We start from the raw sequence: 138,826 nt of genomic DNA on the forward strand, positions 1-138,826 counted from the left end.
CATATGAGGCTGTTGCTAGAATCGGGGTTAATGGTGTCAGTGCCAACTAATTTCACAGTTGTCAACTTGCTTTTAAATGACTCTGCTGGGTGTCTACTAGTCTTCTCTCGTAACTGACTTGGTTTCCTATTAGTTAATGCTTACATGTAAAACCAGCTCTCGTATCATTAGCCCATCGTTTTGGCGGTTGGTCTTCATATCCCAGTTCTAATCCAAACTTTCAGGTTAAATTCAGGCTGTCTAGATCCAGCAGAGACTGAGCCAGGACCTCCATAGCATGGTGGTGGCCGTGGTACGCCTGAATAGAAACACAGTCTCAAGCAAAGTCCAGTGGTACGCCTGAACAGAAATACAGTGCTAGACCTCTAGACCAGAGTCTTTCAATCGGGAGCCCGTTTTTGCTCCCGCACAGCAACTTCTGAGGTCCCTGCCAAGCGTGGGATTGAGAAACAAACACTCTACTTCTCCCCTGAGGTTGATTAACTCAAATGGCAAAATAAGGAAATCATCACTGTGTAGAAATGCGTGTATTTCACACTAATCAGGAATAGATTGGAATTTGGTGTGAGTCTGTCTGGACAGTCAACTTCCTGTGGAAAATCAACACCATGCCTGCATCCCAGATAGCACCCTATTCCCTACTTAGTACACTACTTTTGACCAGATCCTTATAGGCCCTGATCAAAAGTAGTGTACTAAGTAGGGAATAGGGTGCCATTTGTCATATGGAGACCACTACAGGAGCAGGTAGGCTTTACTCACAGCGAGGTGTAGAGGGCTGATGGGAGCTCTGACATCAAAGTCGTTTAGCATGTCTGTCCCTGAGGTTTCAATTAGTTGAGGAAAGACCAGGATGGCCAGTTCAGACTTGTAACATATTTACTTGGAAGGTTAGTCTAGTAGCATGTGAAACATGGTAAATCTCAGTGACCAGCCCCTGCAGACATACTGGGGTGTTGCATCCATACCTTAAACAAGCAAGTGTGAGAAAGTTACCAACTGGCACTTACATCTAAAGGTGTTTCACTTGCAATCTGGAAAAAGAACATCAAGAGTGACAATGCGTCCACGACAAACATGCAGCCACACCTTAAAACCTACTGTTGGGTTCTGAGAATATGAAATATACTAATTCATGTCACTGAGGGAGAGAGCTGAATGTATAACGTTTACATTATGTCAGGATATGTTATTGTTAGCCATCTGGGATCCTCTGGGATTTTTTGTTTATTTCACCTTTATTTTACCAGGTAAGCTAGTTGAGAACAAGTTGTCATTTACAACTGCGACCTGGCCAAGATAAAGCATAGCAGTGTGAACAGACAACACAGAGTTACACATGGAGTAAACAATAAACAAGTCAATAACACAGTAGGGGGAAAAATGAGTCTATATACATTGTGTGCAAAAGGCATGAGGTAGGCAATAAATAGGCCATAGGAGCGAATAATTACAATTTAGCAGATTAACACTGGAGTGATAAATCATCAGATGATCATGTGCAAGTAGAGATACTGGTGTGCAAAAGAGCAGAAAAGTAAATAAATAAAAACAGTAAGGGGATGAGGTAGGTAAATTGGGTGGGCTGTTTACAGATGGACTATGTACAGCTGCAGCGATCGGTTAGCTGCTCAGATAGCAGATGTTTAAAGTTGGTGAGGGAAATAAAAGTCTCCAGTTTCAGCGATTTTTGCAATTCGTTCCAGTCACAGGCAGCAGAGAACTGGAAGGAAAGGCGGCCAAATGAGGTGTTGGCTTTTGGGATGATCAGTGAGATATACCTGCTGGAGCGTGTGCTACGGGTGGGTGTTGTTATCGTGACCAGTGAACTGAGATAAGGCGGAGCTTTACCTAGCATGAACTTATAGATGACCTGGAGCTAGCGGGTCTGGCGACGAATATGTAGCGAGGGCCAGCCGACTAGAGCATACAGGTCGCAGTGGTGGGTGGTATAAGGTGTTTTAGTTACAAAACGGATGACACTATAATAAACTGCATCTAGTTTGCTGAGTAGAGTATTGGAAGCTATTTTGTAGATGACATTGCCGAAGTCGAGGATCGGTAGGATAGTCAGTTTTACTAGGGTAAGTTTGGCGGCGTGAGTGAAGGAGGCTTTGTTGCGAAATAGAAAGCCGATTCTTGATTTGATTTTGGATTGGAGATGTTTAATATGAGTCTGGAAGGAGAGTTTACAGTCTAGCCAGACACCTAGGTATTTATAGATGTCCACATATTCTAGGTCGGAACCGTCCAGGGTGGTGATGCTAGTCGGGCGGGCGGATGCAGGCAGCGAACGGTTGAAAAGCATGCATTTGGTTTTACTAGCGTTTAAGAGAAGTTGGAGGCCACGGAAGGAGTGTTGTATGGCATTGAAGCTCGTTTGGAGGTTAGATAGCACATTGTCCAAGGAAGGGCCAGAAGTATACAGAATCGTGTCGTCTGCGTAGAGGTGGATCAGGGAATCGCCCGCAGCAAGAGCAACATCATTGATATATACAGAGAAAAGAGTCGGCCCGAGAATTGAACCCTGTGGTACCCCCATAGAGACTGCCAGAGGACCAGACAACATGCCCTCCGATTTGACGCACTGAGCTCTGTCTGCAAAGTAGTTGGTGAACCAGGCAAGGCAGTTATCAGAAAAACCGAGGCTACCGAGTCTGCCGATAAGAATATGGTGATTGACAGAGTCGAAAGCCTTGGCCAGGTCGATGAAGACGGCTGCACAGTACTATCTTTTATCGATGGCGGTTATGATATCGTTTAGTACCTTGAGCGTGGCTGAGGTGCACCCGTGACCGGCTCGGAAACCGGATTGCACAGTGGAGAAGGTACGGTGGAATTCGAGATGGTCAGTGATCTGTTAATTGACTTGGCTTTCGAAGACCTTAGATAGGCAGGGCAGGATGGATATACAGTGGGGCAAAAAACGCTTCTCATAGAAATTTACCGGTTTCTTCCAATGGTTTATCCCATGTAAATCGGAGTGGGTGGGAAATCCTGGTCAAACTGTTCCTGCCCTCAAACCCTAGGTTAGCGGCGCTACAAGCAACTCTGGGAGAGCCTGGACCTGATAGCAGCCTGCCAGCTAAGACAGGTTAGCATTGACTTATTTAAACCTGAAAGTTTGGATTGGCACTGGGATATGAAGACCAACCGCCAAAACGATGGGCTAATGATACGAGAGCTGGTTTTACATGTAAGCATTCACTAATAAGAAACCAAGTCAGTTACGAGAGAAGACACCCAGCAGAGTCATTTAAATGCAAGTTGACAACCGTGATATTAGTTAACCCCGATTCTAGCAGCCTCATACAGTGGTGCAAAAAAGTATTTAGTCAGCCACCAATTGTGCAAGTTCTCCCACTTAAAAAGATGAGAGAGGCCTGTAATTTTCATCATAGATACACTTCAACTATGACAGACAAAATGAGGGGAAAAAATCCAGAAAATCACATTGTAGGATTTTTTATGAATTTATTTGCAAATTATGGTGGAAAATAAGTATTTGGTCACCTACAAACAAGCAAGATTTCTGGCTCTCACAGACCTGTAACTTCTTCTTTAAGAGGCTCCTCTGTCCTCCACTCGTTACCTGTATTAATGGCACCTGTTTGAACTTGTTATCAGTATAAAAGACACCTGTCCACAACCTCAAACAGTCACACTCCAAACTCCACTATGGCCAAGACCAAAGAGCTGTCAAAGGACACCAGAAACAAAATTGTAGACCTGCACCAGGCTGGGAAGAGTGAATCTGCAATAGGTAAGCAGCTTGGTTTGAAGAAATCAACTGTGGGAGCAATTATTAGGAAATGGAAGACATACAAGACCACTGATAATCTCCCTCGATCTGGGGCTCCACGCAAGATCTCACCCCGTGGGGTCAAAATGATCACAAGAACGGTGAGCAAAAATCCTAGAACCACACGGGGGGACCTAGTGAATGACCTGCAGAGAGCTGGGACCAAAGTAACAAAGCCTACCATCAGTAACACACTACGCCGCCAGGGACTCAAATCCTGCAGTGCCAGACGTGTCCCCCTGCTTAAGCCAGTACATGTCCAGGCCCGTCTGAAGTTTGCTAGAGAGCATTTGGATGATCCAGAAGAAGATTGGGAGAATGTCATATGGTCAGATGAAACCAAAATATAACTTTTTGGTAAAAACTCAACTCGTCGTGTTTGGAGGTCAAATAATGCTGAGTTGCATCCAAAGAACACCATACCTACTGTGAAGCATGGGGGTGGAAACATCATGCTTTGGGGCTGTTTTTCTGCAAAGGGACTAGGACGACTGATCCGTGTAAAGGAAAGAATGGGGCCATGTATCGTGAGATTTTGAGTGAAAACCTCCTTCCATCAGCAAGGGCATTGAAGATGAAACGTGGCTGGGTCTTTCAGCATGACAAAGATCCCAAACACACCGCCCGGGCAACGAAGGAGTGGCTTCGTAAGAAGCATTTCAAGGTCCTGGAGTGGCCTAGCCAGTCTCCAGAGCTCTACCCCATAGAAAATCTTCGGAGGGAGTTGAAAGTCCGTGTTGCCCAGCAACAGCCCCAAAACATCACTGCTCTAGAGGAGATCTGCATGGAGGAATGGGCCAAAATACCAGCAACAGTGTGTGAAAACCTTGTGAAGACTTACAGAAAACATTTGACCTCTGTTATATACCCTTTGTTGGCAATGACAAAGTATTGAGATAAACTTTTGTTATTGACCAAATACTTATATTCCACCATAATTTGCAAATAAATTCATTAAAAATCCTACAATGTGATTTTCAGGATTTTTTTTTCTCATTTTGTCTGTCATAGTTGAAGTGTACCTATGATGAAAATTACAGGCCTCTCATCTTTAAGTGGGAGAACTTGCACAATTGGTGGCTGACTAAATACTTTTTTGCCCCACTGTATGTACCAACCCCAAACACTCAGTTCAAGTTTAAATGAACTAGAACCCATTCCACATCATGTGATGCTACTAGCATAATTTGACCAAATGTAGCTTAAGGCAAATGGTGATTTAAGCACAGGGGTCAAAGTAAACATATTGCTGATGCCAAAGCATGGTTATAATGCAAAATAAATGTTGCCATCACCACAGTTACTCATGTCAGGTCATAGACCTCAACTCCAAGTAGGAACCGTCAAAACAATACTGAGGACACAAGTATTACAGTTAACGTTTAATTGAGCCAAAACAAGAAAATGCAGTTACACACACATAACCTGGACTAGAGTAACCATGAACTCTTGCATGGACCCCGAGCACCATGTCCCACATCAGATATCCATGTTTGTGGTCAACGGGGGCTCAGATGCAGAAGTGAACAGTTCCTCAATGGCATGGTCAGACTGGCCGGTCGCAGCTGCCGAGTGTGAACGCTGCGTGTATCACATCCGGTATCAGGATAAATAAAAAGCAAGGTCTGCTAACTTTCTTTAATTATGTTTAATTACCGCAAACAATGAATGGCAAATGCAATTTTCGTATATACGGGTTCGCTGTATCACCACGCAGGGTACACAGGGAACTGGCAGGAAGTATGTAAACAGCTGTTCTTATACCGTGATGACGTAGTTCCAACGCGTCTGTTGGCCTATCACAGTAGAGGCTGGGCGCGGTTTAGACTTTGCCCCGCATTTGCTGGCCCTCGGATTTGTCCAAGCCCCTTGGCGCGTTCCTTTTGTCCACATCTGGTTGCTGGGTAGATTAGATCCGTCTTGTGTCAGTCGATTCTACACTGAAACAGTTCCTAATATGGTATTGTCCAGTATTCTAATCTCCTGGTTGGCCTAGAGAGATGCACCCCTCCCCTCTCCAGACTGTCCACAGCTTTTATGGCCTGTGTTGGTCATTCCTTACACCTACACACACACCCCCCTCTGTATTGTGTGTGTGTGTAACAAAACAATATTCATCTTCAAACAATATGCTAACAGGCTATAGTGCATAAACATAAATCCTAACAATTTCCCCCTTTTTATATATCCATATACTGGGTTGCCGTTGAACCCAGGAACATGAAACCTTCAACCTGGAGGATATTTTATTTTATTTAAAAAAAAAAAAAACATCAGTGGGGTTTTAGATGCCCCCTTTTGACACCCCCCAGGGTGTCATCACAACAACATGATTACATACAGAATATTAAAAAAAAAAAACATCAGTGGGGTTTTTAGATTCCCCCTTTTGACACCCCCCAGGGTGTCATCACAACAACATGATTACATACAGAATATATATTTTAAAAATGTAACCCTCTGGTCTCTCCCTCTATACATCTTGTACCAGGTGGGCTCCTTGCCACCCGGGAACTTCAAACCTTCACAACAGGGAGGACTAATGTAATGACCTGGATAAAAAGTATATTGTTTCTTTTTATTATTATTAATTTTTATTTTTATTATACGACCACTTCACCCACAGCAAACCAAGGTCATCCTCAGTCAGACCCATCTTTATCCTGTAGTTTGACTCAGTATCAGCATCTCCATCCGGAGCATCAAACAAAGGCATCATACCAGCAGCCTTCGCTACATCTGTAACAGATTTCTTTAGACAAGGTATGATGCAAGCAGCACAACACATTAACATAAGAAATACAACTACTAGGGTCAGAAATCCAGTAACCATCAATGTAGTGTACTTACCAAACCAACCACCCAGCCAGGGGAACAGTCCATCCTCCTCCACACCTGCAAAACCCTTTATCTCCACAGATAACTTTTCCAACCCGCTCAGAGCTTTTGAAATGCTCCCATCCGGACTGGTATTATTAGGAACAAACGTACAACACTGTTCTCCAAACATCTTACAAAACACCTCTCTGGTTGGCCAGAATCATGTCTAGTGCTAGCCTATTTTGTCTAGCGGTTCGAGAGGTGGCATCCAATTGTTCAGCCATCCCTATAAGTGCGGTGTGGTTAACTTCTACCGATTCAGAAACCCGGATCCGGGAGCACCCCCCACCCCCCCACCAGTAAAAAAGCTGAATAGCATAGCTAGCATAGCGTCACAAGTAAATACTAGCATCTAAATATCATTCAATCACAAGTCCAAGATACCAGATGAAAGATCCACTTCTTGTGAATCCAGCAATCATTTCTGTTTTGTAAAATGTTTTACAGGGAAGACACAATATGTAAATCTATTAGCTAACCACGTTAGCAAAAGACACCATTTTTCTTTGTCCACCATTTTTTCTCTCCACCAGTAGCTATCACCAATTCGGCCAAATAAAGATATTGATAGCCACTAACCAAGAAAAAACCTCATCAGATGACAGTCTGATAACATATTTATTGTATAGGATAGGTTTTGTTAGAAAAATGTGCATATTTCAGGTAGAAATCATAGTTTACAATTGCACCCACCATCACAACTCGACTAGAATAAATACAGAGAGCAACGTGTATTACCTAATTACTAATCATAAAACATTTCTTAAAAATACACAGCTCACAGCAATGGAAAGACACAGATCTTGTGAATTCAGACAATATTTCAGATTTTCTAAGTGTTTTACAGCGAAAACACAATAAATCGTTATATTAGCATACCACATGTGCAAACGTTACCCGAGCATTGATTCAAGGCAAAAAGAGCGATAGCATTATCACCACCAAAATGTATTAATTTTTTCACTAACCTTCTCAGAATTCTTCCGATGACACTCCTGTAACATCATATTACAACATACATATAGAGTTTGTTCGAAAATGTGCATATTTAGCCACAAAAAAACGTGGTTATACAATGAGAATAGTAGCAAAACTGGCCTGAAAATGTCGGGCGCCATATTGGACAGTGATCTAGTCTAATGAATAAATATTCATAAACTTGACTAAAAAATACAGGGTGGACAGCTATTGAAAGACAATTTAGTTCTTAATGCAATCGCTGAATTACATTTTTTAAATTATCCTTACTGTGCAATACCGGGTGCGCCAAAGCGAAGCTACCCCAAAGAAAATGGCGGAATATGCGTTTAACATTTTTCTACAGAACAACGATTTATCATCATAAATAGTTCTTACTATGAGCTGATCTTCCATCAGAATCTTGGGCAATGTATCCTTTCTCCGGTCTAATCGTCTTTTGGTCGAAAGATGTCCTCTTGTCCCGTCGAAATGGCCACTAACGTTCGGCATCTACAGGAAAAGTGTCCAACTCTTCAAAGTGCGTCACAAAGAAATGCCTCAAAATCGCACTAAACGGATATAAATTGCTATAAAACGGTTTAAATTAACTACCTTATGATGTTTTTAACACCTATAACGAGTAAAAACATGACCGGCGATATATTACTGGCTAAACCAAAGCTTGGAAAGAGGCCAGTCCGACGTCCATCGTGCGTCGAGCGCATTGAAGAAAAGAAAGCTCCTTCCGCCTTTCTGTCTTTTATAAAGTCCCTGATTGCGCAATCGACTCCATTCAAATTGTCACCACTTACTGACATCTAGAGGAAGGCGTAGGCAGTGTTTGTAGCCCCATAGGATTCACAGGGACTTAAAAACTGAACTGGGAACAGGGACCAAGATTTCTGAAATCTCACTCCCTGGCAGGAAAAGTGCTGTAGAATGAGTTCTGTTCCACTCAGAGACATAATTCCAACGGTTATAGAAACTAGAGAGTGTTTTCTATCCAATAATAATAATAATATGCATATTGTACGAGCAAGAATTGAGTACTAGGCAGTTTAATCTGGAGACGAATTTATGCTAAGTCGAAACAGCACCCCCTATACTCGCAAGAAGTTAACTCATTGTTGATTATAGTAAATATAATTGATCCAGGCAGTTTGCTTATCATCAACAATAGCTGGGCCAATAATGGGCAACAAATGCCACAGACCATCATTTCTGTTTAACGCCCAGAATTCGTGGGGGACCCCTACAGGGAACCCCAACAGGTTGGTGTGGATGTTATCTGTACCCTCGGACCAAGGAGCGTCACGTTTCTGCCGTCTCCTGGGTTGGTCCCGCGCCTCTGTGTCATGTGTAGCTCCCAGGAGTTGGTTAGCTGTAACCTTAATAATAGTCAATGGTGTTATCAGACTGGCCAAAGCACATGTGCCCTGCCAGTCTCCTTTCAAAATGGAGGTCAACCGCCTGACAGGTCCACGCATCCACCATACATCAGCAACACCTCTAGTTTGGTTCAGCCCTTCAACGGGCCAGGTGGCATTAATAGTGACATTAGTGATGCAGTAGGGAGCCTCCCATAGTCTATACCCCTACCTGTACCAGTGATACAGCTGTAATATCCCCCATATGCCTCAACTCCCCACGGTGCCTTCTGGGGGGGACTTCTGGGAACACAAGACTCAGAGCTTTACACAGGGTCGAATTTAGCTTATGGTAAAAACCCTCCAATATGCACATCCAGCCTCCCCACTGCTTAGGGCAAATGGGTGAGTAGCCAGAACAGGTCTAGCATGTCCACAGATCAGTCTTTTCTATTAAGTGTTCTGGCGGTGTATCTCATATAGGCTAACCACATGTTCTCCCTACCCTCATATCCAGTTTCAGTCCCCAATTGGTCACTGTCTGCGATATCCCTTACATTTATTACCTGTACCGGATTGGAGAGCTTAGGTGATGTGGCACACGGTCTTGAAGTGGTGGAGGAGTTCGGCTGAACCTGGCCTTGGCCTGTTGGAACTGGTGGTGGTTTTGGCAGTACTGTGACGGTAACCATCCCCATCGTATCCGCCCCGATTCTTTCCAATCCCAGGGTATAGGTACCTGCATCGGAGAGCTTAATAGACTTGATGGTTAGTAGGATTTCATCACCTTTACAAACATCAGTCTGCCCCTCACTCCTTCCCCAGATAATGGGAAACCTGTCTACTTTTGTCGGGTTCCCTATGCTGTACGGGTAACCCCTCCTCCATTCCCAATAAGCACACCCATGCCCATTACACAGCTACACTGGCACACTCCTATACACAGGTGTTAAAACCAAACATTTTGGCTCAATTCTCCTGGTTCCACAAATATCTCAATTTCTTCCCTGCTTATCCAGATTAAGTGATCCTTCATGCTGGGTTAATACAAAATCCTCATCGTCTAAACTATGGGTCAGGTTACCCTCTTTAGCCTTCTCGGGGGCTCATGGTGTATCAGGAATATGGCTCCCACAAATCAGACAGCTCAGAACAACCAATACTCCTCTAAAGCCCCACCCTCTCCCAGAGAACACATCATCAGCCAGAGGCCAAGCCACACTTTCACTTCTATGAACGCTCACAGCGGGGAAAGATCGGGTATAAGGAAATCTTCAGTAGAGAGTTGGCCCCCAGTACCCTGTTGGTTCTGGTTCTGCTCCTACCCCTGTGATTGTTCGACAGAGTCAGTGTGTCTTACCCTAATACAATGTGTGATATGCCCCCCAGGTAGCTCTTTCAGTTATCCTCACTGCGAATGCAGTCACCAGGAGTGCTTGGTATGACTCCTCCCACCGTGGCTGCTTCCAGTCCTTTTTCTTTAGTGATTGGACCCAGACCCAGTCCCCTGGCCCATTCATGTGGGTAATCTCCTCCTGTAGTTCTCCTGTAGAGCATAAAATCATGGACATACGGGTTTGGTTAATTAACAGTATTTTAATGTGTTCTGCTAGAACCTCTGTCATTCTATCTGTTCTATCTGATTAGCTAGAATGTCATCCATTATTATCCTAGTCCACCATATCTAGAAATGTTTAACTAATAGGCCACACCACAACGTGTCCTATTCCATCCCCCTTTTGATACATGGCTCCGCCCTTGTATCAATACTGGCACAAATCTAACAATTCTCTGTCAAGTGTCTTATCTACTTTAAGAGTTATCAGTGCTGTCCCTTAGTTCCTGAAACCAACCAAGTCTTCATTGTGTTTTTAAGCCCATATGCTTAAAATCAGCTTAAAATGTCCAATGGCGCCCTCTAGTGACTTTTCACCATCACTACTATCTATCACATTACCTTAAACTCAGACGCCAAGGCCCTTATATTCTCCATTTTAAGTGGCTCTTCAAGGAGGTTGATCAGACAACCCTGAAAAGTAACTTTGGAAATCATACCCCCACTTTTATGTGTGTGTATCCCTTTAAGATATTTTTTCGCTGGGAAATTTAGAAATCCCCCTCTAACCCAAACGTTTACTACAAACAAAACCTAGTAGTTATAACTGTCCCTTTAACATTAGCTATCATAAACTTTTACGATTAAACTATTCTGACCTTCCTATTTTCTATTTGAAACTTTTAACAACTTCTGAAAAGTGGCTCAAAGCTATAATGCACGCATTTTCCCTCTAAATGACACAAACCATTTTCTCTGTCCCTTCTCAGTCACAACATCATTGCTTCGATAAACCAAAACCAATTTATCACCATTGTATCACTAATGTTGGATCTTGAATAGAATTTACAACATCAATCAACATCTCTTAATCAAAATTATACTGCCCGAAGTACAGTAAATAGTGTACCTGAACGGTCAAACCCATTTGCATAACGTTATTGTGTATCCCAAATACTGTCGCAGTTTTACGTTAACTATCGTAAAAGTAAAATCAACTTTCTCCACTCCCAACTTTTTTAAAACCCCATGTACCTCGCTAAATTTATATCGCAAGAATGTATTTTAGTCTCTCGGTACCAAGGCTGAGATACTAACCCGAGTCTCCCGCGCCGCAGTTAAAAAATCTTCTCCGTCATAGCCAACCCTATCTGCGCCTCCCTATCTTGCCTTCTCCATAGCATCTGCAAGTTAACCCCTTCGTAACTCTCCCTCTCTTTTTCTGGCTTCAGACAACCACACTCTAGCATCTCTACCGTCTGCTATATCAACTTTATCATTAATTGTAATCTTTCTACATCCATACTCTCAAACTCGTACATTCCTCTCCACCCCGGGCATTAGATTCACCCAAACATTCCACCGGGTTCCCCGTCGACTGGGAGCCCCTCCTTCCACTCTCTATCTCTTTCACTCCTCTCCTTACCATTATCCATCTCTAGAACAGATTTCAACTTCCTCAAAACCTTTTCTGTTTCTGGAGACATTATATAGTCTGTGCGTATACTCACGTATGTGTGTAAATTAATTAAAATAAATAAAATCTACCTTATTTCTCGTATAACACTTTTTTTTTTTTTTTACATAAACAAAATTAATCTCAACACATTCAACTATGCACTGTGGGTCCCCTAAGATACCAGCCCCGACTGCAATATCTAATATACTTTCATTCACGCGGTAAAATTATTCCATACAAACTTTGTGTCCCCAAACACTTTAAAACCCGCAGGTCATTCAAACTTGGTATAAGTACACCGACTTAACTCAATGTACTACATTTATTCTATAAACTTATCTTATTTCAAATATAACTGGCCCCTGGCCACTATTATTACTGTTATATTGCCGTTTATTTGCGTTCTCACCTCATATGTAGGCCCCAACCTACGTCATACAAACTTGGCTCAGCCTAGTACATTACTTCCGTTATTGTATGATATTACCCTCAATTATACTTGTAAGCCCCAACTTACATCATACATTCAGTACATTTCATTTACACATTGCATCTTTGAACGATTTTGATCAAATAAAATTGCATTTGCCATTACCTGGTCCACGGCATTTTAGACTATTCGTATATTGGATATAAGGAATTTGGTAACTTACATCGAACAAGCGTCGCACAAAATAAATTTGGATAATGCCAATGTGCAGAACTTTAGTATTTTATACAATAGGTATCTGCTTACCTTTTTTTTTTAAAGACCGGTCTTTGTGAGTAACGCTGTCCGACGACAGTAAAGGTATCTTAGCTGGCTCGTTCTATGTCCAGCGAGTTCCTTAACCCGGATGACGTCGGGGTCACCATGTGAACGCTGCGTGTATCACATCCGGTATCAGGATAAATAAAAAGCAAGGTCTGCTAACTTTCTTTAATTATGTTTAATTACCGCAAACAATGAATGGCAAATGCAATTTTCGTATATACGGGTTCGCTGTATCACCACGCAGGGTACACAGGGAACTGGCAGGAAGTACGTAAACAGCTGTTCTTATACCGTGATGACGTAGTTCCAACGCGTCTGTTGGCCTATCACAGTAGAGGCTGGGCGCGGTTTAGACTTTGACCCGCCTTTGCTGGCCCTCGGATTTGTCCAAGCCCCTTGGCGCGTTCCTTTTGTCCACATCTGGTTACTGGGTAGATTAGATCCGTCTTGTGTCTGTCGATTCTACACTGAAACAGTTCCTAATATGGTATTGTCCAGTATTCTAACCTCCTGGTTGGCCTAGAGAGATGCACCCCTCCCCTCTCCAGACTGTCCACAGCTTTTATGGCCTATGTTGGTCAGTCCTTACACCTACACACACACCCCCCTCTGTATTGTGTGTGTGTGTAAAAAAACAATATTCATCTTCAAACAATATGCTAACAGGCTATAGTGCATTAACATAAATCCTAACACGAGGTAGCGTCGTCAGACTGGCCAGTGGCAGCTTCAGAGGTAGCGTCGTCAGACGGGACAGTGGCAGCTTCAGAGGTAGCGTCGTCAGACGGGCCAGTGGCAGCTTCAGAGGTAGCGTCGTCAGAGGACAGGGCATCATTTGCCGGAGAGCTACCATGGTTTGGAGAAGCTTGGGATTCTACTTCATTAGTCTCGAAATACTCTAGAGAGAAAACATAAAGGAACAGTTGGGTATTCTACAGCAACACAGCTGTTCTACACGGTCTAGGCCAAATTGCCATTAGAATGTTGAGCAACATGAACCCAACACAGATTTAAAAGTATATGTTTCAGGCCGTACCTTCTGTCTTGTTTAGCGTCAGACCCTATGGATCGGAGCAAGGCCAGGGCATGCACAATGGAGACGTCATTTGATGACAGCTCTGAAAAACGTAGGTTAAGGTACACAAGCAAAATGACCAAATCAAAGGGTTTGACAACATTATTTAGACAAGTGAGTTACTCTATGGTGTTGAATGAGTGTCAAGCACAGCAGCACCATAGACACAGTACAAAGCTAGAAGGGTTGTGGAAAGAAACACTTACCTCCAAGTCTCCTCTGCAGAGAGACTTGCTCTTGCTTCTGGGACTTTCCAACAGGGTAACAAGAAACTGAGGAGAAAGTGTTGACAGAAGTTGAGTTGACACAAAATAGCTACATATATTAATAATAGCAGATGACCAATGCGGAACAATTTTAATCTCCAACTGATAAAGTTGAGCATATTTCCCAAACAAATGCCTTCAATCCAAATAAAACATTAGTGAACCAACCTTTCACAACCCCCACAGTCAACACAAAGAGCAGCAATTCTCTCACACCTCCCATTATCATGAAAATAGTCTGTGTTATCAACAGGTAATATCTTCACATGGCCTGTATGAGGCTTATATAGGCCACTAATGACAGTTTACCTGACAAACATGACTTAACGATCAATTAACATGCTTGATTGAGGTGTTACATTCAGATAGAAATAGACCATGTAGAACATATGTTGATTCTGGTGGGCAGGCAATCTTTTCTACTCCATATATTGCATTTATATCTGTAATGTTTAACCCTAATGGTCTCAGATCAGCAGTAGAAAGAAGTAGGCCTAATTGTTTTAGTTGTAATATTCAAAGATATTAGGGGGAAATAAACACTGTACCCAAATCCACTTTTTACAATGCTCCTGGGAAATGGGTAGGCCTCCACCATATAGTCCTCACAGTTTTGCAGCTGTGTTATATTCCTTTATTTACATAGATCACATACATAAATATATATGTTAGCTGTAGGTAGCTTTGGGATAAAATTCCCATATTGTATTGTTACTAACATGAATCATAAATATCATATATTCCTCATTTGCTCTGTAGGAGGTTCGTCATATGAAGGACATTCAAGTGGATGTGACCCCTAACCTGCAATAGGGGCTCAGTGGGGTGACAGACATCCTGTAACGGATCTCCAAGCTAGTGTCTGAGGACCTGGAGGAGGCTGTGTCTACAGCTGTGGTTCAGGACATGCATGGTAACCTACCTTAACCTCACTGTATGAAGGATTTTATTTTTATGGATAGTCATCTCCAATCAGTTCAAATATTACTGTTGTTGATAACACACATTACTAAAATTATTCACACTTGTCTTCCTATTTCCACATAATCTGTCATGGTTCCCCACCCCAACAGGGCATAAAACCAACCTCTCTTTATTGCTACTGCCAAATCCAACAGCATTCGAGTATCTTATTGCTTTTCTTCTAACCCTGAATGTCAACTTTTTATCCTAGTACACAAGCATGTCACTTTATCCATCCACACCCACTCTACTGCCGCATGGCCACTGCGGCTGAGACTTTCACCCTCTCGTTGCAGGTATAGCAGGTAACCAACCCCACCCTAGGAGTTACCCTCTACAGGTATCAACCTGTTCGGGTTTACCTTCCAGGACTTACCATATACCACAAAGCTACGACCGGTCGTAATACAATTGGATTACTGAATAAGCTCAGGCTTTCTAGGTCCGTACCCTATAATTGGTTCAGCCTACGACTCTCATCTCCCCAAGATGTCAGAATTAGTGATAACAGGTGTAGGAACTGTGCCTACCTTGTTTCTGTTTCACTGATTCAGAATCTCTAGTTCGACTGCAAATCGTGGTGAACCCTGCTCGCAGTGCCAACTGTTAGGTTCTAATTCTCAGAGTAAAAACTCGATGGACACTATGAAAGCTTAAACCAAGTTTATTCTTCCCAGAGGGTCAAGACAGCTGCATTAGACAAAAAACATATTCACACAAGCACTGATATTTAATCCTTTCTCCTATGCTGAGTCTACTCCTACACCTCTGAACAGCCAATGCATCTCTGTTGCTCGACAGAACCTTTGTGATATCTGTTCTTCCTCACTTCATCTGACCTGACCGCTACCCCAAAGTGCTCACTCCTCCCCAACTCAAGGCTGTCATGGTGATTGGTACCAGACTGTGTCTGGTAGATTTTTCAACCAGAAATTTGCATAGTGTAGCTCTAACTCCAAAAAGTTTTGGGACACTGTAAAGTCCATGGAGAACAAGCGCACCTCCTCCCAGCTGCCCACTGCATTGAGGCTAGGTAACACGGTCACCACCGATAAATCCATGATAATCGAAAATTTCAATAAGCGATTCTCTACGGCTGGCCATGTTTTCTTCCTGGCTACCCCAACTCCGGCCAACAGCTCCCCACCCCCCGCAGCTACTTGCCCGAGCCTCCCCAGCTTCTCCTTCACCCAAATCCAGGTAGCAGATGTTCTGAAAGAGCTGCAAAAACTGGACCCGTACAAATCAGCTGGGCTAGACAATCTGGACCCTCTCTTTCTAAAATTATCCGCCGCCATTGTTGCAACCCCTATTACCAGTCTGTTCAACCTCTCTTTCGCATCGTCCGAGATCCCTAAAGATTGGAAAGCTCTTCAAAGGGGGTGACACTCTAGACCCAAACTGTTATAGACCTATATCCATCGTGCCCTGCCTTTCTAAAGTCTTCGAAAGCCAAGTTAATAAACAGATCACTGACCATTTCGAATCCCACCGTACCTTCTCCGCTGTGCAATCCAGTTTCCGAGCTGGTCATGGGTGCACCTCAGCCACGCTCAAGGTACTAAACGATATCATAACCGCCATCGATAAAAGACAGTACTGTGCAGCCGTCTTCATCGACCTGGCCAAGGCTTTCGACTCTGTCAATCACCGTATTCTTATCGGCAGACTCAACAGCCTTGGTTTCTCAAATGACTGTCTCGCCTGGTTCACCAAGTACTTCTCAGACAGAGTTCAGTGTGTCAAATTGGAAGGCCTGTTGTCCGGACCTCTGGCAGTCTCTATGGGGGTACCACAGGGTTCAATTCTCGGGCCGACTCTTTTCTCTGTCTATATCAACGATGTCACTCTTGCTGCGTGTGATTCCCTGATCCACCTCTATGCAGACGACAGCATTCTGTATACATCTGGCCCTTCTTTGGACACTGTGTTAACTAACCTCCAAACGAGCTTCAAAGCCTCCTTCACTCACGCCGCCTAACTTACCCTAGTAAAACTGACTATCCTACCAATCCTCGACTTTGGCGATGTCATCTACAAAATAGCTTCCAATACTCTACTCAGCAAACTGGATGCAGTCTATCACAGTGCCATCCGTGTTGTTACCAAAGCCCCTTATACCACCCACCACTACGACCTGTATGCTCTTGTCGGCTGGCCCTCGCTACATATTCGTCGCCAGACCCACTGGCTCCAGGTCATCTATAAGTTTATGCTAGGTAAAGCTCCGCCTTATCTCAGCTCACTGGTCACGATAACAACACCCACCCGTAGCACGCGCTCCAGCAGGTATATCTCACTGGTTATCCCCAAAGCCAACACCTCTTTTGGCCGCCTTTCCTTCCAGTTCTCTGCTGCCAGTGACTGGAACGAATTGCAAAATTCGCTGAAGCTGGAGACTTACATTTCACTCACTAACTTTAAATATCAGCTATCTGAGCAGCTAACCGATCACTGCAGCTATACATAGTTCATGTGTAAATAGCCCACCCCAATCTACCCACCTCATCCCCATATTGTTTTTATTTACTTTTCTGCTCTTTTGCACACCAGTATCACTATTTGCACATCATCATCTGCTCATCTATCACTCCAGTGTTAGTCTGCAAAATGTTTATTACTTTGAAACTATGGCCTATTTATTGCCTTACTTCCTTACGCCATTTGCACACGTGTATAGACTTTCTTTTTTTCTATTGTGTTATTGACTGTACGCTTGTTTATTCCATGTGGAACTCTGTGTTGTTGTTTGTGTCGCACTGCTTTGCTTTATCTTGGCCAGGTCGCAGTTGTAAATGAGAACTTGTTCTCAACTAGCTTACCTGGTTAAATAAAGGTGAAATAAACAAAAAATCCCAGAGAATCCCAGATGGCTAACAATAACATATCCTGACATAATGTAAACGTTATACATTAAGCGCTCTCCCTCAGTGACATGAATTAGTATATTTCATATTCTCAGAACCCAACAGTAGGTTTTAAGGTGTGGCTGCATGTTTGTCGTGGACGCATTGTCACTCTTGATGTTCTTTTTCCAGATTGCAAGTGAAACACCTTTAGATGTAAGTGCCAGTTGGTAACTTTCTCACACTTGCTTGTTTAAGGTATGGATGCAACACCCCAGTATGTCTGCATGGGCAGGTCACTGAGATTTACCATGTTTCACATGCTACTAGACTAACCTTCCAAGTAAATATGTTACAAGTCTGAACTGGCCGTCCTTGTCTTTCCTCAACTAATTGAAACCTCAGGGACAGACATGCTAAACGACTTTGATGTCAGAGCTCCCATCAGCCCTCTACACCTCGCTGTGAGTAAAGCGTACCTGCTCCTGTAGTGGTCTCCATATGACAAATGGCACCCTATTCCCTACTTAGTACACTACTTTTGACCAGATCCTTATAGGCCCTGATCAAAAGTAGTTAACTACATAGGGAATAGGGTGCTATCTGGGATGCAGGCATGGTGTTGATTTTCCACAGGAAGTTGACTGTCCAGACAGACTCACACACCAAATTCCTATCTATTCCTGATTAGTGTGAAATACATGCATATTCTACAGAGTGATGATGATTTCCTTATTTTGCCATTTGAGTTAATCAACCTCAGAGGAGAAGTAGAGTGTTTATTTCTCAATCCCACGCTTGGCAGGGACCTCAGATGTTGATGCTGGGCGGGAGCAAAAATGGGCTCCCGATTGAAAGACTCTGTATTTCTGTTCAGGCGTACCACTGGTCTACTATAGGACATTGATTATATTAAGAGTGTATATCTATTCAGGCGTACCACTGGACTTTGCTTGAGACTGTGTTTGTGTTTCTATTCAGGCGTACCACGGCCACCACCATGCTATGGAGGTCCTGGTTCAGTCTCTGCTGGATCTAGACGTGAGGGACAGCCAGGGGCGCACCCTCTGGACCTGTCTGCCTTTAAAGGCCATGTGGAGTGTGTTGACGTCCTCATCAACCAGGGAGCCTCCATCCTGGTTAAATACTTCACCCTAAAGAGGACCCCCATCCACGCTGCAGGTACACATAGGATATCACACAGAGCTTCTGTAATTAAAAAGTTTTCCTGACCAAGATGGCCATTTGTTTGGTAATGTTGCTAGGACGACAATGTCCACTCTAGGGATGTTACATGGTATAGTGTGAACATGCCCACTAGACACTGATCTAAGGTCATTTTTTGTCATGTTTTCCACTAATGATTGAGGATCTAGGGAGGGTAAGCTGGTCCTACATCAATGCACAGGGGAGACTTCTATCCAGAGCCAGGTACACAGCTAGCAGGTGACAGGCTTCGATGGCCTCAGCCCCAAAATTCTTTATTATCTGCTGTGTTAACATCATGAGGATGTCATCTACCAACACCACTGTTCTACAAATCTGTCTGTTCATGTGAAGGTTATAGTCATCCAGCAATCTGCTCATATCCTCTCTGTTTATCCTCCTCCAGCTACCAACGGTCAATCATCTCACATTCTTATATCCTCTCTGTTTATGCTCCTTTAGTTACCAATGGTCAATCATCTGACATTCTTATATCCTCTCTGTTTATCCTCCTCCAGCTACCAACGGTCAATCATCTGACATTCTTATATCCTCTCTGTTTATCCTCCTCCAGCTACCAACGGTCAATCATCTGACATTCTTATATCCTCTCTGTTTATCCTCCTCTAGCTACCAACGGCCAATCATCTGACATTCTTATATCCTCTCTGTTTATCCTCCTCCAGCTACCAATGGTCAATCATCTCACATTCTTATATCTTCTCCGTTTTTCCACCTCTAGCTACTGAAGGTCAATCATCTCACATTCTTATATCCTCTCTATTTATCTTCCTCTAGCTACCAACGGCCAATCATCTGACATTCTTATATCCTCTCTGTTTATCCTCCTCCAGCTACCAATGGTCAATCATCTCACATTCTTATATCTTCTCCGTTTTTCCACCTCTAGCTACTGAAGGTCAATCATCTGACATTCTTATATCCTCTCTGTTTATCCTCCTCTAGCTACCAACGGTCAATCATCTGACATTCTTATATCCTCTCTGTTTATCTTCCTCTAGCTACCAACGGTCAATCATCTGACATTCTTATATCCTCTCTGTTTATCCTCCTCTAGCTACCAACGGTCAATCATCTGACATTCTTATATCCTCTCTGTTTATCCTCCTCTAGCTACCAACGGTCAATCATCGGACATTCTTATATCCTCTGTTTATCTTCCTCCAGCTACCAACGGTCAATCATCTGACATTCTTATATCCTCTCTGTTTATCTTCCTCTAGCTAACAACGGTTATTCGGAGTGTTTGCGTTTGCTGATTGGAAATGCTGACCTCCAGAGTGCAGTGGATGTTGAAGACGGGAATAGACAGTAACTCATTTGGGTTTCGGATACAATTCCTGAAATAAAGAGATTTTGACACTAGGGCTTCATCCCAAATGGCAACCTATACCCTACTTGATGCACTACTTTAAACCAAAGCCCTATGGGCTCAGGTCAACAGTAGTGTACGATATAGGGAATAGGTTGCCATTTGGGACTCAGCCTGGTTATTACCAGTTTGTAATATGACCTGTTGTCTTGTGTATCAGAACCCCTCTGATGCTGTCGGTGCTGAGCGGACACACAGACGGTGTGTACTCAATGCTCAACAAGGGAGCCAGAGACAAATGGCACAGAACAGCTCTACACAGAAGGGTAGTGAGGAGAGCTGGCTGTACGCGCTCACACACAGAAAGAGAGGGGGAGGCTTGTTCTGATCTAGGGATGGGGCCATTGAACTACTAGGGATGGCTTTGGTGTGGGATCTAGCATGGAATATAAATTATGCCCAAATATACCTATTATGATTCCTTATTATTTAATAGATTATGAATTATTCAAATCCATTCTTGTCTCCCCTCCCTTCCTCCTAGGCGGTGACGGGTCACGAGGAGTGCAGCACAGCGCCAGCTTCCTGGTTCGGAAAGGTAAGGGGCGGAGCCCTGTCCACCTGGTGGCGACGTCCGGACACATCGTGGTGCTGGGGTGGCTCCTACACACCGCCCAGTCAGTGTGGACCCTCCCCGTCATCACAGACAACCAGGGCTACACGCCACTACACTGGGCCTGCTACAACGGTACGTACTGGACAGAGGGACAGCGAAGTGAGCCCGAGGCCACAAACAAATACACACATAAATATAGCGTGTCTTAAATCACCACAGCCAGCTTCGGGAGGGCACGAACCGAGACAGTCCGCACAGGAGCCTTAAAAGTCCCTCAGACTGAGAGAGAGAGAAAAGGGGGGAGGGAGAGGGGGAGGAACAACAGGCTGGCTGGCCCACACTCATCCTCTCGTACCACCAGGTGTCCTTCCAGCAGATACTGGACTTCAGAGGAACTGCTGCTTCTATACCCCATCTTTACCTTTACCCACAAAGGTCCTAAACGGTAGAAAGTGTCCGGCCAACAGACAGACACCTTATGATGGCAATAACCTGTAGTCCAAGGGGATAGTAGCACTTCACTGAGAGCAAAACAGACAGGGACCAAAAGATGTGGAAGAAGCATTTTCAAAACCTGTTTTGACTGTAGATATTGGGCTGAGTGTTTGGGCTGAGAAAAGACATAAGGAGTGATGTTTCATTTAAGTTTCATGAGAGTGATTGTCATGTTTATCCGCACACTAAGACAGATTTCATGATCCCAAATGGAACCCTATTCCCTATACTGAATAGTACACTACTGTTGAACAGGGCCCATAGTGGTCTGGTCAAAAGCAGTGCACTCTAAAGGAAATAGGGTGCCATTTAGGATGCTGGTTTTGCATACCGGTATGTGAGCAACAGGACTTTTTGATGGGACATATTACATTTGTGTTATTAAACCTACCTGTCCTTTGGCCTCTAGAAAGTATTTTAGAAAGTAAATGATTAATTCATGTGTTCTTTCTTGTGATATTTATGTCATAATTTTATGCCTTCGTTAGTTACTGAGGGGTGGTTAGAAGAGTAGGGGCAGCTGTATGAGCGAAAACAATGATGCACACTAAGTACTACAACGTTTGTGAAAAGCACTGATACTATCCCGAGGCATGTGAGGTGGAAAACATGTCTCCCTTGGAGAGGAGAAACACTGTAAACCAATGGTAGGACAGCAGCAATTAGATTTTCTTCTGTTGGAAAATATATATCTATATTATTTGTCTTTGGTCTTATAATCAATGTTTTTTAACAGGTTTTGCTTGCTTTAACTTCTTCAAAAAATGAAACCACTCAATCCTTGTATGTGATTGCATGTTCAAATCCCAGTTTTTGTCTCTTTTTGAAAATCATTTTAACTGGAAATATGTGCAATACATTTGCTATGTTCACCAAATCAGCAACAAGAGGTTCACAGGTTTGTTCGTGTCATTATCATTCTTTTAAACGGATGAAACTAGCACGTACATATGAAATAGTGACTGAATTCAAAACTCCCATGAATTCTTTCAGTATCTGAAGTTTGCTGTATATTTTATGAGTAATAAATGTTATTTAATGATGAACTCTGGGTTATCGGTGTGGGTTATATATTCTATTTTATTTTGCATTGCGTCCACAACATTACATTTTTAAAGGCAATAGTAGCCTACATTTGTTTACAACTCGCAGTATTTCCATGCGTGAATTTACAACCACACAGAGCGTTGCATCAGCACGAGATTGGAAGTGCGTCAAATCTGTACAGCATTGTTACGTCATCACTGATACACGTTGAAACTGATGAGAAACCGCGGGAGCAGTTCAGTGATTCTCGCTAGTGCTGGAGGAGCGTTCATTTTGGCAAGGAAATGTTCTGATTTTGCAAGGACATGGAGAATAAAGAGTTCAAGGTAGGCATGTTATTTAAGCAATAAGGCCCAAGGGGTTGTGGTATATGGTCAATATACCACGGCTAGGGGCTGTTCTTACGCACGACGCAACCCGAAGTGTTCGGACACAGCCCGTAGCCATGTGGTATATTGGCCATATATCACGAATCCCCGAGGTGCCTTATTACTATTTATTATAACTGGTTACCAACATAATTAGAGCAGTAAAAAATACACGTTTTGTCATACCCATGGTATACAGTCTGATATACCATGGCTTTCAGCCAATCAGCATTCAGGTCTCGATCCACCCAGTTTATAATTATTTTTATATCCCCATTTATATTAATTACTGTGGATTAAATATTGTTAAATAAATAAAATTATGTGCTATTCATTCTGTAATATCAAACTACAAAGTCTATGGCCGGGGAGTCATGAGAGTTGGCTAAAGGTACAGTAGAATCTGTTGTGGGTCAAATGGGGGACTAGGGTCAAAGGTTATTATGACACCACCTTCACATTTCCGTCCTAAATGGCACCCTGTTCCCTATGTAGGCTAGTGCACTACTTTTGACCAAGATACATACACTGGTTGGCTGACGTCACGAAAAACATGCGCGCTCATCAATGGCCGGAATGCGTGTATCTTGTTATGACTCTAAACCTCAGCTAGCAAGTGCTCATTATGCAAATGTATTTGTTTGCAATTAACATTTAGAGACTAAATATAGTTTACATGTTGTCAACAGTTCTAAGCGAAACCCTGTCTATTTACCCTGTCTATTTTACCCACAGTTACTTGCCAGTGTTGTTGCTAAACAACCAACCCGTCTATATAGCCCCACAGTGGAGGTGTCATAATACCCATAAAACCTAGCGGTCAAACAGGGAGGGAAATGGTTCCAATCGTTTTTCCACCATTAATTTTTCCCATAGGCGATTTTAGAAACACATAAAACAAGGGCTGTGTTTCATGTGGGTTTACCGTGGTGTGACATTTTTATAACCATGTAAAGCTCTCATGGACAAGGTGACTTTTAGCAATACATTTGGCTCTATTTACTCTCAGATTCGAAATGTCTAATTAGCATCAAAGTAGACATGCAAAACTACAAATCCCTGCAAGCTCCTAAACGTCATTTCTAGCTGACACCTTTGCTAACAGGTATTGTGTCAATTTAAAACTTGCACTAAACAGTTCACAGAATTGTCCATTTAAAGAAATGTAGCCAATTTATTAATTACTACATTTAGCTAACATTAGATAGTTAGTCAAGAGATTCTTACCTTTGCCTCGATCAGCATGATCATCGTGGCATTTGAAATTCTTTATGATAGCCACATTAGCAGCTAATTAGCATTTCATTTTGGGGGGGTAAATACAGGCGAATATATTGACAAAAGTCACCTTGTCCTAGAGAGATTTACACAGTTATCAAAATGGTAAGCCTACCTGAAACGCAGCCCTTATTTTAAGTGTTTCTAAAATCCACTATGGGAAAAATGTATGGTGGGAAAACGATTGGAACCATTTCCCTGTTTGACTACTAGGTTTTATGGGGATTTTGACTCATTACTGTGGCACTCTATAGGGCTCCGGCCAAAAGAAGTGCACTATATTGGAAATAGGGTGCTATTTCGGACACAAGCATAGATATGATGCATTATGATGTGACCGTAGAAATAGAATCACTAGAAAGGATAGAGCCTCTGACCATGGCAATTTGACTGGTAAACTGAACTGTACACCTGACATGATGTTCTGGTGATTCTATTTCTATGCATATGATGCATTATGATGTGACAATGAGTGTTGGGTTAATGGTGCTTTCAAGGCAAGTGATCTTGGTCAAATCATGACTTCCATGGTCTTTAGGTCGGAAAGTTGGAGCTCTAAAAAGATGCCAGAGTTTCCGACTTTATTTAATTTAAATTTTTTGTCATTTTTTTGTGATATCCAATTGGTAGTTACGATCTAGTCTCATCACTGCAACTTCCCAATGGGCTCGGGAGAGGTAAAGGTCGAGTCAGGAGTCCTCCGAAACATGACACGCCAAGCCGCGCTGCTTCTGACTTGGAAATCCAAGTTGGATGACTGTTGAAAACGATTTTTCCCTGTCGGAGTTAGTTTTTTCCACCCGGTTGTCTTGAACGCACTGAAGTCGGAAGTCAGAGAGTTCCCAGTTGTTTTCAACACGGCTAAAGGCGACACAGTAGGTGACATCCAAACATGACTTTGTGCTGTCTTTCAGGAGTCAGAGGTCAGTGGGAATGACCTCACCCTCATAGACCTGGATGACCCCATCAATGACGGTGATGTTATGAAGGAAGACAGGTAAGTGATTTACACTAATGACACATTTGTGACTGGTTACAGGATCACATAGGCCTACAAATACAGATTCTGTAGTAGGTCAAAGGTCCTATGGAGAGGTAGGCCCAGAGCCATGTATTTAGAGAGATGGGACATCTATCTGCATTATGTTGCATTTACATCAATATGTATACATTATATGACACAGTATAATCAAAGATATCCATATGAGAGCTGGCTCCCCATGCGCAATATTGACATTTTAAACAATAATATGTAACTGAACATCTATTTTATAATTGACTTATTGGGTAAATGAAAGGCTCAAAGGCGCTAACATGGAGTCCTTTCTAAAAGTTTGCCAAATTCTCAAAATACTGTATATACCTCTGGATAGGCCGAGTCATCTCAGAGTATTGGAACCATATAATTCGAGTGATTCTATTCTAATTCTAGAATGATTCATTCTACTTCTATGATTCTAATTCTATAATTGGAACACATCCTCACACTCACATTATAGCACATTATAGTGACCTTAGAGAGATTCCTTTTTCTGTATCTAGATCTGATAAAGATCACAGAGAGGTTGAGAGACAGACCACGTTGGAAGAGGCTGTTCTAGAGACAGATATCCAAACTCTGTCACTAGAGGCTGAAGGAGAGATTGAGATGCAGGAGGCTGATCTGAAGACAGATGGCACGTCTCAGTCACAGAAGGTTGAAGGAGAGATTGAGTTGGACGATGCTGTTGTCATCCCACCTCAGTCACAGGAGGTTGAAGGAGAGTGTGAGTTGGACGATGCCGTTGTCATCCCATCTCAGTCACAGAAGGTTGAAGGAGAGATTGAGTTGGACGAGGCCGTTGTCATCCCACCTCAGTCACAGGAGGTTGAAGGAGAGAGTGAGTTGGACGAGGCCGTTGTCATCCCATCTCAGTCACAGGAGGTATGATGTTTTGTGTTTTAATGACGCATTGAAGATTAAAATGACAAATTAATTTTCAAAGCTTGAGCTAGTAAAGGTCTTCTAATCTAGGAGGCCAAAGGTGAGAGTGAGTTGAAGCAGGTTGATCTGAAGACAGCCACATCAACTCTGACACTGGAGGTCGAAGGAGAGAGTGTGATGCAGGAGAGTGATGATCTACAAACAGCCGGGACATCTCAATCCCAGGAGACTGAACGAGTGGCAAAGGTAAATGCTTCCAGATAACAGTGTGTGTGTACATTTCTGTTTGTGCATGCAGACAGTAGTTCGTAAACAGACATTGCATTAACAGTGCTATGGCGAATTTGATTGAATTCCAGCCTAAGTCTGCTTTCTGTCGTCCCCATCAGGCTGCAGTGGTGACCTTCACTAGCGTGACCCGCAAGGCTGCAGCCTCCCAGACCAGCCTCACCCTCAGCAGGGGAAAGAGAAGCTACCCAGACCTACACACCTTTGTGCAGGACATGAAGGATGGGTAAGTTGCTCTTTGGCTTCCCCATGCATCCCCTAGATATGTTCCCTATTAGAGCCTTGGTCAACAATAGTTCAGTATTTAAGGAATAGGGGCCATTTGGGACGCACCCATAGGGACAATCTCAATTGCATACTCCTCACGTCCTCTCTTCTCGCCTCCTTCTCAAAACCCATTGGATGAGAAAGCCCTCCCTTTTGACCTTCTCGTCCAATGGGTTTTGAGAAGGAGGTGATGAGTCTCGGACAAATACAAGGGACTCAACTGACCAATCAGGGATGTTTGGATGTGGCCTAGTTCCGTAGAGGTCCATCCATAACGTAATCTAAGAGAATAGAGGTAATGTCATGTAGTTTAATTGTGTACCTTTATTTATTTACTTTTCAGCCATTGGAATCTGCTGAGTGAGAATATGCGTGCCGGGGTGAGTTATAGTCACTTCTAAAGTAGTTCATGTTGGTAAGATGGACCAAACATTCCAAACTCTTATTGGTGGAAATCGTGCAGGACCTTTAATTTAGAGGTCCCCAAACTTTTTCACTCAGGCCCCCCTTTCCAGCATTGGGGAACATCCTGAACCACTGCTTTAATTGACTAGCTTGAGTAAACACATGGTGCAGCAGTGCAGCTCCGTTAACAAACTAACTCTGTATGGTCTTTTAACATTTCAGATGAGCAGACATGAGTTTAGTGCCAGGTGCATGGATATCACAAATTGGGTGATGGAGTCTACATCCACTGTGGTCATTCCCGCCCTTGACCTCACCATGCAGATAGAGCTCTCTGATTCGTCAAGCTCTTCTGGATCAGGAAGTAATGAGGCAAGAGAAGGGACCTCTCTTGGCCGCAGCGTCAGATTCAGCTTTAGTGGAGGACCCAGTAGGCGCACCAGTTCTAGAACCACTTGCAGCACACGAACTCCCACCCCTTTCCCCTCCTCTCATAGGTACCTAACCCTATCCCCTCCTCTCATAGGTACTTACCCCTATCACCTTCTCTCATAGGTACTTACCCCTATCCCCTCCTCTCATAGGTACCTAACCCTATCCCCTCCTCTCATAGGTACTTACCCCTAGCCCCTCCTCTCATAGGTACTTACCCCTATCACCTCCTCTCATAGGTACCTAACCCTATCCCCTCCTCTCATAGGTACTTACCCCTATCACCTCCTCTCATAGGTACCTAACCCTATCCCCTCCTCTCATAGGTACCTAACCCTATCCCCTCCTCTCATAGGTACTTACCCCTATCCCCTCCTCTCACAGGTACCTAACCCTATCCCCTCCTCTCACAGGTACCTACCCCTATCACCTCCTCTCATAGGTACCTAACCCTATCCCCTCCTCTCATAGGTACCTACCCCTATCCCCTCCTCTCATAGGTACCTAACCCTATCCCCTCCTCTCATAGGTACTTACCCCTATCCCCTCCTCTCATAGGTACCTAACCCTATCCCCTCCTCTCACAGGTACCTACCCCTATCACCTCCTCTCATAGGTACCTAACCCTATCCCCTCCTCTCATAGGTACTTACCCTATCACCTCCTCTCATAGGTACTTACCCCTATCCCCTCCTCTCATAGGTACTTACCCTATCCCCTCCTCTCATAGGTACTTACCCTATCCCCTCCTCTCATAGGTACTTACCCCTATCCCCTCCTCTCATAGGTACTTACCCCTATCCCCTCCTCTCATAGGTATCTTACCCCTATCCCCTCCTCTCATAGGTACTTACCCCTATCCCCTCCTCTCATAGGTACTTACCCCTATCCCCTCCTCTCATAGGTACTTACCCCTATCCCCTCCTCTCATAGGTACCTTACCCCTATCCCTCCTCTCATAGGTACTTACCCCTATCCCCCTCCTCTCATAGGTACTACCCCTATCCCCTCCTCTCATAGGTACTTACCCCTATCCCCTCCTCTCATAGGTACTTACCCCTATCCCCTCCTCTCATAGGTACTTACCCCTATCCCCTCCTCTCATAGGTACCTAACCCTATCCCCTCCTCTCATAGGTACCTTACCCCTATCCCCTCCTCTCATAGGTACCTTACCCTATCCCCTCCTCTCATAGGTACTTACCCCTATCCCCTCCTCTCATATGGTACTTACCCCTATCCCCTCCTCTCATAGGTACTACCCTATCCCCTCCTCTCATAAGGTACTTACCCCTATCCCCTCCTCTCATAGGTACCTACCCCTATCCCCTCCTCTCATAGGTACCTACCCCTATCCCCTCCTCTCATAGGTACCTACCCTATCCCCTCCTCTCATAGGTACTTACCCCTATCCCCTCCTCTCATAGGTACTTACCCCTATCCCCTCCTCTCATAGGTACCTACCCCTATCCCCTCCTCTCATAGGTACTACCCTATCCCCTCCTCTCATAGGTACCTACCCTATCCCCTCCTCTCATAGGTACCTAACCCTATCCCCTCCTCTCATAGGTACTTACCCCTATCCCCTCCTCTCATAGGTACTTACCCCTATCCCCTCCTCTCATAGGTACCTAACCCTATCCCCTCCTCTCATAGGTACCTAACCCTATCCCCTCCTCTCATAGGTACCTTACCCCTATCCCCTCCTCTCATAGGTACCTAACCCTATCCCCTCCTCTCATAGGTACCTAACCCTATCCCCTCCTCTCATAGGTACCTAACCCTATCCCCTCCTCTCATAGGTACCTAACCCTATCCCCTCCTCTCATAGGTACTTACCCCTATCCCCTCCTCTCATAGGTACCTAACCCTATCCCCTCCTCTCATAGGTACCTAACCCTATCCCCTCCTCTCATAGGTACCTACCCCTATCCCCTCCTCTCATAGGTACTTACCCCTATCCCCTCCTCTCATAGGTACCTTACCCCTATCCCTCCTCTCATAGGTACCTACCCCTATCCCCTCCTCTCATAGGTACCTTACCCTATCCCCTCCTCTCATAGGTACCTTACCCCTATCCCCTCCTCTCATAGGTACTTACACCTATCCCCTCCTCTCATAGGTACTTACCCCTATCCCCTCCTCTCATAGGTACCTTACCCCTATCCCCTCCTCTCATAGGTACTTACCCCTATCCCCTCCTCTCATAGGTACTTACCCCTATCCCCTCCTCTCATAGGTACCTAACCCTATCCCCTCCTCTCATAGGTACTTACCCCTATCCCCTCCTCTCATAGGTACCTACCCCTATCCCCTCCTCTCATAGGTACTTACCCCTATCCCCTCCTCTCATAGGTACCTACCCCTATCCCCTCCTCTCATAGGTACCTACCCCTATCCCCTCCTCTCATAGGTACCTACCCCTATCCCCTCCTCTCATAGGTACTTACCCCTATCCCCTCCTCTCATAGGTACTTACCCCTATCCCCTCCTCTCATAGGTACTTACCCCTATCCCCTCCTCTCATAGGTACCTACCCCTATCCCCTCCTCTCATAGGTACCTTAACCCTATCCCCTCCTCTCATAGGTACCTACCCCTATCCCCTCCTCTCACAGGTACCTACCCCTATCCCCTCCTCTCATAGGTACTTACCCCTATCCCCTCCTCTCATAGGTACCTACCCCTATCCCCTCCTCTCATAGGTACCTAACCCTATCCCCTCCTCTCATAGGTACCTAACCCTATCCCCTCCTCTCATAGGTACTTACCCTATCCCCTCCTCTCATAGGTACCTACCCTATCCCCTCCTCTCATAGGTACCTAACCCTATCCCCTCCTCTCATAGGTACCTAACCCTATCCCCTCCTCTCATAGGTACCTAACCCTATCCCCTCCTCTCATAGGTACCTAACCCTATCCCCTCCTCTCATAGGTACTTACCCCTATCACCTCCTCTCATAGGTACCTAACCCTATCCCCTCCTCTCACAGGTACCTACCCCTATCACCTCCTCTCATAGGTACCTAACCCTATCCCCTCCTCTCATAGGTACTTACCCCTATCACCTCCTCTCATAGGTACTTACCCCTATCCCCTCCTCTCATAGGTACTTACCCCTATCCCCTCCTCTCATAGGTACTTACCCCTATCCCCTCCTCTCATAGGTACCTAACCCTATCCCCTCCTCTCATAGGTACTTACCCCTATCCCCTCCTCTCATAGGTACTTACCCCTATCCCCTCCTCTCATAGGTACCTAACCCTATCCCCTCCTCTCATAGGTACTTACCCGTATCCCCTCCTCTCATAGGTACCTAACCCTATCCCCTCCTCTCATAGGTACTTACCCCTATCCCCTCCTCTCATAGGTACTTACCCCTATCCCCTCCTCTCATAGGTACTTACCCCTATCCCCTCCTCTCATAGGTACCTAACCCTATCCCCTCCTCTCATAGGTACCTAACCCTATCCCCTCCTCTCATAGGTACCTAACCCTATCCCCTCCTCTCATAGGTACCTAACCCTATCCCCTCCTCTCATAGGTACTTACCCCTATCCCCTCCTCTCATAGGTACCTAACCCTATCCCCTCCTCTCATAGGTACCTAACCCTATCCCCTTCTCTCATAGGTACTTACCCCTATCCCCTCCTCTCATAGCTACTTACCCCTATCCCCTCCTCTCATAGGTACTTACCCCTATCCCCTCCTCTCATAGGTACTTACCCCTATCCCCTCCTCTCATAGGTACCTAACCCTATCCCCTCCTCTCATAGGTACCTAACCCTATCCCCTCCTCTCATAGGTACTTACCCCTATCCCCTCCTCTCATAGGTACTTACCCCTATCCCCTCCTCTCATAGGTACCTAACCCTATCCCCTCCTCTCATAGGTACTTACCCCTATCCCCTCCTCTCACAGGTACCTAACCCTATCCCCTCCTCTCATAGGTACTTACCCCTATCCCCTCCTCTCATAGGTACTTACCCCTATCCCCTCCTCTCATAGGTACCTAACCCTATCCCCTCCTCTCATAGGTACCTAACCCTATCCCCTCCTCTCACAGGTACCTAACCCTATCCCCTCCTCTCACAGGTACCTAACCCTATCCCCTCCTCTCATAGGTACTTACCCCTATCCCCTCCTCTCATAGGTACTTACCCCTATCCCCTCCTCTCATAGGTACCTAACCCTATCCCCTCCTCTCATAGGTACTTACCCCTATCCCCTCCTCTCATAGGTACCTACCCCTATCCCCTCCTCTCACAGGTACCTACCCCCTTTCCCTCCTCTCACAGGTACCTACCCCTTTTCCCTCCTCTCACAGGTAGCTACCCATTTTCCCTACTCTCACAGGTAGCTACCCCTAGCCCCTCTTTTCACAGGTACCTACCCCTAGCCCCTCCTTTCACAGGTACCTACCCTTATCCCCTCCTCTCACAGGTACTTACCCCTTTCCCCTCCTCTCATAGGTACTTACCCCTTTCCCCTCCTCTTCTTGTAGGTCTTTCTAAAAACATTATTCCCATGTCCCTTGTTATAGGTACAAATATCCATTCCAGATCCACTTAGTGAGAAATACTACTTAGATACTTCCAAATTCTTGGATCATATTTTGTATTTTGTTACCATGTACTATTCATTTCTGTTGTGCCTTCTGCAGGTCCATGACTTCCTTGCTGAGTGAGGATGAAGAGCGATATGTCTCCTCACCTGAGGGTGGTGATAGAGAGATGAGACACAGACCCCACTCAGCACCACTGAGATCTGTGTTTGGAATCTCTGAGGATTCTGTCTTCAACATGGTCCAAAGCGGCCAGTCGCAGAGTGACATCGTACTGTCGTCCAGTTGGAGTAGACGGGAGAAATACAGACCTGTCAAAATACCAACGGACACCAGGTTTATGATGGGTATTGTAGAGTTGGTTATGAACCTTCTCAACTCCAGATTGGCTGAGCTAATGCGAAGTCTCAGTCAGGGAACTCTAGGTCCGCTGTCTGGTAGTATCTCAGCAAGTCAGCAGTTTGCCCAAGAGATGGTAAGCATGGTGTCTGCTAAGATGTATTCCCATGCCATAGAGCATATTGCGCATGGCCACAAGTCTCCCCTTGAGTTAGAGAGGGAGCTTGAGGCCATATTGGGTCCTCTGGCTGGACAGGTTATAGTCATCATCATAGATAGCATCTTCAAGGCTAAAGCCAACGGAGGAAACAAGGAGCGAGCGACCAGCCCCTTGACCTATTTTCTCACTGCCATTTCGGCAGAAGTACAAAGCCTAGTTGTTCAGAGATCGGCTAGTAGACCGTCCACCAGACTGTCCAACAACGACCCACTGCTGAACATTTCCAAGTCAAAGGTCTTAAGATCAGTTCTGCTCAAAATGGCAGAACTCTTTGGTCAAGGTCCAAGTGAAACCTGTCTAGTTCCACTAGTCCAGAGTCAGTCCGACAACTCTATTTGCGACTGGACTCTGAATGCAGGCACCATTCATCCAAGTCAATTTCTGTCCAACAACAGAATGACAGAAGTGTCATCCGATGTTGTGGATCTTGTACTTGAGGTTTTTGGGATAACAGGATTTTTGGATAGCAGGAGCCCGTCAAGGCCACAGAGTGCCTGCTCCTACAACTCAGCTAGTGGAGCAATAGACATGAGAGCTCTTGCTGGGGACTTGGTCAGACAGGTGTCTGTCAAACTCAGACCCTTTGTCTCTGAGAGTCAACTCTCCACCATGTCCATGACAGATCTGTCATCATCTATTTCTGACTCCACCTTGAAGCAGTTGTGTTGTAGCGCTGCTGTTGCTGCAGCAACTGTCTGTCAAGCAATCAAAACGGAGCTCGAGAGCCAGAGACCTACCAACCTGTCAGCCAGAGACCTACTATCGTCTCTGGCAGAGACCATTGAGGACATGGATATCTCTGACGTCCTCCAGGGCCCGTCGGCCATTTTGGAGGAGGCTGCTATGATAAAGCACCCAGAGATGTCCACCTCGATAATATACAGGTCTTTGCTTCTCGACTCATCTCTCGCCTCCTCTAACATGGTCACTGAGAGCATTATCTTCAACAGTCCACGCCCATCAGAGGAGAATGTGAGTATTCAGAAGGTGCTCCCTGCTGATAAAGTTGACATCCTCCATGGTCAACCAGTGGAGGAGTATATCGTCAAAGCTGAGCAATGCATCACTCAGGTCATTCAGGATGCAGCTGTGACATATACTGGCATGCTGGATAAAACTGACACTTGTGGGAAACTGTCGGAAGTTCTGTCTGTCTGTGTTTCCACGGAGAATATTGAGGAAGCATCCTCTGATCTATTTGGTGGAATTATTTCCGACCTGCATGAGGTATTTGAGGTCAATAAGGCCTCCATGCGTACGAAATCAGGTCGCAAAATGTTCTGGGTGGAAGTGAGTTCAGGTTCCCAGAAGATTTATACCAAAACCCTGGACAAACTGAGGAAGCTTTTCACCTCTCACCTTCTCACTGAGGGAAAAAATACTCCTGTGCAAATTGAGCTCTATGACACTGGACTACTTGTAACTGAGACCACTGTGGAGGTATCTCCTGTACAGAAGACAGACAGTAATACCTCTTCTATGTCCTCAGCCTCAGCCCACCAGCTCACCCTCGACACCTGCACTAAAGGGGTCATCAAACAGGTGATCTCGGTGCTGAGGTTGGAGACTTCAAAGGAAGACCACTTCGCTTCCGTTGGGGAGAACACGTCAAATGCGTCCTTCGACTTCAACCAGAAGTTGGACTCGATACTTTCGAAATTGGAGGACCTCACCATTTCGAGTGACGTGACGTCAGCCAAGATTGCCACGCTCACGCGATCTCGTAGTGCAGCCAGCAGAACCTCTAACATTTCCATCCAGAGCTTTCACAGTGCTGAGTTCCCGAGCTAAGGCCAAACAGATTGTGCGTGAGGCCATTCTCAGAGCTGCTAGCGAAGCCAACTGTTCTTTGCCACAGAGCATGCCTAGCATCACCTTCTCACACCATGTGGTTTCTACAACTGAAGATATAGTGAATATGGTCATGCAAGACCTTGAAAGTGTATCCCAGTACACAGTGGAGGACGCAGACTCCTTCCCACTAGGAGAGAAAAAGCTGCAGTCCCAGCTCAATCCCAGAGTTGTCTTTGACAACTCATTTTTTGCTGCTCAAATCATGTACCACAGAGTAAAGGATAGACTGAACGTCTTTTTGTCTTTTCCACCCGTGTCAGTCACCACAGCCAAAGATGTGCTGGACTTCAACCCTGTGGAGACACTCAGATGCTCGAAGTCCCCTGACACTGCTCTTCTTAAGGACAGAAGCCGCCCGCCGTCTGTGAGAAGTGAGAAGCCATTTTCAAAAGTCAGTTTGACTAAGAGGTTTAAAGCCCTTGTGTCTTCGAGTGGCTCCTCCACAGACCACCATGTAATTGACACATGCAGTGAGGATGTCAGTCTGCCCACCAGGAGTATGTCAGTTGTGAGCGACACCAGTTTGAAGAGCGCCTCTCCTCTCCATGGTTGTGGATTGAGTGAAAGTTGTGAACCTCTTGTGGCTCTACAAGACGGAACAGTGGCATTCAGCCAAGAAGGCTTTAGCAAAACTGCAAAGAAGACACTCAGCTTGATCCTAAATGTGATCAAGTGCAGATTGGCCAACTCTGAGAGTTCATCTGTTGGGAAGAATGCAAGTGAGGAGTGTCTGATAGCCACTAACATGTTAGACTCTCTACTGGAGAGCCTTGACCTGTTGCCTGACATGAGCGCTGCCGATGAGATCACAAGGACAGAATGCCATACCTCTAACGCAATGGACAAGACAGGTTCACAGTCAGCGCTTGTGAGCCAACAAGAAATTAGCATATCTGACACCGGTATCATAGTGAAAACTATAATGGACACATTGAAGACAGACGACCCAGAGATGACTTCAGCAGAAGAAAATCTGGATAGGCTTCTGTCAATTGAAGCCCTTCAAGATGCGTCTGGCAACCTGATCGCAAAGGTCCATGGTCTCATTCAGGAGATAACCATAAGACGCCAGCTTCAATCCATGACTGGCCACAGAAGCCTCTCTCAACCAGCGCTGCCAAATCCAGCACTGAGGAAGCTGTCAAAGGACTATGCGTCAGAGCTCGTTTACAGCTTTGCCCACACTTCTGTTAGCAGACTCCTGGGGCAGTGTTTGGGTAGGCCTATGCCACCCACTGCTGACAGGGTTTTGGATCAGGTCATCAAGTTGATGACAGACATGGTGATGGACAGTCTGACTGATCTGTCCAAGTCTGCAATGGAGGGTGGTAAGTGAAAGTACCTCTTTTCATCTGCATAGGACTTCATTGTAACATGATGCTCAATACATTGCGTTTTATGATGTGAACTTTGCTGGTTGTGTCCAAAATGGCACCTTCTTCCATGTTTAGTGCACTACTTTTGACCAGAGCCAGACCCTATGGGCCCTGTTCAAAAGTTGTGCACTATAAAGGGAAGAGAATGCCTTTTGGAACGCAGTGACTGCTTTCCATTGTTGCGTCCTCTTCTCCCAGTTATTGTACCCAGGTCAGTCACACCAGCTTGCTCTTCTTATTTAGACACCAGCAATGCCGCAAGTGACATCACTCATGGCGTTGTGGCTGACCTTAATGCTACTGAGGAATTCCCTGCCAGGGGCCTTAGCCCGGCTGATGTAAAGGCTGACGGCATGGCCCGCAGAACAGGAAGTGGCGCTTCCTACCCAAAATTGGCAAGATTCCAAAGATCAGGATGAAGGTAGGGGGCTCTGGGGCTGAAATGTACCCTACAGATTCACTACACCCCTATTGTCTCTCAGCATTAGAACAATGCTGTTGTCATTGTCTTTAGGAGGTTGAGTGAGGCCGCTGTAATACAATCCTAATACACATGGGAGAGAGTCAATGTCTGTGTCCCAAATTGCACCCTATTCCCTATATAGTGGACTACTTTTGACCAGAGCACTATGGGCCCTTGTCAAAAGTAGTGCCTTACGTAGCCAATAGGGTGCATTTAGGGATGCATACCATATATTTTACACAGGCTCAGTTGTCCTGATGTGTTTTGTCAACAGCTGTTCAAGACAAAAGGGGAACCGAAGAGCCACCCTGAACAGGATGCGCTGCCTACCAGACTCGTATTTCACAGAGTAAGTGATGAGCATCGATAATGTCATATTGATGTATCACCCTATGGCCAGCTTGTTAAAACAGTGACTACAGATACAGGTGGACAGACAGACGGATAGACAGGCAGACAGACAGACAAACACACACGTTCATTTTCTGATTATGAAATATTCTTATCACAGATGCTAAGGTTCCAGAGGTTCCATCCACTTCCCCACCCAAGGAGGACCTGACAACCACACTGGCCCCTGCTCCCCAGGAGTCCCAGTCCCGTAAACGCCCTCTCATAGTCAGGGTGTTACGAGCTATCTCCAGAGCCGTCTCCAAACCATTCAGAGGAGCTTTTGGGAAGAAGAATTAGCCAAATGCCTGATTTTATTACTATTTTAATCAGAGCCTTTATTTAATAAAACATTACTGCATTGATTTCTGTCTACAGTAGTCTTACTGTTTGTGCAAGATAATGGTAAAGTACTTCAAACCACATAGTCAAACGTATTTATAGTGAAGCACTTCATATATTTTTATTTAACCTTCATTTAACTAGGCAAGTCAGTTAAGAACAAATTATTATTTACAATGACGGCCTACCCCGGCCAAACCTGGATGGATAAGATGAACAGAGAACACTTTGTAACACTTTCTATGAAGCCCATATCTATAATGCATACACTCAAGTTTACTCATCATTGGGAAAGGTAGGCCAAACGTCCTTTACTTATCATTGGGAAAGGTAGGCCAAACGGCCTTTAGTCATCATTGGGAAAGGTAGGCCAAACGACATTTACTCATCATTGGGAAAGGTAGGCCAAACGACCTTCACTCATCATTGGGAAAGGTAGGCCAAACGACTTTTACTCATCATTGGGAAAGGTAGGCCAAACGACCTTCACTCATCATTGGGAAAGGTAGGCCAAACGACCTTCACTCATCATTGGGAAAGGTAGGCCAAACGACCTTCACTCATCATTGGGAAAGGTAGGCCAAACGACCTTTACTCATCATTGGGAAAGGTAGGCCAAACGACCTTTACTCATCATTGGGAAAGGTAGGCCAAACGGCCTTTACTCATCATTGGGAAAGGTAGGCCAAACGGCCTTTACTCATCATTGGGAAAGGTAGGCCAAACGACCTTTACTCATCATTGGGAAAGGTAGGCCAAACGGCCTTTACTCATCATTGGGAAAGGTAGGCCAAACGGCCTTTACTTATCATTGGGAAAGGTAGGCCAAAAGGCCTCTCTACTCATCATTGGGAAAGGTAGGCCAAAAGGCCTTTACTCATCATTGGGAAAGGTAGGCCAAACGGCCTTTACTTATCATTGGGAAAGGTAGGCCAAACGGCCTTTAATCATCATTGGGAAAGGTAGGCCAAATGGTCTTTACTTATCATTGGGAAAGGTAGGCCAAACGGTCTTTACTCATCATTGGGAAAGGTAGGCCAAAAGGCCTTTACTCATCATTGGGAAAGGTAGGCCAAACGGCCTTTACTCATCATTGGGAAAGGTAGGCCAAACGACCTTTACTCATCATTGGGAAAGGTAGGCCAAGCGGTCTTTACTCATCATTGGGAAAGGTAGGCCAAGCGGCCTTTACTCATCATTGGGAAAGGTAGGATGTGTTTTGGACACATCCTTTCTGTGCTCCAGCAATTTAAGAACAGATGCCTCCTTCCATCAGCCGTATGCACCTTGTTCAGTATCTGTCACTTTACAGTACTGTAGTTCATGATCTGGTTCTACTTACTTTATGACATTCCTCCTCGTTCTTATAGGCTGGAGTAGGCTTAGTCTCAAAATAAGACCGGTTTAAAATAGTTTTAGCCTGTTAAAGCAGGGTTTCCCAAACCTTTCTTTTTCAAGGTGAAGGGGGAGGTTCGGACAGAGCTAAAGGACGTCCATTTTTTTTGCACTGATCACAGACGTGGTCAAGTGTAAATATGACTTCTTACATGAGCCTGACAGTGCATCTCACGAAAGACTGAACACTATCTCAGGCTAACATAGTTTGGAAAGCAATTGGCTATTGCTTCAAAGAGAAGACAATGAAAATACTAATCTGTCTTTTAGTTATCAAAATTCTCAACTTAATTGAGCGAACAGTATTTTTGCCATTGGTGAGTGTGCATATTCACTTTCTTTATCCCTGGGTCAGTGCCACTTTAAAGCATAGTGAAAAAGATTCTGCTAATCTCTATAGTCATATAAAGTGTAGTAGAATTGCATGATAAAAAATATTTTAACAAGGGGGGAAAAAATCCTGTAAAGAGAAACATATCTGACATAGCCTAGCCTAGCCTTACTCCACCACACGCTGCATTGAACAGACGTTATTTTGCGAACAGTGATTGAGTTATATTATTAGCCTAAATGATGACTATCCAATTTACTAATCACATTAGCAATAGTCAGCTATCTTACAAAAGTCTGTAAATGTGAAGATGCATAGAATGCTTTATATATTTTTTTATGGTGAAAATGAGCTTCCCCTTAACTTGAGACTCGCACGGCTATGAGCAAGACAGTTAGGCCTAAACACTCTAATGTTTTCCTTTGCTAATGTTTCCCCCGTCCGTCCGTCGGCTGTCAGTTATGTCGATGACTGTGTACATACCGCATGTCAATCACCGACACCGGAAGTCCCATGACCGTCACAGCCCTAGTTGTATGCTTGAGTTTGTTCAAGAGAGGCTTTGACGCCAGATTTGAGCAGATCTTGCTTTAGTTTTCCTCAGCCTGTGTTTTGTTTCTCTCTCCTTTTCCTGTTAGATGGTGATGCTGCTTCTCTCCAGAGGAGCCAACATTAATGCTTTTGACAAGAAGGACCGCCGAGCAATCCACTGGGCTGCTTACATGGGTAATGAGTTGACCACACATATACATTCTGACTAATGTCCTTATCCCAGTGAGTGAATGAATTGGCTGTGTGTTAGCCTCACAGCTCAGCTGTATGGTCCACCTCTGGTGTGTTATTATGTCAGAATGATGGACTGAGTATGTTGATAAGATGTAGGTTTTCAATTGTACTAACACGATGTAGGTATTGCTAATGGTGCTGTGTACCACTGTAAACTAACCTCTCTCTCCCTCTATATCTCTGCCTATCTCTCTGTCTCTCTCCATCTGTCTGTCTCTCTCTCCATCTCTGTTTCTCTCTTTGTCTCTCTTTTCCCCCCCATAGGGCACATTGAGGTGGTGAAACTGCTGGCCTCTCATGGATCAGAGGTGTCCTGTAAAGACAAGAGGGCCTACACCCCTCTCCACTCTGCAGCCTCCAGCGGCATGATCAGCATGGTCAAGTACCTCCTGGACCTTGGGGTGGATGTGAGTCAATGCATACATACACCTCCCCACATTCAACTGTGTAGTCACTGTTCAATTACAACTCCACGAAAAGACAGAGCTCTAGTGTGTTCGAGAATGATTTCCTTCAAGTAATGAAGAGATGGAGGTTGGATCAGTGGGTTGGGACCAGTGGGTTGGGACCAGGCGGTTGGGACCAGTGTGTTGGGACCAGGGGGTTTTCATAACCAAGTAATGAAGAGATGGAGGTTGGGCCAGGGGGTTGGGACCAGTGGGTTGGGACAAGTGTGTTGGGACCAGGGGGTTGGGACCAGTGTGTTGGGACCAGGGGGTTGGGACCAGGGGGTTGGGACCAGGGGGTTGGGACCAGTGTGTTGGGACCAGGGGGTTTTCATAACCAAGTAATGAAGAGATGGAGATTGGATCCAGAGGGTTGGATCCAGGAGGTTGGAGCCAGTGGGTTGAGACCCAGTGTGTCGGGACACAGTGTGTTGGGTCAGGGGTTTTTCCTAACCAAGTGACCTGATCAGGAATGTATTGTCTCTCTCTCTATCAACATGTTAAATGTGCAACCAGAGGAAAAGAAACTCTGGACCACCTTTACTCCATAGTCAAAGATGCATACAAAGCTCTCCCTCGCTCTCCATTTGGCTAATCTGACCATATTTCTATCCTCCGAATTCCTGCTTACAAGCAACAATTAAAGCAGGAAGCACCAGTGACTAGATCAATAAAAAAGTGGTCAGATGAGGCAGATGCTAAACTACAGGACTGTTTTGCTAGCACAGACTGGAATATTTTCCGGGATTCTTCCGATGGCATTGAGGATTACACCACATCAGTCACTGGCTTCATCAATAAGTGCATCGATGACGTCATCCCCACAGTGACTATACGTACATAACCCAACCAGAAGTCATGGATTACAGGCAAAATCCAACCTTAGCTAAAAGGGTAGAGCTGCCGCTTTCAAGGAGCGGGACTCTAACCTGGAAGCTTATAAGAAATCCCGCTATGCCCTCCGACGAACCATCAACCAGGCAAAGCATCAATACAGGAAAAAGATCACATCATACTACACCAGCTCCGATGCTGGTCGGATGTGGCAGGGCTTGCAAACTATTACAGACTACAAAGGGAAGCACAGCCGAGAGCAGCCCAGTGACACGAGCCTACCAGACGAGCTAAATTATTTATATGCTCGCTTCGAAGCAAGTAACACTGTAACATGCATGAGAGCACCAGCTGTTCCGGACTACTGTGTGATCACATTCTCCGCAGCTGATGTGAGTAAGACCTTTAAACAGGTCAACATTCACAAGGCCACAGGGCCAGACGGATTACCAGGATGTGTACCCGAGCATGCGCTGACCAACTGGCAAGCATCTTCACTGACATTTTCAACCTCTCCCTGTCTGAGTCTGTAATACCAACATGTTTCAAGCATTGCACCATAGTCCCTGTGCCCAAGAAGACTAAGGTAACCTGCCTAAATAACTACCGACCCGTAGCACTCACGTCTGTGTTTTTGAAAGGCTGGTCATGGCTCACATCAATACCATTATCCTAGAAACCCTAAACCTACTCCAATTTGCATACCGCCCCAACAGATCCACAGATGATGCAATCTCTATGGCACTCCACACTGCCCTTTCACACCTGGACAAAAGGAACACCTATGTGAGAATGCTATTCATTGACTACAGCTCAGCGTTCAACACCATAGTGCACTCAAAGCTCATCACTGTCAATCAATCAAATGTATTTATAAAGCCCTTCTTACATCAACTGATGTCACAAAGTGCTGTACAGAAACCCAGCCTAAAACCCCAAACAGCAAGCAATGCAGGTGTAGAAGCACGGTAGCTAGGACAAACTCCCTAGGAAGGCCAAAACCTAGGAAGAAACCTAGAGAGGAACCAGGCTATGAGGGGTGGCCAGTCCTCTTCTGGCTGTGCCGGGTGGAGATTATAACAGAACATGGGCAAGATGTGCAAATGTTCATAGATGACCAGCAGGGTCAGATAATAATAATCACAGTGGTTGTAGAGGGTGAAACAGGTCAGCACCTCAGGAGTAAATGTCATTTGGCTTTTCATAGCCGATCATTCAGAGTATCTCTACCGCTTCTGCTGTCTCTAGAGAGTTGAAAACAGCAGGTCTGGGACAAGGTAGCACGTCCAGTGAACAGGTCAGGGTTCCATAGCCGCAGGCAGAACAGTTGAGACTGGAGCAGCAGCACGGCCAGGTGGCCTGGGGACAGCAAGGAGTCATCAGGCCAGGTAGTCTTGAGGCATGTCCTCCTCCGAGAGAGAGAGAAACAGAGAGAATTAGAGAGCATACTTAAATTCACACAGGACACCGGATAAGACAGGAGAAATAAACCAGATATAACAGACTGACCCTAGCCCCCCGACACATAAACTACTGCAGCATAAATACTGGAGGCTGAGACAGGAGGGGTCGGGAAACACTGTGGCCCCATCCGACGATACCCCCGGACAGGGCCAAACAGGCAGGATATAACCCCACCCACTTTGCCAAAGCACAGCCCCCACACCACGAGAGGGATACCTTCAACCACCAACTTACTATCCTGAGACAAGGCCGAGTATCTCCAGTATCTCCAATCTCCAGTGGGTGCGCGGGAGGGGGTAGATCCAGAATTTTGGGAATCCTGTAGAAAGGAGATCGCGTCTCTTCCCTCCACGACCTCCGGGAAACCTTGAAGTCTCAAATTCGAGTGCCTTTGGAAATGTTCATAATAATCAAATTTCTCCTCGAGTTTAGCGATGGAGTCTTCCAACTTCTTGTATTTTTGGTCCACTTCCTCACGGACGTCCAGGATGGCAGCCTGGTGGTCAGCATGGTCTTTTTCTAACTTTGTCACTCGTCCATTTGTGACTTTATGGTTTTCGTGGAGTTTATCGACCAGTACATCAATTTTGCTGAGGGGTTCAGAAAGTGTCTCTTGGATTTATTTTTGTTATACCCTTGTCCATCTCCATTCTGAACCATGCTGGTGCTTCTTCCCGAGCTAGCATCCGCCGAGGCCGATGAAGGGCTGTCAGAGAGGGGCATTTTTCCATGCCTCGTCTGAGGCTTTGACATATTTGGCATATTTTGTTTTGGCGATACAATAAATGTTTTAACTTCCAACGCACTATTAACGAACAGTTTAACAATGTCAAAATGCCTTAAAACTGTTTGAAAGTTCGAGGACACTACGCAGATGCGTCTTGTTAGAGCTTCGCCATTGGCGGAAGTCTCTCTCATATCATCATTCTTAACAGTCATCGTCCAACAAGTCTTCTACTGTTGTTCTTCTCCATTTCATGCACAACACATTGGAGGGACACTTCACATATGTAGTGGGTGTACTTTCCATGTTACAGTATTTCCTTTATAACATTTATAATGACTACATAACTAACAAAACAACATTAGTGTTCTTTAGATCACCTCTGACCATTCCCCACGTTTTATGTTAGATATATTATTCCAGTAGTTGCTTCTGAACTTGTTAGAATTTCGTCGGGAAAAAGTATTCTTGAAACAAAGCAAAAGGGTGTCAGTTGTTAACCCCCACCAGTTCCCTCCTCCCCCCTCTGCGGGTGAGAGGGGGCGGCAGCGTAGCCTAGTGGTTAGAGCGTTGGACTAGTAACCGAAAGGTTGCAAGATCGAATCCCCGAGCTGACAAGGTACAAATCTGTCGTTCTGCCCCTGAACAAGGCAGTTAACCTACTGTTCCTAGGCCGTCAATGAAACGAAGAATTTGTTCTTAACTGACTTGCCTAGTTAAATAAAGGTTAAAAAAAGAAGGGATCTTGTTGAAGTCATTCATTGCAAACCTGATCTGACCTATTTGGATCCTCACAGGACAGTCTGTAATCCCGACATATTTCAAGCTGACTACCATTGTCCGTGTTCCCAAGAACTCCAAGGTAACCTGTCTGTAGCACTCACATCTGTGCTTTGAAAGTCTGGTCATGACCACATCAACACAATCATCCCAGACACCCTGTACCCACTCCAATTTGCATATCTCCCCAACAGATCCACAGATGAAGCAATCTCAATTAAGAGGGGAAATAACTATGTGAGAATGCTGTTCATAGACTACAGCCCAGCGTTCAACACCATAGTCCGCTCCAAGCTAGGGACCTTGGGACTGAAGACCTCCTTCTGCAACTGGATGCTGGACTTTCTGATGGGCCGGCCCCAGGTGGTGAGGATAGGCAAGAACACCTCTGCCACACTGACCTTCAACACGGGAGGCCCTCAGGGATGCGTGCTTAGTCCCCTCTTGTACTCCCTGTTCACCCATGACTGTGTGGCCACACACGACTCCAACACCATCATCAAGTTTGCTGACGACACGAAGGCGATGAGAGGTCAGAGACTTGGCATTGTGGTGCCAGGACAACCTCTCCCTCAATGTCAGTAAGACCAAGGAGCTGATCGTGGACTATAGGAGCAAGAGGGGAGAGCACGTCCCCATCCATATCAACAGGGCTGTTAAAGGGTCTTGCTCTGACCCTACCCACAATCACTAGACTGTATACAAACCATATGCACACACACACACTACATTCACACTCCCACACAAAACCCACACACACACAAACCGACACAACCCAAACACACATGCGTACACATTACACACTCTCACAAACAAACACACACCTTTACACTCATTTGCTGCTGCTGCTCTGTTCTTTATTTTGCTCTTATTATTATCTATCCTGATGCCTAGTCACTTTACCCTGCCTTGTACATATCTACCTCAAATACCTCGTACCCCTGCACACTGATCTGGAACTGGAACTCCTTGTATATAGCTTTATTCTTGGGTATTTTATTACACTTACAATATATACAGTACCAGTCAAAAGTTTGGACACACCTACTCATTCCAGGGTTTCTTTATTTTTTTACAATTTTCTACATTGTAGAACATCAAAAGTATGAAATACCACATAAGGAATCCTGTAGTAACCAAAAAAATCTAAATATATTTTATATTTGAGATTCTTCAAAGTAGCCACCCTTTGCCTTGATGACAGCTTTGCACACTCTTGGCATTCTCTCAATCAGCTTCATGAGGTCCTCACCTGGAATGCATTTCAATTAACAGGTGTGCCTTGTTCAAAGTTAATTTGTGGAATTTATTTCCTTAGTGCGTTTGAGCCAATCACTTGTTTTGTGACAAGGTAGGGGTGGTATACAGAAGATAGCCCTATTTGGTAAAATACCAAGTCCATATTATGGCAAGAACAGCTCAAATAAGCAAAGAGAAACGAAAGTCTAATATTATTTTAAGACATGAAGTTCAGTCAATCAGGAAAATTTCAAAAACTTTGAACGTTTCTTCAAGTGCAGTCACAAAATCCATCAAGCACTAGACCCAGAGTTACCTCTGCTCTAAAGTTAAAGTAACAGACACATCTCAACATCAACTGTTCAGAGGAGACAGCGTGAATTAGGCCTTCATGGTCAAATTTCTGCAAAGAAACCACTACTAAAGTACACCAATAAGAAGAAGAGACTTGCTTGGGCCAAGAAACACGAGCAATGGACATTAGACCGGTGGAAATCTGTCCTTTTGGAAAAGCAATCCAGATGAAGCTGGTCGAGAGAATGCCGAGTGTGTGCAAAGCTGTCAACAAGGTAAAGGGTGGCTAAATATAAATAAAATATATATTGATATGTTTAACACTTTTTTGGGGTACTACATGATTCCATATGTTATTTCATAGTTTTGAGTTCTTCACTATTATTTTACAATGTAGAAAATAGTCAAAATAAAGAAAAACCTTTGAATGAGTAGGTGTGTCCAAACTTTTGATCGGTACTGTATGTATACATATATTCTATAGTTTTGTACTCTGCATCGTTGGGGTGGTCTCGTAAGCAAGCATTTCACGGTGAAGAGTTGATTTGAGAGGGAAAGACAAAGCGCGAGGGAGTCCAAATGTATTCTGACCTAGTCTTTAGTATGAAACCATTTTTAATGAGACGAGTACAAAACATTAAAGGAACACTTGTCTCCATGTCTCGTCCGTACCTGGTAGGAGTACTCGGATGCGGGTCCCGCAAAGTTCATCCCAATGGCTGAGGGAGGACGGTCATTCTTTTCCAGAGAATCTACCAATTTTCCTTCCTGAGGAAATTGCAAGAAATTTCCGAGCTTCCCATTCAAACCGAAAGTGCTATTTAGAAGCATATGTTTTATTTAACCAGGTAAGTTGACTGAGAACACATTCTCATTTCCAGCAACAACCTGGGGAATAGTTACAGGGGAGAGGGGAGTGAATGAGCCAATAGTAAGCTTGGGATGATTAGATGACCGTGATGGTATGAGGACCAGATCGGGAATTTAGCCAGGACACCAGGGTTAACACCCCTACTCTAACAATAAGTGCCATGGGATCTTTAGTGACCACAGAGAGTCAGGACACATGTTTAACGTCCCACCCGAAAGACAGCACCTGTCCCCAATCACTGCCCTGGGATATTATTTTAGACCAGAGGAAAGAGTGACTCCTACTGGCCCTCCAACACCACTTCCAGCAGCAACTGGTCTCCAATCTAGGGACTGACCATTACCAACCCTGCTTAGCTTCAGAAGCAAGCCAGCTGTGGGATGCAGGGTGTTAAGCAGCAAATAAAATCCAACATGATTATACCACTCTACATGGAGAAATACACTAATGGGTTCTTGTATTTGTTGCATATTAATCAACTCAAAGTTACCACACTATTTCATTAATGTAGCCTAGTTTTAACAGGTCTATGAGCCACTGTTGGCCGACGGGTCAAATGAGGTTATTACAGTAGCCTACCCTTCACTGAAAGATGCATTTCGGTCCTTTCCTCTCCCCTTGCACCTGGCTATCAAGGGAATTTGGGAAGGTTGTGGCTGTTTAAACTTCGGTTATTGTGATGATTTTGTCAGAGGAAACAAATCTGAATCTCCTATAATGTAACAGTTACGCTGTAGCGGAGATTCAGCCCACTGGATAGCGCCGCAGTTGATCAATTGCACGTGAATCTAAACCCGCAGTTTATCATGTGCCATTCTAAGGTAGGCTATATTTACATCAAATCTTCTCAATCCTACCTATTGCATCTGTTCTCCAGCAATAAAGTAAATGATCAAGTTAATATTCATTTAGTCACAGCATCAACTAAACGTGAGCCTACACAAACGTGGACTACATAATCAAATTAAATAAACTTGTCAAGACCCTGCCATTCTTCTCCGTTATTACTTCTATTCAAGACAAAATACCCCCAGTTCTCGCATTATTTTACAGACTTGGTCAGAAAGGGTAACTGATTCTCGAGACCCAGACAAACAAATGTAGAATAACATTCAATACACAAACTTAGGCTACATAAAATAACCTGGAAGGCCTACCCTGTAGCAAACAAAATAATTTGCATAGGCCATAACGGTTTAACTTGCTTCAAAACACGCTGAATTTATTTATTTATTTCACCTATATTTAACCAGGTAGGCTAGTTGAGAACAAGTTCTCATTTACAACTGCGACCTGGCCAAGAGAAAGCATAGCAGTGTGAACAGACAACAACACAGAGTTACACATGGAGTAAACAATAAACAAGTCAATAACACAGTAGGGGGGGAAAATGAGTCTATATACATTGTGTGCAAAAGGCATGAGGTAGGCAATAAATAGGCCATAGGAGCGAATAATTACAATTTAGCAGATTAACACTGGAGTGATAAATCATCAGATGATCATGTGCAAGTAGAGATACTGGTGTGCAAAAGAGCAGAAAAGTAAATAAATAAAAACAGTAAGGGGATGAGGTAGGTAAATTGGGTGGGCTGTTTACAGATGGACTACGTACAGCTGCAGCGATCGGTTAGCTGCTCAGATAGCAGATGTTTAAAGTTGGTGAGGGAAATAAAAGTCTCCAGTTTCAGCGATTTTTGCAATTCATTCCAGTCACAGGCAGCAGAGAACTGGAAGGAAAGGCGGCCAAATGAGGTGTTGGCTTTTGGGATGATCAGTGAGCGCGTGCTACGGGTGGGTGTTGTTATCGTGACCAGTGAACTGAGATAAGGCGGAGCTTTACCTAGCATGAACTTATAGATGACCTGGAGCCGAATATGTAGCGAGGGCCAGCCGACTAAAGCATACAGGTCGCAGTGGTGGGTGGTATAAGGTGTTTTAGTAACAAAACGGATGGCACTATGATACACTGTATCTAGTTTGCTGAGTAGAGTATTGGAAGCTATTTTGTAGATGACATTGCCGAAGTCGAGGATAGTCAGTTTTACTAGGGTAAGTTTGGCGGCGTGAGTGAAGGAGGCTTTGTTGCGAAATAGAAAGCCGATTCTTGATTTGATTTTGGATTGGAGATGTTTAATATGAGTCTGGAAGGAGAGTTTACAGTCTAGCCAGACACCTAGGTATTTATAGATGTCCACATATTCTAGGTCTGAACCGTCCAGGGTGGTGATGCTAGTCGGGCGGGCGGGTGCAGGCAGCGAACGGTTGAAAAGCATGCATTTGGTTTTACTAGCATTTAAGAGCAGTTGGAGGCCACGGAAGGAGTGGTGTATGGCATTGAAGCTCGTTTGGAGGTTAGATAGCACAGTGTCCAAGGAAGGGCCAGAAGTATACAGAATGGTGTCGTCTGCGTAGAGGTGGATCAGGGAATCGCCCGCAGCAAGAGCAACATCATTGATATATACAGAGAAAAGAGTCAGCCTGAGAATTGAACCCTGTGGTACCCCCAAAGAGACTGCCAGAGGACCAGACAACATGCCCTCCGATTTGACACACTGAGCTCTGTCTGCAAAGTAGTTGGTGAACCAGGCAAGGCAGTCATCAGAAAAACCGAGGCTACCAAGTCTGCCGATAAGAATATGGTGATTGACAGTCGAAAGCCTTGGCCAGGTCGATGAAGACGGCTGCACAGTACTGTCTTTTATCGATGGCGGTTATATCGTTTAGTACCTTGAGCGTGGCTGAGGTGCACCCGTAAACCGGCTCGGAAACCAGATTGCACAGTGGAGAAGGTACAGTGGAATTCGAGATGGTCAGTGATCTGTTAATTGACTTGGCTTTCGAAGACCTTAGATAGGCAGGGCAGGATGGATATAGGTCTAACAGTAGGTCCAGGGTGTCTCCCCCTTTGAAGAGGGGGATGACCGCGGCAGCTTTCCAATCCTTGGGGATCTCAGACGATATGAAAGAGATGTGAAACAGGCTGGTAATAGGGGTTGCGACAATGGCGGCGGATAGTTTCAGAAATAGAGGGTCTAGATTGTCAAGCCCAGCTGATTTGTATGGGTCCAGGTTTTGCAGCTCTTTCAGAACATTTGCTATCTGGATTTGGTTGGCATAAATGAGTAAAGCATTGCCACAGAAATGTTTGAATTACAGCAGATACCTACCGGTAGCTCAAACGTTGGAGCCAATTTTGTTGCTGTATTAACTGCATTTAAAGGTTGCGTGTACGTGCTTTTTGAATTCATGGCGACTAATTACGGTTTGCTACGACGCACACCCTGAGCGTTCATCATGCGGCTAGAGAAGGCCTGTATGAACAGACTTCCTCAAGCTTCTCATGGAAATTTACCGGTTTCTTCCAATGGTTTATCCCATGTAAATCGGAGTGGGTGGGAAATCCTGGTCAAACTGTTCCTGCCCTCAAACCCTAGGTTAGCGGCGCTACAAGCAACTCTGGGAGAGCCTGGACCTGATAGCAACCTGCCAGCTAAGACAGGTGAGCATTGACTTATTTAAACCTGAAAGTTTGGATTGGCACTGGGATATGAAGACACTGCCAAAACGATGGGCTAATGATACGAGAGCTGGTTTTATATGTAAGCATTCACTAATAGGAAACTAAGTCAGTTACGAGAGAAGACACCCAGCAGAGTCATTTAAATGCAAGTTGACAACCGTGATATTAGTTAGCACTGACACCATTAACCCCAATTCTAGCAGCCTCATATGTACCAACCCCAAACACTCAGTTCCACAACCATCAAGTTTAAATGAAAGAGAACTCATTCCACATCATGTGAAGCTACTAGCATAATTTGACCAAATGTAGCTTAAGGCAAATGGTGATTTAAGCACAGGGGTCAAAGTAAACATATTACTGATGCCAAAGCATGGTTATAATGCAAAATAAATGTTGCCATCACCAGTTACTCATGTCAGGTCATAGACCTCAACTCCAAGTAGGAACCGTCAAAACAATACTGAGGACACAAGTATTACAGTTAACGTTTAATTGAGCCAAAACAAGAAAATGAAGTTACACACACAACCTGGACTAGAATACCCATGAACTCTTGCATGGACCCCGAGCACCATGTCCCACATCAGATATCCATGTTTGTGGTCAACGGGGGCTGAGATGCAGAAGTCAACAGTTCCTCAATGGCATGGTCAGACGGGCCGGTCGCAGCTGCGTCGTCAGACGGGCCGGTCGCAGCTGCGTCGTCAGACGGGCCGGTCGCAGCTGCGTCGTCAGACGGGCCGGTCGCAGCTGCGTCGTCAGACGGGCCGGTCGCAGCTGCGTCGTCAGACGGGCCGGTCGCAGCTGCGTCGTCAGACGGGCCGGTCGCAGCTGCGTCGTCAGACGGGCCGGTCGCAGCTGCGTCGTCAGACGGGCCGGTCGCAGCTGCGTCGTCAGACGGGCCGGTCGCAGCTGCGTCGTCAGACGGGCCGGTCGCAGCTGCGTCGTCAGACGGGCCGGTCGCAGCTGCGTCGTCAGACGGGCCGGTGGCAGCTTCCGAGGTAGCGTCGTCAGACGGGCCGGTGGCAGCTTCCGAGGTAGCGTCGTCAGACGGGCCGGTGGCAGCTTCCGAGGTAGCGTCGTCAGACGGGCCGGTGGCAGCTTCCGAGGTAGCGTCGTCAGACGGGCCGGTGGCAGCTTCCGAGGTAGCGTCGTCAGACGGGCCGGTGGCAGCTTCAGAGGTAGCGTCGTCAGACGGGCCGGTGGCAGCTTCAGAGGTAGCGTCGTCAGACGGGCCGGTGGCAGCTTCAGAGGTAGCGTCGTCAGACGGGCCGGTGGCAGCTTCAGAGGTAGCGTCGTCAGACGGGCCGGTGGCAGCTTCAGAGGTAGCGTCGTCAGACGGGCCGGTGGCAGCTTCAGAGGTAGCGTCGTCAGACGGGCCGGTGGCAGCTTCAGAGGTAGCGTCGTCAGACGGGCCGGTGGCAGCTTCAGAGGTAGCGTCGTCAGACGGGCCGGTGGCAGCTTCAGAGGTAGCGTCGTCAGACGGGCCGGTGGCAGCTTCAGAGGTAGCGTCGTCAGACGGGCCGGTGGCAGCTTCAGAGGTAGCGTCGTCAGACGGGCCGGTGGCAGCTTCAGAGGTAGCGTCGTCAGACGGGCCGGTGGCAGCTTCAGAGGTAGCGTCGTCAGACGGGCCGGTGGCAGCTTCAGAGGTAGCGTCGTCAGAGGACAGGGCATCATTTGCCGGAGAGCTACCATGGTTTGGAGAAGCTTGGGATTCTACTTCATTAGTCTCAAAATACTCGAGAGAAAACAAAAAGGAACAGTTGGGTATTCTACAGCAACACAGCTGTTCTACACGGTCTAGGCCAAATTGCCATTAGAATGTTGAGCAACATGAACCCAACACAGATTTAAAAGTATATGTTTCAGGCCGTACCTTCTGTCTTGTTTAGCGTCAGACCCTATGGATCGGAGCAAGGCCAGGGCATGCACAATGGAGACGTCATTTGATGACAGCTCTGAAAAACGTAGGTTAAGGTACAAGCAAAATGACCAAATCAAAGGGTTTGACAACGTTTAGACAACTGAGTTACTCTATGGTGTTGAATGAGTGTCAAACACAGCAGCACCATAGACACAGTACAAAGGTAGAAGGGTTGTGGAAAGAAACACTTACCTCCAAGTCTCCTCTGCAGAGAGACTTGATCTTGCTTCTGGGACTTTCCAACAGGGTAACAAGAAACTGAGGAGAAAGTGTTGACAGAAGTTGAGTTGACACAAAATAGCTACATATATTTTTAGTGGTGAAGAATACAAGATGACCAATGCGGAAGAAACAGAAAGTCAAATTTGAATCTCCAACTTATAAAGTTAGGCATATTTCCCAAACAAATCCATTCAACCCAAATTAGTGAACCAACCTTTGACAACCCCCACAGTCAACACAAAGAGCAGCAATTCTCTCACACCTCCCATGATCATGAAAATAGTCTGTGTTATCAACAGGTAATGTCTTCCCATGGCCTGTATGAGGCTTATATAGGCCACTAATGACCTTTTACCTGACAAACATGACTTAACGATCAATTAACAAGCTTGATTGAGGTGTTACATTCAGATAGAAATAGACCATGTAGAACGTATGTTGATTCTTTGGTGGGCAGGCAATCTTTTCTACTCCATATATTGCATTTATATCTGTAATGTTTAACCCTAATGGTCTCAGCTCAGCAGTAAAAAGAAGTAGGCCTAATTATTTTAGGTGTAATTTTCAAAGATATTAGGGGGAAATAAACACTGTACCCAAATCCACTTTTTACAATGCTCCTGGGAAATGGGTAGGCCTCCACCATATAGTCCTCACAGTTTTACAGCTGTGTTATATTCCTTTATTTACATAGATCACATACATAAATATATATGTTAGCTGTAGGTAGCTTTGGGATAAAATTCCCATATTGTATTGTTACTAACATAAATCATAATATATCATATTTTCCTCATTTGCTCTGTAGGAGGTTCGTCATATGAAGGACATTCAAGTGGGTGTGACCCCTAAACTGTAGGAGGGGCTCAGTGGGGTGACAGACATCCTGTAAGGGATCTCCAGCTAGTGTCTGAGGACCTGTAGGAGGCTGTGTCTACAGCTGTGGGGCAGGACAAGCATGGTAACCTAACCTCAATGTATGAAGGATTTTATTGTTAGGGATAGTAACCTCCAATCTTTTAAAATATGTCTCTGTGTCTCTCCACCAATCTCCCTTCTCTTCTCTTCTCTTCCCCTCCCCCAACCCACTTCAGTAGGTTCAGCCCAGGATAAGTGCACCATCCTGGCTGTGATCCCCAGTCCAGCTGCTCCATGTAACCTAGCTGGGAAGCAGGACCTCAGCGAATGTATGTGGTTGTTCCTTACTTTAACATAAAACTATCATAGATATTATGTACACCTAATTGTCTTCTCACATGTTCCCTTCGCCCTCCTCCTCAGACCGCTGCACCCTGACCTTTGACCCTTGCACGGCCAACGATCACCTGCTCCTCTCCCAGGAGAACGTACGAGGGCATCCCCAGGAAGGAAAAGGGGAAACGGTGTATGGTGGGAATGAACGATCTTCCCTAGAGCCTCCAGCTGGATGAGCGCCAGCTGAGCACCTGGCACAATGGGTGCCTGTGTAACCGATGTGAAATGGCTAGCTAGGTAGCGGTGGTGCGCGCTAGCAGCCTTTCAGTCGGTGACGTCACTTGCTCTGAAACGTTGAAGTAGTGGTTCCCCTTGCTCTGAAAGGGCCGAGGCTTTTGTGGAGCGATGGGTAACGATGCTTCGTGGGTGACTGTTGTTGATGTGTGCAGAGGGTCCCTGGTTCGCGCCCGGGTCGGGGCGAGGGGACGGACTAAAGTTATACTGTTACACCTGGAAGCGGTGGCTGGCCACTGTCAACACTCCCGCATTAGAATGCTGCTGGACTACGAGGCTGGAAAACTGACGAACTACGGAGACGGGCAGACACGGCTGCATGCCTCGCCTTCACTCAGGAGCTGTTCCCGACCTGTTGCCACGACGACAACACGAAAGGGGATGACGTGACCTAACCATCTCATATGGGACTATTCTCCGTAACCATATACTTAGATAGACATCGTATCATTGTATCTTTTATTTATTTATTTTATTTCACCTTTTTTTAACCAGGTAGGCAAATTGAGAACACGTTCTCATTTACAATTGCGACCTGGCCAAGATAAAGCAAAGCAGTTCGACACATACAACAACACATAGTTACACATGGAGTAAAACAAACATACAGTCAATAATACAGTGAAAAATAAGTCTATATACAATGTGAGCAAGTGAGGTGAGATAAGGGAGGTGAAGGCAAACAAAATATATATATAAATAAATAAAAATATAAAAAAGGCCATGGTGGCGAAGTAAATACGATATAGCAAGTGAAAAAACACTGGAATGGTTGGTTTGCAGTGGAAGAAAGTGCAAAGTAGAGATATAAATAATGGGGTGCAAAGGAGCAAAATAAATAAATAAATACAGTAGGTAAAGAGGTAGTTGTTTGGGCTAAATTATAGATGGGCTATATACAGGTGCAGTAATCTATGAGCTGCTCTGACAGCTGGTGCTTAAAGCTAGTGAGGGAGATAAGTGTTTCCAGTTTCAGAGATTTTTGTAGTTCGTTCCAGTCATTGGCAGCAGAGAACTGGAAGGAGAGGCGGCCAAAGGAAGAATTGGTTTTGGGGGTGACCAGAGAGATATACCTGCTGGAGCGCGTGCTACAGGTGGGTGCTGCTATGGTGACCAGCGAGCTGAGATAAGGGGGGACTTTACCTAGCAGGGTCTTGTAGATGACCTGGAGCCAGTGGGTTTGGCGACGAGTATGAAGCGAGGGCCAGCCAACGAGAGTGTACAGGTCGCAGTGGTGGGTAGTATATGGGGCTTTGGTGACAAAACGGATGGCACTGTGATAGACTGCATCCAATTTATTGAGTAGGGTTTTGGAGGCTATTTTGTAAATGACATCACCGAAGTCGAGGATTGGTAGGATGGTCAGTTTTACAAGGGTATGTTTGGCAGCATGAGTGAAGGATGCTTTGTTGCGGAATAGGAAGCCAATTCTAGATTTAACTTTGGATTGGAGATGTTTGATGTGAGTCTGGAAGGAGAGTTTACAGTCTAACCAGACACCTAGGTATTTGTAGTTGTCCACATATTCTAAGTCAGAGCCGTCCAGAGTAGTGATGTTGGACAGGCGGGCAGGTGCAGGCAGCGATCGGTTGAAGAGCATGCATTTAGTTTTACTTGTATTTAAGAGCAGTTGGAGACCACGGAAGGAGAGTTGTATGGCATTGAAGCTCGCCTGGAGGGTTGTTAAAACAGTGTCAAAAGAAGGGCCAGAAGTATACAGAATAGTGTCGTCTGCGTAGAGGTGGATCAGAGACTCACCAGCAGCAAGAGCGACATCATTGATGTATACAGAGAAAAGAGTCGGCTTGAGAATTGAACCCTGTGGTACCCCCATAGAGACTGCCAGAGGTCCGGACAACAGGCCTTCCAATTTGACACACTGAACTCTGTCTGCGAAGTAGTTGGTGAACCAGGCGAGACAGTCATTTGAGAAACCAAGGCTGTTGAGTCTGCCGATAAGAATACGGTGATTGACAGAGTCAAAAGCCTTGGCCAGGTCGATGAAGACGGCTGCACAGTACTGTCTTTTTTCGATGGCGGTTATGATATCGTTTAGTACCTTGAGCGTGGCTGAGGTGCACCCATGACCAGCTCGGAAACTGGATTGCACAGCGGAGAAGGTACGGTGGGATTCGAAATGGTCAGTGATCTGTTTATTAACTTGGCTTTCGAAGACTTTAGAAAGGCAGGGCAGGATGGATATAGGTCTATAACAGTTTGGGTCTAGAGTGTCACCCCCTTTGAAGAGGGGGATGACCGCGGCAGCTTTCCAATCTTTAGGGATCTCGGACAATACGAAAGAGAGGTTGAACAGACTGGTAATAGGGGTTGCAACAATGGCGGCGGATAATTTTAGAAAGAGAGGGTCCAGATTGTCTAGCCCAGCTGATTTGTACGGGTCCAGTTTTTGCAGCTCTTTCAGAACATCTGCTACCTGGATTTGGGTGAAGGAGAAGCTGGGGAGGCTCGGGCAAGTAGCTGCGGGGTGTGCGGAGCTGTTGGCCGGAGTTGGGGTAGCCAGGAAGAAAACATGGCCAGCCGTAGAGAAATGCTTATTGAAATGTTCGATTATCATGGATTTATCGGTGGTGACCGTGTTACCTAGCCTCAATGCAGTGGGCAGCTGGGAGGAGGTGCTCTTGTTCTCCATGGACTTTACAGTGTCCCAAAACTTTTTGGATTTAGAGCTACACTGTGCAAATTTCTGGTTGAAAAATCTACCAGACACAGTCTGGTACCAATCAACATGACAGCCTTGAGTTGGGGAGGAGTGAGCACTTTGGGGTAGCGGTCAGGTCAGATGAAGTGAGGAAGAACAGATATCACAAAGGTTCTGTCTAGCAACAGAGATGCATTGGCTGTTCAGAGGTGTAGGAGTAGACTCAGCATAGGAGAAAGGATTAAATATCAGTGCTTGTGTGAATATGTTTTTTGTCTAATGCAGCTGTCTTGACCCTCTGGGAAGAATAATCTTGGTTTAAGCTTTCATAGTGTCCGTCGAGTTTTTACTCTGAGAATTAGAACCTAACAGTTGGCACTGCGAGCAGGGTTCACCACGATTTGCAGTCGAACTAGAGATTCTGAATCAGTGAAACAGAAACAAGGTAGGCACAGTTCCTACACCTGTTATCACTAATTCTGACATCTTGGGGAGATGAGAGTCGTAGGCTGAACCAATTATAGGGTACGGACCTAGAAAGCCTGAGCTTATTCAGTAGTCCGATTGTAATTATGACCGGTCGTAGCTTTGTGGTATATGGTAAGTCCTGGAAGGTAAACCACAACAGGTTGATACCTGCAAAGGGTAAGTCCTAGGGGGTAAGACCAGGGTGGGGTTGGTTACCTGCTAATACCTGTAACGAGTGGGTGAAAGTCTCAGCCGCAGTGGACATGCGGCAGTAGAGTGGGTGTGGATGGATAAAATGACATGCTTGTGTATTAGGATAAAAAGTTGCCATTCAGGGTTAGAAGAAAAGCATTAAGATACTCGAACGCTGTTGGATTTGGTTGTATTAGCAATAAAGAGAGCAATAAAGAGAGGTTGGTTTTATGCCCTGTTAAGGTGGGGAACCATGACAGATTATGTGGAAATAGGAAGACAAGTGTGAATCATTTTGGTAATGTGTGTTATCAACAACAGTGATATTTGAACAGATTGGAGATGTCTATCCATAACAATGAAATCCTTCATACAGTGAGGTTAGGGTAGGTTACCATGCTTGTCCTGAACCACAGCTGTAGACACAGCCTCCTCCAGGTCCTCAGACACTAGCTTGGAGATTCATTACAGGATGTCTGTCACCCCACTGAGCCCCTATTGCAGGTTAGGGGTCACATCCACTTGAATGTCCTTCATATGACGAACCTCCTACAGAGCAAATGAGGAAAATATGATATATTATGATTTATGTTAGTAACAATACAATATGGGAATTGTATCCCAAAGCTACCTACAGCTAACATATATATTTATGTATGTGATCTATGTAAATAAAGGAATATAACACAGCTGTAAAACTGTGAAGGACTATATGGTGGAGGCCTACCCATTTCCCAGGAGCATTGTAAAAAGTGGATTTGGGTACAGTGTTTATTTCCCCCTAATATCTTTGAAGATTACACCTAAAATAATTAGGCCTACTTCTTTCTACTGCTGAGCTGAGACCATTAGGGTTAAACATTACAGATATAAATGCAATATATGGAGTAGAAATGATTGCCTGCCCAACATACGTTCTACATGGTCTATTTCTATCTGAATGTAACACTTCAATCAAGCATGTTAATTGATCGTTAAGTCATGTTTGTCAGGTAAACGGTCATTAGTGGCCTATATAAGCCTCATACAGGCCAGGTGAAGACATTACCTGTTGATAACACAGACTATTTTCATGATCATGGGAGGTGTGAGAGAATTGCTGCTCTTTGTGGTGACTGTGGGGGTTGTGAAAGGTTGGTTCACTAATGTTTTATTTGGATTGAATGGATTTGTTTGGGAAATATGCTCAACTTTATCAGTTGGAGATTAAAATGTACTGTTTGTTCCGCATTGGTCATCTGCTATTAATATATGTAACTATTTTGTGTCAACTCAACTTCTGTCAACACTTTCTCCTCAGTTTCTTGTTACCCTGTTGGAAAGTCCCAGAAGCAAGAGCAAGTCTCTCTGCAGAGGAGACTTGGAGGTAAGTGTTTCTTTCCACAACCCTTCTAGCTTTGTACTGTGTCTATGGTGCTGCTGTGTTTGACACTCATTCAACACCATAGAGTAACTCAGTTGTCTAAATAATGTTGTCAAACCCTTTGATTTGGTCATTTTGCTTGTGTACCTTAACCTACGTTTTTCAGAGCTGTCATCAAATGACGTCTCCATTGTGCATGCCCTGGCCTTGCTCCGATCCATAGGGTCTGACGCTAAACAAGACAGAGAAGGTACGGCCTGAAACATATACTTTTAAATCTGTGTTGGGTTCATGTTGCTCAACATTCGAATGGCAATTTGGCCTAGACCATGTAGAACAGCTGTGTTGCTGTAGAATACCCAACTGTTCCTTTATGTTTTCTCTCTAGAGTATTTCGAGACTAATGAAGTAGAATCCCAAGCTTCTCCAAACCATGGTAGCTCTACGGCAAATGATGCCCTGTTCTCTGACGACGCTACCTCTGAAGCTGCTACCTCTGAAGCTGCCACTGGCCCGTCTGACGACGCTACCTCTGAAGCTGCCACTGGCCCGTCTGACGACGCTACCTCTGAATTAACCACTGGCCCGTCTGACGACGCTACCGCTGAAGCTGCCACTGGCCCGTCTGACGACGCTACCTCTGAAGCTGCCACTGGCCCGTCTGACGACGCTACCTCTGAAGCTGCCACTGGCCCGTCTGACGACGCTACCTCTGAAGCTGCCACTGGCCCGTCTGACGACGCTACCTCTGAAGCTGCCACTGGCCCGTCTGACGACGCTACCTCTGAAGCTGCCACTGGCCCGTCTGACGACGCTACCTCTGAAGCTGCCACTGGCCCGTCTGACGACGCTACCTCTGAAGCTGCCACTGGCCCGTCTGACGACGCTACCTCTGAAGCTGCCACTGGCCCGTCTGACGACGCTACCTCTGAAGCTGCCACTGGCCCGTCTGACGACGCTACCTCTGAAGCTGCCACTGGCCCGTCTGACGACGCTACCTCTGAAGCTGCCACTGGCCCGTCTGACGACGCTACCTCTGAAGCTGCCACTGGCCCGTCTGACGACGCTACCTCTGAAGCTGCCACTGGCCCGTCTGACGACGCTACCTCTGAAGCTGCCACTGGCCCGTCTGACGACGCTACCTCTGAAGCTGCCACTGGCCCGTCTGACGACGCTACCTCTGAAGCTGCCACTGGCCCGTCTGACGACGCTACCTCTGAAGCTGCCACTGGCCCGTCTGACGACGCTACCTCTGAAGCTGCCACTGGCCCGTCTGACGACGCTACCTCTGAAGCTGCCACTGGCCCGTCTGACGACGCTACCTCTGAAGCTGCCACTGGCCCGTCTGACGACGCTACCTCTGAAGCTGCCACTGGCCCGTCTGACGACGCTACCTCTGAAGCTGCCACTGGCCCGTCTGACGACGCTACCTCTGAAGCTGCCACTGGCCCGTCTGACGACGCTACCTCTGAAGCTGCCACTGGCCCGTCTGACGACGCTACCTCTGAAGCTGCCACTGGCCCGTCTGACGACGCTACCTCTGAAGCTGCCACTGGCCCGTCTGACGACGCTACCTCTGAAGCTGCCACTGGCCCGTCTGACGACGCTACCTCTGAAGCTGCCACTGGCCCGTCTGACGACGCTACCTCTGAAGCTGCCACTGGCCCGTCTGACGACGCTACCTCTGAAGCTGCCACTGGCCCGTCTGACGACGCTACCTCTGAAGCTGCCACTGGCCCGTCTGACGACGCTACCTCTGAAGCTGCCACTGGCCCGTCTGACGACGCTACCTCTGAAGCTGCCACTGGCCCGTCTGACGACGCTACCTCTGAAGCTGCCACTGGCCCGTCTGACGACGCTACCTCTGAAGCTGCCACTGGCCCGTCTGACGACGCTACCTCTGAAGCTGCCACTGGCCCGTCTGACGACGCTACCTCTGAAGCTGCCACTGGCCCGTCTGACGACGCTACCTCTGAAGCTGCCACTGGCCCGTCTGACGACGCTACCTCTGAAGCTGCCACTGGCCCGTCTGACGACGCTACCTCTGAAGCTGCCACTGGCCCGTCTGACGACGCTACCTCTGAAGCTGCCACTGGCCCGTCTGACGACGCTACCTCTGAAGCTGCCACTGGCCCGTCTGACGACGCTACCTCTGAAGCTGCCACTGGCCCGTCTGACGACGCTACCTCTGAAGCTGCCACTGGCCCGTCTGACGACGCTACCTCTGAAGCTGCCACTGGCCCGTCTGACGACGCTACCTCTGAAGCTGCCACTGGCCCGTCTGACGACGCTACCTCTGAAGCTGCCACTGGCCCGTCTGACGACGCTACCTCTGAAGCTGCCACTGGCCCGTCTGACGACGCTACCTCTGAAGCTGCCACTGGCCCGTCTGACGACGCTACCTCTGAAGCTGCCACTGGCCCGTCTGACGACGCTACCTCTGAAGCTGCCACTGGCCCGTCTGACGACGCTACCTCTGAAGCTGCCACTGGCCCGTCTGACGACGCTACCTCTGAAGCTGCCACTGGCCCGTCTGACGACGCTACCTCTGAAGCTGCCACTGGCCCGTCTGACGACGCTACCTCTGAAGCTGCCACTGGCCCGTCTGACGACGCTACCTCTGAAGCTGCCACTGGCCCGTCTGACGACGCTACCTCTGAAGCTGCCACTGGCCCGTCTGACGACGCTACCTCTGAAGCTGCCACTGGCCCGTCTGACGACGCTACCTCTGAAGCTGCCACTGGCCCGTCTGACGACGCTACCTCTGAAGCTGCCACTGGCCCGTCTGACGACGCTACCTCTGAAGCTGCCACTGGCCCGTCTGACGACGCTACCTCTGAAGCTGCCACTGGCCCGTCTGACGACGCTACCTCTGAAGCTGCCACTGGCCCGTCTGACGACGCTACCTCTGAAGCTGCCACTGGCCCGTCTGACGACGCTACCTCTGAAGCTGCCACTGGCCCGTCTGACGACGCTACCTCTGAAGCTGCCACTGGCCCGTCTGACGACGCTACCTCTGAAGCTGCCACTGGCCCGTCTGACGACGCTACCTCTGAAGCTGCCACTGGCCCGTCTGACGACGCTACCTCTGAAGCTGCCACTGGCCCGTCTGACGACGCTACCTCTGAAGCTGCCACTGGCCCGTCTGACGACGCTACCTCTGAAGCTGCCACTGGCCCGTCTGACGACGCTACCTCTGAAGCTGCCACTGGCCCGTCTGACGACGCTACCTCTGAAGCTGCCACTGGCCCGTCTGACGACGCTACCTCTGAAGCTGCCACTGGCCCGTCTGACGACGCTACCTCTGAAGCTGCCACTGGCCCGTCTGACGACGCTACCTCTGAAGCTGCCACTGGCCCGTCTGACGACGCTACCTCTGAAGCTGCCACTGGCCCGTCTGACGACGCTACCTCTGAAGCTGCCACTGGCCCGTCTGACGACGCTACCTCTGAAGCTGCCACTGGCCCGTCTGACGACGCTACCTCTGAAGCTGCCACTGGCCCGTCTGACGACGCTACCTCTGAAGCTGCCACTGGCCCGTCTGACGACGCTACCTCTGAAGCTGCCACTGGCCCGTCTGACGACGCTACCTCTGAAGCTGCCACTGGCCCGTCTGACGACGCTACCTCTGAAGCTGCCACTGGCCCGTCTGACGACGCTACCTCTGAAGCTGCCACTGGCCCGTCTGACGACGCTACCTCTGAAGCTGCCACTGGCCCGTCTGACGACGCTACCTCTGAAGCTGCCACTGGCCCGTCTGACGACGCTACCTCTGAAGCTGCCACTGGCCCGTCTGACGACGCTACCTCTGAAGCTGCCACTGGCCCGTCTGACGACGCTACCTCTGAAGCTGCCACTGGCCCGTCTGACGACGCTACCTCTGAAGCTGCCACTGGCCCGTCTGACGACGCTACCTCTGAAGCTGCCACTGGCCCGTCTGACGACGCTACCTCTGAAGCTGCCACTGGCCCGTCTGACGACGCTACCTCTGAAGCTGCCACTGGCCCGTCTGACGACGCTACCTCTGAAGCTGCCACTGGCCCGTCTGACGACGCTACCTCTGAAGCTGCCACTGGCCCGTCTGACGACGCTACCTCTGAAGCTGCCACTGGCCCGTCTGACGACGCTACCTCTGAAGCTGCCACTGGCCCGTCTGACGACGCTACCTCTGAAGCTGCCACTGGCCCGTCTGACGACGCTACCTCTGAAGCTGCCACTGGCCCGTCTGACGACGCTACCTCGGCAGCTGCGACCGGCCAGTGTGACCATGCCATTGAGGAACTGTTGACTTCTGCATCTCAGTTGACCACAAACATGAATATCTGACGTGGGACATGGTGCTCGGGGTCCATGCAAGAGTTCATGGGTACTCTAGTCCAGGTTGTGTGTGTAACTGCATTTTCTTGTTTTGGCTCAATTAAACGCTAACTGTAATACTTGTGTCCTCAGTATTGTTTTGACGGTTCCTACTTGGAGTTGAGGTCTATGACCTGACTGGGGTAATGTCAACATTTATTTTGCATTATAACCATGCTTTGGCATCAGCAATATGTCTACTTTGACTTAAGCTACATTTGGTCAAATTATGCTAGTAGCATCACATGATGTGGAATGGGTTCTAGTTCATTTAAACTTGATGGTTGTGGAACTGAGTGTTTGGGGTTGGTACATACAGTGGTGCAAAAAAGTATTTAGTCAGCCACCAATTGTGCAAGTTCTCCCACTTAAAAAGATGAGAGGCCTGTAATTTTCATCATAGGTACACTTCAACTATGACAGACGTCTGGCACTGCAGGATTTTGAGTCCCTGGCGGCGTAGTGTGTTACTGATGGTAGGCTTTGTTACTTTGGTCCCAGCTCTCTGCAGGTCATTCACTAGGTCCCCCCCCCGTGTGGTTCTGGGATTTTTGCTCACTGTTCTTGTGATCATTTTGACCCCACGGGGTGAGATCTTGCGTGGAGCCCCAGATCGAGGGAGATTATCAGTGGTCTTGTATGTCTTCCATTTCCTAATAATTGCTCCCACAGTTGATTTCTTCAAACCAAGCTGCTTACCTATTGCAAATTTGGTCTTCCCAGCCTGGTGCAGGTCTACAATTTTGTTTCTGGTGTCCTTTGACAGCTCTTCGGTCTTGGCCATAGTGGAGTTTGGAGTGTGACTGTGGTTGTGGACAGGTGTCTTCTATACTGATAACAAGTTCAAACAGGTGCCATTAATACAGGTAACGAGTGGAGGACAGAGGAGCCTCTTAAAGAAGAAGTTACAGGTCTGTGAGAGCCAGAAATCTTGCTTGTTTTAGGTGACCAAATACTTATTTTCCACCATAATTTGCAAATAAATTCATAAAAAATCCTACAATGTGATTTTCTGTATTTTTTTTCTCTTGTCTGTCATAGTTGAAGTATACCTATGATAAATTACAGGCCTTATCTTTAAGTGGGAGAACTTGCACAATTGGTGGCTGACTAAATACTTTTTTGCCCCACTGTATGAGGCTGCTGGAATCGGGGTTAATGGTGTCAGTGCTAACTAATATCACGGTTGTCAACTTGCATTTAAATTACTCTGCTGGGTGTCTTCTCTCGTAACTGACTTGGTTTCCTATTAGTGAATGCTTACATGTAAAACCAGCTCTCGTATCATTAGCACATCGTTTTGGCGTTGTGTCTTCATATCCCAGTGCCAATCCAAACTTTCAGGTTTAAATAAGTCAATGCTCACCTGTCTTAGCTGGCAGGTTGCTATCAGGTCCAGGCTCTCCCAGAGTTGCTTGTAGCGCCGCTAACCTAGGGTTTGAGGGCAGGAACAGTTTGACCAGGATTTCCCACCCACTCCGATTTACATGGGATAAACCATTGGAAGAAACCGGTAAATTTCTATGAGAAGCTTGAGGAAGTCTGTTCATACAGGCCTTCTCTAGCCGCATGATGAACGCTCAGGGTGTGCGTCGTAGCAAACCGTACTTAGTCGCCATGAATTCAAAAAGCACGTACACGCAACCTTTAAATGCAGTTAATACAGCAACAAAATTGGCTCCAACTTTTGAGCTACCGGCAGGTATCTGCTGTAATTCAAACATTTCTGTGGCACAGCTTTACTCATTTATGCCAACCAAATCCAGATAGCAAATGTTCTGAAAGAGCTGCAAAACCTGGACCCATACAAATCAGCTGGGCTTGACAATCTAGACCCTTAATTTCTGAAACTATCTGCCGCCATTGTCGCAACCCCTATTACCAGCCTGTTCAACCTCTCTTTCATATCGTCTGAGATCCCCAAGGATTGGAAAGCTGCCGCGGTCATCCCCCTCTTCAAAGGGGGAGACACCCTGGACCCAAACTGTTACAGACCTATATCCATCCTGCCCTGCCTATCTAAGGTCTTCGAAAGCCAAGTTAATAAACAGATCACTGACCATCTCGAATTCCACCGTACCTTCACTGTGCAATACGGTTTCCGAGCCGGTCACGGGTGCACCCCGGTCACGGGTGCACCTCAGCCACGCTCAAGGTACTAAACGATATCATAACCGCCATCGATAAAAGACAGTACTGTGCAGCCGTCTTCATCGACCTGGCCAAGGCTTTCGACTCTGTCAATCACCGTATTCTTATCGGCAGACTCAACAGCCTTGGTTTCTCAAATGACTGTCTCGCCTGGTTCACCAACTACTTCGCAGACAGAGTTCAGTGTGTCGAATTGGAAGGCCTGTTGTCCGGACCTCTGGCAGTCTCTATGGGAGTACCACAGGGTTCAATTCTCGGGCCGACACTTTTCTCTGTATATATCAACGATGTCACTCTTACTGCGTGTGATTCCCTGATCCACCTCTACGCAGACGACAGCATTCTGTATACATCTGGCCCTTCTTTGGACACTGTGTTAACTAACCTCCAAACGAGCTTCAATGCCATACAACGCTCCTTCCGTGGCCTCCAACTGCTCTTAAACGCTAGTAAAACCAAATGCATGCTTTTCAACCGTTCGCTGCCCGCACCCGCCCGCCCGACTAGCATCACTACTCTGGACGGTTCTGACCTAGAATACGTGGACAACTACAAATACCTAGGTGTTTGGCTAGACTGTAAACTCTCCTTCCAGACTCATATCAAACATCTCCAATCCAAAATCAAATCTAGAATCGGCTTTCTATTTCGCAACAAAGCCTCCTTCACTCACGCCGCCAAACTTACCCTAGTAAAACTGACTATCCTACCAATCCTCGACTTTGGCGATGTCATCTACAAAATAGCTTCCAATACTCTACTCAACAAACTAGATACAGTTTATCACAGTGCCATCCGTTTTGTTACCAAAGCCCCTTATACCACCCACCAGTACGACCTGTATGCTCTTGTCGGCTGGCCCTCGCTACATATTCGTCGCCAGACCCACTGGCTCCAGGTCATCTATAAGTCTATGCTAGGTAAAGCTCCGCCTTATCTCAGCTCACTGGTCACGATAACAACACCCACCCGTAGCACGCGCTCCAGCAGGTATATCTCACTGGTTATCCCCAAAGCCAACACCTCTTTTGGCCGCCTTTCCTTCCAGTTCTCTGCTGCCAGTGACTGGAACGAATTGCAAAAATCGCTGAAGCTGGAGACTTACATTTCACTCACTAACTTTAAATATCAGCTATCTGAGCAGCTAACCGATCACTGCAGCTATACATAGTTCATCTGTAAATAGCCCACCCCAATCTACCCACCTCATCCCCATATTGTTTTTATTTACTTTTCTGCTCTTTTGCACACCAGTATCAGTACTTGCTCATCATCTGCTCATCTATCACTCCAGTGTTAGTCTGCTAAATTTTAATTACTTTGAAACTATGGTCTATTTATTGCCTTACCTCCTCACGCCATTTGCACACACTGTATAGACTTTCTTTTTTTCTATTGTGTTATTGACTGTACGCTTGTTTATTCCATGTGTAACTCTGTGTTGTTGTTTGTGTCGCACTGCTTTGCTTTATCTTGGCCAGGTCGCAGTTGTAAATGAGAACTTGTTCTCAACTAGCTTACCTGGTTAAATAAAGGTGAAATAAACAAAAAATCCCAGAGAATCCCAGATGGCTAACAATAACATATCCTGACATAATGTAAACGTTATACATTAAGCGCTCTCCCTCAGTGACATGAATTAGTATATTTCATATTCTCAGAACCCAACAGTAGGTTTTAAGGTGTGGCTGCATGTTTGTCGTGGACGCATTGTCACTCTTGATGTTCTTTTTCCAGATTGCAAGTGAAACACCTTTAGATGTAAGTGCCAGTTGGTAACTTTCTCACACTTGCTTGTTTAAGGTATGGATGCAACACCCCAGTATGTCTGCAGGGGCTGGTCACTGAGATTTACCATGTTTCACATGCTACTAGACTAACCTTCCAAGTAAATATGTTACAAGTCTGAACTGGCAGTCCTTGTCTTTCCTCAACTAATTGAAACCTCAGGGACAGACATGCTAAACGACTTTGATGTCAGAGCTCCCATCAGCCCTCTACACCTCGCTGTGAGTAAAGCCTACCTGCTCCTGAAGTGGTCTCCATATGACAAATGGTACCCTATTCCCTCTTTAGTACACTACTTTTGACCAGATCCTTATAGGCCCTGATCAAAAGTAGTTAACTACATAGGGAATAGGGTGCTATCTGGGATGCAGGCATGGTGTTGATTTTCCACAGGAAGTTGACTGTCCAGACAGACTCACACACCAAATTCCTATCTATTCCTGATTAGTGTAAAATACATGCATATTCTACACAGTGATGATGAGGATGATTTCCTTATTTTGCCATTTGAGTTAATCAACCTCAGAGGAGAAGTAGAGTGTTTGTTTCTCAATCCCACGCTTGGCAGGGACCTCAGATGTTGATGCTGGGCGGGAGCAAAAATGGGCTCCCGATTGAAAGACTCTGGTCTACTAGTATTTCTGTTCGGGCGTACCACTGGTCTACTATAGGACATTGATTATATTAAGAGTGTATATCTATTCAGGCGTACCACTGGACTTTGCTTGAGACTGTGTTTGTGTTTCTATTCAGGCGTACCACGGCCACCACCATGCTATGGAGGTCCTGGTTCAGTCTCTGCTGGATCTAGACGTGAGGGACAGCCAGGGGCGCACCCTCTGGACCTGTCTGCCTTAAAATGCCATGTGGAGTGTGTTGACGTCCTCATCAACCAGGGAGCCTCCATCCTGGTTAAATACTTCACCCTAAAGAGGACCCCCATCCACGCTGCAGGTACACATAGGATATCACACAGAGCTTCTGTCATTAAAAAGTTTTCCTGACCAAGATGGCCATTTGTTTGGTAATGTTGCTAGGACGACAATGTCTACTCTAGGGATGTTACATGGTATAGTGTGAACATGCCCACTAGACACTGATCTAAGGTCATTTTTTGTCATGTTTTCCACTAATGATTGAGGATCTAGGGAGGGTAAGCTGATCCTACATCAATGCACAGGGAAGACTTCTATCCAGAGCCAGGTACACAGCTAGCAGGTGACAGGCTTCGATGGCCTCAGCCCCAAAATTCTTTATTATCTGCTGTGTTAACATCTTGAGGATGTCATCTACCAACACCATTGTTCTACAAATCTGTCTGTTCATGTGAAGGTTATAGTCATCCAGCAATCTGCTCATATCCTCTCTGTTTATCCTCCTCCAGCTACCAACGGTCAATCATCTCACATTCTTATATCCTCTCTGTTTATGCTCCTTTAGCTACCAATGGTCAATCATCTGACATTCTTATGTCCTCTCTGTTTATCCTCCTCTAGCTACCAACGGTCAATCATCTCACATTCTTATATCCTCTCTGTTTATCCTCCTCCAGCTACCAACGGTCAATCATCTGACATTCTTATATCCTCTCTGTTTATCTTCCTCTAGCTACCAACGGTCAATCATCTGATATTCTTATATCCTCTCTGTTTATCCTCCTCCAGCTACCAATGGTCAATCATCTGACATTCTTATATCCTCTCTGTTTATCTTCCTCTAGCTACCAACGGTCAATCATCTGATATTCTTATATCCTCTCTGTTTATCCTCCTCCAGCTACCAACGGTCAATCATCTGACATTCTTATATCCTCTCTGTTTATCCTCCTCTAGCTACCAACGGCCAATCATCTGACATTCTTATATCCTCTCTGTTTATCCTCCTCCAGCTACCAATGGTCAATCATCTCACATTCTTATATCTTCTCCGTTTTTCCACCTCTAGCTACTGAAGGTCAATCATCTCACATTCTTATATCCTCTCTATTTATCTTCCTCTAGCTACCAACGGCCAATCATCTGACATTCTTATATCCTCTCTGTTTATCCTCCTCCAGCTACCAATGGTCAATCATCTCACATTCTTATATCTTCTCCGTTTTTCCACCTCTAGCTACTGAAGGTCAATCATCTGACATTCTTATATCCTCTCTGTTTATCCTCCTCTAGCTACCAACGGTCAATCATCTGACATTCTTATATCCTCTCTGTTTATCTTCCTCTAGCTACCAACGGTCAATCATCTGACATTCTTATATCCTCTCTGTTTATCCTCCTCTAGCTACCAACGGTCAATCATCGGACATTCTTATATCCTCTGTTTATCCTCCTCCAGCTACCAACGGTCAATCATCTGACATTCTTATATCCTCTCTGTTTATCTTCCTCTAGCTAACAACGGTTATTCGGAGTGTTTGCGTTTGCTGATTGGAAATGTTGACCTCCAGAGTGCAGTGGATGTTCAAGACGGGAATAGACAGTAACTCATTTGGGTTTCGGATACAATTCCTGAAATAAAGAGATTTTGACACTAGGGCTTCATCCCAAATGGCAACCTATACCCTACTTGATGCACTACTTTAAACCAAAGCCCTATGGGCTCAGGTCAACAGTAGTGTACGATATAGGGAATAGGTTGCCATTTGGGACTCAGCCTGGTTATTACCAGTTTGTAATATGACCTGTTGTCTTGTGTATCAGAACCCCTCTGATGCTGTCGGTGCTGAGCGGACACACAGACTGTGTGTACTCATTGCTCAACAAGGGAGCCAGAGACAAATGGCACAGAACAGCTCTACACAGAAGGGTAGTGAGGAGAGCTGGCTGTACGCGCTCACACACAGAAAGAGAGGGGGAGGCTTGTTCTGATCTAGGGATGGGGCCATTGAACTACTAGGGATGGCTTTGGTGTGGGATCTAGCATGGAATATAAATTATGCCCAAATATACCTATTATGATTCCTTATTATTTAATAGATTATGAATTATTCAAATCCATTCTTGTCTCCCCTCCCTTCCTCCTAGGCGGTGACGGGTCACGAGGAGTGCAGCACAGCGCCAGCTTCCTGGTTCGGAAAGGTAAGGGGCGGAGCCCTGTCCACCTGGTGGCGACGTCCGGACACATCGTGGTGCTGGGGTGGCTCCTACACACCGCCCAGTCAGTGTGGACCCTCCCCGTCATCACAGACAACCAGGGCTACACGCCACTACACTGGGCCTGCTACAACGGTACGTACTGGACAGAGGGACAGCGAAGTGAGCCCGAGGCCACAAACAAATACACACATAAATATAGCGTGTCTTAAATCACCACAGCCAGCTTCGGGAGGGCACGAACCGAGACAGTCCGCACAGGAGCCTTAAAAGTCCCTCAGACTGAGAGAGAGAGAAAAGGGGGGAGGTAGAGGGGGAGGAACAACAGGCTGGCTGGCCCACACTCATCCTCTCGTACCACCAGGTGTCCTTCCAGCAGATACTGGACTTCAGAGGAACTGCTGCTTCTATACCCCATCTTTACCTTTACCCACAAAGGTCCTAAACGGTAGAAAGTGTCCGGCCAACAGACAGACACCTTATGATGGCAATAACCTGTAGTCCAAGGGGATAGTAGCACTTCACTGAGAGCAAAACAGACAGGGACCAAAAGATGTGGAAGAAGCATTTTCAAAACCTGTTTTGACTGTAGATATTGGGCTGAGTGTTTGGGCTGAGAAAAGACATAAGGAGTTTCATTTAAGTTTCATGAGAGTGATTGTCATGTTTATCCGCACACTAAGACAGTCAGAACGCACCTAGCCTCTTGTCTGTAATCCATGTGGGAGGAGGGGAAATCATACATTTTTTATGAACAAACATTTTAATAAAATCATTCATGTCTTAAGGTCTGTGGGAATCAAAACATCGTAGTATTTGCTCTCATGAGTAATTGTAAAGATTTAATGCATCCCAAATGGAACCCTATTCCCTATACTGAATAGTACACTACTGTTGAACAGGGCCCATAGGGTTCTGGTCAAAAGCAGTGCACTCTAAAGGAAATAGGGTGCCATTTAGGATGCTGGTTTTGCATACCGGTATGTGAGCAACAGGACTTTTTGATGGGACATATTACATTTGTGTTATTAAACCTACCTGTCCTTTGGCCTCTAGAAAGTATTTTTGAAAGTAAATGATTAATTCATGTATTCTTTCTTGTGATATTTATGTCATAATTTTATGCCTTCGTTAGTTACTGAGGGGTGGTTAGGAGAGTAGGGGCACCTGTATGAGCGAAAACAATGATGCACACTAAGTACTACAACGTTTGTGAAAAGCACTGATACTATCCCGAGGCATGTGAGGTGGAAAACATGTCTCCCTTGGAGAGGAGAAACACTGTGTAAACCAATGGTAGGACAGCAGCAATTAGATTTTCTTCTGTTGGAAAATAAATATCTATATTATTTGTCTTTGGTCTTATAATCAATGTTTTTTAACAGGTTTTGCTTGCTTTAACTTCTTCAAAAAATGAAACCACTCAATCCTTGTATGTGATTGCATGTTCAAATCCCAGTTTTTGTCTCTTTTTGAAAATCATTTTAACTGGAAATATGTGCAATACATTTGCTATGTTCACCAAATCAGCAACAAGAGGTTCACAGGTTTGTTCGTGTCATTTTCATTCTTTTAAACGGATGAAACTAGCACGTACATATGAAATAGTGACTGAATTCGAAACTCCCATGAATTCTTTCAGTATCTGAAGTTTGCTGTATATTTTATGAGTAATAAATGTTATTTAATGATGAACTCTGGGTTATCGGTGTGGGTTATGTATTCTATTTTATTTTGCATTGCGTCCACAACATTACATTTTTAAAGGCAATAGTAGCCTACATTTGTTTACAACTCGCAGGATTTCCATGCGTGAATTTACAACCGCACAGAGCGTTGCATCAGCACGAGATTGGAAGTGCGTCAAATCTGTACAGCATTGTTACGTCATCACTGATACACGTTGAAACTGATGAGAAACCGCGGGAGCAGTTCAGTGATTCTCGCTAGTGCTGGAGGAGCGTTCATTTTGGCAAGGAAATGTACTGATTTTGCAAGGACATGGAGAATAAAGAGTTCAAGGTAGGCATGTTATTTAAGCAATAAGGCCCAAGGGGTTGTGGTATATGGTCAATATACCACGGCTAGGGGCTGTTCTTACGCACGACGCAACCCGAAGTGCTAGGACACAGCCCGTAGCCATGTGGTATATTGGCCATATATCACGAATCCCCGAGGTGCCTTATTACTATTTATTATAACTGGTTACCAACATAATTAGAGCAGTAAAAAATACACGTTTTGTCATACCCATGGTATACAGTCTGATATACCATGGCTTTCAGCCAATCAGCATTCAGGTCTCGATCCACCCAGTTTATAATTATTTTTAAATCCCCATTTATATTAATTACTGTGGATTAAATATTGTTAAATAAATAAAATTATGTGCTATTCATTCTGTAATATCAAACTACAAAGTCTATGGCCGGGGAGTCATGAGAGTTGGCTAAAGGTACAGTAGAATCTGTTGTGGGTCAAATGGGGGACTAGGGTCAAAGGTTATTATGACACCACCTTCACATTTCCGTCCTAAATGGCACCCTGTTCCCTATGTAGGCTAGTGCACTACTTTTGACCAAGATACATACACTGGTTGGCTGACGTCACGAAAAACATGCGCGCTCATCAATGGCCGGAATGCGTGTATCTTGTTATGACTCTAAACCTCAGCTAGCAAGTGCTCATTATGCAAATGTATTTGTTTGCAATTAACATTTAGAGACTAAATATAGTTTACATGTTGTCAACATTCTAAGCAAACCCTGTCTATTTACCCTGTCTATTTTACCCACAGTTACTTGCCAGTGTTGTTGCTAAACAACCAACCCGTCTATATAGCCCCACAGTGGAGGTGTCATAATACCCATAAAACCTAGCGGTCAAACAGGGAGGGAAATGGTTCCAATCGTTTTTCCACCATTAATTTTCCCATAGGCGATTTTAGAAACACATAAAACAAGGGCTGTGTTTCATGTGGGTTTACCGTGGTGTGACATTTTTATAACCATGTAAAGCTCTCATGGACAAGGTGACTTTTAGCAATACATTTGGCTCTATTTACTCTCAGATTCGAAATGTCTAATTAGCATCAAAGTAGACATGCAAAACTACAAATCCCTGCAAGCTCCTAAACGTCATTTCTAGCTGACACCTTTGCTAACAGGTATTGTGTCAATTTAAAACTTGCACTAAACAGTTCACAGAATTGTCCATTTAAAGAAATGTAGCCAATTTATTAATTACTACATTTAGCTAACATTAGATAGTTAGTCAAGAGATTCTTACCTTTGCCTCGATCAGCATGATCATTTGAAATTCTTTATGATAGCCACATTAGCAGCTAATTAGCATTTCATTTTGGGGGGGTAAATACAGGCGAATATATTGATAAAAGTCACCTTGTCCTAGAGAGATTTACACAGTTATCAAAATGGTAAGCCTACCTGAAACACAGCCCTTATTTTAAGTGTTTCTAAAATCCACTATGGGAAAAATGTATGGTGGGAAAACGATTGGAACCATTTCCCTGTTTGACTACTAGGTTTTATGGGGATTTTGACTCATTACTGTGGCACTCTATAGGGCTCCGGCCAAAAGAAGTGCACTATATTGGAAATAGGGTGCTATTTCGGACACAAGCATAGATATGATGCATTATGATGTGACCGTAGAAATAGAATCACTAGAAAGGATAGAGCCTCTGACCATGGCAATTTGACTGGTAAACTGAACTGTACACCTGACATGATGTTCTGGTGATTCTATTTCTATGCATATGATGCATTATGATGTGACAATGAGTGTTGGGTTAATGGTGCTTTCAAGGCAAGTGATCTTGGTCAAATCATGACTTCCATGGTCTTTAGGTCGGAAAGTTGGAGCTCTAAAAAGATGCCAGAGTTTCCGACTTTATTTAATTTAATTTTTTGTCATTTTTTTGTGATATCCAATTGGTAGTTACGATCTAGTCTCATCACTGCAACTTCCCAACGGGCTCGGGAGAGGTAAAGGTCGAGTCAGGAGTCCTCCGAAACATGACACGCCAAGCCGCGCTGCTTCTGACTTAGAAATCCAAGTTGGATGACTATTGAAAACGATTTTTCCCTGTCGGAGTTAGTTTTTTCCCCCCGGTTGTCTTGAACGCACTGAAGTCGGAAGTCAGAGAGTTCCCAGTTGTTTTCAACACGGCTAAAGGCGACACAGTAGGTGACATCCAAACATGACTTTGTGCTGTCTTTCAGGAGTCAGAGGTCAGTGGGAATGACCTCACCCTCATAGACCTGGATGACCCCATCAATGACGGTGATGTTATGAAGGAAGACAGGTAAGTGATTTACACTAATGACACATTTGTGACTGGTTACAGGATCACATAGGCCTACAAATACAGATTCTGTAGTAGGTCAAAGGTCCTATGGAGAGGTAGGCCCAGAGCCATGTATTTAGAGAGATGGGACATCTATCTGCATTATGTTGCATTTACATCAATATGTATACATTATATGACACAGTATAATCAAAGATATGCATATGAGAGCTGGCTCCCCATGCGCAATATTGACATTTTAAACAATAATATGTAACTGAACATCTATTTTATAATTGACTTATTGGGTAAATGAAAGGCTCAAAGGCGCTAACATGGAGTCCTTTCTAAAAGTTTGCCAAATTCTCTAAATACTGTATATACCTCTGGATAGGCCGAGTCATCTCAGAGTATTGGAACCATATAATTCGAGTGATTCTATTCTAATTCTAGAATGATTCATTCTACTTCTATGATTCTAATTCTATAATTGGAACACATCCTCACACTCACATTATAGCACATTATAGTGACCTTAGAGAGATTCCTTTTTCTGTATCTAGATCTGATAAAGATCACAGAGAGGTTGAGAGACAGACCACGTTGGAAGAGGCTGTTCTAGAGACAGATATCCAAACTCTGTCACTAGAGGCTGAAGGAGAGATTGAGATGCAGGAGGCTGATCTGAAGACAGATGGCACGTCTCAGTCACAGAAGGTTGAAGGAGAGATTGAGTTGGACGATGCTGTTGCCATCCCACCTCAGTCACAGGAGGTTGAAGGAGAGATTGAGTTGGACGATGCTGTTGCCATCCCACCTCAGTCACAGAAGGTTGAAGGAGAGATTGAGTTGGACGATGCCGTTGCCATCCCACCTCAGTCACAGGAGGTTGAAGGAGAGATTGAGTTGGACGATGCTGTTGTCATCCCACCTCAGTCACAGAAGGTTGAAGGAGAGATTGAGTTGGACGATGCTGTTGCCATCCCACCTCATCAGTCACAGGAGGTTGAAGGAGAGATTGAGTTGGACGATGCCGTTGCCATCCCACCTCAGTCACAGGAGGTTGAAGGAGAGATTGAGTTGGACGATGCTGTTGCCATCCCACCTCATCAGTCACAGGAGGTTGAAGGAGAGATTGAGTTGGACGATGCTGTTGCCATCCCACCTCAGTCACAGGAGGTTGAAGGAGAGATTGAGTTGGACGATGCTGTTGTCATCCCACCTCAGTCACAGAAGGTTGAAGGAGAGATTGAGTTGGACGATGCTGTTGCCATCCCACCTCAGTCACAGGAGGTTGAAGGAGAGATTGAGTTGGACGATGCTGTTGTCATCCCACCTCAGTCACAGGAGGTTGAAGGAGAGATTGAGTTGGACGATGCTGTTGTCATCCCACCTCAGTCACAGGAGGTTGAAGGAGAGAGTGAGTTGGACGAGGCCGTTGTCATCCCATCTCAGTCACAGGAGGTATGATGTTTTGTGTTTTAATGACGCATTGAAGATTAAAATGACAAATTAATTTTCAAAGCTTGAGCTAGTAAAGGTCTTCTAATCTAGGAGGCCAAAGGTGAGAGTGAGTTGAAGCAGGTTGATCTGAAGACAGCCACATCAACTCTGACACTGGAGGTCGAAGGAGAGAGTGTGATGCAGGAGAGTGATGATCTACAAACAGCCGGGACATCTCAATCCCAGGAGACTGAACGAGTGGCAAAGGTAAATGCTTCCAGATAACAGTGTGTGTGTACATTTCTGTTTGTGCATGCAGACAGTAGTTCGTAAACAGACATTGCATTAACAGTGCTATGGCGAATTTGATTGAATTCCAGCCTAAGTCTGCTTTCTGTCGTCCCCATCAGGCTGCAGTGGTGACCTTCACTAGCGTGACCCGCAAGGCTGCAGCCTCCCAGACCAGCCTCACCCTCAGCAGGGGAAAGAGAAGCTACCCAGACCTACACACCTTTGTGCAGGACATGAAGGATGGGTAAGTTGCTCTTTGGCTTCCCCATGCATCCCCTAGATATGTTCCCTATTAGAGCCTTGGTCAACAATAGTTCAGTATTTAAGGAATAGGGGCCATTTGGGACGCACCCATAGGGACAATCTCAATTGCATACTCCTCACGTCCTCTCTTCTCGCCTCCTTCTCAAAACCCATTGGATGAGAAAGCCCTCCCTTTTGACCTTCTCGTCCAATGGGTTTTGAGAAGGAGGTGATGAGTCTCGGGCAAATACAAGGGACTCAACTGACCAAATGACCAATCAGGGATGTTTGGATGTGGCCTAGTTCCGTAGAGGTCCATCCATAACGTAATCTAAGAGAATAGAGGTAATGTCATGTAGTTTAATTGTGTACCTTTATTTATTTACTTTTCAGCCATTGGAATCTGCTGAGTGAGAATATGCGTGCCGGGTGAGTTATAGTCACTTCTAAAGTAGTTAATGTTGGTAAGATGGACCAAACATTCCAAACTCTTATTGGTGGAAATCGTGCAGGACCTTTAATTCAGAGGTTCCCAAACTTTTTCACTCAGGCCCCCCTTTCCAGCATTGTGGAACATCCTGAACCACTGCTTTAATTGACTAGCTTGAGTAAACACATGGTGCAGCAGTGCAGCTCCGTTAACAAACTAACTCTGTATGGTCTTTTAACATTTCAGATGAGCAGACATGAGTTTAGTGCCAGGTGCATGGATATCACAAATTGGGTGATGGAGTCTACATCCACTGTGGTCATTCCCGCCCTTGACCTCACCATGCAGATAGAGCTCTCTGATTCGTCAAGCTCTTCTGGATCAGGAAGTAATGAGGCAAGAGAAGGGACTTCTCTTGGCCGCAGCGTCAGATTCAGCTTTAGTGGAGGACCCAGTAGGCGCACCAGTTCTAGAACCACTTGCAGCACACGAACTCCCACCCCTTTCCCCTCCTCTCACAGGTACTTACCCCTATCACCTCCTCTCATAGGCACCTACCCCTATCCCCTCCTCTCACAGGTACCTACCCCTATCCCCTCCTCTCATAGGTACCTAACCCTATCCCCTCCTCTCACAGGTACTTACCCCTATCCCCTCCTCTCATAGGTACCTACCCCTATCCCCTCCTCTCATAGGTACCTAACCCCTATCCCCTCCTCTCACAGGTACCTAACCCTATCCCCTCCTCTCATAGGTACTTACCCCTATCCCCTCCTCTCATAGGTACCTAACCCTATCCCCTCCTCTCATAGGTACCTAACCCTATCCCCTCCTCTCATAGGTACCTAACCCTATCCCCTCCTCTCATAGGTACCTAACCCTATCCCCTCCTCTCATAGGTACCTAACCCTATCCCCTCCTCTCATAGGTACTTACCCCTATCATCTTCTCTCATAGGTACCTACCCCTATCCCCTCTCACAGGTACCTACCCCTAGCCCCTCTTCTCACGGGTACCTACCCCTAGCCCCTCTTTTCACAGGTACCTACCCCTAGCCCCTCCTCTCACAGGTACCTACCCCTTTCCCCTCCTCTCACAGGTACCTACCCCTTTCCCCTCCTCTCATAGGTACTTACCCCTATCCCCTCTTCTTGTAGGTCTTTCTAAAAACATTATTCCCATGTCCCTTGTTATAAGTACAAATATCCATTCCAGATCCACTTAGTGAGAAATACTACTTAGATACTTCCAAATTCTTGGATCATATTTTGTATTTTGTTACCATGTACTATTCATTTCTGTTGTGCATTCTGCAGGTCCATGACTTCCTTGCTGAGTGAGGATGAAGAGCGATATGTCTGCTCACATGAGGGTGGTGATAGAGATGAGACACAGACCCCACTCAGCACCACTGAGATCTGTGTTTGGAATCTCTGAGGATTCTGTCTTCAACATGGTCCAAAGCGGCCAGTCGCAGAGTGACATCGTACTGTCGTCCAGTTGGAGTAGACGGGAGAAATACAGACCTGTCAAAATACCAACGGACACCAGGTTTATGATGGGTATTGTAGAGTTGGTTATGAACCTTCTCAACTCCAGATTGGCTGAGCTAATGCGAAGTCTCAGTCAGGGAACTCTAGGTCCGCTGTCTGGTAGTATCTCAGCAAGTCAGCAGTTTGCCCAAGAGATGGTAAGCATGGTGTCTGCTAAGATGTATTCCCATGCCATAGAGCATATTGCGCATGGCCACAAGTCTCCCCTTGAGTTAGAGAGGGAGCTTGAGGCCATATTGGGTCCTCTGGCTGGACAGGTTATAGTCATCATCATAGATAGCATCTTCAAGGCTAAAGCCAACGGAGGAAAAAAGGAGCGAGCGACCAGCCCCTTGACCTATTTTCTCACTGCCATTTCGGCAGAAGTACAAAGCCTAGTTGTTCAGAGATCGGCTAGTAGACCGTCCACCAGACTGTCCAACAACGACCCACTGCTGAACATTTCCAAGTCAAAGGTCTTAAGATCAGTTCTGCTCAAAATGGCAGAACTCTTTGGTCAAGGTCCAAGTGAAACCTGTCTAGTTCCACTAGTCCAGAGTCAGTCCGACAACTCTATTTGCGACTGGACTCTGAATGCAGGCACCATTCATCCAAGTCAATTTCTGTCCAACAACAGAATGACAGAAGTGTCATCTGATGTTGTGGATCTTGTACTTGAGCTTTTTGGGATAACAGGATTTTTGGATAGCAGGAGCCCGTCAAGGCCACAGAGTGCCTGCTCCTACAACTCAGCTAGTGGAGCAATAGACATGAGAGCTCTTGCTGGGGACTTGGTCAGACAGGTGTCTGTCAAACTCAGACCCTTTGTCTCTGAGAGTCAACTCTCCACCATGTCCATGACAGATCTGTCATCATCTATTTCTGACTCCACCTTGAAGCAGTTGTGTTGTAGCGCTGCTGTTGCTGCAGCAACTGTCTGTCAAGCAATCAAAACGGAGCTCGAGAGCCAGAGACCTACCAACCTGTCAGCCAGAGACCTACTATCGTCTCTGGCAGAGACCATTGAGGACATGGATATCTCTGACGTCCTCCAGGGCCCGTCGGCCATTTTGGAGGAGGCTGCTATGATAAAGCACCCAGAGTTGTCCACCTCGATAATATACAGGTCTTTGCTTCTCGACTCATCTCTCGCCTCCTCTAACATGGTCACTGAGAGCATTATCTTCAACAGTCCACGCCCATCAGAGGAGAATGTGAGTATTCAGAAGGTGCTCCCTGCTGATAAAGTTGACATCCTCCATGGTCAACCAGTGGAGGAGTATATCGTCAAAGCTGAGCAATGCATCACTCAGGTCATTCAGGATGCAGCTGTGACATATACTGGCATGCTGGATAAAACTGACACTTGTGGGAAACTGTCGGAAGTTCTGTCTGTCTGTGTTTCCACGGAGAATATTGAGGAAGCATCCTCTGATCTATTTGGTGGAATTATTTCCGACCTGCATGAGGTATTTGAGGTCAATAAGGCCTCCATGCGTACGAAATCAGGTCGCAAAATGTTCTGGGTGGAAGTGAGTTCAGGTTCCCAGAAGATTTATACCAAAACCCTGGACAAACTGAGGAAGCTTTTCACCTCTCACCTTCTCACTGAGGGAAAAAATACTCCTGTGCAAATTGAGCTCTATGACACTGGACTACTTGTAACTGAGACCACTGTGGAGGTATCTCCTGTACAGAAGACAGACAGTAATACCTCTTCTATGTCCTCAGCCTCAGCCCACCAGCTCACCCTCGACACCTGCACTAAAGGGGTCATCAAACAGGTGATCTCGGTGCTGAGGTTGGAGACTTCAAAGGAAGACCACTTCGCTTCCGTTGGGGAGAACACGTCAAATGCGTCCTTCGACTTCAACCAGAAGTTGGACTCGATACTTTCGAAATTGGAGGACCTCACCATTTCGAGTGACGTGACGTCAGCCAAGATTGCCACGCTCACGCGATCTCGTAGTGCAGCCAGCAGAACCTCTAACATTTCCATCCAGAGCTTTCACAGTGCTGAGTTCCCGAGCTAAGGCCAAACAGATTGTGCGTGAGGCCATTCTCAGAGCTGCTAGCGAAGCCAACTGTTCTTTGCCACAGAGCATGCCTAGCATCACCTTCTCACACCATGTGGTTTCTACAACTGAAGATATAGTGAATATGGTCATGCAAGACCTTGAAAGTGTATCCCAGTACACAGTGGAGGACGCAGACTCCTTCCCACTAGGAGAGAAAAAGCTGCAGTCCCAGCTCAATCCCAGAGTTGTCTTTGACAACTCATTTTTTGCTGCTCAAATCATGTACCACAGAGTAAAGGATAGACTGAACGTCTTTTTGTCTTTTCCACCCGTGTCAGTCACCACAGCCAAAGATGTGCTGGACTTCACCCCTGTGGAGACACTCAGATGCTCGAAGTCCCCTGACACTGCTCTTCTTAAGGACAGAAGCCGCCCGCCGTCTGTGAGAAGTGAGAAGCCATTTTCAAAAGTCAGTTTGACTAAGAGGTTTAAAGCCCTTGTGTCTTCGAGTGGCTCCTCCACAGACCACCATGTAATTGACACATGCAGTGAGGATGTCAGTCTGCCCACCAGGAGTATGTCAGTTGTGAGCGACACCAGTTTGAAGAGCGCCTCTCCTCTCCATGGTTGTGGATTGAGTGAAAGTTGTGAACCTCTTGTGGCTCTACAAGACGGAACAGTGGCATTCAGCCAAGAAGGCTTTAGCAAAACTGCAAAGAAGACACTCAGCTTGATCCTAAATGTGATCAAGTGCAGATTGGCCAACTCTGAGAGTTCATCTGTTGGGAAGAATGCAAGTGAGGAGTGTCTGATAGCCACTAACATGTTAGACTCTCTACTGGAGAGCCTTGACCTGTTGCCTGACATGAGCGCTGCCGATGAGATCACAAGGACAGAATGCCATACCTCTAACGCAATGGACAAGACAGGTTCACAGTCAGCGCTTGTGAGCCAACAAGAAATTAGCATATCTGACACCGGTATCATAGTGAAAACTATAATGGACACATTGAAGACAGACGACCCAGAGATGACTTCAGCAGAAGAAAATCTGGATAGGCTTCTGTCAATTGAAGCCCTTCAAGATGCGTCTGGCAACCTGATCGCAAAGGTCCATGGTCTCATTCAGGAGATAACCATAAGACGCCAGCTTCAATCCATGACTGGCCACAGAAGCCTCTCTCAACCAGCGCTGCCAAATCCAGCACTGAGGAAGCTGTCAAAGGACTATGCGTCAGAGCTCGTTTACAGCTTTGCCCACACTTCTGTTAGCAGACTCCTGGGGCAGTGTTTGGGTAGGCCTATGCCACCCACTGCTGACAGGGTTTTGGATCAGGTCATCAAGTTGATGACAGACATGGTGATGGACAGTCTGACTGATCTGTCCAAGTCTGCAATGGAGGGTGGTAAGTGAAAGTACCTCTTTTCATCTGCATAGGACTTCATTGTAACATGATGCTCAATACATTGCGTTTTATGATGTGAACTTTGCTGGTTGTGTCCAAAATGGCACCTTCTTCCATGTTTAGTGCACTACTTTTGACCAGAGCCAGACCCTATGGGCCCTGTTCAAAAGTTGTGCACTATAAAGGGAAGAGAATGCCTTTTGGAACGCAGTGACTGCTTTCCATTGTTGCGTCCTCTTCTCCCAGTTATTGTACCCAGGTCAGTCACACCAGCTTGCTCTTCTTATTTAGACACCAGCAATGCCGCAAGTGACATCACTCATGGCGTTGTGGCTGACCTTAATGCTACTGAGGAATTCCCTGCCAGGGGCCTTAGCCCGGCTGATGTAAAGGCTGACGGCATGGCCCGCAGAACAGGAAGTGGCGCTTCCTACCCAAAATTGGCAAGATTCCAAAGATCAGGATGAAGGTAGGGGGCTCTGGGGCTGAAATGTACCCTACAGATTCACTACACCCCTATTGTCTCTCAGCATTAGAACAATGCTGTTGTCATTGTCTTTAGGAGGTTGAGTGAGGCCGCTGTAATACAATCCTAATACACATGGGAGAGAGTCAATGCCTGTGTCCCAAATTGCACCTTATTCCCTATATAGTGCACTACTTTTGACCAGAGCACTATGGGCCCTTGTCAAAAGTAGTGCCTTACGTAGCCAATAGGGTGCATTTAGGGATGCATACCATATATTTTACACAGGCTCAGTTGTCCTGATGTGTTTTGTCAACAGCTGTTCAAGACAAAAGGGGAACCGAAGAGCCACCCTGAACAGGATGCGCTGCCTACCAGACTCGTATTTCACAGAGTAAGTGATAAGCATCGATAATGTCATATTGATGTATCACCCTATGGCCAGCATGTTAAAACAGTGACTACAGATACAGGTGGACAGACAGACGGATAGACAGGCAGACAGACAGACAAACACACACGTTCATTTTCTGATTATGAAATATTCTTATCACAGATGCTGAGTGTGAGGTTCCAGAGGTTCCATCCACTTCCCCACCCAAGGAGGACCTGACAACCACACTGGCCCCTGCTCCCCAGGAGTCCCAGTCCCGTAAACGCCCTCTCATAGTCAGGGTGTTACGAGCTATCTCCAGAGCCGTCTCCAAACCATTCAGAGGAGCTTTTGGGAAGAAGAATTAGCCAAATGCCTGATTTTATTACTATTTTAATCAGAGCCTTTATTTAATAAAACATTACTGCATTGATTTCTGTCTACAGTAGTCTTACTGTTTGTGCAAGATAATGGTAAAGTACTTCAAACCACATAGTCAAACGTATTTATAGTGAAGCACTTCATATATTTTTATTTAACCTTCATTTAACTAGGCAAGTCAGTTAAGAACAAATTATTATTTACAATGACGGCCTACCCCGGCCAAACCTGGATGGATAAGATGAACAGAGAACACTTTGTAACACTTTCTATGAAGCCCATATCTATAATGCATACACTCAAGTTTACTCATCATTGGGAAAGGTAGGCCAAACGTCCTTTACTTATCATTGGGAAAGGTAGGCCAAACGACCTTTACTCATCATTGGGAAAGGTAGGCCAAACGGCTTTTACTCATCATTGGGAAAGGTAAGCCAAACGACCTTTACTCATCATTGGGAAAGGTAGGCCAAACGGCCTTTAATCATCATTGGGAAAGGTAGGCCAAACGGCCTTTACTCATCATTGGGAAAGGTAGGCCAAACGGTCTTTACTCATCTTTGGGAAAGGTAGGCCAAGCGGCCTTTACTTATCATTGGGAAAGGTAGGCCAAGCGGCCTTTACTTATCATTGGGAAAGGTAGGCCAAACGGTCTTTCCTCATCATTGGGAAAGGTAGGCCAAACGGCCTTTACTTATCATTGGGAAAGGTAGGCCAAACGGCCTTTACTCATCATTGGGAAAGGTAGGCCAAACGGCCTTTACTCATCATTGGGAAAGGTAGGCCAAACGGCCTTTACTCATCATTGGGAAAGGTAGGCCAAACGACCTTTACTCATCATTGGGAAAGGTAGGCCAAACGGTCTTTACTCATCATTGGGAAAGGTAGGCCAAACGGTCTTTACTCATCATTGGGAAAGGTAGGCCAAACGGCCTTTACTCATCATTGGGAAAGGAAGGCCAAACGGCCTTTACTCATCATTGGGAAAGGTAGGCCAAACGGTCTTTACTCATCATTGGGAAAGGTAGGCCAAACGGTCTTTACTCATCATTGGGAAAGGTAGGCCAAACGACCTTTACTCATCATTGGGAAAGGTAGGCCAAACGGTCTTTACTCATCATTGGGAAAGGTAGGCCAAGCGGCCTTTACTCATCATTGGGAAAGGTAGGCCAAACGGCCTTTACTCATCATTGGGAAAGGTAGGATGTGTTTTGGACACATCCTTTCTGTGCTCCAGCAATTTAAGAACAGATGCCTCCTTCCATCAGCCGTATGCACCTTGTTCAGTATCTGTCAATTTACATACTGTAGTTCATGATCTGGTTCTACTTACTTTATGACATTCCTCCTCGTTCTTATAGGCTGGAGCAGGCTTAGTCTCAAAATAAGACCGGTTTAAAATAGTTTTAGCCTGTTAAAGCAGGGTTTCCCAAACCTTTCTTTTTCAAGGTGAAGGGGGAGGTTCGGACAGAGCTAAAGGACGTCCATTTTTTTTGCACTGATCACAGACGTGGTCAAGTGTAAATATGACTTCTTACATGAGCCTGACAGTGCATCTCACGAAAGACTGAACACTATCTCAGGCTAACATAGTTTGGAAAGCAATTGGCTATTGCTTCAAAGAGAAGACAATGAAAAGACTAATCTGTCTTTTAGTTATCAAAATTCTCAACTTAATTGAGCGAACAGTATTTTTGCCATTGGTGAGTGTGCATATTCACTTTCTTTATTCCTGGGTCAGTGCCACTTTAAAGTCATATTGAAAAAGATTCTGCTAATCTCTATAGTCATATAAAGTGTAGTAGAATTGCATGATAAAAAATATTTTAACAAGGGGAAAAAAAATCCTGTAAAGAGAAACATATCTGACATAGCCTAGCCTAGCCTTACTCCACCACACGCTGCATTGAACAGACGTTATTTTGCGAACAGTGATTGAGTTATATTATTAGCCTAAATGATGACTATCCAATTTACTAATCACATTAGCAATAGTCAGCTATCTTACAAAAGTCTGTAAATGTGAAGATGCATAGAATGCTTTATATATTTTTTTATGGTGAAAATGAGCTTCCCCTTAACTTGAGACTCGCACGGCTATGAGCAAGACAGTTAGGCCTAAACACTCTAATGTTTTCCTTTGCTAATGTTTCCCCCGCCCGTCCGTCGGCTGTCAGTTATGTCGATGACTGTGTACATACCGCATGTCAATCACCGACACTGGAAGTCCCATGACCGTCACAGCCCTAGTTGTATGCTTGAGTTTGTTCAAGAGAGGCTTTGACGCCAGATTTGAGCAGATCTTGCTTTAGTTTTCCTCAGCCTGTGTTTTGTTTCTCTCTCCTTTTCCTGTTAGATGGTGATGCTGCTTCTCTCCAGAGGAGCCAACATTAATGCTTTTGACAAGAAGGACCGCCGAGCAATCCACTGGGCTGCTTACATGGGTAATGAGTTGACCACACATATACATTCTGACTAATGTCCTTATCCCAGTGAGTGAATGAATTGACTGTGTGTTAGCCTCACAGCTCAGCTGTATGGTCTACCTCTGGTGTGTTATTATGTCAGAATGATGGACTGAGTATGTTGATAAGATGTAGGTTTTCAATTGTACTAACACGATGTAGGTATTGCTAATGGTGCTGTGTACCACTATAAACTAACCTCTCTCTCCCTCTATATCTCTGCCTATCTCTCTGTCTCTCTCCATCTGTCTGTCTCTCTCTCCATCTCTGTTTCTCTCTTTGTCTCTCTTTTCCCCCCCATAGGGCACATTGAGGTGGTGAAACTGCTGGCCTCTCATGGATCAGAGGTGTCCTGTAAAGACAAGAGGGCCTACACCCCTCTCCACTCTGCAGCCTCCAGCGGCATGATCAGCATGGTCAAGTACCTCCTGGACCTTGGGGTGGATGTGAGTCAATGCATACATACACCTCCCCACATTCAACTGTGTAGTCACTGTTCAATTACAACTCCACGAAAAGACAGAGCTCTAGTGTGTTCGAGAATGATTTCCTTCAAGTAATGAAGAGATGGAGGTTGGATCAGTGGGTTGGGACCAGTGGGTTGGGACCAGGGGGTTGGGACCAGTGTGTTGGGACCAGGGGGTTTTCATAACCAAGTAATGAAGAGATGGAGGTTGGGCCAGGGGGTTGGGACCAGTGGGTTGGGACAAGTGTGTTGGGACCAGGGGGTTGGGACCAGTGTGTTGGGACCAGGGGGTTGGGACCAGGGGGTTGGGACCAGTGTGTTGGGACCAGGGGGTTGGGACCAGGGGGTTGGGACCAGGGGGTTGGGACCAGTGTGTTGGGACCAGGGGGTTTTCATAACCAAGTAATGAAGAGATGGAGATTGGATCCAGAGGGTTGGATCCAGGAGGTTGGAGCCAGTGGGTTGGGACCCAGTGTGTCGGGACACAGTGTGTTGGGTCAGGGGTTTTTCCTAACCAAGTGACCTGATCAGGAATGTATTGTCTCTCTCTCTATCAACATGTTAAATGTGCAACCAGAGGAAAAGAAACTCTGGACCACCTTTACTCCATATTCAAAGATGCATACAAAGCTCTCCCTCGCTCTCCATTTGGCTAATCTGACCATATTTCTATCCTCAGAATTCCTGCTTACAAGCAACAATTAAAGCAGGAAGCACCAGTGACTAGATCAATAAAAAAGTGGTCAGATGAGGCAGATGCTAAACTACAGGACTGTTTTGCTAGCACAGACTGGAATATTTTCCGGGATTCTTCCGATGGCATTGAGGATTACACCACATCAGTCACTGGCTTCATCAATAAGTGCATCGATGACGTCATCCCCACAGTGACTATACGTACATAACCCAACCAGAAGTCATGGATTACAGGCAAAATCCAACCTTAGCTAAAAGGGTAGAGCTGCCGCTTTCAAGGAGCGGGACTCTAACCTGGAAGCTTATAAGAAATCCCGCTATGCCCTCCGACGAACCATCAACCAGGCAAAGCATCAATACAGGAAAAAGATCACATCATACTACACCAGCTCCGATGCTGGTCGGATGTGGCAGGGCTTGCAAACTATTACAGACTACAAAGGGAAGCACAGCCGAGAGCAGCCCAGTGACACGAGCCTACCAGACGAGCTAAATTATTTATATGCTCGCTTCGAAGCAAGTAACACTGTAACATGCATGAGAGCACCAGCTGTTCCGGACTACTGTGTGATCACATTCTCCGCAGCTGATGTGAGTAAGACCTTTAAACAGGTCAACATTCACAAGGCCACAGGGCCAGACGGATTACCAGGATGTGTACCCGAGCATGCGCTGACCAACTGGCAAGCATCTTCACTGACATTTTCAACCTCTCCCTGTCTGAGTCTGTAATACCAACATGTTTCAAGCATTGCACCATAGTCCCTGTGCCCAAGAAGACTAAGGTAACCTGCCTAAATAACTACCGACCCGTAGCACTCACGTCTGTGTTTTTGAAAGGCTGGTCATGGCTCACATCAATACCATTATCCTAGAAACCCTAAACCTACTCCAATTTGCATACCGCCCCAACAGATCCACAGATGATGCAATCTCTATGGCACTCCACACTGCCCTTTCACACCTGGACAAAAGGAACACCTATGTGAGAATGCTATTCATTGACTACAGCTCAGCGTTCAACACCATAGTGCACTCAAAGCTCATCACTGTCAATCAATCAAATGTATTTATAAAGCCCTTCTTACATCAACTGATGTCACAAAGTGCTGTACAGAAACCCAGCCTAAAACCCCAAACAGCAAGCAATGCAGGTGTAGAAGCACGGTAGCTAGGACAAACTCCCTAGGAAGGCCAAAACCTAGGAAGAAACCTAGAGAGGAACCAGGCTATGAGGGGTGGCCAGTCCTCTTCTGGCTGTGCCGGGTGGAGATTATAACAGAACATGGGCAAGATGTGCAAATGTTCATAGATGACCAGCAGGGTCAGATAATAATAATCACAGTGGTTGTAGAGGGTGAAACAGGTCAGCACCTCAGGAGTAAATGTCATTTGGCTTTTCATAGCCGATCATTCAGAGTATCTCTACCGCTTCTGCTGTCTCTAGAGAGTTGAAAACAGCAGGTCTGGGACAAGGTAGCACGTCCAGTGAACAGGTCTGGGTTCCATAGCCGCAGGCAGAACAGTTGAGACTGGAGCAGCAGCACGGCCAGGTGGCCTGGGGACAGCAAGGAGTCAGGCCAGGTAGTCTTGAGGCATGTCCTCCTCCGAGAGAGAGAGAAACAGAGAGAATTAGAGAGCATACTTAAATTCACACAGGACACCGGATAAGACAGGAGAAATACACCAGATATAACAGACTGACCCTAGACCCCGACACATAAACTACTGCAGCATAAATACTGGAGGCTGAGACAGGAGGGGTCGGGAAACACTGTGGCCCCATCCGACGATACCCCTGGACAGGGCCAAACAGGCAGGATATAACCCCACCCACTTTGCCAAAGCACAGCCCCCACACCACTAGAGGGATACCTTCAACCACCAACTTACTATCCTGAGACAAGGCCGAGTATCTCCAGTATCTCCAATCTCCAGTGGGTGCGCGGGAGGGGGTAGATCCAGAATTTTGGGAATCCTGTAGAAAGGAGATCGCGTCTCTTCCCTCCACGACCTCCGGGAAACCTTGAAGTCTCAAATTCGAGTGCCTTTGGAAATGTTCATAATAATCAAATTTCTCCTCGAGTTTAGCGATGGAGTCTTCCAACTTCTTGTATTTTTGGTCCACTTCCTCACGGACGTCCAGGATGGCAGCCTGGTGGTCAGCATGGTCTTTTTCTAACTTTGTCACTCGTCCATTTGTGACTTTATGGTCTTCGTGGAGTTTATCGACCAGTACATCAATTTTGCTGAGGGGTTCAGAAAGTGTCTCTTGGATTTATTTTTGTTATACCCTTGTCCATCTCCATTCTGAACCATGCTGGTGCTTCTTCCCGAGCTAGCATCCGCCGAGGCCGATGAAGGGCTGTCAGAGAGGGGCATTTTTCCATGCCTCGTCTGAGGCTTTGACATATTTGGCATATTTTGTTTTGGCGATACAATAAATGTTTTAACTTCCAACGCACTATTAACGAACAGTTTAACAATGTCAAAATGCCTTAAAACTGTTTGAAAGTTCGAGGACACTACGCAGATGCGTCTTGTTAGAGCTTCGCCATTGGCGGAAGTCTCTCTCATATCATCATTCTTAACAGTCATCGTCCAACAAGTCTTCTACTGTTGTTCTTCTCCATTTCATGCACAACACATTGGAGGGACACTTCACATATGTAGTGGGTGTACTTTCCATGTTACAGTATTTCCTTTATAACATTTATAATGACTACATAACTAACAAAACAACATTAGTGTTCTTTAGATCACCTCTGACCATTCCCCACGTTTTATGTTAGATATATTATTCCAGTAGTTGCTTCTGAACGTGTTAGAATTTCGTCAGGAAAAAGTATTCTTGAAACAAAGCAAAAGGGCGTCAGTTGTTAACCCCCACCAGTTCCCTCCTCCCCCCTCTGCGGGTGAGAGGGGGCGGCAGCGTAGCCTAGTGGTTAGAGCGTTGGACTAGTAACCGAAAGGTTGCAAGATCGAATCCCCGAGCTGACAAGGTACAAATCTGTCGTTCTGCCCCTGAACAAGGCAGTTAACCTACTGTTCCTAGGCCGTCAATGAAACGAAGAATTTGTTCTTAACTGACTTGCCTAGTTAAATAAAGGTTAAAAAAAGAAGGGATCTTGTTGAAGTCATTCATTGCAAACCTGATCTGACCTATTTGGATCCTCACAGGACAGTCTGTAATCCCGACATATTTCAAGCTGACTACCATTGTCCGTGTTCCCAAGAACTCCAAGGTAACCTGTCTGTAGCACTCACATCTGTGCTTTGAAAGTCTGGTCATGACCACATCAACACAATCATCCCAGACACCCTGTACCCACTCCAATTTGCATATCTCCCCAACAGATCCACAGATGAAGCAATCTCAATTAAGAGGGGAAATAACTATGTGAGAATGCTGTTCATAGACTACAGCCCAGCGTTCAACACCATAGTCCGCTCCAAGCTAGGGACCTTGGGACTGAAGACCTCCTTCTGCAACTGGATGCTGGACTTTCTGATGGGCCGGCCCCAGGTGGTGAGGATAGGCAAGAACACCTCTGCCACACTGACCTTCAACACGGGAGGCCCTCAGGGATGCGTGCTTAGTCCCCTCTTGTACTCCCTGTTCACCCATGACTGTGTGGCCACACACGACTCCAACACCATCATCAAGTTTGCTGACGACACGAAGGCGATGAGAGGTCAGAGACTTGGCATTGTGGTGCCAGGACAACCTCTCCCTCAATGTCAGTAAGACCAAGGAGCTGATCGTGGACTATAGGAGCAAGAGGGGAGAGCACGTCCCCATCCATATCAACAGGGCTGTTAAAGGGTCTTGCTCTGACCCTACCCACAATCACTAGACTGTATACAAACCATATGCACACACACACACTACATTCACACTCCCACACAAAACCCACACACACACAAACCGACACAACCCAAACACACATGCGTACACATTACACACTCTCACAAACAAACACACACCTTTACACTCATTTGCTGCTGCTGCTCTGTTCTTTATTTTGCTCTTATTATTATCTATCCTGATGCCTAGTCACTTTACCCTGCCTTGTACATATCTACCTCAAATACCTCGTACCCCTGCACACTGATCTGGAACTGGAACTCCTTGTATATAGCTTTATTCTTGGGTATTTTATTACACTTACAATATATACAGTACCAGTCAAAAGTTTGGACACACCTACTCATTCCAGGGTTTCTTTATTTTTTTACAATTTTCTACATTGTAGAACATCAAAAGTATGAAATACCACATAAGGAATCCTGTAGTAACCAAAAAAATCTAAATATATTTTATATTTGAGATTCTTCAAAGTAGCCACCCTTTGCCTTGATGACAGCTTTGCACACTCTTGGCATTCTCTCAATCAGCTTCATGAGGTCCTCACCTGGAATGCATTTCAATTAACAGGTGTGCCTTGTTCAAAGTTAATTTGTGGAATTTATTTCCTTAGTGCGTTTGAGCCAATCACTTGTTTTGTGACAAGGTAGGGGTGGTATACAGAAGATAGCCCTATTTGGTAAAATACCAAGTCCATATTATGGCAAGAACAGCTCAAATAAGCAAAGAGAAACGAAAGTCTAATATTATTTTAAGACATGAAGTTCAGTCAATCAGGAAAATTTCAAAAACTTTGAACGTTTCTTCAAGTGCAGTCACAAAATCCATCAAGCACTAGACCCAGAGTTACCTCTGCTCTAAAGTTAAAGTAACAGACACATCTCAACATCAACTGTTCAGAGGAGACAGCGTGAATTAGGCCTTCATGGTCAAATTTCTGCAAAGAAACCACTACTAAAGTACACCAATAAGAAGAAGAGACTTGCTTGGGCCAAGAAACACGAGCAATGGACATTAGACCGGTGGAAATCTGTCCTTTTGGAAAAGCAATCCAGATGAAGCTGGTCGAGAGAATGCCGAGTGTGTGCAAAGCTGTCAACAAGGTAAAGGGTGGCTAAATATAAATAAAATATATATTGATATGTTTAACACTTTTTTGGGGTACTACATGATTCCATATGTTATTTCATAGTTTTGAGTTCTTCACTATTATTTTACAATGTAGAAAATAGTCAAAATAAAGAAAAACCTTTGAATGAGTAGGTGTGTCCAAACTTTTGATCGGTACTGTATGTATACATATATTCTATAGTTTTGTACTCTGCATCGTTGGGGTGGTCTCGTAAGCAAGCATTTCACGGTGAAGAGTTGATTTGAGAGGGAAAGACAAAGCGCGAGGGAGTCCAAATGTATTCTGACCTAGTCTTTAGTATGAAACCATTTTTAATGAGACGAGTACAAAACATTAAAGGAACACTTGTCTCCATGTCTCGTCCGTACCTGGTAGGAGTACTCGGATGCGGGTCCCGCAAAGTTCATCCCAATGGCTGAGGGAGGACGGTCATTCTTTTCCAGAGAATCTACCAATTTTCCTTCCTGAGGAAATTGCAAGAAATTTCCGAGCTTCCCATTCAAACCGAAAGTGCTATTTAGAAGCATATGTTTTATTTAACCAGGTAAGTTGACTGAGAACACATTCTCATTTCCAGCAACAACCTGGGGAATAGTTACAGGGGAGAGGGGAGTGAATGAGCCAATAGTAAGCTTGGGATGATTAGATGACCGTGATGGTATGAGGACCAGATCGGGAATTTAGCCAGGACACCAGGGTTAACACCCCTACTCTAACAATAAGTGCCATGGGATCTTTAGTGACCACAGAGAGTCAGGACACATGTTTAACGTCCCACCCGAAAGACAGCACCTGTCCCCAATCACTGCCCTGGGATATTATTTTAGACCAGAGGAAAGAGTGACTCCTACTGGCCCTCCAACACCACTTCCAGCAGCAACTGGTCTCCAATCTAGGGACTGACCATTACCAACCCTGCTTAGCTTCAGAAGCAAGCCAGCTGTGGGATGCAGGGTGTTAAGCAGCAAATAAAATCCAACATGATTATACCACTCTACATGGAGAAATACACTAATGGGTTCTTGTATTTGTTGCATATTAATCAACTCAAAGTTACCACACTATTTCATTAATGTAGCCTAGTTTTAACAGGTCTATGAGCCACTGTTGGCCGACGGGTCAAATGAGGTTATTACAGTAGCCTACCCTTCACTGAAAGATGCATTTCGGTCCTTTCCTCTCCCCTTGCACCTGGCTATCAAGGGAATTTGGGAAGGTTGTGGCTGTTTAAACTTCGGTTATTGTGATGATTTTGTCAGAGGAAACAAATCTGAATCTCCTATAATGTAACAGTTACGCTGTAGCGGAGATTCAGCCCACTGGATAGCGCCGCAGTTGATCAATTGCACGTGAATCTAAACCCGCAGTTTATCATGTGCCATTCTAAGGTAGGCTATATTTACATCAAATCTTCTCAATCCTACCTATTGCATCTGTTCTCCAGCAATAAAGTAAATGATCAAGTTAATATTCATTTAGTCACAGCATCAACTAAACGTGAGCCTACACAAACGTGGACTACATAATCAAATTAAATAAACTTGTCAAGACCCTGCCATTCTTCTCCGTTATTACTTCTATTCAAGACAAAATACCCCCAGTTCTCGCATTATTTTACAGACTTGGTCAGAAAGGGTAACTGATTCTCGAGACCCAGACAAACAAATGTAGAATAACATTCAATACACAAACTTAGGCTACATAAAATAACCTGGAAGGCCTACCCTGTAGCAAACAAAATAATTTGCATAGGCCATAACGGTTTAACTTGCTTCAAAACACGCTGAATTTATTTATTTATTTCACCTTTATTTAACCAGGTAGGCTAGTTGAGAACAAGTTCTCATTTACAACTGTGACCTGGCCAAGAGAAAGCATAGCAGTGTGAACAGACAACAACACAGAGTTACACATGGAGTAAACAATAAACAAGTCAATAACACAGTAGGGGGGAAAAATGAGTCTATATACATTGTGTGCAAAAGGCATGAGGAGGTAGGCAATAAATAGGCCATAGGAGCGAAAAATTACAATTTAGCAGATTAACACTGGAGTGATAAATCATCAGATGATCATGTGCAAGTAGAGATACTGGTGTGCAAAAGAGCAGAAAAGTAAATAAATAAAAACAGTAAGGGGATGAGGTAGGTAAATTGGGTGGGCTGTTTACAGATGGACTATGTACAGCTGCAGCGATCGGTTAGCTGCTCAGATAGCAGATGTTTAAAGTTGGTGAGGGAAATAAAAGTCTCCAGTTTCAGCGATTTTTGCAATTCGTTCCAGTCACAGGCAGCAGAGAACTGGAAGGAAAGGCGGCCAAAAGAGGTGTTGGCTTTTGGGATGATCAGTGAGCGCGTGCTACGGGTGGGTGTTGTTATCGTGACCAGTGAACTGAGATAAGGCAGAGCTTTACCTAGCATGGACTTATAGATGACCTGGAGCCAGCGGGTCTGGCGACGAATATGTAGCGAGGGCCAGCCGGCTAAAGCATACAGGTCGCAGTGGTGGGTGGTATAAGGTGTTTTAGTAACAAAACGGATGGCACTATGATAAACTGTATCTAGTTTGCTGAGTAGAGTATTGGAAGCTATTTTGTAGATGACATTGCCGAAGTCGAGGATCGGTAGGATAGTCAGTTTTACTAGGGTAAGTTTGGCGGCGTGAGTGAAGGAGGTTTTGTTGCGAAATAGAAAGCCGATTCTTGATTTGATTTTGGATTGGAGATGTTTAATATGAGTCTGGAAGGAGAGTTTACAGTCTAGCCAGACACCTAGGTATTTATAGATGTCCACATATTCTAGGTCTGAACCGTCCAGGGTGGTGATGCTAGTCGGGCGGGCGGGTGCAGGCAGCGGACGGTTGAAAAGCATGCATTTGGTTTTACTAGCATTTAAGAGCAGTTGGACGCCACGGAAGGAGTGGTGTATGGCATTGAAGCTCGTTTGGAGGTTAGATAGCACAGTGTCCAAGGAAGAGCCAGAAGTATACAGAATGGTGTTGTCTGCGTAGAGGTGGATCAGGGAATCGCCCGCAGCAAGAGCAACATCATTGATATATACAGAGAAAAGAGTCAGCCCGAGAATTGAACTCTGTGGTACCCCCAAAGAGACTGCCAGAGGACCAGACAACATGCCCTCCGATTTGACACACTGAGCTCTGTCTGCAAAGTAGTTGGTGAACCAGGCAAGGCAGTCATCAGAAAAACCGAGGCTACCGAGTCTGCCGATAAGAATATGGTGATTGACAGTCGAAAGCCTTGGCCAGGTCGATGAAGACGGCTGCACAGTACTGTCTTTTATCGATGGCGGTTATATCGTTTAGTACCTTGAGCGTGGCTGAGGTGCACCCGTGACCGGCTCGGAAACCAGATTGCACAGTGGAGAAGGTACGGTGGAATTCGAGATGGTCAGTGATCTGTTAATTGACTTGGCTTTCGAAGACCTTAGGCAGGGCAGGATGGATATAGGTCTGTAACAGTTTGGGTCCAGGGTGTCTCCCCCTTTGAAGAGGGGGATGACCGCGGCAGCTTTCCAATCCTTGGAGATCTCAGACGATATGAAAGAGATGTGAAACAGGCTGGTAATAGGGGTTGCGACAATGGCGGCGGATAGTTTCAGAAATAGAGGGTCTAGATTGTCAAGCCCAGCTGATTTGTATGGGTCCAGGTTTTGCAGCTCTTTCAGAACATTTGCTATCTGGATTTGGTTGGCATAAATGAGTAAAGCAGTGCCACAGAAATGTATGAATTACAGCAGATACCTACCGGTAGCTCAAACGTTGGAGCCAATTTTGTTGCTGTATTAACTGCATTTAAAGGTTGCGTGTACGTGCTTTTTGAATTCATGGCGACTAAGTACGGTTTGCTACGACGCACACCCTGAGCGTTCATCATGCGGCTAGAGAAGGCCTGTATGAACAGACTTCCTCAAGCTTCATAGAAATTTACCGGTTTCTTCCAATGGTTTATCCCATGTAAATCGGAGTGGGTGGGAAATCCTGGTCAAACTGTTCCTGCCCTCAAACCCTAGGTTAGCGGCGCTACAAGCAACTCTGGGAGAGCCTGGACCTGATAGCAGCCTGCCAGCTAAGACAGGTTAGCATTGACTTATTTAAACCTGAAAGTTTGGATTGGCACTGGGATATGAAGACCAACCGCCAAAACGATGGGCTAATGAAAGAGAGCTGGTTTTACATGTAAGCATTCACTAATAGGAAACCAAGTCAGTTACGAGAGAAGACACCCAGCAGAGTCATTTAAATGCAAGTTGACAACCGTGATATTAGTTAGCACTGACACCATTAACCCCAATTCTAGCAGCCTCATATGTACCAACCCTAAACACTCAGTTCCAAAACCATCAAGTTTAAATGAACTAGAACCCATTCCACATCATGTGAAGCTACTAGCATAATTTGACCAAATGTAGCTTAAGGCAAATGGTGATTTAAGCACAGGGGTCAAAGTAAACATATTGCTGATGCCAAAGCATGGTTATAATGCAAAATAAATGTTGCCATAACCACAGTTACTCATGTCAGGTCATAGACCTCAACTCCAAGTAGGAACCGTCAAAACAATACTGAGGACACAAGTATTACAGTTAACGTTTAATTGAGCCAAAACAAGAAAATGCAGTTACACACACAACCTGGACTAGAATACCCATGAACTCTTGCATGGACCCCGAGCACCATGTCCCACATCAGATATCCATGTTTGTGGTCAACGGGGGCTGAGATGCAGAACTCAACAGTTCCTCAATGGCATGGTCAGACTGGCCGGTCGCAGCTGCCGAGGTAGCGTCGTCAGACGGGCCAGTGGCAGCTTCAGAGGTAGCGTCGTCAGACGGGCCAGTGGCAGCTTCAGAGGTAGCGTCGTCAGACGGGCCAGTGGCAGCTTCAGAGGTAGCGTCGTCAGACGGGCCAGTGGCAGCTTCAGAGGTAGCGTCGTCAGACGGGCCAGTGGCAGCTTCAGAGGTAGCGTCGTCAGACGGGCCAGTGGCAGCTTCAGAGGTAGCGTCGTCAGACGGGCCAGTGGCAGCTTCAGAGGTAGCGTCGTCAGACGGGCCAGTGGCAGCTTCAGAGGTAGCGTCGTCAGACGGGCCAGTGGCAGCTTCAGAGGTAGCGTCGTCAGACGGGCCAGTGGCAGCTTCAGAGGTAGCGTCGTCAGACGGGCCAGTGGCAGCTTCAGAGGTAGCGTCGTCAGACGGGCCAGTGGCAGCTTCAGAGGTAGCGTCGTCAGAGGACAGGGCATCATTTGCCGGAGAGCTACCATGGTTTGGAGAAGCTTGGGATTCTACTTCATTAGTCTCGAAATACTCTAGAGAGAAAACAAAAATGAACAGTTGAGTATTCTACAGCAACACAGCTGTTCTACATGGTCTAGGCCAAATTGCCATTCGAATGTTGAGCAACATGAACCCAACACAGATTTAAAAGTATATGTTTCAGGCCGTACCTTCTCTGTCTTGTTTAGCGTCAGACCCTATGGATCGGAGCAAGGCCAGGGCATGCACAATGGAGACGTCATTTGATGACAGCTCTGAAAAACGTAGGTTAAGGTACACAAGCAAAATGACCAAATCAAAGGGTTTGACAACATTATTTAGACAACTGAGTTACTCTATGGTGTTGAATGAGTGTCAAACACAGCAGCACCATAGACACAGTACAAAGCTAGAAGGGTTGTGGAAAGAAACACTTACCTCCAAGTCTCCTCTGCAGAGAGACTTGCTCTAGCTTCTGGGACTTTCCAACAGGGTAACAAGAAACTGAGGAGAAAGTGTTGACAGAAGTTGAGTTGACACAAAATAGCTACATATATTAATAGCAGATGACCAATGCGGAACAAACAGTCAAATTTTAATCTCCAACTGATAAAGTTGAGCATATTTCCCAAACAAATCCATTCAATCCAAATAAAACATTAGTGAACCAACCTTTCGCAACCCCCACAGTCAACACAAAGAGCAGCAATTCTCTCACACCTCCCATGATCATGAAAATAGTCTGTGTTATCAACAGGTAGTGTCTCCACATGGCCTGTATGAGGCTTATATAGGCCACTAATGACCGTTTCCCTGACAAACATGACTTAACGATCAATTAACATGCTTGATTGAGGTGTTACATTCAGATAGAAATAGACCATGTAGAAAATATGTTGATTCTGGTGGGCAGGAAATCTTTTCTACTCCATATATTGCATTTATATCTGTAATGTTTAACCCTAATGGTCTCAGATCAGCAGTAGAAAGAAGTAGGCCTAATTATTTTAGGTGTAATATTCAAAGATATTAGGGGGAAATAAACACTGTACCCAAATCCACTTTTTACAATGCTCCTGGGAAATGGGTAGGCCTCCACCATATAGTCCTTCACAGTTTTACAGCTGTGTTATATTCCTTTATTTACATAGATCACATACATAAATATATATGTTAGCTGTAGGTAGCTTTGGGATAAAATTCCCGTATTGTATTGTTACTAACATAAATCATAATATATCATATTTTCCTCATTTGCTCTGTAGGAGGTTCGTCATATGAAGGACATTCAAGTGGATGTGACCCCTAACCTGCAATAGGGGCTCAGTGGGGTGACAGACATCCTGTAACGGATCTCCAAGCTAGTGTCTGAGGACCTGGAGGAGGCTGTGTCTACAGCTGTGGTTCAGGACAAGCATGGTAACCTACCCTAACCTCACTGTATGAAGGATTTCATTGTTATGGATAGTCATCTCCAATCTGTTCAAATATCACTGTTGTTGATAACACACATTACCAAAATTATTCACACTTGTCTTCCTATTTCCACATAATCTGTCATGGTTCCCCACCCCAACAGGGCATAAAACCAACCTCTCTTTATTGCTACTGCTAATACACCCAAATCCAACAGCTTTCGAGTATCTTATTGCTTTTCTTCTAACCCTGAATGGCAACTTTTTATCCTAGTACACAAGCATGTCACTTTATCCATCCACACCCACTCTACTGCCGCATGTCCACTGCGGCTGAGACTTGCACCCTCTCGTTACAGGTATAGCAGGTAACCAACCCCACCCGGGTCTTACCCCCTAGGTGCCCGCCTGCTCGGGCTTACCTTCTGGGACTCACCCTATTCTTATAGTACTAGCAGGAACCAACCTACTTGGGATTTACCCCTTAGGAGTTACCCTCTACAGGTATCAACCTGTTCGGGTTTACCTTCCGGGACTTACCAAATACCGCAAAGCTATGACTGGTCGTAATACAATGAGACTACTGAATAAGCTCAGGCTTTCTAGGTCCGTACCCTATAATTGGTTCAGCCTACGACTCTCATCTCCCCAAGATGTCAGAATTAGTGATAACAGGTGTAGGAACTGTGCCTACCTTGTTTCTGTTTCACTGATTCAGAATCTCTAGTTCGACTGCAAATCGTGGTGAACCCTGCTTGCAGTGCCAACTGTTAGGTTCTAATTCTCAGAGTAAAAACTCGACGGACACTATGAAAGCTTCTCAATAGGGGGTGCTGTTTTCACTTTGTAAAACATTCGTTCCCAAATTAAACTGCCTCGTACTCAATTCTTGCTCGTACAATATGCATATTATTATTACTATTGGATAGAAAACACTCTCTAGTTTCTAAAACCGTTTGAATTATATTTTTGAGTAAAATAGAACTCGAGTTGGAGCAATCTTCCTGTCAGCAAGTGAGAAATCTGAAATCAGGCAATCTGTTCCAGGGTCGGTTTATTCATTTGCATGTATTCTATTGGTCGACATGCACTGCATACGCCTTCCCCTGGATGTCAGCAAGCAATGAGAATTGGAATGGAGTTGCTAGGCAGATCTGAGGCTATATAAATGGGCATGGAACCGGGGGTCCAGCCTTTTCAACATTTGCCATGACGCAAGACAGACCTCAGGATTGCGTTCTGGAAAGCTGCCGTTATAGGCCTTAGATATATCCGGCTCTGATTTTATTCGATATAGGTGTTAAAAACATCATAATGTAGTTATTTTAAACCGAGTTATATCAGTTTATATCAGTATATTGCGATTTTCGGTATTTTATTTGTGCTGCATTATGGTGAGTTGGGCACGTCTTCGCCACATGGCTAATGTTTGCTGCTAATTCCAAAGTTGAAGACGACAATCTACAACCGAGCAACGATTCCTCTGGACAAAGGACAACTTGCCCAAGATTCTGATGGGAGCTCATCAAAAACTAAGAAGTATTTATGATGTTAATTCGTTGTTCTGTTGAAAAATGTAAATCTACTATTCCGCCATTAATTTCGGTGCGGTCTCGCTTTAACGCACGCTGTATGTCGTAGTAACGTTAATTTAAAAAATCTAACACAGCGGTTGCATTAAGAACTAATGTATCTTTCATTTGCTGTCCAACCTGTATTTTTTAGTCAAGTTTATGATTAGTTACTGATTAGATTAGGTGCCTCTCCCAAGATTTCTCCCGGCATTTTGTTTGCATTTTGGCTACTATTCATATTGTATAACCACGATTTGTGCCGCTAAATATGCACATTTTCGAACAAACTCTATATGTATTGTGTAATATGATGTTATAGGACTGTCATCTGAAGACGTTTGAGAAGGTTAGTGAAAAAATTAATATCTTTTGCTGGTTTATTCGTTATCGCTATTGTTGGCTTGAATCAATGCTGTTGTGTGGTTGGCTATTGTAGTAAGCTAATATAATGCTATATTGTGTTTTCGCTGTAAAACACTTAAAAAATCTGAAATATTGGCTGGATTCACAAGATCTTTGTCTTTCATTTGCTGTACGCTGTGTATTTTTCATAAATGTTTTATGATGAGTATTTAGGTAATTCACGTTGGTCTCTGTAGTTATTCTAGTTGCTTTGGTGAGAGTTGTGATGGTGGCTGCAATGTAAAACTATGATTTATACCTGAAATATGCACATTTTTCTAACAAAACATATGCTATACAATAAATATGTTATCAGACTGTCATCTGATGAAGTTGTTTCTTGGTTAGTGACTATTTATATCTTTATTTGGTCGAAATTGTGATAGCTACCTATGCAGGAAAAAAATGGTGGGAAAAAAAAGTTGTGTCTTTTGCTATCGTGGTTAGCTAATAGAAATACATATTGTGTCTTCCCTGTAAAACATTTTAAAAATCAGAAATGATGGCTGGATTCACAAGATGTGTATCTTTCATCTGGTGTCTTGGACTTGTGATTTAATGATATTTAGATGCTAGTATTTACTTGTGATGCTATGCTAGGCTATGCTAGTCAGCTTTTTTACTGATGGGGGTGCTCCCGGATCCGGGATTGTGATGAAGTAGAAGTTAAACCAAGTTTATTCTTCCCAGAGGGTCAAGACAGCTGCATTAGACAAAAAACATATTCACACAAGCACTGATATTTAATCCTTTCTCCTATGTTGAGTCTCCTCCTACACCTCTAAACAGCCAATGCATCTCTGTTGCTAGACAGAACCTTTGTGATATCTGTTCTTCCTCACTTCATCTGACCTGACCGCTACCCCAAAGTGCTCACTCCTCCCCAACTCAAGGCTGTCATGGTGATTGGTACCAGACTGTGTCTCTTCTCATCCCAGAGGATCCCACCCATAGGATGCCTGATGGCTAACAATAACATATCCTGACATAATGTAAACGTTATACATTAAGCTCTCTCCCTCAGTGACATGAATTAGTATATTTCATATTCTCAGAACCCAACAGTAGGTTTTAAGGTGTGGCTGCATGTTTGTCGTGGACGCATTGTCACTCTTGATGTTCTTTTTCCAGATTGCAAGTGAAACACCTTTAGATGTAAGTGCCAGTTGGTAACTTTCTCACACTTGCTTGTTTAAGGTATGGATGCAACACCCCAGTATGTCTGCAGGGGCTGGTCACTGAGATTTACCATGTTTCACATGCTACTAGACTAACCTTCCAAGTAAATATGTTACAAGTCTGAACTGGCCATCCTGGTCTTTCCTCAACTAATTGAAACCTCAGGGACAGACATGCTAAACGACTTTGATGTCAGAGCTCCCATCAGCCCTCTACACCTCGCTGTGAGTAAAGCCTACCTGCTCCTGTAGTGGTCTCCATATTACAAATGGCACCCTATTCCCTATTTAATACACTACTTTTGACCAGATCCTTATAGGCCCTGATCAAAAGTAGTTCACTACATAGGGAATAGGGTGCTATCTGGGATGCAGGCATGGTGTTGATTTTCCACAGGAAGTTGACTGTCCAGACAGACTCACACACCAAATTCCTATCTATTCCTGATTAGTGTAAAATACATGCATATTCTACACAGTGATGATGAGGATGATTTCCTTATTTTGCCATTTGAGTTAATCAACCTCAGAGGAGAAGTAGAGTGTTTGTTTCTCAATCCCACGCTTGGCAGGGACCTCCGATGTTGATGCTGGGCGGGAGCAAAAATGGGCTCCCGATTGAAAGACACTGGTCTACTTTAGGTCAAAAGGCCCCTCAGGCCCCTCAGGCGTGACGTCCGCTGAAGGCCCATTCTGCTAACCGCGGCCTGCTAGCTGCCTAGAGCTACTTGGAACCCTGCTACTCCACGACTGGTCTATCGACGTCACCGCACGAAGAGGCAAAAACAGACGTCCCCCAAAGGCCCTTCTGCTAACTTGCTAGCCGCGGTCTGCTAACTACTAGCTTGCTAGCCCCGGTCTGCTAACTGCTAGCTTGCTAGCCCCGGTCTGCTAACTGCTAGCTTGCTAGCCCCGGTCTGCTAACTGCTAGCTTGCTAGCCCCGGTCTGCTAACTGCTAGCTTGTTGGCCCCGACCTACTATCTGCTTGCTTGTTAGCACCGGCCTGCTAACTGTCTGAATCGCCGTGTCCCCAGCCAGGACAACCACTCACTGGACCCATATGTTCACTTGGCTACGCATGCCTCTTTCTAATATCAATATGCCTCATCCATTACTGTCCTGGTTAGTGATTACTGTCTTATTTCCCTGTAGAGCCTCTAGCCCTGCTCAATATGCCTTAACCAACCATGTTGTTCCACCTCCCACATATGCGATGGCATCACCTGGTTTAAACGTCTCTAGAGACTATATCTCTCTCATCATTACTCAATGCCTAGGTTTACCTCCAATGTACTCACATCCTACCTTACCTTTGTCTGTACACTATGCCTTGAATCTATGCTATCGTGCCCAGAAACCTGCTCCTTTTACTCTCTGTTCTGAACGTGCTAGACGACCAGTTCGTATAGCCTTTAGCCGTACCCTTATCCTACGTCTCCTCTGTTCCTCTGGTGATGTAGAGGTTAATCCAGGTCCTGCAGTGCCTAGTTCCACTCCCACTCCCCAGGTGCTCTCATTTGTTGACTTCTGTAACCGTATAAGCCTTGGTTTCATGCATGTTAACATTAGAAGCCTACTCCCTAAGTTTGTTTTACTCACTACTTTAGCACACTCTGCCAACCCGGATGTCTTAGCCGTGTCTGAATCCTGGCTTAGGAAAACCACCAAAAACCCTGACAAAAAAAACCTGACAAAAGTTCTGGGACACTGTAAAGTCCATGGAGAATAAGAGCACCTCCTCCCAGCTGCCCACTGCTCTGAGGCTAGGAAACACTGTTACCACCGATAAATCCACTATAATTGAGAATTTCAATAAGCATTTCTCTACGGCTGGCCTTGCTTTCCACCTGGCTACCCCTACCCCGGTCAACTGCCCGGCACCCTCCACAGCAACCCACCAAAGCCCCCACCATTTCTCCTTCACCCAAATCCAGATAGCTGATGTTCTGAAAGAGCTGCAAAATCTGGACCCCTACAAATCAGCCGGGCTAGACAATCTGGATCCTCTCTTTCTAAAATTATGTGCCGAAATTGTTGCAACCCCTATTACTAGCCTGTTCAACCTCTCTTTCGTATCGTCTGAGATTCCCAAAGATTGGAAAGCTGCCGCGGTCATCCCCCTCTTCAAAGGGGGTGACACTCTAGTCCCAAACTGCTACAGACCTATATCTATCCTACCCTGTCTTTCTAAGGTCTTTGAAAGCCAAGTTAACAAACAGATTACCGACCATTTCGAATCCCACCGTACCTTCTCCGCTATGCAATCTAGTTTCAGAGCTGGTCATGGGTGCACCTCAGTGCACCTCAGCCACGACATCATAACCGCCATCGATAAGAGACATTACTGTGCAGCCGTATTCATCGACCTAGCCAAGGCTTTCAACTCTGTCAATCACCACATTCTTATTGGCAGACTCGACAGCCTTGGTTTCTCAAATGATTGCCTCGCCTGGTTTACCAACTACTTCTCTGATAGAGTTCAGTGTGTCAAATCGGAGGGCCTGTTGTCCGGACCTCTGGCAGTCTCTATGGGGGTGCCACAGGGTTCAGTTCTCGAGCCGACTCTCTTCTCTGTATACATCAATGATGTCGCTCTTGCTGCTGGTGATTCTCTGATACACCTCTACGCAGACGACAACATTCTGTATACTTCTGGCTCCTCTTTGGACATTGTGTTAACTAACCTCAAGACGAGCTTCAATGCCATACAACTCTCCTTCCGTGGCCCCCAACTGCTCTTAAATGAAAGTAAAACTAAATGCATGCTATTCAATCGATCACTGCCCGCACCTGCCCGCCCGTCCAGCATCACTACTCTGGACGGCTCTGACTTAGAATACGTGGACAACTACAAATACCTAGGTGTCTGGTTAGACTGTAAACTCTCCATCCAGACTCACATTAAGCATCTCCAATCCAAAATTAAATCTAGAATCGGCTTCCTATATCGCAACAAAGCATCCTTTACTCATGCTGCCAAACGTACCCTTGTAAAACTGACTATCCTACCAATCCTCGACTTCGGCGATGTCATCTATAAAATAGCCTCCAACACTCTACTCAACAAATTGGATGCAGTCTATCACAGTGCCATCCGTTTTGTCAATAAAGCCCCATACACTACCCACCACTGCGACCTGTATGCTCTCGTTGGTTGGCCCTCGCTTCATACTCGTCGCCAAACCCACTGGCTACAGGTTATCTACAAGTCTCTGCTAGGTAAAGCCCCGCCTTATCTCAGTTCACTGGTCACCATAGCAGCACCCACTCGTAGCATGCGCAGGTATATCTCACTGGTCACCCGCAAAGCCAATTCCTACTTTGGTCGCCTTTCCTTCCAGTTCTCTGCTGCCAATGACTGGAACGAACTGCAAAAATCACTGAAGCTGGAGACTCATATCTCCCTCACTAGCTTTAAGCACCAGCTGTCAGAGCAGCTCACAGATCACTGCACCTGTACATAGCCCATCTGTAAACAGCCCATCTATCTACCTCATTCCCATACTGTATTTATTTATTTATCTTGCTCCTTTGCACCCCAGTATCTCTACTTGCACATTCATCTTCTGCACATCTACCATTCCAGTGTTTAATTGCTATATTGTAATTACTTCGCCACCATGGCCTATTTCCTTAACTCCCTTATCTTACCTAATTTGCACTCACTGTATATAGACTTTTTGTTTTCTTTTTTTCTACTGTATTATTGACTGTATGTTTTGTTTATTCCATGTGTAACTCTGTGTTGTTGTATGTGTCAAATTGCTATGCTTTATCTTGGCCAGGTCGCAGTTGCAAATGAGAACTTGTTAAATAAAGGTGAAAAAAAATTATGTTCAGGCGTACCACTGGTCTCCTATAGAACATTGATTATATTAAGAGTGTATCTATTCAGGTGTACCACTGGACTTTGCTTGAGACTGTGTTTGTGTTTCTATTCAGGCATACCACGGCCACCACCATGCTATGGAGGTCCTGGTTCAGTCTCTGCTGGATCTAGACGTGAGGGACAGCCAGGGGCGCACCCTCTGGACCTGTCTGCCTTAAAATGTCTTGTGGAGTGTGTTGACGTCCTCATCAACCAGGGAGCCTCCATCCTGGTTAAAGACTTCTGAGGGGGTCCATGAAGAGGACCCACATCCACGCTGCAGGTACACATAGGATATCACATAGAGATTCTGTAATTAAAATGTTTTCCTGACCAAGATAACCATTTGTTTGGTCATGTTGCTAGGACAACAATATCCACTCTAGGGATGTTACATGGTATAGTGAAAATGCCCACTAGACACTGATCTAAGGTCATTTTTTGTCATGTTCTCCACTAATGATTGATGATCTAGGGAGGGTAAGCTGATCCTAGATCAGGGCACAGGGGAGACTTCTATCCAGAGCCAGGTACACAGCTAGCAGGTGACAGGCGTCGATGGCCTCAGGCCCAAAATTATTTATTATCTGCTGTGTTATCATGAGGATGTCATCTACCAACACCATTGTTCTACAAATATGTCTGTTCATGTGAAGGTTATAGTCATCCAGCATTCTGCTCATATCCTCTCCGTTTATCCTCCTCTAGCTACCAACGGTCAATCATATCACATTCTTATATCTTCGCCATTTAACCTGCTCTAGCTATTGAATGTCAATCATCACGTTCCTATATCCTCTTTGTTTATCTTCCTCTAGCTACCAACGGTCATTCGGAGTGTTTGCGTTTGCTGATTGGAAATGTAAATGTTGCCATCACCACAGTTACTCATGTCAGGTCATAGACCTCAACTCCAAGTAGGAACCTTCAAAACAATACTGAGGACACAAGTATTACAGTTAGCGTTTAATTGAGCCAAAACATGATAATGCAGTTACACACACACAACCTGGACTAGAATACCCATGAACTCTTGCATGGACTCCGAGCACCATGTCCCATATCAGATATCCATGATTGTGGTCAACGGGGGCTCAGATGCAGAAGTGAACAGTTCCTCAATGGCATGGTCAGACTGGCCGGTCGCAGCTGCCGAGGTAGCGTCGTCAGACGGGCCAGTGGCAGCTTCAGAGGTAGCGTCGTCAGACAGGCCAGTGGCAGCTTCAGAGGTAGCGTCGTCAGACGGGCCAGTGGCAGCTTCAGAGGTAGCGTCGTCAGACGGGCCAGTGGCAGCTTCAGAGGTAGCGTCGACAGACGGGCCAGTGGCAGCTTCAGAGGTAGCGTCGACAGACGGGCCAGTGGCAGCTTCAGAGGTAGCGTCGACAGACGGGCCAGTGGCAGCTTCAGAGGTAGCGTCGTCAGACGGGCCAGTGGCAGCTTCAGAGGTAGCGTCGTCAGACGGGCCAGTGGCAGCTTCAGAGGTAGCGTCGTCAGACGGGCCAGTGGCAGCTTCAGAGGTAGCGTCGTCAGACGGGCCAGTGGCAGCTTCAGAGGTAGCGTCGTCAGACGGGCCAGTGGCAGCTTCAGAGGTAGCGTCGTCAGACGGGCCAGTGGCAGCTTGAGGTAGCGTCGTCAGAGGACAGGGCATCATTTGCCGGAGAGCTACCATGGTTTGGAGAAGCTTGGGATTCTACTTCATTAGTCTCAAAATACTCTAGAGAGAAAACAAAAAGGAACAGTTGGGTATTCTACAGCAACACAGCTGTTCTACACGGTCTAGGCCAAATTGCCATTAGAATGTTGAGCAACATGAACCCAACACAGATTTAAAAGTATATGTTTCAGGCCGTACCTTCTCTGTCTTGTTTAGCGTCAGACCCTATGGATCGGAGCAAGGCCAGGGCATGCACAATGGAGACGTCATTTGATGACAGCTCTGAAAAACGTAGGTTAAGGTACACAAGCAAAATGACCAAATCAAAGGGTTTGACAACATTATTTAGACAACTGAGTTACTCTATGGTGTTGAATGAGTGTCAAACACAGCAGCACCATAGACACAGTACAAAGCTAGAAGGGTTGTGGAAAGAAACACTTACCTCCAAGTCTCCTCTGCAGAGAGACTTGATCTTGCTTCTGGGACTTTCCAACAGGGTAACAAGAAACTGAGAAAGTGTTGACAGAAGTTGAGTTGACACAAAATAGCTACATATATTATTAGTGGTGAAGAATACAAGATGACCAATGCAGAAGAAACAAAGTCAAATTTGAATCTCCAACTTATAAAGTTAAGCATATTTCCCAAACAAATCCATTCAACCCAAATTAGTGAACCAACCTTTGACAACCCCCACAGTCAACACAAAGAGCAGCAATTCTCTCACACCTCCCATGATCATGAAAATAGTCTGTGTTATCAACAGGTAATGTCTTCACATGGCCTGTATGAGGCTTATATAGGCCACTAATGACCTTTTACCTGACAAACATGACTTAACGATCAATTAACATGCTTGATTGAGGTGTTACATTCAGATAGAAATAGACCATGTAGAACGTATGTTGATTCTTTGGTGGGCAGGCAATCTTTTCTACTCCATATATTGCATTTATATCTGTAATGTTTAACCCTAATGGTCTCAGATCAGCAGTAAAAAGAAGTAGGCCTAATTATTTTAGGTGTAATCTTCAAAGATATTAGGGGGAAATAAACACTGTACCCAAATCCACTTTTTACAATGCTCCTGGGAAATGGGTAGGCCTCCACCATATAGTCCTCACAGTTTTACAGCTGTGTTATATTCCTTTATTTACATAGATCACATACATAAATATATATGTTAGCTGTAGGTAGCTTTGGGATAAAATTCCCATATTGTATTGTTACTAACATAAGTCATAATATATCATATTTTCCTCATTTGCTCTGTAGGAGGTTCGTCATATGAAGGACATTCAAGTGGGTGTGACCCCTAAACTGTAGGAGGGGCTCAGTGGGGTGACAGACATCCTGTAAGGGATCTCCAGCTAGTGTCTGAGGACCTGTAGGAGGCTGTGTCTACAGCTGTGGGGCAGGACAAGCATGGTAACCTAACCTCAATGTATGAAGGATTTTATTGTTAGGGATAGTAACCTCCAATCTTTTAAAATATGTCTCTGTGTCTCTCCACCAATCTCCCTTCTCTTCTCTTCTCTTCCCCTCCCCCAACCCACTTCAGTAGGTTCAGCCCAGGATAAGTGCACCATCCTGGCTGTGATCCCCAGTCCAGCTGCTCCATGTAACCTAGCTGGGAAGCAGGACCTCAGCGAATGTATGTGGTTGTTCCTTACTTTAACATAAAACTATCATAGATATTATGTACACCTAATTGTCTTCTCACATGTTCCCTTCGCCCTCCTCCTCAGACCGCTGCACCCTGACCTTTGACCCTTGCACGGCCAACGATCACCTGCTCCTCTCCCAGGAGAACGTACGAGGGCATCCCCAGGAAGGAAAAGGGGAAACGGTGTATGGTGGGAATGAACGATCTTCCCTAGAGCCTCCCGCTGGATGAGCGCCAGCTGAGCACCTGGCACAATGGGTGCCTGTGTAACCGATGTGAAATGGCTAGCTAGGTAGCGGTGGTGCGCGCTAGCAGCCTTTCAGTCGGTGACGTCACTTGCTCTGAAACGTTGAAGTAGTGGTTCCCCTTGCTCTTCAAGGGCCGAGGCTTTTGTGGAGCGATGGGTAACGATGCTTCGTGGGTGACTGTTGTTGATGTGTGCAGAGGGTCCCTGGTTCGCGCCCGGGTCGGGGCGAGGGGACGGACTAAAGTTATACTGTTACACCTGGAAGCGGTGGCTGGCCACTGTCAACACTCCCGCATTAGAATGCTGCTGGACTACGAGGCTGGAAAACTGACGAACTACCGAGACGGGCAGACACGGCTGCATGCCTCGCCTTCACTCAGGAGCTGTTCCCGACCTGTTGCCACGACGACAACACGAAAGGGGATGACGTGACCTAACCATCTCATATGGGACTATTCTCCGTAACCATATACTTAGATAGACATCGTATCATTGTATATTTTATTTATTTATTTTATTTCACCTTTATTTAACCAGGTAGGCAAATTGAGAACACGTTCTCATTTACAATTGCGACCTGGCCAATATAAAGCAAAGCAGTTCGACACATACAACAACACATAGTTACACATGGAGTAAAACAAACATACAGTCAATAATACAGTGAAAAATAAGTCTATATACAATGTGAGCAAGTGAGGTGAGATAAGGGAGGTGAAGGCAAACAAAATATATATATAAATAAATAAAAATATAAAAAAGGCCATGGTGGCGAAGTAAATACAATATAGCAAGTAAAAAAAACACTGGAATGGTTGGTTTGCAGTGGAAGAAAGTGCAAAGTAGAGATAGAAATAATGGGGTGCAAAGGAGCAAAATAAATAAATAAATACAGTAGGTAAAGAGGTAGTTGTTTGGGCTAAATTATAGATGGGCTATGTACAGGTGCAGTAATCTATGAGCTGCTCTGACAGCTGGTGCTTAAAGCTAGTGAGGGAGATAAGTGTTTCCAGTTTCAGAGATTTTTGTAGTTCGTTCCAGTCATTGGCAGCAGAGAACTGGAAGGAGAGGCGGCCAAAGGAAGAATTGGTTTTGGGGGTGACCAGAGAGATATACCTGCTGGAGCGCGTGCTACAGGTGGGTGCTGCTATGGTGACCAGCGAGCTGAGATAAGGGGGGACTTTACCTAGCAGGGTCTTGTAGATGACCTGGAGCCAGTGGGTTTGGCGACGAGTATGAAGCGAGGGCCAGCCAACGAGAGTGTACAGGTCGCAGTGGTGGGTAGTATATGGGGCTTTGGTGACAAAACGGATGGCACTGTGATAGACTGCATCCAATTTATTGAGTAGGGTTTTGGAGGCTATTTTGTAAATGACATCACTGAAGTCGAGGATTGGTAGGATGGTCAGTTTTACAAGGGTATGTTTGGCAGCATGAGTGAAGGATGCTTTGTTGCGGAATAGGAAGCCAATTCTAGATTTAACTTTGGATTGGAGATGTTTGATGTGAGTCTGGAAGGAGAGTTTACAGTCTAACCAGACACCTAGGTATTTGTAGTTGTCCACATATTCTAAGTCAGAGCCGTCCAGAGTAGTGATGTTGGACAGGCGGGCAGGTGCAGGCAGCGATCGGTTGAAGAGCATGCATTTAGTTTTACTTGTATTTAAGAGCAGTTGGAGACCACGGAAGTAGAGTTGTATGGCATTGAAGCTCGCCTGGAGGGTTGTTAACACAGTGTCAAAAGAAGGGCCAGAAGTATACAGAATAGTGTCGTCTGCGTAGAGGTGGATCAGAGACTCACCAGCAGCAAGAGCGACATCATTGATGTATACAGAGAAAAGAGTCGGCTTGAGAATTGAACCCTGTGGTACCCCCATAGAGACTGCCAGAGGTCCGGACAACAGGCCTTCCAATTTGACACACTGAACTCTGTCTGCGAAGTAGTTGGTGAACCAGGCGAGACAGTCATTTGAGAAACCAAGGCTGTTGAGTCTGCCGATAAGAATACGGTGATTGACAGAGTCGAAAGCCTTGGCCAGGTCGATGAAGACGGCTGCACAGTACTGTCTTTTATCGATGGCGGTTATGATATCGTTTAGTACCTTGAGCGTGGCTGAGGTGCACCCATGACCAGCTCGGAAACTGGATTGCACAGCGGAGAAGGTACGGTGGGATTCGAAATGGTCAGTGATCTGTTTATTAACTTGGCTTTCGAAGACTTTAGAAAGGCAGGGCAGGATGGATATAGGTCTATAACAGTTTGGGTCTAGAGTGTCACCCCCTTTGAAGAGGGGGATGACCGCGGCAGCTTTCCAATCTTTAGGGATCTCGGACGATACGAAAGAGAGGTTGAACAGACTGGTAATAGGGGTTGCAACAATGGCGGCGGATAATTTTAGAAAGAGAGGGTCCAGATTGTCTAGCCCAGCTGATTTGTACGGGTCCAGTTTTTGCAGCTCTTTCAGAACATCTGCTACCTGGATTTGGGTGAAGGAGAAGCTGGGGAGGCTCGGGCAAGTAGCTGCAGGGTGTGCGGAGCTGTTGGCCGGAGTTGGGGTAGCCAGGAAGAAAACATGGCCAGCCGTAGAGAAATGCTTATTGAAATGTTCGATTATCATGGATTTATCGGTGGTGACCGTGTTACCTAGCCTCAATGCAGTGGGCAGCTGGGAGGAGGTGCTCTTGTTCTCCATGGACTTTACAGTGTCCCAAAACTTTTTGGAGTTAGAGCTACACTGTGCAAATTTCTGGTTGAAAAATCTACCAGACACAGTCTGGTACCAATCAACATGACAGCCTTGAGTTGGGGAGGAGTGAGCACTTTGGGGTAGCGGTCAGGTCAGATGAAGTGAGGAAGAACAGATATCACAAAGGTTCTGTCTAGCAACAGAGATGCATTGGCTGTTCAGAGGTGTAGGAGTAGACTCAGCATAGGAGAAAGGATTAAATATCAGTGCTTGTGTGAATATGTTTTTTGTCTAATGCAGCTGTCTTGACCCTCTGGGAAGAATAAACTTGGTTTAAGCTTTCATAGTGTCCGTCGAGTTTTTACTCTGAGAATTAGAACCTAACAGTTGGCACTGCGAGCAGGGTTCACCACGATTTGCAGTCGAACTAGAGATTCTGAATCAGTGAAACAGAAACAAGGTAGGCACAGTTCCTACACCTGTTATCACTAATTCTGACATCTTGGGGAGATGAGAGTCGTACGCTGAACCAATTATAGGTACGGACCTAGAAAGCCTGAGCTTATTCAGTAGTCCCATTGTAATTATGACCGGTCGTAGTCTTAGGGGGTAAGACCCGGGTGGGGTTGGTTACCTGCTAATACCTGTAACGAGTGGGTGAAAGTCTCAGCCGCAGTGGACATGCGGCAGTAGAGTGGGTGTGGATGGATAAAATGACATGCTTGTGTACTAGGATAAAAAGTTGCCATTCAGGGTTAGAAGAAAAGCATTAAGATACTCGAACGCTGTTGGATTTGGTTGTATTAGCAATAAAGAGAGCAATAAAGAGAGGTTGGTTTTATGCCCTGTTAAGGTGGGGAACCATGACAGATTATGTGGAAATAGGAAGACAAGTGTGAATCATTTTGGTAATGTGTGTTATCAACAACAGTGATATTTGAACAGATTGGAGATGACTATCCATAACAATGAAATCCTTCATACAGTGAGGTTAGGGTAGGTTACCATGCTTGTCCTGAACCACAGCTGTAGACACAGCCTCCTCCAGGTCCTCAGACACTAGCTTGGAGATCCGTTACAGGATGTCTGTCACCCCACTGAGCCCCTATTGCAGGTTAGGGGTCACATCCACTTGAATGTCCTTCATATGACGAACCTCCTACAGAGCAAATGAGGAAAATATGATATATTATGATTTATGTTAGTAACAATACAATATGGGAATTTTATCCCAAAGCTACCTACAGCTAACATATATATTTATGTATGTGATCTATGTAAATAAAGGAATATAACACAGCTGTAAAACTGTGAAGGACTATATGGTGGAGGCCTACCCATTTCCCAGGAGCATTGTAAAAAGTGGATTTGGGTACAGTGTTTATTTCCCCCTAATATCTTTGAAGATTACACCTAAAATAATTAGGCCTACTTCTTTCTACTGCTGAGCTGAGACCATTAGGGTTAAACATTACAGATATAAATGCAATATATGGAGTAGAAAAGATTGCCTGCACAACATACGTTCTACATGGTCTATTTCTATCTGAATGTAACACCTCAATCAAGCATGTTAATTGATCGTTAAGTCATGTTTGTCAGGTAAAAGGTCATTAGTGGCCTATATAAGCCTCATACAGGCCATGTGAAGACATTACCTGTTGATAACACAGACTATTTTCATGATCATGGGAGGTGTGAGAGAATTGCTGCTCTTTGTGGTGACTGTGGGGGTTGTGAAAGGTTGGTTCACTAATGTTTTATTTGGATTGAAGGGATTTGGTTGGGAAATAATCTCAACTTTATCAGTTGGAGATTAAAATTTGACTGTCTGTTTGTTCCGCATTGGTCGTCTGCTATTAATATATGTAGCTATTTTGTCAACTCAACTTCTGTCTACACTTTCTCCTCAGTTTCTTGTTACCCTGTTGGAAAGTCCCAGAAGCTAGAGCAAGTCTCTCTGCAGAGGAGACTTGGAGGTAAGTGTTTCTTTCCACAACCCTTCTAGCTTTGTACTGTGTCTATGGTGCTGCTGTGTTTGACACTCATTCAACACCATAGAGTAACTCAGTTGTCTAAATAATGTTGTCAAACCCTTTGATTTGGTCATTTTGCTTGTGTACCTTAACCTACGTTTTTCAGAGCTGTCATCAAATGACGTCTCCATTGTGCATGCCCTGGCCTTGCTCCGATCCATAGGGTCTGACGCTAAACAAGACAGAGAAGGTACGGCCTGAAACATATACTTTTAAATCTGTGTTGGGTTCATGTTGCTCAACATTCTAATGGCAATTTGGCCTAGACCGTGTAGAACAGCTGTGTTGCTGTAGAATACCCAACTGTTCCTTTATGTTTTCTCTCTAGAGTATTTCGAGACTAATGAAGTAGAATCCCAAGCTTCTCCAAACCACGGTAGCTCTACGGCAAATGATGCCCTGTCCTCTGACGACGCTACCTCTGAAGCTGCCACTGGCCCGTCTGACGACGCTACCTCTGAAGCTGCCACTGGCCCGTCTGACGACGCTACCTCTGAAGCTGCCACTGGCCCGTCTGACGACGCTACCTCTGAAGCTGCCACTGGCCCGTCTGACGACGCTACCTCTGAAGCTGCCACTGGCCCGTCTGACGACGCTACCTACTGAAGCTGCCACTGGCCCGTCTGACGACGCTACCTCTGAAGCTGCCACTGGCCCGTCTGACGACGCTACCTCTGAAGCTGCCACTGGCCCGTCTGACGACGCTACCTCTGAAGCTGCCACTGGCCCGTCTGACGACGCTACCTCTGAAGCTGCCACTGGCCCGTCTGACGACGCTACCTCTGAAGCTGCCACTGGCCCGTCTGACGACGCTACCTCTGAAGCTGCCACTGGCCCGTCTGACGACGCTACCTCTGAAGCTGCCACTGGCCCGTCTGACGACGCTACCTCTGAAGCTGCCACTGGCCCGTCTGACGACGCTACCTCTGAAGCTGCCACTGGCCCGTCTGACGACGCTACCTCTGAAGCTGCCACTGGCCCGTCTGACGACGCTACCTCTGAAGCTGCCACTGGCCCGTCTGACGACGCTACCTCTGAAGCTGCCACTGGCCCGTCTGACGACGCTACCTCTGAAGCTGCCACTGGCCCGTCTGACGACGCTACCTCTGAAGCTGCCACTGGCCCGTCTGACGACGCTACCTCTGAAGCTGCCACTGGCCCGTCTGACGACGCTACCTCTGAAGCTGCCACTGGCCCGTCTGACGACGCTACCTCTGAAGCTGCCACTGGCCCGTCTGACGACGCTACCTCTGAAGCTGCCACTGGCCCGTCTGACGACGCTACCTCTGAAGCTGCCACTGGCCCGTCTGACGACGCTACCTCTGAAGCTGCCACTGGCCCGTCTGACGACGCTACCTCTGAAGCTGCCACTGGCCCGTCTGACGACGCTACCTCTGAAGCTGCCACTGGCCCGTCTGACGACGCTACCTCTGAAGCTGCCACTGGCCCGTCTGACGACGCTACCTCTGAAGCTGCCACTGGCCCGTCTGACGACGCTACCTCTGAAGCTGCCACTGGCCCGTCTGACGACGCTACCTCTGAAGCTGCCACTGGCCCGTCTGACGACGCTACCTCTGAAGCTGCCACTGGCCCGTCTGACGACGCTACCTCTGAAGCTGCCACTGGCCCGTCTGACGACGCTACCTCTGAAGCTGCCACTGGCCCGTCTGACGACGCTACCTCTGAAGCTGCCACTGGCCCGTCTGACGACGCTACCTCTGAAGCTGCCACTGGCCCGTCTGACGACGCTACCTCTGAAGCTGCGACCGGCCAGTCTGACCATGCAATTGAGGAACTGTTGACTTCTGCATCTCAGCCCCCATTGACCACAAACATGGATATCTGATGTGGGACATGGTGCTCGGGGTCCATGCAAGAGTTCATGGTTACTCTAGTCCAGGTTGTGTGTGTAACTGCATTTTCTTGTTTTGGCTCAATTAAACGCTAACTGTAATATTTGTGTCCTCAGTATTGTTTTGACGGTTCCTACTTGGAGTTGAGGTCTTTGACCTGACATGAGTAACTGGTGATGGCAACATTTATTTTGCATAATAACCATGCTTTGGCATCAGCAATATGTCTACTTTGACCCCTGTGCTTAAACTACCATTTGACTTAAGCTACATTTGGTCAAATTATGCTAGTAGCATCACATGATGTGGAATGGGTTCTAGTTCATTTAAACTTGATGGTTGTGGAACTGAGTGTTTGGGATTTGTACATATGAGGCTGTTGCTAGAATCGGGGTTAATGGTGTCAGTGCTAACTAATATCACGGTTGTCAACTTGCATTTAAATGACTCTGCTGGGTGTCTACTAGTCTTCTCTCGTAACTGACTTGGTTTCCTATTAGTTAATGCTTACATGTAAAACCAGCTCTCGTATCATTAGCCCATCGTTTTGGCGGTTGGTCTTCATCCCAGTTCTAATCCAAACTTTCAGGCTGTCTAGATCCAGCAGAGACTGAGCCAGGACCTCCATAGCATGGTGGTGGCCGTGGTACGCCTGACTAGATATACACTCTTAATATAATCAATGTCCTATAGTAGACCAGTGGTACGCCTGAACAGAAATACAGTGCTAGACCTCTAGACCAGAGTCTTAAAATCGGGAGCCTGTTTTTGCTCCCGCACAGCATCAACATCGGAGGTCCCTGCCAAGCGTGGGATTGAGAAACAAACCTGGAGGTTGATTAACTCAAATGGCAAAATAAGGAAATCATCCTCATCACTGTGTAGAATATGCATGTATTTCACACTAATCAGGAATAGATAGGAATTTGGTGTGAGTCTGTCTGGACAGTCAACTTCCTGTGGAAAATCAACACCATGCCTGCATCCCAGATAACTACATAGGGAATAGGGTGCTAACTACTTTTGATCAGGGCCTATAAGGATCTGGTCAAAAGTAGTGTACTAAGTAGGGAATAGGGTGCCATTTGTCATATGGAGACCACTACAGGAGCAGGTAGGCTTTACTCACAGCGAGGTGTAGAGGGCTGATGGGAGCTCTGACATCAAAGTCGTTTAGCATGTCTGTCCCTGAGGTTTCAATTAGTTGAGGAAAGACCAGGATGGCCAGTTCAGACTTGTAACATATTTACTTGGAAGGTTAGTTTAGTAGCATGTGAAACATGGTAAATCTCAGTGACCAGCCCCTGCAGACATACTGGGGTGTTGCATCCATACCTTAAACAAGCAAGTGTGAGAAAGTTACCAACTGGCACTTACATCTAAAGGTGTTTCACTTGCAATCTGGAAAAAGAACATCAAGAGTGACGATGCGTCCACGACAAACATGCAGCCACACCTTAAAACCTACTGTTGGGTTCTGAGAATATGAAATATACTAATTCATGTCACTGAGGGAGAGAGCTTAATGTATAACGTTTACATTATGTCAGGATATGTTATTGTTAGCCATCTGGGATCCTCTGGGATTTTTTGTTTATTTCACCTTTATTTAACCAGGTAAGCTAGTTGAGAACAAGTTGTCATTTACAACTGCGACCTGGCCAAGATAAAGCATAGCAGTGTGAACAGACAACAACACAGAGTTACACATGGAGTAAACAATAAACAAGTCAATAACACAGTAGGGGGAAAAATGAGTCTATATACATTGTGTGCAAAAGGCATGAGGTAGGCAATAAATAGGCCATAGGAGCGAATAATTACAATTTAGCAGATTAACACTGGAGTGATAAATCATCAGATGATCATGTGCAAGTAGAGATACTGGTGTGCAAAAGAGCAGAAAAGTAAATAAATAAAAACAGTAAGGGGATGAGGTAGGTAAATTGGGTGGGCTGTTTACAGATGGACTATGTACAGCTGCAGCGATCGGTTAGCTGCTCAGATAGCAGATGTTTAAAGTTGGTGAGGGAAATAAAAGTCTCCAGTTTCAGGGATTTTTGCAATTCGTTCCAGTCACAGGCAGCAGAGAACTGGAAGGAAAGGCGGCCAAATGAGGTATTGGCTTTTGGGATGATCAGTGAGATATACCTGCTGGAGCGTGTGCTACGGGTGGGTGTTGTTATCGTGACAAGTGAACTGAGATAAGGCGGAGCTTTACCTAGCATGAACTTATAGATGACCTGGAGCTAGCGGGTCTGGCGACGAATATGTAGCGAGGGCCAGCCGACTAGAGCATACAGGTCGCAGTGGTGGGTGGTATAAGGTGTTTTAGTTACAAAACGGATGGCACTATAATAAACTGCATCTAGTTTGCTGAGTAGAGTATTGGAAGCTATTTTGTAGATGACATCGCCGAAGTCGAGGATCGGTAGGATAGTCAGTTTTACTAGGGTAAGTTTGGCGGCGTGAGTGAAGGAGGCTTTGTTGCGAAATAGAAAGCCGATTCTTGATTTGATTTTGGATTGGAGATGTTTAATATGAGTCTGGAAGGAGAGTTTACAGTCTAGCCAGACACCTAGGTATTTATAGATGTCCACATATTCTAGGTCGGAACCGTCCAGGGTGGTGATGCTAGTCGGGCGGGCGGGTGCAGGCAGCGAACGGTTGAAAAGCATGCATTTGGTTTTACTAGCGTTTAAGAGAAGTTGGAGGCCACGGAAGGAGTGTTGTATGGCATTGAAGCTCGTTTGGAGGTTAGATAGCACAGTGTCCAAGGAAGGGCCAGAAGTATACAGAATCGTGTCGTCTGCGTAGAGGTGGATCAGGGAATCGCCCGCAGCAAGAGCAACATCATTGATATATACAGAGAAAAGAGTCAGCCCGAGAATTGAACCCTGTGGTACCCCCATAGAGACTGCCAGAGGACCAGACAACATGCCCTCCGATTTGACACACTGAGCTCTGTCTGCAAAGTAGTTGGTGAACCAGGCAAGGCAGTTATCAGAAAAACCGAGGCTACCGAGTCTGCCGATAAGAATATGGTGATTGACAGAGTCGAAAGCCTTGGCCAGGTCGATGAAGACGGCTGCACAGTACTATCTTTTATCGATGGCGGTTATGATATCGTTTAGTACCTTGAGCGTGGCTGAGGTGCACCCGTGACCGGCTCGGAAACCGGATTGCACAGTGGAGAAGGTACGGTGGAATTCGAGATGGTCAGTGATCTGTTAATTGACTTGGCTTTCGAAGACCTTAGATAGGCAGGGCAGGATGGATATACAGTGGGGCAAAAAAGTATTTAGTCAGCCACCAATTGTGCAAGTTCTCCCACTTAAAAAGATGAGAGAGGCCTGTAATTTTCATCATAGGTACACTTCAACCATGACAGACAAAATGAGGGAAAAAAATCCAGAAAATCACATTGTAGGATTTTTTATGAATTTATTTGCAAATTATGGTGGAAAATAAGTATTTGGTCACCTACAAACCAGCAAGATTTCTGGCTCTCACAGACCTGTAACTTCTTCTTTAAGAGGCTCCTCTGTCCTCCACTCGTTACCTGTATTAATGGCACCTGTTTGAACTTGTTATCAGTATAAAAGACACCTGTCCACAACCTCAAACAGTCACACTCCAAACTCCACTATGGCCAAGACCAAAGAGCTGTCAAAGGACACCAGAAACAAAATTGTAGACCTGCACCAGGCTGGGAAGAGTGAATCTGCAATAGGTAAGCAGCTTGGTTTGAAGAAATCAACTGTGGGAGCAATTATTAGGAAATGGAAGACATACAAGACCACTGATAATCTCCCTCGATCTGGGGCTCCACGCAAGATCTCACCCCGTGGGGTCAAAATGATCACAAAAACAGTGAGCAAAAATCCCAGAACCACAAGAGGGGACCTAGTGAATGACCTGCAGAGAGCTGGGACCAAAGTAACAAAGCCTACCATCAGTAACACACTACGCCGCCAGGGACTCAAATCCTGCAGTGCCAGATGTGTCCCCCTGCTTAAGCCAGTACATGTCCAGGCCCGTCTGAAGTTTGCTAGAGAGCATTTGAATGATCCAGAAGAAGATTGGGAGAATGTCATATGGTCAGATGAAACCAAAATATAACTTTTTGGTAAAAACTCAACTCGTCGTGTTTGGAGGACAAAGAATGCTGAGTTGCATCCAAAGAACACCATACCTACTGTGAAGCATGGGGGTGGAAACATCATGCTTTGGGGCTGTTTTTCTGCAAAGGGACCAGGACGACTGATCCGTGTAAAGGACAGAATGAATGGGGCCATGTATCGTGAGATTTTGAGTGAAAACCTCCTTCCATCAGCAAGGGCATTGAAGATGAAACGTGGCTGGGTCTTTCAGCATGACAATGATCCCAAACACACTGCCCGGGCAACGAAGGAGTGGCTTCGTAAGATGCATTTCAAGGTCCTGGAGTGGCCTAGCCAGTCTCCAGATCTCAACCCCATAGAACATCTTTGGAGGGAGTTGAAAGTCCGTGTTGCCCAGCAACAGCCCCAAAACATCACTGCTCTAGAAGAGATCTGCATGGAGGAATGGGCCAAAATACCAGCAACAGTGTGTGAAAACCTTGTGAAGACTTACAGAAAACGTTTGACCTCTGTCATTGCCAACAAAGGGTATATAACAAAGTATTGAGATAAACTTTTGTTATTGACCAAATACTTATTTTCCACCATAATTTGCAAATAAATTCATTAAAAATCCTACAATGTGATTTTCTGGATTTTTTTTCTTCTCATTTTGTCTGTCATAGTTGAAGTGTATCTATGATGAAAATTACAGTCCTCTCTCATCTTTTTAAGTGGGAGAACTTGCACAATTGGTGGCTGACTAAATACTTTTTTGCCCCACTGTAGGTCTGTAACAGTTTGGGTCCAGGGTGTCTCCCCCTTTGAAGAGGGGGATGACCGCGGCAGCTTTCCAATCCTTGGGGATCTCAGACGATATGAAAGAGAGGTTGAACAGGCTGGTAATAGGGGTTGCGACAATGGCGGCGGATAGTTTCAGAAATAGAGGGTCTAGATTGTCAAGCCCAGCTGATTTGTATGGGTCCAGGTTTTGCAGCTCTTTCAGAACATTTGCTATCTGGATTTGGTTGGCATAAATGAGTAAAGCGGTGCCACAGAAATGTTTGAATTACAGCAGATACCTACCGGTAGCTCAAAAGTTGGAGCCAATTTTGTTGCTGTATTAACTGCATTTAAAGGTTACGTGTACGTGCTTTTTGAATTCATGGCGACTAAGTGCGGTTTGCTACGACGCACACCCTGAGCGTTCATCATGCGGCTAGAGAAGGCCTGTATGAACAGACTTCCTCACGCTTCTCATAGAAATGTACCGGTTTCTTCCAATGGTTTATCCCATGTAAATCGGAGTGGGTGGGAAATCCTGGTCAAACTGTTCCTGCCCTCAAACCCTAGGTTAGCAGCGCTACAAGCAACTCTGGGAGAGCCTGGACCTGATAGCAGCCTGCCAGCTAAGACAGGTTAGCATTGACTTATTTAAACCTGAAAGTTTGGATTGGCACTGGGATATGAAGACCAACCGCCAAAACGATGGGCTAATGATACGAGAGCTGGTTTTACATGTAAGCATTCACTAATAGGAAACCAAGTCAGTTACGAGAGAAGACACCCAGCAGAGTCATTTAAATGCAAGTTGACAACCGTGATATTAGTTAACACTGACACCATTAACCCCGATTCTAGCAGCCTCATACAGTGGGGCAAAAAAGTATTTAGTCAGCCACCAATTGTGCAAGTTCTCCCACTTAAAAAGATGAGAGAGGCCTGTAATTTTCATCATAGATACACTTCAACTATGACAGACAAGATGAGAAAAAAAATTCCAGAAAATCACATTGTAGGATATTTTATGAATTTATTTGCAAATTATGGTGGAAAATAAGTATTTGGTCACCTACAAACAAGCAAGATTTCTGGCTCTCACAGACCTGTAACTTCTTCTTTAAGAGGCTCCTCTGTCCTCCACTCGTTACTTGTATTAATGGCACCTGTTTGAACTTGTTATCAGTATAAAAGACACCTGTCCACAACCTCAAACAGTCACACTCCAAACTCCACTATGGCCAAGACCAAAGAGCTGTCAAAGGACACCAGAAACAAAATTGTAGACCTGCACCAGGCTGGGAAGAGTGAATCTGCAATAGGTAAGCAGCTTGGTTTGAAGAAATCAACTGTGGGAGCAATTATTAGGAAATGGAAGACATACAAGACCACTGATAATCTCCCTCGATCTGGGGCTCCACGCAAGATCTCACCCCGTGGGGTCAAAATGATCACAAGAACGGTGAGCAAAAATCCTAGAACCACATGGGGGGACCTAGTGAATGACCTGCAGAGAGCTGGGACCAAAGTAACAAAGCCTACCATCAGTAACACACTACGCCGCCAGGGACTCAAATCCTGCAGTGCCAGACGTGTCCCCCTGCTTAAGCCAGTACATGTCCAGGCCCGTCTGAAGTTTGCTAGAGAGCATTTGGATGATCCAGAAGAAGATTGGGAGAATGTCATATGGTCAGATGAAACCAAAATATAACTTTTTGGTAATAACTCAACTCGTCGTGTTTGGAGGTCAAAGAATGCTGAGTTGCATCCAAAGAACACCATACCTACTGTGAAGCATGGGGGTGGAAACATCATGCTTTGGGGCTGTTTTTCTGCAAAGGGACCAGGACGACTGATCCGTGTAAAGGAAAGAATGGGGCCATGTATCGTGAGATTTTGAGTGAAAACCTCCTTCCATCAGCAAGGGCATTGAAGATGAAACGTGGCTGGGTCTTTCAGCATGACAAAGATCCCAAACACACCGCCCGGGCAACGAAGGAGTGGCTTCGTAAGAAGCATTTCAAGGTCCTGGAGTGGCCTAGCCAGTCTCCAGATCTCAACCCCATAGAAAATCTTCGGAGGGAGTTGAAAGTCCGTGTTGCCCAGCAACAGCCCCAAAACATCACTGCTCTAGAGGAGATCTGCATGGAGGAATGGGCCAAAATACCAGCAACAGTGTGTGAAAACCTTGTGAAGACTTACAGAAAACGTTTGACCTCTGTTATATACCCTTTGTTGGCAATGACAAAGTATTGAGATAAACTTTTGTTATTGACCAAATACTTATATTCCACCATAATTTGCAAATAAATTCATTAAAAATCCTACAATGTGATTTTCAGGATTTTTTTTTCTCATTTTGTCTGTCATAGTTGAAGTGTACCTATGATGAAAATTACAGGCCTCTCATCTTTAAGTGGGAGAACTTGCACAATTGGTGGCTGACTAAATACTTTTTTGCCCCACTGTATGTACCAACCCCAAACACTCAGTTCCACAACCATCAAGTTTAAATGAACTAGAACCCATTCCACATCATGTGATGCTACTAGCATAATTTGACCAAATGTAGCTTAAGGCAAATGGTGATTTAAGCACAGGGGTCAAAGTAAACATATTGCTGATGCCAAAGCATGGTTATAATGCAAAATAAATGTTGCCATCACCACAGTTACTCTTGTCAGGTCATAGACCTCAACTCCAAGTAGGAACCGTCAAAACAATACTGAGGACACACGTATTACAGTTAACGTTTAATTGAGCCAAAACAAGAAAATGCAGTTACACACACATAACCTGGACTAGAGTACCCATGAACTCTTGCATGGACCCCGAGCACCATGTCCCACATCAGATATCCATGTTTGTGGTCAACGGGGGCTCAGATGCAGAAGTGAACAGTTCCTCAATGGCATGGTCAGACTGGCCGGTCGCAGCTGCCGAGTGTGAACGCTGCGTGTATCACATCCGGTATCAGGATAAATAAAAAGCAAGGTCTGCTAACTTTCTTTAATTATGTTTAATTACCGCAAACAATGAATGGCAAATGCAATTTTCGTATATACGGGTTCGCTGTATCACCACGCAGGGTACACAGGGAACTGGCAGGAAGTACGTAAACAGCTGTTCTTATACCGTGATGACGTAGTTCCAACGCGTCTGTTGGCCTATCACAGTAGAGGCTGGGCGCGGTTTAGACTTTGCCCCGCCTTTGCTGGCCCTCGGATTTGTCCAAGCCCCTTGGCGCGTTCCTTTTGTCCACATCTGGTTGCTGGGTAGATTAGATCCGTCTTGTGTCTGTCGATTCTACACTGAAACAGTTCCTAATATGGTATTGTCCAGTATTCTAATCTCCTGGTTGGCCTAGAGAGATGCACCCCTCCCCTCTCCAGACTGTCCACAGCTTTTATGGCCTGTGTTGGTCATTCCTTACACCTACACACACACCCCCCTCTGTATTGTGTGTGTAACAAAACAATATTCATCTTCAAACAATATGCTAACAGGCTATAGTGCATAAACATAAATCCTAACAATTTCCCCTTTTTTACACCCCCATGGGGTGTAACCAACTTATATATCCATATACTGGGTTGCCGTTGAACCCAGGAACATGAAACCTTCAACCAGGAGGATAGTTTATTATTATTATTATTATTTTTATTTTTTTTGCAAAACAATATAAAAACATCAGTGGGGTTTTAGATGCCCCCTTTTGACACCCCCAAGGGTGTCATCACAACAACATGATTACATACAGAATATTTAAAAAAAAACATCAGTGGGGTTTTTAGATTCCCCCTTTTGACACCCCCCAGGGTGTCATCACAACAACATGATTACATACAGAATATATATTTTAAAAATGTAACCCTCTGGTCTCTCCCTCTATACATCTTGTACCAGGTGGGCTCCTTGCCACCCGGGAACTTCAAACCTTCACAACAGGGAGGACTAATGTAATGACCTGGATAAAAAGTATATTGTTTCTTTTTATTATTATTAATTTTTATTTTTATTATACGACCACTTCACCCACAGCAAACCAAGGTCATCCTCAGTCAGACCCATCTTTCTCCTGTAGTTTGACTCAGTATCAGCATCTCCATCCGGAGCATCAAACAAAGGCATCATACCAGCAGCCTTCGCTACATCTGTAACAGATTTCTTTAGACAAGGTATGATGCAAGCAGCACAACACATTAACATAAGAAATACAACTACTAGGGTCAGAAATCCAGTAACCATCAATGTAGTGTACTTACCAAACCAACCACCCAGCCAGGGGAACAGTCCATCCTCCTCCACACCTGCAAAACCCTTTATCTCCACAGATAACTTTTCCAACCCGCTCAGAGCTTTTGAAATGCTCCCATCCGGACTGGTATTATTAGGAACAAACGTACAACACTGTTCTCCAAACATCTTACAAAACACCTCTCTGGTTGGCCAGAATCATGTCTAGTGCTAGCCTATTTTGTCTAGCGGTTCGAGAGGTGGCATCCAATTGTTCAGCCATCCCTATAAGTGCGGTGTGGTTAACTCATTGTTGATTATAGTAAATATAATTGATCCAGGCAGTTTGCTTATCATCAACAATAGCTGGGCCAATAATGGGCAACAAATGCCACAGACCATCATTTCTGTTTAACGCCCAGAATTCGTGGGGGACCCCTACAGGGAACCCCAACAGGTTGGTGTGGATGTTATCTGTACCCTCGGACCAAGGAGCGTCACGTTTCTGCCGTCTCCTGGGTTGGTCCCGCGCCTCTGTGTCATGTGTAGCTCCCAGGAGTTGGTTAGCTGTAACCTTAATAATAGTCAATGGTGTTATCAGACTGGCCAAAGCACATGTGCCCTGCCAGTCTCCTTTCAAAATGGAGGTCAACCGCCTGACAGGTCCACGCATCCACCATACATCAGCAACACCTCTAGTTTGGTTCAGCCCTTCAACGGGCCAGGTGGCATTAATAGTGACATTAGTGATGCAGTAGGGAGCCTCCCATAGTCTATACCCCTACCTGTACCAGTGATACAGCTGTAATATCCCCCATATGCCTCAACTCCCCACGGTGCCTTCTGGGGGGGACTTCTGGGAACACAAGACTCAGAGCTTTACACAGGGTCGAATTTAGCTTATGGTAAAAACCCTCCAATATGCACATCCAACCTCCCCACTGCTTAGGGCAAATGGGTGAGTAGCCAGAACAGGTCTAGCATGTCCACAGATCAGTCTTTTCTATTAAGTGTTCTGGCGGTGTATCTCATATAGGCTAACCACATGTTCTCCCTACCCTCATATCCAGTTTCAGTCCCCAATTGGTCACTGTCTGCGATATCCCTTACATTTATTACCTGTACCGGATTGGAGAGCTTAGGTGATGTGGCACACGGTCTTGAAGTGGTGGAGGAGTTCGGCTGAACCTGGCCTTGGCCTGTTGGAACTGGTGGTGGTTTTGGCAGTACTGTGACGGTAACCATCCCCATCGTATCCGCCCCGATTCTTTCCAATCCCAGGGTATAGGTACCTGCATCGGAGAGCTTAATAGACTTGATGGTTAGTAGGATTTCATCACCTTTACAAACATCAGTCTGCCCCTCACTCCTTCCCCAGATAATGGGAAACCTGTCTACTTTTGTCGGGTTCCCTATGCTGTACGGGTAACCCCTCCTCCATTCCCAATAAGCACACCCATGCCCATTACACAGCTACACTGGCACACTCCTATACACAGGTGTTAAAACCAAACATTTTGGCTCAATTCTCCTGGTTCCACAAATATCTCAATTTCTTCCCTGCTTATCCAGATTAAGTGATCCTTCATGCTTGGTTAATACAAAATCCTCATCGTCTAAACTATGGGTCAGGTTACCCTCTTTAGCCTTCTCGGGGGCTCATGGTGTATCAGGAATATGGCTCCCACAAATCAGACAGCTCAGAACAACCAATACTCCTCTAAAGCCCCACCCTCTCCCAGAGAACACATCATCAGCCAGAGGCCAAGCCACACTTTCACTTCTATGAACGCTCACAGCGGGGAAAGATCGGGTATAAGGAAATCTTCAGTAGAGAGTTGGCCCCCAGTACCCTGTTGGTTCTGGTTCTGCTCCTACCCCTGTGATTGTTCGACAGAGTCAGTGTGTCTTACCCTAATACAATGTGTGATATGCCCCCCAGGTAGCTCTTTCAGTTATCCTCACTGCGAATGCAGTCACCAGGAGTGCTTGGTATGACTCCTCCCACCGTGGCTGCTTCCAGTCCTTTTTCTTTAGTGATTGGACCCAGACCCAGTCCCCTGGCCCATTCATGTGGGTAATCTCCTCCTGTAGTTCTCCTGTAGAGCATAAAATCATGGACATACGGGTTTGGTTAATTAACAGTATTTTAATGTGTTCTGCTAGAACCTCTGTCATTCTATCTGTTCTATCTGATTAGCTAGAATGTCATCCATTATTATCCTAGTCCACCATCTCTAGAAATGTTTAACTAATAGGCCACACCACAACGTGTCCTATTCCATCCCCCTTTTGATACATGGCTCCGCCCTTGTATCAATACTGGCACAAATCTAACAATTCTCTGTCAAGTGTCTTATCTACTTTAAAAGTTATCAGTGCTGTCCCTTAGTTCCTGAAACCAACCAAGTCTTCATTGTGTTTTTAAGCCCATATGCTTAAAATCAGCTTAAAATGTCCAATGGCGCCCTCTAGTGACTTTTCACCATCACTACTATCTATCACATTACCTTAAACTCAGACGCCAAGGCCCTTATATTCTCCATTTTAAGTGGCTCTTCAAGGAGGTTGATTAGACAACCCTGAAAAGTAACTTTGGAAATCATACCCCCACTTTTATGTGTGTGTATCCCTTTAAGATATTTTTTCGCTGGGAAATTTAGAAATCACCCTCTAACCCAAACGTTTACTACAAACAAAACCTAGTAGTTATAACTGTCCCTTTAACATTAGCTATCATAAACTTTTACGATTAAACTATTCTGACCTTCCTATTTTCTATTTGAAACTTTTAACAACTTCTGAAAAGTGGCTCAAAGCTATAATGCACGCATTTTCCCTCTAAATGACACAAACCATTTTCTCTGTCCCTTCTCAGTCACAACATCATTGCTTCGATAAACCAAAACCAATTTATCACCATTGTATCACTAATGTTGGATCTTGAATAGAATTTACAACATCAATCAACATCTCTTAATCAAAATTATACTGCCCGAAGTACAGTAAATAGTGTACCTGAACGGTCAAACCCATTTGCATAACGTTATTGTGTATCCCAAATACTGTCGCAGTTTTACGTTAACTATCGTAAAAGTAAAATCAACTTTCTCCACTCCCAACTTTTTTAAAACCCCATGTACCTCGCTAAATTTATATCGCAAGAATGTATTTTAGTCTCTCGGTACCAAGGCTGAGATACTAACCCGAGTCTCCCGCGCCGCAGTTAAAAAATCTTCTCCGTCATAGCCAACCCTATCTGCGCCTCCCTATCTTGCCTTCTCCATAGCATCTGCAAGTTAACCCCTTCGTAACTCTCCCTCTCTTTTTCTGGCTTCAGACAACCACACTCTAGCATCTCTACCGTCTGCTATATCAACTTTATCATTAATTGTAATCTTTCTACATCCATACTCTCAAACTCGTACATTCCTCTCCACCCCGGGCATTAGATTCACCCAAACATTCCACCGGGTTCCCCGTCGACTGGGAGCCCCTCCTTCCACTCTCTATCTCTTTCACTCCTCTCCTTACCATTATCCATCTCTAGAACAGATTTCAACTTCCTCAAAACCTTTTGTTTCTGGAGACATTATATAGTCTGTGCGTATACTCACGTATGTGTGTAAATTAATTAAAAGAAATAAAATCTACCTTATTTCTCGTATAACACTTTTTTTTTTTTTTACATAAACAAAATGAATCTCAACACATTCAACTATGCACTGTGGGTCCCCTAAGATACCAGCCCCGACTGCAATATCTAATATACTTTCATTCACGCGGTAAAATTATTCCATACAAACTTTGTGTCCCCAAACACTTTAAAACCCGCAGGTCATTCAAACTTGGTATAAGTACGCCGACTTAACTCAATGTACTACATTTATTCTATAAACTTATCTTATTTCAAATATAACTGGCCCCTGGCCACTATTATTATTGTTATATTGCCGTTTATTTGCGTTCTCACCTCATATGTAGGCCCCAACCTATGTCATACAAACTTGGCTCAGCCTAGTACATTACTTTCGTTATTGTATGATATTACCCTCAATTATACTTGTAAGCCCCAACTTACGTCATACATTCAGTACATTTCATTTACACATTGCATCTTTGAACGATTTTGATCAAATAAAATTGCATTTGCCATTACCTGGTCCACGGCATTTTAGACTATTCGTATATTGGATATAAGGAATTTGGTAACTTACATCGAACAAGCGTCGCACAAAATAAATTTGGATAATGCCAATGTGCAGAACTTCAGTATTTTATACAATAGGTATCTGCTTACCTTTTTTTTTTTTTTTTTTTAAAGACCGGTCTTTGTGAGTAACGCCGTCCGACGACAGTAAAGGTATCTTAGCTGGCTCGTTCTATGTCCAGCGAGTTCCTTAACCCGGATTACGTCGGGGTCACCATGTGAACGCTGCGTGTATCACATCCGGTATCAGGATAAATAAAAAGCAAGGTCTGCTAACTTTCTTTAATTATGTTTAATTACCGCAAACAATGAATGGCAAATGCAATTTTCGTATATACGGGTTCGCTGTATCACCACGCAGGGTACACAGGGAACTGGCAGGAAGTACGTAAACAGCTGTTCTTATACCGTGATGACGTAGTTCCAACGCGTCTGTTGGCCTATCACAGTAGAGGCTGGGCGCGGTTTAGACTTTGCCCCGCCTTTGCTGGCCCTCGGATTTGTCCAAGCCCCTTGGCGCGTTCCTTTTGTCCACATCTGGTTGCTGGGTAGATTAGATCCGTCTTGTGTCTGTCGATTCTACACTGAAACAGTTCCTAATATGGTATTGTCCAGTATTCTAATCTCCTGGTTGGCCTAGAGAGATGCACCCCTCCCCTCTCCAGACTGTCCACAGCTTTTATGGCCTATGTTGGTCAGTCCTTACACCTACACACACCCCCCCCTCTGTATTGTGTGTGTGTGTAAAAAAACAATATTCATCTTCAAACAATATGCTAACAGGCTATAGTGCATTAACATAAATCCTAACACGAGGTAGCGTCGTCAGACTGGCCAGTGGCAGCTTCAGAGGTAGCGTTGTCAGACGGGCCAGTGGCAGCTTCAGAGGTAGCGTCGTCAGACTGGCCAGTGGCAGCTTCAGAGGTAGCGTCGTCAGACGGGCCAGTGGCAGCTTCAGAGGTAGCGTCGTCAGACGGGCCAGTGGCAGCTTCGTCAGACGGGCCAGTGGCAGCTTCAGAGGTAGCGTCGTCAGACGGGCCAGTGGCAGCTTCAGAGGTAGCGTCGTCAGACGGGCCAGTGGCAGCTTCAGAGGTAGCGTCGTCAGACGGGCCAGTGGCAGCTTCAGAGGTAGCGTCGTCAGACGGGCCAGTGGCAGCTTCAGAGGTAGCGTCGTCAGACGGGCCAGTGGCAGCTTCAGAGGTAGCGTCGTCAGACGGGCCAGTGGCAGCTTCAGAGGTAGCGTCGTCAGAGGACAGGGCATCATTTGCCGGAGAGCTACCATGGTTTGGAGAAGCTTGGGATTCTACTTCATTAGTCTCGAAATACTCTAGAGAGAAAACATAAAGGAACAGTTGGGTATTCTACAGCAACACAGCTGTTCTACACGGTCTAGGCCAAATTGCCATTAGAATGTTGAGCAACATGAACCCAACACAGATTTAAAAGTATATGTTTCAGGCCGTACCTTCTGTCTTGTTTAGCGTCAGACCCTATGGATCGGAGCAAGGCCAGGGCATGCACAATGGAAACGTCATTTGATGACAGCTCTGAAAAACGTAGGTTAAGGTACACAAGCAAAATGACCAAATCAAAGGGTTTGACAACATTATTTAGACAACTGAGTTACTCTATGGTGTTGAATGAGTGTCAAGCACAGCAGCACCATAGACACAGTACAAAGCTAGAAGGGTTGTGGAAAGAAACACTTACCTCCAAGTCTCCTCTGCAGAGAGACTTGCTCTTGCTTCTGGGACTTTCCAACAAGGTAACAAGAAACTGAGGAGAAAGTGTTGACAGAAGTTGAGTTGACACAAAATAGCTACATATATTAATAATAGCAGATGACCAATGCGGAACAAACAGACAGTCAAATTTTAATCTCCAACTGATAAAGTTGAGCATATTTCCCAAACAAATGCCTTCAATCCAAATAAAACATTAGTGAACCAACCTTTCACAACCCCCACAGTCAACACAAAGAGCAGCAATTCTCTCACACCTCCCATGATCATGAAAATAGTCTGTGTTATCAACAGGTAATATCTTCACATGGCCTGTATGAGGCTTATATAGGCCACTAATGACAGTTTACCTGACAAACATGACTTAACGATCAATTAACATGCTTGATTGAGGTGGTACATTCAGATAGAAATAGACCATGTAGAACATATGTTGATTCTGGTGGGCAGGCAGTCTTTTCTACTCCATATATTGCATTTATATCTGTAATGTTTAACCCTAATGGTCTCAGATCAGCAGTAGAAAGAAGTAGGCCATATTGTTTTAGGTGTAATATTCAAAGATATTAGGGGGAAATAAACACTGTACCCAAATCCACTTTTTACAATGCTCCTGGGAAATGGGTAGGCCTCCACCATATAGTCCTCACAGTTTTACAGCTGTGTTATATTCCTTTATTTACATAGATCACATACATAAATATATATGTTAGCTGTAGGTAGCTTTGGGATAAAATTCCCATATTGTATTGTTACTAACATGAATCATAAATATCATATATTCCTCATTTGCTCTGTAGGAGGTTCGTCATATGAAGGACATTCAAGTGGATGTGACCCCTAACCTGCAATAGGGGCTCAGTGGGGTGACAGACATCCTGTAACGGATCTCCAAGCTAGTGTCTGAGGACCTGGAGGAGGCTGTGTCTACAGCTGTGGTTCAGGACATGCATGGTAACCTACCCTAACCTCACTGTATGAAGGATTTTATTTTTATGGATAGTCATCTCCAATCAGTTCAAATATTACTGTTGTTGATAACACACATTACTAAAATTATTCACACTTGTCTTCCTATTTCCACATAATCTGTCATGGTTCCCCACCCCAACAGGGCATAAAACCAACCTCTCTTTATTGCTACTGCCAAATCCAACAGCATTCGAGTATCTTATTGCTTTTCTTCTAACCCTGAATGGCAACTTTTTATCCTAGTACACAAGCATGTCACTTTATCCATCCACACCCACTCTACTGCCGCATGGCCACTGCGGCTGAGACTTTCACCCTCTCGTTGCAGGTATAGCAGGTAACCAACCCCACCCTAGGAGTTACCCTCTACAGGTATCAACCTGTTCGGGTTTACCTTCCAGGACTTACCATATACCACAAAGCTACGACCGGTCGTAATACAATTGGATTACTGAATAAGCTCAGGCTTTCTAGGTCCGTACCCTATAATTGGTTCAGCCTACGACTCTCATCTCCCCAAGTTGTCAGAACTAGTGATAACAGGTGTAGGAACTGTGCCTACCTTGTTTCTGTTTCACTGATTCAGAATCTCTAGTTCGACTGCAAATCGTGGTGAACCCTGCTCGCAGTGCCAACTGTTAGGTTCTAATTCTCAGAGTAAAAACTCGATGGACACTATGAAAGCTTAAACCAAGTTTATTCTTCCCAGAGGGTCAAGACAGCTGCATTAGACAAAAAACATATTCACACAAGCACTGATATTTAATCCTTTCTCCTATGCTGAGTCTACTCCTACACCTCTGAACAGCCAATGCATCTCTGTTGCTCGACAGAACCTTTGTGATATCTGTTCTTCCTCACTTCATCTGACCTGACCGCTACCCCAAAGTGCTCACTCCTCCCCAACTCAAGGCTGTCATGGTGATTGGTACCAGACTGTGTCTGGTAGATTTTTCAACCAGAAATTTGCATAGTGTAGCTCTAACTCCAAAAAGTTTTGGGAGGCGGAGCTAGCATGTTGGAGTGAACGGCGGTGTGTGAGAGGCTCCTGCAACTTTTTTGCGAAATAATCTAACTTAACCTACTTTATGATACTTTTTACAACAAACGTTTCTTTCTAATACAACATCGTAACTTTCTGTGTAAAAATGCCGAGTAATAAGCGACCAAAGGACAATAAATCCACATCGGAGGCCTACTCCACACCAAACAACGAGACAGGCATGGCGGAAGGCACAGGCAACAACGTGACACTTAAAGAACTTACCCAGGCTTTGGGAGAACTACGTGTTGCTTTAGCTGAGGATCTTAAGGCTACTATTGCTGAACTGGACACCAAAATCGAGGGCACCATTCGAGCGGTCGCTTCGCAGGGCCAGAGTATTGTGGACCTTGAGAGGGCTTCTGAATTCAGCGCTGGTAGGATCGACGAGTTAGAGAAGCTGTGCTCGTCACTACAGGGTAGTGTGCAGAGGCTTTCTGTGAAAGTGGTCGACCTGGAGGGCCGTTCCAGACGTAATAACCTTCGCGTTGTTGGTCTGGCAGAGGGGGTAGAGGCGGGCTCTCGCCCCACCGACTTCTTCGCCAAGCTATTGAAGGATGCAATGGGATCGGATGTTTTGGCTTCGGACCCCCAGCTGGACCGTGCACATCGCGCCCCTGTCCCAGTGCCTGGACCGGGTCAACGCCCTCGCCCAGTAATCATCTGTTGTCACAGTTTCAAGACCAAGGATCTTATCCTGCGCGAGGCCCGAATGAGGGGCAACCTGTTACATAAAGGGCACCCCTTCCGTGTCTATGATGATTATGCGCCCGATGTGGCAAAGGACCATGGCGGCTACAGAGATGTCATGACCAAACTCTACAAACTCCATCTTCGCCCAGCCTTGCTCTTCCCTGCAAGACTAAGAATTACCCCGCCCTCCGGTGAGAAGATTTGGCTCTCCTCGGTTTTGGACGCAGAGAAGTTTATCCGGGAACATACGCCAATCCCCCGTACAGGTTAGAGTGCCTTGTCATTGTGTGTTAGGGTCTGCTCATGGAATCGAATCCATACTAAACCATAACGGGTGAAACCGTATTGAACGGTCTCAACAAGGGCTACCGAACATGTAAGATGCTGTGGAGGGCGGTCTTGGCTCTCAATTAAAGTCACTTTCATTCTGGCTGTGTTCAGAGCGATGCCTATTTAGGATGCCTTCCAGGTTTGATCATTGACACTTTCGGATGAATATACTTATATTCCCCCATTTTTTTGTTTTGTTTCGTTATTTATTTTTTAATTCTTACATTTATTGTTATTACAATACCATTTATTTAAAGCTTGCAGGGGACTGGGGGTGATGGTGGGGAAGGGGCAGACACAGACACCTGGATAGCAAGTTGTTGTTTTGTGCCGTTCTGCCTTTGTTATAGCCGAGGGCCGCTCTCCCGATTAGATCCCCACCAGCCCTCTGTAGTGTCTATGTAGGTGTGCGTACATATAATTATTATTTGTACTTTATAATTATTTTCTCTTAGCATTTTACTATTATGTATGTGTATATTTTAAATTAGTGTAGATTATTACTCTGGGGCATGAATGTTTCTGTATGTATGGGTATGTATGTGTATATGCGCATATGTATATATGTATGGGTGTGTGTGTGTGTATATGTATATATTTTTTTAAATATATACTTTTATATGTATTTTTTGGGGATGTGTGTGTGTGTGTGTGTATGTGTGTGTATGTGTTTGTATGTATATATATATGTGTGTATGTATATATATATATATATATGGGTATGTATGTATGTGTATGTGTGTGTATGTATACATGTATATAACCTTTTTATTTATTTACTTTCTGACTGGGGGATACGTTTAATTTAGAAAAATTCTTGTTTCCGATCTAACCCACAATATGTAAATGTACGGCTGTCTAAGTTGGTTGCTGATGGTTCATGTTTAGACCGGCAGTGCTTAGCAAAATAATCTTGTGATGCTATATCTTGCTTATCTCAGGGATAGATAGACCCAAGATGACGCTTAAGTGCGCAATATGTTTAAGTTGCAACTTATTCTCTTTAGGTTTATTAGATGCTAATTGGACACTTTATTCGCGGGAGCCTCCTCAGTTCATATGTTAGTAGAAGTTCTAGGATAGTGAGAGGTGAACGTACAGTTGGGATTTTATTTTTGTTTTACCTCTTGTTCGAGGTCGCGCCGTGCTTTTTTGGCATCGGCCAGACAATGTGTTTATTATTTTATTTTTATTTATTTTTTCTCTCCTATTTGTGTATGCCTGTTAAAGGTGGGTTGATCGGGGGGGTAAATAGTGGGGAAAGTAGGGGAACAGGGTGGGAAGTAAAGGGGCTTGCAGGGGGGGAGGGGCTGGTTGGATACTGCTCGGGTGTAGCTGCTACATATGCTGATCGTGATGGTTTGGTGCGCTTTCTTACCTTTTTATTGAGTTACAAGTTATGCAGGCCACCATAGGAACTACAAATGAGAGGGGGGCGGGGCTCACATTCACTTCCTGGAATGTCAAGGGTTTAAACGAACCAATTAAGAGAGGCAAGGTCCTAGCCCACTTGAAAGCACTCTCGTCTGATATTATATTTTTGCAAGAAACCCATCTGAAAAATAATTCTCACAGCAGACTTAAATGTAGGTGGGTGGGGCAAGTGTATCACTCTAACTTCTCTGCCAAAACGAGAGGCACAGCGATTCTGGTACGGAAAGGAATTCCCTTTCTACATAAAACCACTATTGTGGATAAAGAGGGTCGTTATGTGATCGTAATAGGAGAGATCCACTCTACTTCTGTAACTCTACTAAATATCTATGGGCCAAACATTGATAACCCCTCTTTTTTCAAAAGAGTCCTTGCCCTGATTCCAGATATCTCCCATACTAACCTGATCATTGGAGGGGACCTTAACTGTGTGCTAGACCAATATTTGGACAGATCCTCTACCCGGCGAACCCCCACCTCCTATTCAAGTGAATTCTTGAATACCTACATAAAGAATTCTAACTTATTTGATATATGGAGGATCACTAACCCCCCCTTTCACTCTCATGTTCACAATGTTTATACTCGAATTGACTACTTTTGGTTGATGCTAAACTACTCCCCTATACCTGTAATGTGAAGTATCATGATATTATAATCTCGGACCACAGTCCACTCACCTTCTCCCTGAGATTGGGTGACATTGTACCAAACGAGAGGGTCTGGAGGTTAAATCCTCAGCTCCTCACAGAACCAACATTCTGTGAACATCTTAAAGACCAAATAACGTTTTTCTTTGATACCAACGACAACACAGAGACTTCCCCAGCATTACTGTGGGAAACACTTAAGGCTTATTTGAGAGGCTGTATCATCTCCTATCAGACTGCCAGGAGTAGGCAAAACAAGGGAAAATTGGTAGAACTGGAGGGACAAATTCACTTACTGGATAGGGAGAATGCTAGACATCCATCTATGGAGAAACATAAAAAAATTACCTCTTTAAAATTTGAATATAATCAGATTCTCTCAGCTAAAATTGCTAAATCTTTTCTCTACGCCAAGCAAAAATATTTTGAGTTTGGTGACAAACCACACAAATTACTCGCCAGACAACTTCGAAAAAATGTGAGTGACCGAATGATTCACAAAGTTAAATCTGCATCTGGGGAATTACTCTCTTCCCCCAAAGACATCAATGACAGATTCCGTCAGTTTTATGAGACTCTATATACATCTAAAGCCGATTCTAACCCCTTAATTATGCAAAACTTTTTGGATGACTGTAATCTTCCTGCCCTGAACCAGGAAGATTCTAACTTCCTGAATGAGGAAATGTCTCTTGAAGAAATTCGAGAAACAATCAAAACTCTAAAGAGTGGCAAGACCCCGGGCCCAGATGGATACCCTGGTGAATTCTATAAAACATTCAGCACATGTTCTCTCCCTACCTGCACAAAATGTTGGTTCAGGCCAGAGAGGATGGAGCTCTCCCATCTACTTTGGATGAAGCATTCATTACAGTTATACATAAGAAGGGTAAAGATCCGGAAGAGGTAGGGTCATACAGACCAATATCCCTCCTCAATACAGACCAAAAGATTTTAGCAAAAACCCTGGCTAACAGGCTTAGCACTTTAATTGGCAAACTGGTCCATTCGGACCAGACCGGCTTTATCCCGAACAGAAACTCATTCTTCAATCTCAGGCGCCTCTTCAACATTATGTATTCTCAGAGGTTACCAAACGTGGACCTTGCCGTTATATCTCTTGACGCCGAGAAGGCTTTTGACCAAGTTGAGTGGTCCTATCTTTCAAAGTCCTACAGAAATTTAATATTGGAGATGGGTTTCATAAATTGGATCCAGCTTTATATAGGAACCCCTGTGCGAGAATACTCACTAACCAATCATTGTCGCCCCGATTTAACCTCTACAGAGGGAGCAAGGCAGGGTTGTGCGCTGTCGCCTATGCTCTTCGCCCTAATCATTGAACCTCTCGCTCAGGCGATTAGATCTGATGCAGCAATACACGGCTATAATACTAAAGATACTCTAAATAAGATTCCCTATACGCAGATGACATTCTCCTCTATGTAACAGAACCCAAGCTAGTATATCCAGCTATTCTTGATGTAATTATTTGTTTGGTACCTTCTCGGGATACAGAATAAATTGGAACAAGAGTGAATTAATGCCCATACGGTTTACAAAACCCCTCCTGGCTAGAACATCTTCCAGTTAGTTATCTTCAGAAAAATTTACCTATCTAGGAATTGTAGTTACCAAACAATACTCCTTACTATTTAAAGAGAATTTCCCCTCGCTGATGCAAAAACTAAGACAAACATACAATTTTGGAGAACTCTCCCAATTTCTCTGCTCGGAAGAATTAATGCCATTAAAATGGTCTTCCTCCCACAACTGCTCTACCTATACCAGAACATCCCAGTATTCATACCTAAATCCTTTCATAAACAACTGGACTCAATTATCAATCCTTTCATCTGGGATTATAAAACACACAGGATAGGTAAAAAACACCTCTGCAAATCCAAATGGAAGGAGGATTGTCTCTCCCAAATTTTATATTTTATTATTGGGCCGCTAACCTCCGCGCGTTACGTTTTTGCTGGATGACGCACGTCCGTCACCCAGCTGGCTTAGTATGGAGCGGGAGGAGTGTCACCCCTTCTCTATTGGTGCTGTGATTTTGTCGCCTGTCAATCTGGAGAGGTCACTTTATCGTAACAATCCTATTATACATAGCACAGTCCGAATCTGGAAGCAAATTAAAACCCACTTTGAGCTTAGACCAATGTCATTCATGCTCCCTGTTGCCAGGAACCCCTCCTTTGCCCCCTCCAACCTTGATAACACCTTTGAGCAATGGGGAGAGTTGGGGATAAGTACCATAGGGGATTTATATATAGAAGGGACCTTTGCTTCCTTTGAGTTGCTGAGGGAAACTTATAATCTTCCCAGAAGTAACTTTTTCAGATACCTACAAATCAGAGACTATGTTAGAAACACCTCCCAACATTTGGGAACGCTAAGCCTTCCATGTTTGACGGATGCATAAAAACATCCCCCACCTCAGACAAACTGATATCTCGTTTATATGATGCTTTTCAATCGGTTAGCACACCTCTACAGATGCCATTAAGGCAAAATGGGAGGAAGAACTAGGGACTGACATTTCGGTGGCAGACTGGGAAGATAGCTTGGAGTATATCCACACCTGCTCCATTAACTCCAGACATCGTCTCATACAATTCAAGGTATTACACAGATTACACTATTCCAAAACCAAACTGCATAGGATATTTCCTGATACATCCCCTATGTGTGATAAATGTCAGGCTGCACAGGGTACACTACTCCACTGCTTTGCCCTATGCTCTAGCTTGTATGGTTACTGGTGTGGAATTTTTAGGATCCTCTCTGAAGTTCTGGAGACTTCAATTGACCCAGACCCGCTTCTGATAATCCTGGGAGTATCTGATTCCCTAATCGGACTAACCAACCCCAAAAACAACTCATCTCTTACAGTCTCATTTCGGCAAAAAAACTAATCTTGTTGTTTGGAAAAAGAGGGAAGCGCCCACTACCAAATTATGGCTCAGCGAATTGGCAAACACTGTACACTTAGAAAGGATTAGATATATTCTGAACAATAAATTATCAACATTTGATCAATCTGGCAGCCTTTCCTCTCTTACTTGGACCATTCGGCGCTGTGAATTTGTACTTTTTAACGCACTCTCAATTGTAATATTTTAATCCACCTTGGGCAGCATGTGCTGGCACCGCCACCCGAGCAGTGGGAGGGGAATAAGGGGAAGGGATAAAGGGGGGGAGGGATAAAGGGGGGGAATAAGGGGGGGTGACACCACCCTCTTTCTTTCTACCTGTCCTTGTTTGTATGTCTTGTTTTGTAATATTGTTTTGTACCCAGAACTCTGGATCTTTTTTTCTGTCTGCTCTTTTATGTTTAGTTAAAAATTGTATACCTGCCTTTCATACCTATACACCATTCCTGTGTGTGTTCAATAAAAAATATTTGAACAAAAAGTTTTGGGACACTGTAAAGTCCATGGAGAACAAGAGCACCTCCTCCCAGCTGCCCACTGCATTGAGGCTAGGTAACACGGTCACCACCGATAAATCCATGATAATCGAAAATTTCAATAAGCGATTCTCTACGGCTGGCCATGTTTTCTTCCTGGCTACCCCAACTCCGGCCAACAGCTCCGCACCCCCCGCAGCTACTTGCCCGAGCCTCCCCAGCTTCTCCTTCACCCAAATCCAGGTAGCAGATGTTCTGAAAGAGCTGCAAAAACTGGACCCGTACAAATCAGCTGGGCTAGACAATCTGGACCCTCTCTTT

The 138,826-nt window shown here is 45.4% G+C and overlaps 1 protein-coding gene, 1 long non-coding RNA gene and 2 pseudogenes across 2 annotated transcripts; 3 read left to right on the forward strand and 1 right to left on the reverse strand.

The window, feature by feature from the left end:
- Positions 1-22,890: 22,890 nt before the first annotated feature.
- Positions 22,891-26,712, forward strand: LOC120037283 (retinitis pigmentosa 1-like 1 protein). The gene is made up of 5 exons (XM_038983453.1): positions 22,891-22,950; positions 25,185-25,267; positions 25,813-26,194; positions 26,285-26,440; positions 26,584-26,712. The coding sequence occupies exons 1-5, from the start codon at positions 22,930-22,932 to the stop codon at positions 26,710-26,712; spliced, it is 771 nt and encodes a 256-aa protein (XP_038839381.1). The 5' UTR covers positions 22,891-22,929.
- A 23,525-nt stretch (positions 26,713-50,237) lies between these two features.
- Positions 50,238-107,148, reverse strand: LOC120037284 (annotated as a pseudogene).
- LOC120037278 lies at positions 75,249-75,782 on the forward strand. Its single transcript, XR_005474795.1, has 3 exons — positions 75,249-75,298; positions 75,389-75,544; positions 75,688-75,782. It is a non-coding gene; the product is annotated as an uncharacterized LOC120037278 (long non-coding RNA).
- Positions 107,149-112,688: 5,540 nt separating the features above from the next.
- Positions 112,689-114,888, forward strand: LOC120037285 (annotated as a pseudogene).
- The last annotated feature ends 23,938 nt before the right edge of the window (positions 114,889-138,826 follow it).

This window comes from Salvelinus namaycush, unplaced genomic scaffold (genome assembly GCF_016432855.1).
Source record: "Salvelinus namaycush isolate Seneca unplaced genomic scaffold, SaNama_1.0 Scaffold167, whole genome shotgun sequence".
NCBI classification, from domain to species: Eukaryota; Metazoa; Chordata; class Actinopteri; order Salmoniformes; family Salmonidae; genus Salvelinus; species Salvelinus namaycush.

What these genes read in the sequence shown, in the direction of transcription:
- LOC120037283 (XM_038983453.1), top strand. Translation starts at nt 22,930, where the DNA reads ATGGAGAATAAAGAGTTCAAG. An exon ending in GATGTTATGAAGGAAGACAG is followed by an intron (nt 25,268 to 25,812) that starts GTAAGTGATTTA and finishes TTCTGTATCTAG; the next exon opens with ATCTGATAAAGATCACAGAG. An exon ending in TCCCATCTCAGTCACAGGAG is followed by an intron (nt 26,195 to 26,284) that starts GTATGATGTTTT and finishes CTTCTAATCTAG; the next exon opens with GAGGCCAAAGGTGAGAGTGA.